Source organism: Natrix helvetica (assembly GCF_964273705.1).
Source record: "Natrix helvetica genome assembly, chromosome: 1".
NCBI lineage: Eukaryota > Metazoa > Chordata > Lepidosauria > Squamata > Natricidae > Natrix > Natrix helvetica.
In genome coordinates, this window is record NC_138548.1 from 343204551 (window position 1) to 343322862 (window position 118312).

General features: G+C 40.8%; 7 protein-coding genes across 11 annotated transcripts in view; 4 read left to right on the forward strand and 3 right to left on the reverse strand.

Moving 5' to 3' along the window:
• Positions 1–7715, forward strand: part of LOC309389307 (uncharacterized protein) — an 18841-nt gene extending 11126 nt beyond the window's left edge. For both annotated transcript variants that reach the window (XM_081947519.1, XM_081947520.1), the window contains 2 exons: positions 2862–3500; positions 5810–7715. In XM_081947519.1, coding sequence (XP_081803645.1) covers positions 2862–3500; positions 5810–6705 — 1535 coding nt within the window. In that variant the 3' untranslated portion in view covers positions 6706–7715. The remainder of the gene's footprint in view (positions 1–2861; positions 3501–5809) is intronic.
• A 6491-nt stretch (positions 7716–14206) lies between these two features.
• Positions 14207–21079, reverse strand: LOC309388619 (uncharacterized protein). The gene is made up of 2 exons (XM_081946059.1): positions 20785–21079; positions 14207–17023 (listed from the first exon to the last, which is right to left on the reverse strand). Exon 2 carries the CDS (start codon positions 17010–17012, stop codon positions 15858–15860), a length of 1155 nt encoding a protein of 384 aa, XP_081802185.1. The 5' UTR covers positions 17013–17023; positions 20785–21079; the 3' UTR covers positions 14207–15857.
• Positions 21080–23056: 1977 nt separating this feature from the next.
• LOC309383645 (uncharacterized protein) lies at positions 23057–38904 on the forward strand. The gene is made up of 2 exons (XM_081936438.1): positions 23057–23070; positions 36737–38904. The coding sequence occupies exon 2, from the start codon at positions 36751–36753 to the stop codon at positions 37654–37656; it is 906 nt and encodes a 301-aa protein (XP_081792564.1). The 5' UTR covers positions 23057–23070; positions 36737–36750; the 3' UTR covers positions 37657–38904.
• On the reverse strand, positions 33603–59980 carry LOC309383644 (uncharacterized protein). Its single transcript, XM_081936437.1, has 3 exons — positions 59159–59980; positions 57401–57908; positions 33603–33719 (listed from the first exon to the last, which is right to left on the reverse strand). Exons 1-3 carry the CDS (start codon positions 59805–59807, stop codon positions 33683–33685), a joined length of 1194 nt encoding a protein of 397 aa, XP_081792563.1. The 5' UTR covers positions 59808–59980; the 3' UTR covers positions 33603–33682.
• Positions 40700–54164, forward strand: LOC309383377 (uncharacterized protein). 2 transcript variants are annotated; one of them, XR_014173831.1, is made up of 3 exons: positions 40700–41197; positions 42554–43504; positions 43647–46864. XR_014173831.1 is itself a non-coding variant. In XM_081935857.1 (2 exons), exon 2 carries the CDS (start codon positions 46903–46905, stop codon positions 47932–47934), a length of 1032 nt encoding a protein of 343 aa, XP_081791983.1. In that variant the 5' UTR covers positions 40700–41197; positions 46895–46902; the 3' UTR covers positions 47935–54164. The 2 variants fall into 2 exon arrangements, 1 of the variants encoding a protein (XP_081791983.1); XM_081935857.1 differs by lacking the exons at positions 42554–43504; positions 43647–46864 and adding an exon at positions 46895–54164.
• A 3796-nt stretch (positions 59981–63776) lies between the features above and the next one.
• On the forward strand, positions 63777–86404 carry HDAC11 (histone deacetylase 11). 3 transcript variants are annotated; one of them, XR_014174937.1, is made up of 11 exons: positions 63777–64261; positions 66429–66577; positions 69980–70080; positions 72179–72295; positions 74206–74248; positions 76421–76497; positions 77657–77719; positions 78919–79015; positions 79882–80060; positions 80671–80821; positions 81369–81500. XR_014174937.1 is itself a non-coding variant. In XM_081947654.1 (11 exons), coding segments are annotated over exons 1-11 (1020 nt in total). In that variant the 5' UTR covers positions 63777–64259; the 3' UTR covers positions 86307–86404. The 3 variants fall into 3 exon arrangements, 2 of the variants coding, with proteins under 2 accessions (XP_081803780.1, XP_081803779.1); XM_081947654.1 differs by lacking the exon at positions 80671–80821 and adding an exon at positions 86301–86404 and having other exon boundaries at positions 81369–81554; XM_081947653.1 differs by lacking the exon at positions 80671–80821 and having other exon boundaries at positions 81369–84600.
• Positions 86405–90462: 4058 nt separating this feature from the next.
• LOC309382779 (pantothenate kinase 3) lies at positions 90463–110220 on the reverse strand. Its single transcript, XM_081934642.1, has 7 exons — positions 109556–110220; positions 106921–107273; positions 105239–105492; positions 104445–104621; positions 101648–101771; positions 98945–99070; positions 90463–97439 (listed from the first exon to the last, which is right to left on the reverse strand). Exons 1-7 carry the CDS (start codon positions 109581–109583, stop codon positions 97389–97391), a joined length of 1113 nt encoding a protein of 370 aa, XP_081790768.1. The 5' UTR covers positions 109584–110220; the 3' UTR covers positions 90463–97388.
• Positions 110221–118312: the final 8092 nt, after the last annotated feature.

Below are 118312 nucleotides of genomic sequence, written 5' to 3' on the forward strand. Positions count from 1 at the left end.
ACGGAGCAAAGGGACGGGCTCTGGAGGTCGAACTTTCGGGAATATTGGAAGAACCAGTCCTTGACAAAACATATTCCTGGTGTTGTTGTTAATTGCAGTTGTGTCTGACTCATCATGACCCCATGGACAACATTCCTCCAGGTCTTCCTGTCCTTTATCATCCTCTGGAGTCCATTTAAGCTCATGCCAACTGCTTCAGTGACTCCATCCAGCCACCTCATTCTCTGCCGTCCCCTTCTTCTTTTGCCCTCAATCTTTTCCAGCATTAGGCTCTTCTCCAGGGAGTCCTTCCTTCTCTTTAGGTGGGCAAAATACTTGAGTTTCATCTTCAGGATCTGGCCTTCCAAAGAGCAGTCAGGGTTGATCTCCTCTAGGACTGTCCGGTTTGATCGCCTTGCAGTCCAAGGGACTCACAGGAGTCTTCTTCAGCACCATAGTTCAAAGGCCTCCGTTCTTTGGCGCTCTGCTTTACTTATGGCTTTTCTTATTTCTGGTGAGGCATGGCTAAAATAGTCCGAAATAGTAATTACATTTTTACTTTCTACGTTCTGTCTTTATGCATGATTTGTTGAGGAGGGTGGGATGGGGAGAGAAACATGCATATAGGAAAGGTATAGTTAAAAGTGCATTTTCATTCTTTGTAGGAGCTATCTGTGTATGTGTGAAAGGGGATAGTAGCATCATTTCTATGCTATACATTACACACAGGTAGTCCTCAAGTTGTAACCACAGTAGGGCCGGCCCAACAGGGTCATAACTCATGATGGTTGTAAATCAGGTGGCCCACATGATCGATCCAATTTTATGACCTTTTTTGTGACAGTCATTAAGTGAATACCACCGTCGTGAAGCAAATACATGGTTGTTAAGTGAAGCCAGGGTTTGTTATGGGTCAGTTTTACTGAAAGTTAAAATGGGGTCATGTGATTGTGAGACCCTGCAAATGTCCATATATGCAGCCTGGTTACCGAGTGCCCAAAGTGCACTCACCCATCCACCCCAGTTAGGTCCGTTGTAACTTCTAATAGTCACTAAGTGGCCAGTTGTAACTTGAGGACTACCTGTATATGACAGCTGAATATGTATCTAGTGGCACCTCAGTTCTAGATACCTCTGGTAGTTGTTTCATTAAACAACATGGAGAAAAAATACTACTTTATAGGATACCACAGGGTATTTTCCTTGAGTAAATACCCTTATTAAAATTAAACTAACATGGCACAGAAGAATGTGCAAGTTTTTGACTGCCTTGTGAACTTTATAAATAGCAGGGAGTGGGAAAAAGCAAGAAAGCGTAAACATTAGGCCAGTTCTTTAGTCATTAAGTTCAAAATTTCAGTTTAAGTTTCCAAATGGAGATTGTAGTCAGAACATTTCATGGAGAAAGAAAGTAGTTGCATCTCCCAACTCTGAAAACCCCAAAGCAGTAAGACTCCACTCCCATCATCTTCCACGCAAGCAATGCTCACGGGAGTCTGGCAGGAAGCAAATGTAAAGAAATATTTATATTAGCAACTAACAACAAAGTCGGGAATATTGGCAATTTGATTAGATTAAAAAAGTCAGTTAAACCAAACTGGATGAGGATGGACCTTCTGACTGTACAATCCTCTTAAAACTGTAGAAAGCCTTTAATGCTAGACTCCATTCTGGTGGCCTGCTTCCGCATTCCCTAAGACATATAAAAATTAGTAGTTATTCAAGAAAAAAGCTCCCCGTCCATAATTGGGAAGTACCCTAATTAAGAACAATTAACATATCAGAAGAATTTGCAAGTTTTCATGACCAGGTGGTCCTCGATTTGCAACCATTCATTTAGTGACTGTTCAGAGTTACAACGGCACTGAAAAACATGACTATAACCAGCCCTCACACCTGTAACCGACACAGCATTCCAACAGTCACGTGATCAACATGTGGTTCCTTGCTATCTGGCATGTATCTAAAGTGGTCGCAACCATGTGATCGTCAATTTACGATCTTCCCAGCCGGCTTCCAGTAAGCAAAGTCAATAGGACAAGCCAGATTTGCTTAAAGACCACATGATTCACACAACAGCTGCAGTAATTCACTGAACATCCCGGCAAAAAAGGTACAGCTCATTTTATCTTGTTGACTCATTTAACAACCATCTTGTTTAACAACATAAATTCCGATCTCCATCATGGTCGTAAGTCAAGGACTATCTGCGTGTACAATATCAAACCTCTTCTTTGGACCCACGATGAGCTATCGAAGTCTTCCTGCCTTGTTTTATGCGAGAGCTTCTTTTGTAGAAATGGGAAAAATCTGGCTTATGGTTGCTGTTTGGTTTGCAAGTGAGCTAAATGGGGAATGGGGCAGAGGTGGGCTTCAAAAATTTCAGCAACGGGTTCTCCGCCTGGTTGCTGGGTGGGCATGGCCATGGTGGGTGTGGCCTTGTCAGTCTCCTGCACCATGAGGTGGCAGGGGGAGGGCATTTTTCCCTTCCCCAGCCTCCAGAGGCTTTTCTCGAGCCTCTGGGAGGGCGAAAACTGCTTCCCCCGGGGTTCTGGAGGCCCTCCGGAGTTTGGAAACGGGCCTCTTGCTGGCCTTGTGGAACTTCTGGGAGGCCTGTTTTCCCCCCTCCTCGAGCTTCCGCACGGGCCCTGCGCTTACCTCACATCCAAAATGGCCCATGTGTAGACTCCTGGGAGGGTGTGTGAGGGGGAGGCAGGGTGGGCGGGGCCAGCCAAGGGTGGGATTTGGAGGTTCTCCAAACCGGCCATAACGTTAGCTGTGGGTTCTCGCAAACCCACAGGGGGTAGGAATGCTTTTGATCCACAAAACCTGGCCTGTTGGGCTTCGCACACGGTCTAAAAGTCCAAAAACTTTCTTTGCAGGAGATATTTCTCAACCAGGAAGCCCCACCACCATGACATCATTTGGAAGATTGGTGGATCATTTACAAGCCACGGACTCCCCAAACTCCGACCTTCATTACCTCAGAGAGGAATGCCAAGAGGAGAAGCAGATCGTGCAGGGAAGCTTTGATGAACCTGTTCCCTTAAGAAGAAGCACCCAGGCTTCGGAAGGCCCTCCGGCTGAGGTGGGAGAAAGGAAGGATTCTTGCCCCAAATGTGGGAAAACTTTCTGTCACAAATCGGCACTCACCGCTCATCTGAGAATCCACACGGGGGAAAAGCCGTACCACTGCCAGGAGTGTGGGAAAAGCTTTAACCAGAGCTCGGCCCTCACTCAACACCAGAGGATCCACACCGGAGAGAAGCCCTATGCCTGCGTCAGTTGCGGCAAAAGATTCAGCCAAAGCTCTGCTCTGACCCAACATCAGAGGATTCACACCGGGGAGAGGGCGTACACCTGCCTGGACTGCGGGAAGAGCTTCATCTACCAATCAGCTCTGATTCGGCATCGGCGAATCCACACGGGAGAGAAATGCTACATGTGTCCTGATTGTGGGAAAGGTTTCAACCAAAGCTCCAACCTTCTTACGCACCGGAAAATTCATAAAGGCATGGAAGGTTGGTGAACAGCCTCCCTGAGAGCGTCGTTCTTCTTCTGAATGCAACCTCTGAAGGCCGGCCATTCCCCTGGTTGATTGTTCCAGTTTAGGGGCGGTATTCACTTATTTTCCCTACCGGTTCGCAAATGTGAGCGTGCACAGTCACATCCATGCATGCTCTCGACCTTCCGTGCATGCGCTTTGATCATGCACGTGGCTTGCACACATGTGCGTGGCTTGAGAACGTGCCTAAATAGGATGGCATAGAGCCGAGGTGGGTGGGCAGACCCACCCATGATTTCCACTACCAATTCAGGCGAACCGGTCCGAACCGGCTGAATACGACCTCTGTTCTAGTTGTAGAACATCTTGCTTTCAGCAGTTGTGGGCTCAGTGGAGATGTTGAAGAAGACATTGGACAGCCATTTATCTAAAACGGTATAGGGCAGTGATAGCGAACCTTTTTCTTACGGCGTGCCAAAATTGCGTGCTATCATGCATGCGTGAGTGCCAACACCAATTAAATCCTCCCCACCCACCTGCATATGTGCGCACCCCCACACACATGCGCGCATGACCCCTCCCCAGGCTCCGGAGCATTTCTGAAGCCTGGGGAGGGCGAAAACGGCCTGCCCCGGAAGCCGGAAACGTATTGTTTCCGAACTTCCGGTTGACCCGTTGGGACCGTTTTTTGCCCTCCCAAGGTTTCAGGAAAGCCTCCGGAGGCTGGGGAGGGCAAAAAACGGCTCCAATGGGCCAACCGGAAGTTCGGAAATGATCCGTTTCTGGCTTCCAGAGGGCCTCAGGGGGACATGGGGAGGCCGTTTTTGCCCTCCCCAGGCTTCAGGAAAGCCTCCGGAGGCTGGAGAGGCTGAAAAACAGGCCCAACAGGCCAATCGAAAGTTCGTTCCCAGTCTAAACATCTGGTTGGCTCTGTGACCAATCATAATTTTTTTAATCTATATGCTGCCCGATCTGCAATGACACTGAATGACTATTGTTATTATTTCTCTTTTTAATCATGTTTGATTAAATTATTCTCAACCTTTCCTTTAAATATTGAAGATTCTGGTTGATCTAATTAAGTCAATGCCATTTATATGCCATTTATCCTCTAATTTGCTCCTTACTACAGAACCCATCAAATGGTATGGTAATAGCAATATGCATTTTATATATTGGACTTCAATTATCCAGAGCATTCTCCCCCCCCCCCCCCAAAAAAAAAAATTCAGCTAATTTTTTATTTATTTAGAAGATTTACATAGTGACCAAGTTGTGTAGTTATGATTCCAAGCAATATGCTGTACATCAAATCCAAACAGAAAACAAAGATTACAAGTAAGAAATCTTACAGAGTCAAAATAAATTAAATCCTGTAACCAATACAATAGAAATAAAATGGACTTCTTGGTTGTAGGAAAGATTTTCAGAAGACTTACATCAATAGTGGCTAATGTAATAGCAATAGCACTTAGACCTATATACTGCTTCTCAGTGCTTTACAGCTCTCTCTAAGCAGTTTATAGAGTCAGCATATTGCTCCTCGGAAGGATGGAAGGCTGAGTCAACCTTGAGCCTGGTGAGATTCGATCTGCCAAATTGCAGTCAGCCAGCAGTCAACAGAAGTAGCCTGCAGTACTGCACTCTAACCATTGTACCACCGCAGTCAGAATCTTCTAAAAAAGACGTTGAGACTCTAGAAAAAATGCAGAGAAGAGCAAAAAAGATGATTAGTGGACTGAAGGCTGAAACATACGAAGAACGGTTGCAGGAACTGGGCATGGCTAGTCTAGTGAAGAGAAGGACCAGGGGAGACATGATAGCAATGCTCCAATATCTCAGGGGTTGCCACAAAGAAGAGGGAATCAAGCTATTCTCCAAGGCACCTGAGGGTAGAACAAGAAGCAATGGGTGGAAGCTAATCAAGGAGAGAAGCAACTTAGAACTGAGGAGAAACTTTCTGACAGTGAGAACAATCAACCAATGGAACAGCTTTGCCTTCGGAGGTTGTGGGAGCTTCATCACTGGATGCTTTCAAGAGGAGATTAGACTGCCATTTGTAGGCAATGGTGTAGGGTCTCCTGCTTGAGCGGGGTGGGGGGTGTTGGACTAGGAGACCTTTAAGCTCCCTTCAAACTCTGTTAATCTGTTCTCTTCAGGGTCTCATACAGCTGCGTTTTTCACCAGTTTCTTGAGATTGAACCCAAAATGTGTCCTCAGTCGCTGAGAAGTGATTCTCACAATGAGCTGCTTATTGCTTATATTTGCAGTTTCTGTCTGACGTTATACTTAACTGGCTTTTTGTTTTGTCCCTTTATCCTGAAGGTAATGAAACAGTCTATGGGAATGACAAAAAGAGTCCCGCGCTGGAAAATCGTGTGCAGTTAGAACCACATAGCAACACTTATACGACATTCCAGCAAGATTGTCCTCAGAGCCCTCCATTGGAAAAATGCCTTTTGGACTGGAAAACTTCCAAGCGAAACCCTTCCGATCAGGCCCAGGCAGCACCTGTGCCTAGCTCGGGAAGTTTGATATCCCAGAAGGACACTGTGAGAAAAGTAGGCATTCCTAGGGTGAAACGGCCACTTATCTGTCACGTCTGCGGAAAGAACTTCCGATACAGCTCCCATCTGGTCAACCACCAGCGGATCCATACGGGAGAGAAACCTTATCACTGCACAGACTGTGGGAAAAACTTCATTCAGAACTCCGCGCTCAAGAGGCACCAAAGGAGCCACCGAGGTGACAGGCCCTATCGGTGTCCAGATTGTGGGAAAAGCTTTAGTCGGAATGCCCACTTGGCAAAGCACCAAGGGATTCACACCGGGTTAAAACCTTACGAGTGCCTGGACTGTGGGAAGAAATTCAGTGTGAAGATGAACCTGGTGATTCACCAGCGAATTCACACGGGAGAAAAACCGTACATGTGCTTGGAATGCGGGAAAAGCTTTAGCCAAAGAGCTCATTTCATCATCCACCGGAGAATTCACACGGGAGAGAAACCTTACGAATGTCCCGACTGTGGGAGAGCCTTCCGCGTGAGCTCACACTTGGTTACCCACCAAAAGATCCACATGGCAAAGACTTCTTTCATATGTCCTGACTGTGGGAAAAGTTTTAAAGGGGGCAAACAGTTCGTTCAGCATAAGAGGTGTCACACCACTGGAGAAAACAGTCCCCTGCCAAATTCGGGGGTAACTATTAAGAGTGAACCCTGAATTTCCTTATTAGAAGTGAATTCCTGGTTCAAACAGCCCTGAGGTTAAAGAGGGAATTTCTATATGAGGGAATCAAAGGAGGCAAAACTGCCAGGCCGATATCTTCGAAACGCAATGCTGTATAAGAAAATACTTGGCAAGGAATTTCTGAGAGTCACCAACAAGTCTTCACACTAATGAAGCAAACTAATTGTCTCCTGCAAACTCTCCTCCCTTCTTTATTCCCTATGGGAGGGGCCATCCACCATCCACCTGTGCCTTTACTCCCGAGTCGGTCCTTGTTCCTTAACTTTCCCTTCTCCTGGCAGCTCTGTGCATGCGCACATCGGGAACAGGCTCCAGCTGCTCTTCTGCCCAACTGATCTCCGACTCCGAAGGCAGCTGATAACTGCTAGATGACCCTGGCCCCATATCTGCCTCGGATGCAGAGCCCCCATCAGAGCCTTCCCCAGACTCCAGGACTGGCCCAGGTTCCTCCCCAACTTCCTCCTCACTGTCTGAGTCTGCCAACAGCTCCACTGGCTGCTGGTGGGCCACAACATGATGTTACCTAGTTGGGTAATGAAACATCTGCAAGAAAACAGCCAAGCTCATAGACCACTCAAGGATCCAGTCTGTAGAATGTGTCTTCTGAGACAGTCTGCCAAGCCTCGACTTTCCAGGTGCACAGCCAGAGGCACCAGAGCTGTATGTGGCTCCCCAAAACCTAGCATATGCTTTCCACCTCCAAAATTTGCCAGCAGACTGCAACTGTTAGCGTAACAGAAAGGGGAAACGATATGCAACTAATTTAATGTAATTGTAATTACATACAAACTGCATTCGATCATATTTAACTATTGTCCTTGCCTAATTGTTGTCTTTTGGGTGTGGACTCTGAACTAAAACCAAGAAGCCAAGCACAAGCATTGGCCTGTGAAAAGGTGTGTCTCTCTGCTGTACCTAATAGTAGTGCAAATCCTACTTTAATGAAATTGTGACATTAAATGAAGTTATTTCTGTCTCATGAATTGGATTCAGAAGTCTGTTCCGGGGCGGGGGGAGGAGGGAAAAACCAAATTCTGCCTCTTTCATTAGCATGACTTTCTATTTTGTCTTTATTGTCACCAAGAAAAGTAACAGTAGCTTCTATACTTGTGATTAAAGCTAATTTGGAGCTAATTTGGCTAACATTTAATCTTATTGGAGTCTCTATTCCCAAATCCAAAATGTTATTTTTGAATTTTTACTGTATTTTAATGTGTTGTAGGTGTTTTGTTTTGTTTTGCCATTCAGGAAACTGTTGAGAGAATAGAATTTTGTGAATACAGTTCTGTGAAAAAGATCCTTTTCAGATTCCCCCACCCCACCCCAATTTTTGCGTACCTTTCAAAATGTAATTGTCAGAACTTCATGTGGGTCTTGTTGATATATAAAAGGAATTGGAGTGGACAAATAACACCAACGTTTGGTGTTTATTTCAATGATTGTATAGCCGTCTCTCATGCAGTGTACAACTTTGTGCAGTTCAGCCGATGAAATTAAAGGGCCAGCGGTGTGAGTATTTTATTAAACAATCAAGACTGACTTGGGCCATATCTGCGCTATAGGACACTCTCAAGCTTTGGATCTCCTCATTGTAAAGATGTCACTTCAAAGGTTCCACAAGTATTACTATGATAGAAGAGAATATTTGTAGCTCAGATTTGAACTGTGGGGTCCTTGGTGCCCTTTAAACTTTGTTTTTTTTCTTCTTCTTGCCAACCTGTCATTACCAAATTCGGTAACATCATCATGCACTGATAATATTACCTAATTTGGCAATGAAAATAAACAAGCTCAGAGAACACCAAGGGCCCCACGTCCCATGCCTTGCTAAAAAGAAATCATTAAGACTTCTGTTGATGGCTATCAGTCTGGAAAAATTAATAAAACTATTTCCAAAGCCTTAGCCCTTCCCCAGTCCACAATCAGAGCTGATGAAATGACTGAGACAATAGTCACTCGTATCGAGAACGGCTGTCCTGCCAACACATAGTCCTCAACAACCACAACTGGGATGGAATTTTGTTGCTAAATTATTCATTGATTATTTCATATGTCCTGACTGTGGGAAAAGTTTTAAAGGGGGCAAACAGTTCGTTCAGCATAAGAGGTATCACACCACTGGAGAAAACAGTCCCCTGCCAAATTCGGGGGTAACTATTAAGAGTGAACCCTGAATTTCCTTATTAGAAGTGAATTCCTGGTTCAAACAGCCCTGAGGTTAAAGAGGGAATTTCTATATGAGGGAATCAAAGGAGGCAAAACGTCTCCCAGCTGTCTCTTCTGACGGCCAATTATGAGCCTTTTTCTGCGCATAGAACTGGAGGAACCCTTATAATAAATTTCAAGTCTTAAGGAACCCCTACATAAAGATCACAAAAATATAAAAACATTGCAATACAGTTAACTTGTAACCTAGATAATACATGTTTTACAAGAGCGTAGAAACAGGCTAGAAGATATTGCCTCCAGAAGTTGTGAATGCCCCAACACTGGAAGTCTTTAAGAAGATGTTGGATAGCCATTTGTCTGAAACAGTATAGGCCAGTGATGGCGAACCTTTTTTGGCTCGCGTGCCACAAGTGGGGGGAGCGCAGGGGGGTCGTGTGCGGGCGTGCCGCACCCATAATGCAACGCGTGACACCCCCCAGTGCGCATGCACGCACAACGTGCGACCCCCCCATTTTTACATGCTTTTTTCGCCCTCCCCAGGCTCCAGAGGCTTTATAGGAGCCTGGGGAGGGCGAAAAGAGCCTCTCCCACCCCTCCGGACGATCCCTGAAGCCTTCGGAACACTTAAAACGACCCTCCGAGCAACCCGGAAGTCACTTCCGGTTTGTTCGGAGGGTGGTTTTAAGCGCTTCGAAGGCTTCAGGGATCGTCCGGACGGTCCCTGAAGCCTCCGGGGGGGGGGGAGGCTCTTTTTGCCCTCCCCAGGCTCCTATAAAGCCTCTGGAGCCTGGGAAGGCGAAAAATAGCTTTTAAAAAGGTGAACTCAGCTGGCCAGTGCGCGCATGCGTACTGCGCCTTGCGTGCCCTGCGCCTTGCGTGCCCTGACAAATGGCTCCGTGTGCCACTTGTGGCACGCGTGCCATAGGTTCGCCATCACTGGTATAGGCTCTCCTGCCTAGGCAGGGGGTTGGACTAGAAGACCTCCAAGGTCCCTTCCAACTCTGCTATTGTATTGTATTGTATTATAAGTCATTTTTCGACGCCATTATAATTCTGGTCACTAAAACGAATGTCATAAGAGTGTTAAGTCAAGGACTATCTGTATAGAATGGCATAGCAGTTTTGTAAATATTTAAGGTAACACAGTCCGGTGAAAATATTAATCATTGATTCAAGAACATAAAGCTGGAGTTCTCGAGTTATACTAACCATAAAAAGCAGTGGGGAAGTGCATTTGCCAAAAAGAGAAAAAAGCAAGCTTAAAAAACTTTTTTAAAGCATCCTTGATTATCTGGCAAGGAAATGGTTAAGGAAAGGCTTATTTAATGGTAATAGTTTTTAGCATTAGTGAACCAGTTCCAGCAGGGTATCCAGCGGGCATCACTAATGCAAAAATCTAAGGAAGCCTAACCAGTTCTGACTAATATATCCTAAATGTTCGTCAAAATAGGTGACTTGTTTGTGGTTGCAGAAAACAAGATATGCAAGAAGAAGGGGAAGTCCATGTTTCTGCAAAGGATGCATACGCCTCTGACTGAATTTGGTTTCATCTAGCATTCCCAGCCTAGACTATCTCACTTTCTTACTTTCGGCTTTTACACCTGAGTGTGGTTTAGAACTGCACCATTGCTATAGATCTGTGATGGCAAACCTATGGCATGCGTGCCAGAGGTGGCACGCAGAGCCCTCTCTGTGGGCACGTGCCCTGTTGCCAGCTGCTCTTCTGATTTCTGGTATGCACATGTACACCAGCCAGCTGGTCTTCGTGGGCGTCAGAAAACGGCCTGAAAACAGCCCAGAAAATGCCCCAAAAACAGCCATGCACGCAGCGGCCAGCTGGTCCTTGGGTTTCCAGTGCTCCGGCATGCACACACATTTCGGTTTGGGCCCTCGGTGTCAAAAAGATTTGCTATCACTGCTATAGGTCTTGACTGTGATTTTGGAGATCAGCCACAAGAAGCCTCTCCTCCTGTACAGGACAACCAGTTCCTTTGAAATCTAATACTGACTACATCGTTAAAAGTTTCAACAACAATAAAGTTAGTGCTTTTGACTGCGAAGGTGTTTTGATGTGTTATAGCAGAGACTAAAACTGGCCTCGGCACGTGTTCCTTTGAACAGCCGTGTGTCCCTTTATATTTGGATCGTTCCAAGCGCAAAGCATGCCAGGTTCACGTGTTTGCAGCTTTTGTTAAAATCATTTTTTATTCATGTATAGATTTGTGCAGCCAGCACAATTATACTGTTCCCCCTTCTATATTTTTCAATAAAGAGCCCAGGAAGGAGACTTTTTCTGTCAGAAAAAAAAATGGGCAAAAACGATTTCAATGGTTTCGAAAACTCCCAAACTCCTTGTTTCCATAGTATATAGCCTTTATTGTCATTGTACAAAAGAAAGACAACGAGATTGTAATAAGTAATTCCTAGGCGTAATAAGGCTGCCGGTCATGATATTGAGATGTTTCAATTTCTCTCTCAGGAAATCTCAACACGTGGGACTGACTCAGGGGTTGGTTCTGGACGGTGCAGCCCGGTACGGGCGTACCGGTAATAGCCGGGAGCAGCGGCCACCGTACTGGTGGCTCGTTTGGCCCACCCGCCCGCGTTACATAGCTGTTTATAATGTGACTGGCCAATTGCGCATGCGCGCACAGCGTGTGGCACCTCGCGACCACTGCTGAGCCGCTGGGCGTCGCAGGGCGGTGGCGTGTGCAGTGTTTGTGCCCGACTAGGATGGCCAGCCCCATGCACAGCGTAGCGGTTGCAACGGGATCCAGAACCCACCACTGGACTGACTGCCCCATTGCTAGAATTCAGCATTTTTTCCAATGTTTTGCCATCAGTGCCTGTGGATCCCTTGATATGTAGCAACCTTTCCTTCCTGGATATGTTCCAGATGGGTTGAAATATACCCCAGAAGGGAGGACAGTGGCAACTCTACCGGACTTTCTGAAAACAGCAACTGGAGCTGATTCAATGTCTGAGCAAAATCTGATCGGCAGTCATTCCTTAATGAGGCTTCTGATCACCCATGATGTCTCCTTAAACTCAATTCCACTGATTCCCCAGCAGTCTCCCTTCTAAAAACAAATCCCTTCTGACCTTGCTAAGATCATTCAAGGCTGATCATGTGTTGCTACTTGTATGCTTGTATACAGGGATGGGATTCTACTGGGCGAACTGGTAGCTCCAAAGATCAGCTGGGAGCAAACCGGTTCGCTCCCACTAGCAAGTGGGCCGCCCGTCCCCCCCCCTCCACGGTTTACTTACCTTTATCTCTTCAGCTGAGTCACGTGGCAGAGTGGATTGCCATGCTTCAGCTGTTTTCCAACACAAGTAATAATCCGGAAGGTAAGTCTTCTCTAAACTGTTCAGTTGCGCGCAAAGCGCGCACTCAGCAAACCAGTTGTTAAAACTGGTAGGATCCCACCCCTGCTCGTATAGCACCACTTTTCCAGGAAAATATGTACACAGACGCATTCACACAGATTCAAACAATTCATTTAACCACAGTATATTAAGAGCTGTGATGGCACTGTGCTTACAATGCAGTTTTGCAGACTAACTCTGCCCACAATCCTGACCGGTTCAAGGTCAGTTTTGGTCGCCCTGGTGTAGAAAAGATGTGGAGACTCTAGAAAGAGTGCAGAGAAGAGCAACAAAGATAATTAGGGGACTGGAGACTAAAACATATGAAGAACGGTTGCAGGAACTGGGTATGTCTAGTTTAATAGAAAGAAGGACTAGGGGAGACATGATAGCAGTCTTCCAATGTCTGGAGGGGGTTGCCACAAAGAAGAGGGAGTCAAATTATTCTCAAAAGCACCTGAGGGTAGAACAAGAAGCAATGGGTGGAAACTAATCAAGGAGAGAAGCAACTTAGAACTGAGGAGAAATTTCCTGACAGTTAGAACAATTAATCAGTGGAACAGCTTGCCTCCAGAAGTTGTGAATGCCCCAACACTGGAAGTCTTTAAGAAGATGTTGGATAGCCATCCGTCTGAAACGGTATAGGGTTTCCTGCCTAGGAAGGGGGTTGGACTAGAAGACCTCCAAGGTCGCTTCCAACTCTGCAATTGTATTGTATTGCATTGTATTGTATTGTATTGTATTGCATTGCATTGTATTGTATAAGGTTGACTCAGCCTTCCATCCTAAAACGAGGACCCAGGTTGTTGGGGGCAATAGGCTGACATTGTAAATCGCTCAGAGAGCGCCATAAAGCTGGGATCACCAACCCCGCAGGCCTCCACTCTCTACCAGGCCATCGCCTATTAGCAACCGGGCCATGCGAACAGCAGGCCAGAGCGTGTGCAGCTCGACTCATGAGTGGCGGGCCATTGCGTACATGCACGTCTGCGTAGCTCAACTAATCGAGCAGTTTGTACATGCACGTGTGCGCCAGCCCGCCACTCGCACAGCCCGGTTCGCCTCTCGCCCGCCATCAAGGTGGGCTGCCAAGCCGCAAAGATTGGGGACCACTGGTATAAAGCACTACGGAGTGATATGTAAGTCTAGCACTGTTGCTATTAAACAAGCTACCATTGTCTGGGTTCACACACCACCCTAGGCCAAAAGCAAACAAAAATGAAGGCTTGGCACGATGTGTGAACTACAAGTAGTCGTTGTCTTACAACAATTTATTTAATGACCTAAGTTACAATGGCACTGAAAAAAGTGGCTTACAACCAGTTTTCACACTTACAACCATTGCAACATCCCCATGGTCACACCATCAAAATTTAGGTTCTTGGCAATTGGCATGTATTTGTGACAGCTGTGCTATTTCAGGGTCATGTGATCCCCACTTGCAACCTTCCCAGCCAGCGTCTGGCAAGTAAAGTAAATGGGGGAAGCCAAGTTTGTTTAATGACCTTAGGATTCACTTAACAGCTGCAGTCACTTGCTTAGCAACTGTGGCCAAAAAAAAGGTCGTAAATTGGGGCATAGTTTACTCAACTGCATTAGCCACAGAAATGTTGGGCTCCACTGTCAATCATAAGTCGAGGACTACCTGTACACTAGTTTCTTTGCCATGATACTGTCAAGCAAAGTTTTCCAGCGATTTGATACACTTAACAACAACAGAGTTAGCTTTGTGCGTCAGCAAAAAATTAAGAGCATATCAATAGCAATTTATTACATTTGTGACTTTCACATCCAGACAGCAAAAGCAGGTATCTTGACACGGAAATTAGGAATGCTGGAATGAAACTAGCTTTGTAATCCTCAAGGCTGCATAGATAATTCAGTGGCCTATGAGCTCAGAAAAATTAAAGAAAGCTAGGTCTTATTAGGGATTTAGTTTGGGGGGGGGGATTCATTTTATTTTGCACATCTTCATCTTCCTTGGTGGATTAAATAAAAACTGTTAAGGTTCACACAGTAGCCTACACTGTTGGCAGCTAAGTAAAAAGACCATCTTTATTTATCATATCTTGCCTTTCTGCTGATGCAACGCTCAAGCCGCTTAACAGCATAGCAGCTACAGCAGAACCGAATCAGACATTTTAAGTTCCAACAGTATTTTGAACTATTTGCCTCACAGTTGATTGACACTTCTTGATGACTGTCCTAAACAACTGGAATCCCCCAAATGTGTAGCTTTGCCACACAAAAAAGCCCCTCTCCCTATTGCTACTGTATCTTTCCATAATTTCCATATATTAGGCTTCCACAATATCTTAAAAATTAGGATTTTGCAATAGCAAGTAAGCAAGTGAAAGTATGCAAATATACTTTTTTTGTGTTACATTATTTTGGAGAGAAAGAAAAACATGCTTGTTTCCCTGTTGCAGAATCTGAACTTAATACATCTTCCTCATCACATCCCGTTCTTAAAGAGATTTTTTTAAAAAAAAATCAGGGATCTTTTAATAATGAAATCCTTTCATACAAGATAAGGCATACAGGTAGTCCTTGACTTACAACCATTCATTTACTGCCCAAAGTTACAATAGCACTGAGAAGAGTGACTTATGACTGTTTTTCACACTATTGTTAACAGTATTCTCATGGTGACATGATCAAAATTAGAAGTTTGGCAACTGGCATGTACTTATGACGGTTGCAGGGTCTTGGGGTATTGTAATCAACTTTGGTGACCTTCTGACAAGCAAAGACAACGGGGAAGCCAGATTCACTTAATAACCATGTTACTAACTTAACAACTGCAGCGATTCACTAAGAATTGTGGCAAGAAAAGTCATAAAATGGGACAAAATTCACTTCACTGTCTTGCTTAGCAACGAAAATTTTGGGCTCAATTGTGGTCATAAGTCTAGGACTACTTGTACATTCTTTGCTATCTTATGTCTACTTTCATTTTGGCCTTCCCTACTGCAAACGTAGGGATGCGGTAGCTCAGTGGCTAAGACACTCAGCCAATGGTGGGATTCAAATAATTTAACAACCAGTTCTCTGCCCTAATGATTTCTTTCAACAACCAGTTCACCAAACTGCTCAGAAAGTTAACAACCGGTTCTCCCAAAATGGTGCGAACTGGATGAATCCCATCACTGCACTGAGCTTGTCCATCAGAAGGTCGGCAGTTCAGCGGTTCAAATCCCTAGCGCCGTGTAATGGAGTGAGCTCCCGTTACTTGTCCCAACGTCTGCCAACCTAGCAATTCGAAAGCATGTAAAAATGCAAGTAGAAAAATAGGAACCACCTTTGGTGGGAAGGTAACAGCGTTCCGTGCACCTTCGGCTTTTAGTCATGCCGGCCACATGACCATGGAGATTTCTTCAGACAGTGCTGGCTCTTCGGCTTTGTAACCGAGATGAGCACCGCCCCCTAAAGTCGGGAACGACTAGCACGCGTATGCGGGGGAACCTTTACCTTACTGCAAACATTTGGACTTTCTAGCAGAATTTCCCGAATAAGCCATATATATATTTTTATCTTCTTTTTAAGCATCTTGAGTAGTTAATCGGAATTCCATCCACTGGCGTTTCCTACTCAGAATATTTCAAGGATGTCTCTCTCTCGTGGATTTTCCGATGCTTTGTAAGATTTGAACTTACACTAAAATTTTTACCACACTCCGGGCACGTGTAAGGTTTCTCTCCTGAGTGCACTCTGTGATGAGTGATGAGATGCGAATTGTTACGGAAAGTCTTCCCACACTCAAGACACGCGTAAGGTTTCTCTCCCGTGTGCAGTCTCTGATGACCCACCAGGACTGAACTATAAGAAAAGCTCTTCCCACATTCGGGGCATTTGTAGGGTTTTTCTCCCGTGTGGATCCTCTGATGGGTCACCAGGTGGGAATTCGTATTAAATTTCTTGCCACAGGCGTTGCACTGATAGGGTTTCTCCCCGGTGTGAATTCTCTGGTGTATAATGAGGTCCGCACTGCGGCAGAAGTTTTTGCCGCACTCCAGGCACAGGTAGGGCTTCTCGGTCATATGGATTCTCTGGTGACTCAGAAGGCCAGACTTCACGCTGAAGGTTTCAGGGCAGTCGGAGCACTTGTAGGGCTTTTCCCCGGTGTGAGTCCGCAGGTGCATGACCAAGGTGGAGCGCCTGCCGAAGCTCTTCCAGCAGTCCTGGCACTTAAAAGGTTTCTCGCCGGTGTGGGTCCTCTGGTGAGTCACCAGGGTGGAACTCCGACTGAAGCTGTTCCCGCAGTCAAAGCATTTGTAGGGTCGCTCTCCCGTATGCGTCCTCTGGTGCATGATCAGGTTGGAGCTGCGGCTGAAGGTTTTCCCGCAGTCGGAACATTTGAAAGGGGGCTCCTGGGAGTGAGTCCTCTGGTGCCTGGTGAAGTTCAAGATCTGATTGAAGCTCCTCCCGCAGTGAGGACAATAGTAGGGCTTTTCTCGGGTGTGGCTCTTCTGATGGGCAATGAGGTGGGTGCTCTGGACAAATCCTTTCCCACACTTGGTGCAGGTGAAGGGCCTGTCTCCCGAGTGGAGTTTCTGGTGTCGGACAAGATCTGAGCGGCGGCAAAAATTCTTTCCGCAGATGGAACAGTTGTGCTTCTTCTGGACCGCACGTTCCTCAGGTGTGTTCTGCACTTCTCTAAAGTCCTTCAAGGGGTCCCCCTGCTGCTGTACCTTCTCCTCTTCTTCCTGTTTAAAGGTCGTCTTGATTTCCTGGGTCAACATTTTGTCAACAGCTGAAGAGAAAATGAAGATGAAAGATGTTATGCTGTGCTAGGAACCACAGTGTGATGTATCCAGCCCCACATTTTCTGATTTTAAAGTATTCTGAGCATATTTATGCTCTTACTGCTTGTTCTGACGTAGGCTTCCTAAGAACATGAAGCAAACTCCTGGTCCCCCCCCCCAAAACCCTTTTTTATTAATTTACTATGAATTCTGCTCATTCACATCCAGTAAAGCCTTTCAAGGGAGGATTTATAGTCACAGACCTTATCTGGCTTGGAGAGCTAACAGGCTATCTGCAAAACTTGGCAAGGAGTCTCGGAGAGTTATGAACCAATTAAGCAAACTAATTGTCTCCTGCAAACTCCACTCCCCTTTTGCTCCTCTTTTATTTCCTTTGGGAGCGGCCATTCAGCATCCACCTGTGGTCTTACTCCCAAGTCTACCCCTATTCTTTAGCGGTTCCCTTCATCTGGCAACTCTGCGCATGCGCACACTGGGAACAGGCTCCAGCTGTTCTTCTGCCTCATTGATGTCTGCCTCTGAAGGCGGCCTATAACTGGCATACGGCCCTGGCCCCCACTCTGCCTCCGACACAGAGCCCTCATCAGAGCCTTCCCCAGACTCCAGGACTGGCCCAGGTTTCTCCCCAACCTCCTCACTGTCCGAATCTGCTGCCAGCTCCACTGGCCACTGGCCACTGGCAGACCACGACATTGCTCTGAAGATTTGTTCTTATCGAATTTGATGCATACATTGTTTGGGTGCTATCAAACGGAGGCAGAGTAACAAATGACAAATTATTCTCTAACTCAAAGTATACCAAAGTCAAGATGGATTTCAGCTATTGAAAATGCAAGAGACTAGAATTCTGTAAGAGTTAGAGGAAGGGACTCACTGGAACTGGTTTATAGACTGGGAATACAGGTATTCTTCACAATACAGCCATAACAGAGTCTAACCATTATGGTCGTAAGTTGCAACAGTTGTAAAAATGGAACGGGTATGTAACCAAACCCAATTTTACACTGTTTTTGTGGCAGTTGTTAAGTGAACTCATTATTCACTATGGCGCGCTTTGGCCAAAAACAAAATGTCAATTTTTGGCAAAGCCATCATAAAACTTGGTCACATGACCATAGGATTGTGCAAATTGTGTATATCTTGGCTACACTATTGTAACAATTTCTGTGTTGGGCCACCCAGTAAACCACTCAGAAAGTTTTATTAAATTTTTGAATAGGATAATATATTGGCTTCATGTAACTATTTAACTATTACAGTTTTAATGGCTGCCAGTTTCTTTGTGAGTGTTATCAAGGTACAGAAAGTGGTACCAAGTCCCTTGTGAATCTGCCTGTCTTTAAGATCACTCGTTGTGTCCTAATGTTGCAAGCCCTTTCTCTATGATAGCAACTCATCTGCAGAACTTGCTGCCTCCATATATCACATTATTTCCTTCCCTGCTTGCATGCCATCAGCAACCCAAGATGATTTATTTAAATAACTTTAAAAGCCTTCGGCTTTTGTTGACACTTTATTGCCTGTAAATTTAATGTACTGCCTCTTGGTTTTGTCTATTTGTAGCATTTTTGATACTCCTATTGTTGTCGTGACAGGTGACAGTATTACTCCTTTTATTCCAATTTCCAAGCTACTGCAATGATTGTTTTTTGAAAGGACAAATGTGCAACAGGTTTTCATCCACAGCTGATACCAACTCTGGGTATAAAGCTGTAGAATGTTTGTCACTATTCATGTGGCTTAACTGATGGCTGGACTGAGCCTAGCTCCAGGTTTCAAAGATATACATGAAACAGCTGACTTTATCTTGCTAATGATACCTGTTTAATTGAAACATACCATATTTTTCAGAGTAGAAGACGCACCTTTTTCCCCTCAAAAAAGAGGGTAAAAATCTGGGTGTGTCTTAAACACTGAATACAGCATTTTTTACCTCCCGAAACCCCGCCCCTTCACCAAAATGGCCGTGCGTAGCTATTAGGAGGCTTTCAGAGTGCTCCTGGGGGCTGGGGAGGGCAGCAATGAGTGAAAAACAGGCTGCGTTTTGTTCAATTTTGCCCCCCAGCCCCCAGCAGCACTCTATAAGCCTCCTAAAGGATATACATGCCCTTTTTTGACAATTAATTTTTGTGAAAAACTGGCCTTTTTTGCTCGTCCTCGTCCCCCCCTGCCTCCCGGCACTCTACAAGCCTCCTAAAGGCTATTCATGCCTTTTTTGGGGAAAAAAATGGGCCCGTTTTTCTGAAAAACGGGCCGTCTTTGGGAGGTCTGCAGAGTGCAAAATCTTTTTTTTTTTAATTTGCCACTTCAAAATCTTGGTGCGCCTTATACTCCGCTGCATCTTATACTCCAAAAAAATATGGTATCTAGGCTGTGGGAAGTGGCCTGGACCCCCAATGAGGTGATTTAGAAATTTTATATCCTTTTCTTCTAAATAAGAAACTGGTGGGTCATTACAATAAATGGGTAGCTTTTTTAAATTTAGCAGTGGTTTTTTTTTTAATGAAACTCTGGCTTCAACACTGGGCAGTATATTACTTACACAGGTTAGTCAATTGGACCTATTTTCATCTAATCACACTAAGCCGAAATGGGGTTGGAAGATATCTTGTACCCAAGCCTCTCATAAACTCTGACACTCTTTTCTACACTCTTTCCAATTCCTGAATTTCTTTGTGATTGTAATGACCAGAACTACTGGTAGATAACAGTATTCCAGTCTAACCAATGTAGCATAGAGCAGAGATAACCTTTCCCTTGATTTCAACACTGTATCTCTGTTGCTGCAGTCTAAGACTGCATCAGTTCTTTTGGCAGCTGTATCACCCTGCTGGCTGTGTTTAATCTGTGGTCAATGTCCAATCCTTCTCTTAAGTACTACTGCCAAGGAAGGGACCACTTTTCTTGCAGTTTTACCTAACTGCAAAACTCCACATTTCTTCCCACTTAAACTGTTTGTGTTTCTCAGATGCTACTGAACTCCCAGCCTGTGTTTTGCAGTATTAACCATCTTTTACAGCTTGTGTCATCTGCAAATGGGACGAGCCTCCCCTATATCTTCTCCTTGTCTAAAGGGGATTTATTATTTATTATTAAAGGGGATTTAAGATTTATTGATTTATGAAACGTGGATAAGCTCCAGGCGCGAGGCCTGAGGTTTTCTACCATTTGCTTCTTTGTGGCACGGGGGCAATCCAACCACTGCACTTTTTAAAATCATGATTTATATTTACATTTATATCCCAAGTTTTATTATTTTATTTAATATTCCTTCCTCCTCCTATTTTCCCCACAGCAACAAATCCCGTGAGGTAAGTTGGGCTGAAAGAGTGTGACTGATCCAAGGTCAGCCTGCTTTCATGCCTAAAACGGGACTAGAATTCAAGCTCCCAATTTCTAGCCTGATGCCTTAACCACTAAACCAAGCTGGTTCTGGTCGCAAACTCAAACATTGTCCAACAAATCGTGGCTTGGGGAGATCAACTCCTGTCAGACAAGACTTAGAGTGGGGTGTAAAGCACTATGAAGCGGTATATAAGTCTAAATGCTAATATTGCTATCTGCAAAAACCCTCCCAATCTTTACATTCGGTGATTCTCGGAGAAGTGCAACCCCAGAATGTCGATCGCCTCTCTGCATCCAGCTCAGATCAGATTGGGAAAGCGGAATATGTTTATTTATAAATCCTCCACCGTCTCTATCCCCATTTCCTGATCAAACTCCATTTTCTGCCCAGTTGATTCCTTACCTCTCGTTCGCCTTGGGTGTTCGACAGCCGCAGTCCCGTCTCTACACACAACAGCGCAGGAAGGATTTAATGGCTGCCGCGGCCCTTGGCCAGTTTCTCACTCCGGTCGGGGGAGGCGACGCCGCGGGACTCTGAGCCGACTCTGCTCGGCTGGTTGCGTGGGACTGCAGGAGTAGCCGCCTGCCTCCCTCCGAGGTTTCCGTGCAGCGTTCCCAAATTCCTGCCTGAAAAGCTCAGGTCAGCCGCACTGGGAACACAGCGAAGGAAGCGCCGCCTGGACTCCCTTCGGCTCCTTCGCGATATTATAACCCGAGCCCTCTGCTGGCCGCTGCCTTCTCTACACAATTATCCCGAGTTTCTACATCCAGGGGGCGAGTCCGTTTCGGTAATGGGAAAACAAGGCCGGATTAAGCGTCGGACGGATTGCAGAAAGACGCCTGCCCTAATGCGGCACGGCGCCTTCTGTGGTCTGGAGCGACTAAAAAGTCCAAACCCATTTCCTCCATCTAAAATTGCAAGATATTTGGATGCCCGAAGTTCGATTTGTTTTTGTTTTTTTAATTTTTATTTTGGGGAGAGTTGTTTTAGACTTTTCAATCGTATCTACATCCAAGTACGGATAGAATAGAATTCTTCATTGGCCAAGTGTGAATAGTCACCCAAGGAATTTGTCTTTGGTGCATAAGCTCTCAGTGTACTTAAAAAGGCGAGATACATTCGTCAAAAATCATAAGGTACAACACTTAATGAGAGTCATAGGGTACAAATAAGCAATCGGGAACAATCAATATAAATCGTGAGGATACAAGCAACAGTTACAGTCCTGCAGTCATAAGTGGGAGGAGATGGGTGATAGGAATGATGAGAAGAGGCATTTTATAATTTGGATTAAAACTATAGAATATTATTAAATCTGCATTAATTAAAGAACCAATACAGGACAATGCAAGAGCTCCGTCAGATCAGATTAATATCCAAAGGGTGTTGTTTCCTATCCTAGCCAGCAAAATGTTTCTGGGAAGCTCAATGTGCTTTTTTCACACTCCTCTCCTCTAAAACTGGTATTCAAATAGTCTTTTCTTCCATAAACTTGTCTAATTCCCAGCTAAAGCTGTATGAAGGAGGGACTATGTCACTGCATGGCTTCACTATGTTTTATGAGAAATGTTTATCTTTGCCAGCATTGTTTTGTGATGTTGAATGTCTTCAAGTCATACATTTGTACAGGGGAAAAGAAAAAATGCTGTGTTTGCTTTCTCCAATCCGTGCATCATTGGGATAGAGAAATTCACATTTCTCTGTACTTTTTTCTTCTTTTTTTCAGACTGAAAAGTTGAAAACCTCCTTATACCTTTGGCTGCCTTTCGTTGCACTAAGGATCCCCTTCAAGCTTCAACAGTACAACTGCTGTGTTATGAATCTATATAATAGTGTTAAGGATGTGTACAATGGCATAAAGCAGTTTCATTTTTCAGATTCTTTCTTACGGAAGTTTAACGCAGAATTCATCTTTTGCACCCTGCATCCATATTGCAGTCACATTTATCACAACCTGTAAATCTTTTTCCTGCCCAGTCAGAGCTATTGCTGTGTAAGTGAAGTTTAGGCTTTGGGAACAAAGGTATGTTGCTCTATATAATACCCTTCATCACCATAAACTGCAATTGCCAGTTAGGCTGCATCGACAGGTTAGTAAGACTCATATAGGAATATAAAGAATGTAAAGAATCTTCGTACCTTTTACAGGCACTGCTTTCTCCCCTGTGTTGCTTCAGATACAGATTAACAGAGTTGGAAGGGACCTTGTAGGTCATCTAGTCCAACCCCACCCCAAGCAGACCCTACCACACCATTTCTGACAGATGCCAGTCCAATCGTTTGAACCTTTTCGCGATTCCTATTAGTTACATAGTTAAAGAAATGGGCGCTGTCCTCAGTACAAGTTTTCAGCTGCCCCTAAGAATTTTTGATTTTATCCGTCAACGTTTCCGCTCGTCAACCCTAACATTTGGGGAATCGTGCTGGTGCCAAGGTGCCCACTGGCACGGGATCTCCCAAGCTTTTAGCCCTTCCCAGAGATTCGCATTAAAGCCTTTCTCGCCCCTTGCTTTCCAATTAGGGGGTGAGGATTCGTTGAAGCCAGCAGAGAGCAGTGTGAGGTTGCCCAGGCGAGCAACAACTATTCCGCTTCCGGAGAATTTGCACGGGCCTTCCAAGGGGAAGGGAATTCTCGCGCGAGGCTCGCCGCCCTGCTTCTGACGTCACGCTTCTTGCACTCGGCAGCTGGTAAGATCCAGGCGAAAGGCGATTGCTCGCCTTTCCCGCGTTCCCAAACGCAAGGCTTTCTAGGAGCAAGGAATGTGTGGGTCAGCGCAAGCGAGGCCGTTGGCGTGCAAATGGGGAGGTTGGAAGAAATAACTTCCCACCATCCCGCACCCGAGGAGCAATTTCCTCCAAGCCGATGCCGTCCAAATGTACTGCATTTATATTGTTTAAATCTGCCTTAGACGTTGCAAAAATAAAACTTTAGCTATCTGGAGATATGGCCCTTCAGTCAGTGCTCTCTGCTTAACAATTAAATGTACTGTCATTTTCTTAAGGACGATGTGACACAGCATGTGCAAACGCGGTGAAGAAAAAAAAATCTAGCAAATGCATTTTAGAATAGAATAGAATAGAATAGAATTCTTTATTGGCCAAGTGTGACTGGACACACAAGGAATTTGTCTTAGGTGCATATGCTCTCGGTGTACATGAAAAGACAAGATACATTCGTCAAGAATCATAAGGTACAGCACTTAATGATAGTCATAGGGTACAAATAAGCAATCAAGTCATATTAGGAAACAATCAATGTAAATCGTGAGGATGCAAGCAACAAAGTTACCGTCCTGCAGTCATAAGTGAGAGTGATAGGAACGATGAGACTAATAATAATTAGTAATGCAGAGTAAATAGCTTGACAGTGTTGAGGGAATTATTTATTTAGCAGAGTGATGGCGTTCAGGAAAAAACTGTCCTTGTGTCTAGTTGTTCTGATGTGCATTGCTCTATAGTGTTGTTTTGAGGGTAGAAGCTGAAATAGTTTATATCCAGGATGTGAGGGGTCTGTAAATATTTTCACAGCCCTCTTTGACTTGTGCAGTATAAAAGGTCCTCAATGGTCCTCAGGTTGGCAGTAATTGTTTTTTTCTGCCGTTCTAATTATCCGTTGAAGTCTGTGTCTGTCTTGTTGGGTTGCAGAATCGAACCAGATAGTTATGGAGGTGCAGATGACAGACTCAATGATTCCTCTGTAGAACAGAATCAGCAGCTCCTTGGGCAGTTTAAGCTTTCTAAGTTGGCGCAGAAAGAACATTCTTCGTTGTGCTTTGCAAATTTGCACCATTTGTTCAAACTTTATTGTGTTAACCAAGGTTAGTTCACCGTGGCACCCAGCTTGACTGTGTGGCTGATATCTGAATGGGTGGGGGAACCTCTAGGGAATTCCCAGAAGTGTTGGCTAGATATGAAAGTTAAAAAATGAAGAAAGTGAAGTTCACTTTCACATCATTGTCCAGATAGTTGTGTGGAAGAGATCACCAGGCGTCAAGTTTGATTGGAGGAGATTTATTGGACCAAACCAATTCACATGTTTAATTCATTTTGTAAATCCAGAAAATGGGTTAATTCAATAGCAAAGTTAGTAGATTGTGTCAACACGGCCACTAAGTCCCATGCATGCTATTGATGCCACATTATTGTGGTGTTACAGAATGGGGTTAAGGCCAACTGGGAAGCATTATCCTAGGAATAAGGAGTGAATATGCACAACCTTGCTCATAAGACAGCTATTTTTTTGAAGTTGGTAGAGCTTCTCTAGAGTCCTCAGAGAGGACTCTCAGAGAGGACTCTCAGAGAGTCCTCGACTTACAACCATTCACTTAGCAACAGCAATAACACTTAGACTTATATACCACTTCACAGTGCTTTTACAGCGCTCTTTAAGCGGTTTACAGAGTCAGCGTATTGCCCCCTTCCATCCTTCCGAGGTGGGTCCTCATTTTACCCACCTCGGAAGGATGGAAGGCTGAGTCAACCTTGAGCCATTGAGATTCAAACTGCTGAACTGCAGCTAGCAGTCAGCTGAAGTAGCCTGAGGTAGTTCAGCGCTCTAACCACTGCGCCACCTCTGCTGTCTCATTTAGTGATCATTTGAAGTTTCAATGGCACAATCGGTCTTCACACTTACAATGGTCATATAATCAAAATCTGGGTGCTTGGCAGCTGGCATGTATTTATGATAGTTGTAGCATCCTTGGGTCATGTGATCACCATTTGCCACCCTCCCAGCCAGCAGCTGCCGTGCTTGCAAGAGAAATGCTGATCTCAGTTATAGTCAACAGAGGACAACTTACTTTGTATAAGTACAAATCGGGTAAATGTCTATGGAAATTCTCAGTCATCCAGGTGATGGTGGTCCCAAGGGTGCTTTTTCAGAAGGCAACCAGACTTTCTTGTCTTTTTCCTTGAAGATGTTTTGCTTCTCATCCAAGAAGCTTCTTCAGTTCTTGGATGAGAAATGAAACATCTTCATGGTAAAAACAAGGAAGTCCAGCTACCTTTTGAAAAAAGCACCTTTGGTACAAATGTTGGATAGCCATTTGTCTGGAACGGTATAGGGTTTCCTGCCTAGACAGGGGGTTGGACTAGAAGACCTCCAAGGTCCCTTCCAACTCTACTACTGTATTGTATTATATTAAATAGGGTGCCCTTAGTGGGACTCCCCCTCACCTTCCAGCATTAGGGTTAGAGACGATTGACCCACGTTAATGGAATAATGCATACAGACAAAAAGTTAATGCATGCATATTTACACATACAGCCTATATTTATACAAGCATAAAAGAGATGACAAATCCCACAAAAGATATGGGCGTGTTACGTATGTGGTTGATTAATTTGTTATAATGTGGATGTTAGAATGGTTCTAATTTCCTTTAAATTCTTTATTGGAATGCTTGCCCATGATTTAAAAAAGAAACAACCTAAAATTATCCCCACATTTCTCTGCTGTACTTGCTTTATACTAACGGAGAAATCTTGCTCTAAAGAGTCTTCAGAAATTGTGATTTTCCTGTTATTTATTGTTTTCAGAATTCCAGGGCAGAATTCCATTCTAGGCAGTTGCCAGTCCCATGTACTTTTCACAACCGGCATGTAAGGTAGGTCACTAATTAGGACTACTTGTACAATTATGCATTAGTTAATACAGTATTCTTTATTACATCCATGATACAGTATGCCTCCATACACATTAAAAGTATTTCTTCCAATTTCCTTAGAAAATTGTCATTTTAGATGGTTCTACAGAAAAAAACTAGGGATGTGGTGGCTCAGTGGTTAAGACGCTGAGTTTGTCGATAAGAAAGGTCAGCGGTTCAGCGGTTCAAATCCCTAGTACCGTGTAACAGAGTGAGCTGCCATTACTTGTCCCAGTTTCTGCCAACCGAGCAGTTCGAAAGCATGTAAAAATGCAAGTAGAAAAATAGGAACCACCTTTGGTGGGAAGGTAACAGCGTTCCGTGCACCTTCGGCGTTTAGTCATGCCAGCCACATGACCATGGAGACGTCTTGGGACAGCGCTGGCTCTTCGGCTTTTAATGGAGATGTAGAATGACTAGCACATATATGCAAGGGGAACCTTTACCTTTACAGAAAGAAATAGGATGATGAGCATATTTTATATTCAGGAGTTTTTTGGGGTTTTTTGCAAGATCCCAAGAATGAGGGAAACTAGAACTAACAGTGATTCCCCCCTCCCTTTTTCCCCCCCTCTCCACTTCACTTAATATCTTTTCCAGATGGCCAAAAGTCTTTGTGATCCAATTAAAAATCAATTCTATTTTTGTATGGTCAGCAAGTGGTGGTATTGAGGAGACTCATATGTGTTATAGCTAGGGTTGAAGCAGATAATTTTACACAGCAACTCTAGCATCGACTGGTAGTCTCTGCTCTTGAGGATCCACAGACCTAGAAACAAATGTTAGGAAGTACTGTGTATTGTGGCACAACTGAGAGATTTCGTTTCTGTAGGATTGTCACCAATCGAATTTAGCTCTATGGAGGGTGAACAGTGTTGAGATGTAGGTCAGGGGTTCTCTCCTCTGGATGTCTGCGTTTCATTTAATACAAGATTTTGTTTTTGATCACTTTAAATCTGCTCTTAATTCTAGGTAGCTGAGTAAGATGAAGGTGGCAGATAGGTAGTTGAGTAAAATGAAGGTATGCTAGGACAGGTAGTCCTTGACTTACGACCACAATTGAGCCCAAAATTCCTCTTTGCTGAGACATGTGTTAAGTAAGTTTTGCCCCATTGTACATTTTTTCTTGCTACAGTTGTTAAGTGAATCGCTTAACAGTAGTCAGTAACATGGTTGTTAAGTGAATCTGGCTTCCCCGTTGACTTTGCTTGTCAAAGGTCACAAAAGGGGATCACGTGATTCTGGAACACTGCAGCCGTCATAAATATGAGTCAGTTGCCAAGTGTCTGGCTTTTGATAACATGACCATTGGGATGCTGCAATTGTTATAAGTGTGAAAAATGGTCATAAAAGTCACTTTTTCAGTGCTGTTGTAACTTGGAATGGTCACTAAATGAACCGTTGTAAGTCAAGGACTACTTGTAATAGGTTTATAGGAAAAAATTGAGAGGTTAAAGAGAGAGTAATGTTAAGATATGACCTGAATATTGAACAAATAAAATCCATGATTGGTATCTGGAGATTAAATTTCCTGGAATATGTCCTTATAGTCATTGGAAGTTAAATTTGTTTCAAAGAAAATATTAATCTATACCTATACACTGGTTTATTCACAATTGGGTAGAGCAGGGATAAACATGCCCTAATACCGTGATGGCGAACCAATGGCACACGTGGCATGCGGAGGCCTCTCTGCAGGCACGCAAGCCGTCTCCCCAACTCATCTCCACATGCATGCCCACACGCATCCCGCTGGCCAGCTGATTTGGGGGCTCTGCTACGCATGCGCGGGGGGGGCACAGGGGGGGAGGGCAACCTCCCCAGCAGCTCATTTTTGGTCCCAGGAGGCCTGCTAGGCCCAAAACAGGGCGTGTGCATACACAGGGGGGAGGGGGGTCCCACACGCATTGCATTATGGGTATGGGTATTGCGCATGCACTGCTTTCGTCACAAGGTGACAAAAAGAATAGCCATCACTGCCCTAATACAAACTATATATTTTGGATGTAATTCCCTCAATTCCTTGGTGTGGGCCTTGATGGATGAAGCCGACAGGACTAAACCTGATTGCCTAAATAAATACAGGAACTAAGGGAATGTGGCAATGTATTTTAAACTAAATTGACTTTCTGAATTTTTGCCAATAAAGTCCTTTATCTGAATTCTCTAGCTTGGCAGGAAATCACAGAGGAAGGCATGTTTTCATCTTGCCCCTTTCTGGCAACGTCTAAAGAGGCAAGAGAAGATGTAATGACCTTTAATGAAAGAAATACTTTGATCATTCCAGCCAAAACATCACCTTATTATTCTTTGGAAAACAAAGCCATTTTTTACTGATTCTGAAAAAATCCAATGTAGAGGAAAGTGGCTTGTTACTCATTTTTGGTACTTAGAATTACATAAGGATTGGTGAAGAAATTCACAAGGGATCCCCCAATGGGAGAAAAACGCTTGAGATGCCCCAATCTTGGAGAAAACCTTTTGGCCAAGACAGATCATTCCGAAACTCAGCAAGTCTGCCCCACAGATAAACTGTATACGTGCCCGGAATGTGGCAAATGTTTCACTCACAGTAAGAACTTCAGTACCCATCAAAGGATCCACACTGGCGAAAAACCTTACAAATGCTCCGAATGTGGTAAAAGATATGGGGCCAGCTCAACTCTCAGTAGACATCGAAAAATCCACATGGAAGAAAAGCCTTACAAATGTCCAGACTGCGACAAAAGTTTCAGTTACAAAGCAGATCTCATCAAGCACTACAGTGTTCACACGGGGGAGAAACCTTACGTGTGTGGCAAGTGCGGGAAAAGTTTTAGTCAAAGCTCCAATTTTGTCACTCACCAGAGAAGCCACACAGGGGAGAAACCTTATGAATGTCCTGACTGTGGAAAAAGTTTTACGGTGAGCTCGAGCCTTATTGAGCACCAGCGTGTCCACACAGCTGAAAAGCCCTTTTTGTGCCTGGAATGTGGGAAAAGTTTTAATCGCAGCTCCCACCTCAGTGTCCACCAGAGGATTCACACAGGGGAAAGGCCTTTTCAGTGCCCTGAGTGTGGGAAGGGCTTCACCATTCTCTCCACTCTTAGTAAACACCAGAGAATCCACACAGGAGAGAAACCTTACAAGTGCCCCAAATGTGAACGGAGTTTTCGGGTGAGCTCCATCCTGACCCAACATATTAGGACCCATACGGGAGAGAAACCGTACGTTTGCTCCAAGTGTGGAAGGAGCTTCAGTCAAAAATCGCCTCTTATTGCTCACCAGAAACTTCACAGTCGTCAGAAAACTCGGTAGGTGAGGGTGGATCAAGCACTGGCCCAAGCTACAAAAAAGGAAAGCTGGGAGAGTTGACCAGTTTTATGGGATGAAATTGGCAACTTAAGCCAACGTAGGCCTTAAGGTTTTCATTTTGCCTCTTCATCTCCTGAGCCCTCAAAGCATTCAGAACAGGGGAAAGGAGAAGGATTGGCCCCAATTCATCACAAAAATAATCCTCATGGTCTGGATGTAGCTCATGGCTATACTTTTGGCCTACAATCCAGTAATCTGCAGGCCAAAGTAATCCATAAAGACAAGAAGGATTGAAGGCAACAGAATTGCTCATCCAACACCAACTGGCCTCTAACTTTCAGGGGCGGGGCGGAGGAGGAGAGAAAGGGAATTGTGGTTCATAAATTTCCTTGACTTTCTCTTTCATGATAGCCCCTTCCTGGACCAATGGGAGACAAGGGATGGATGTTAACTCTGCTGCCAGTGTGCATCTCTTTTGTGGTCTTCTCCAGACACGTAAGAGCTATAGGGACCCCAAAGGTTTTTGCAGAGGGTGGAAAGTGTTACCTGACATTAGATTTCCTTCTCTGAAGGTCAACACACTTTTTCCGCTCTTGGAGGTAGTCAGAATCACAACTGGGCCCTGAAATATTCTCCCATTAAACTCCAGACCTTCAAGCTAAGAAATGGTTGATTGTGGTAATAAGAGTTTGGGAAATGGAAAATTATAATTTGCTTTTCTATGTGTCCTGTAGAAAAGTGTTGCTTGGCTAAAAAATGGCATCCTTTCTTATTGCTTTAAAGCCCCTCTACAATCCAGCTGCTGTGTTCTTGACTGAATCCTCGGAATGTTAGAAATCCAAATCTATTATGCCATGACAACCCAGGATGAGTAGGATAGGGAGTAGGAAAAATATACTGTAGGTAGATTCTGACACTAATAAACAATTTTTGTAAAAAAAAAAAAGTCTTCAACTCCAACTCAGAAATAAATTAGTGCCTTTACTGGATAGTTGTCCAGCAAGATCTGTCCCTTTCTCCTTCTCCATGCCCCGCTTCCCTTTGTCTCCTCCTTTCCTAATTCTCTTCCATTGCCCATCAAGATGTCCTTGCCATACTATGTTGGATCCTACTCTTGAGATTTTCCAGCTTGTTGCTTTCAGATGTTTTAGGATACAGCTCCAATCATCCAAGCTCAGGAAGGCAGAATGGGAATCATTACTGTATTTTTCGGAGTATAAGACGCACCTGAGTATAATAAGCACCAAGATTTTGAAGAGGCAAATTTAAAAAAAAAAGTTTTTGCAATTTCAGACATCCCAAAAATGGCCCGTTTTTCGCGAAAGGGGACATTTTTTGGTCAAAAAATGGGCATGCATAGCCTTTAGGAGGCTTGTAGAGTGCTCTTAGGGGCTGGGGAGGCAAAAACGAGCGAAAAACAGCCCCCAGGAGCATTCTGGAAGCCTCCTAAAGGCTATGAACGGCCATTTAGGTGAAGGGGGTGAAGTTTTGGGAGGCCAAAAATGCTGTATTCAGTGTATAAGATGCACCCAGATTTTCACCCTTTTTTTTTGTGGGAAAAAGGTGCGTCTTACACTATGAAAACTGTATACAGTTTATTTAAAAGAGATTAGGCCAGGAAAAAATTAATTTTAAAATTTTTAAATGGGTTCACAGACAATTTCTGAATCAAAGAGTAACAGGATTTGCCAATTTAGCATCTGGGAATATATATATGAACATATATAAGTACAGATCCTCTACAGAGTCTTTGGAAAAGCATTGACAGAGATGGAATGTATTTTAAACAGGTTTATTTATAACTGATGAAAGTATCACAGTTTTCAAGAATGGTGATTGAAAATATTCCAAGTACATAAATTAGTATAAAATTTGTCAGATTCTAAAGTGGCAATTGTGTTTGGTCATGGAGAGATGATCACACAGCATACAGTTACTCTAAAAGAGCAACAGATTGAAACTAGCATAGGCTTCTGTGGAATACAATTCCCTTTGTAGGAAAATTGCAGAAAGGTATACCGTAGAATCCAAATACTTCAGATTGCATTCACTTTCAGCCTTTAATTTCTTTCTGTGTGGATTTGTTTTCGAACTTGTCACTATAGTAACAATATTTAATATTTAACCATAATAAAGATAAAAGCCAACATTATAAAGCTGTCCCACAAAGAAGATATGAAACATTCCAAAAAGATATCAAACGCTATTAATCTGTCCCCAAAACCTGATAAAATGGCTGCATGAAATGGTCCAAATGGCTTCAGTTGAGGAGAAAAGTGACTACAGTCGCAGGGCGAGTGAAAAAAGGCACACCAGCAGCAAAACCTGAGGGCCATTTCCATGCTCTGGGAGTACCTCACATCTAGAGCGAATACTATCTGGTTTATTTCTCAAGACCAGTCCTCCGATGTTGTGAGGACTTAGCTCAGGAGGCCGCCTAACCGCAGATGCAGCAAATCAATAATTCCTCATGAAAAATCAGGGCGGCTGCCAATTCTTTTCCCTCCAAGGGGGAGAAAAATCCAAGCTGGCAGCTGAGAATAATACAGTACACCAATCTTCAAGGCTTGGGCTCAATCCATTCGCGCCTGGGCTGAACCCGCTAGATCAGTGGTTCTCAACCTGTGGGTCGGGACCCCTTTGGGGGTCGAATGACCCTTTCACAGGGGTCGCCTAAGACCATCGGAAAACACATATTTTCGATGGTCTTAGGAACCGAGACACCAATTTTATGGTTGGGGGTCACCACAACATGAAGAACTGTATTAAAGGGTTGCGGCATTGGGAAGGTTGAGAACCACTGCGCTAGATGGCGGTAGGCAACTCTTTCCCTCATCAAATACACCTCACCCCACCCCCTGCTGCTTCTGTTGCTAAGGTAGAGGGAAGGTGAAAGCACCTGACCTGAGTGAAAACTACATTCTGGCTAAAATCCATTTTCGGAGTTAAATGGCAGAATAGCTGTACAATATTGTCTGTTCCTGTGAAAACTTGATGAGGGTAGAGAAGGCCGAGCAAGGGAAAATATAGGGGAGAGGGGAAATTGATGACCCTTTTGTTTCTGCTCTTGAAGCACGGCCAGGGACAGGTTGGCTACTTGTTGTGAAGCAAAGCGGCTGCCGCTCTGAGTGGTCCTAACTTGGATATCGTTGGACTTAAGCGACCCTCTTTTTCCCATATCCCGTGTGTTTCCTGGACATTACAGTTCCTTATCAGAAAAATATAGGGTGACCATAGAGATTCCATATTAACTATCCCACCCTCCAAATTTGGAGTCTTATATTTGTAATCCTGTTTCCTCACCAATACTTTTAATTCCCCCCCCCCATGTCATTTAAAACTCATTCTTTTTCCGGAGATGGGGGAAATGATATAATTTATTAACATTAACATAATCAGTGTAATTATTATCAAATTCATTTTAGTATTTGTATGATGATAATTGATATTTATATTGCGCTTAAAACTAAGTGCAATATAAAAGTCCAAAATTAAAAGTCCGGGGCAGATGGATGGCATGCAAATTTAATAAATATTTTTTTTAAAAAATTAAATAAATAAAAAGAATTATTAATTGAATCTGAGGGACTATACAAAACTCACAATAAAATTAAGGCAGCTCTAACTATGATGCAATAGTGGAACATCAAACAGATAATCGTTTGGCAGTCAAAAGAATACAAATAAAATAGACCTTTATAAAACCTGAAAGGATGGCCAGAGGAAAAGAAGATTAATGCTTAGAAGAGTCTTTTTGTAAAATTAAAAATAAACACGAATAAAAAAAGTCCCTTAGTATGTTTGGGGTTGTTTTTTTTATTTATTTTATTTTAATAATAAAATATTCTATTCTGCCAAAGTACTGCAAACCAGCATGAATGCATTACACACGCTTCCACTTCTTGCTCGTCCTTTCTGGCTCTTCATCCGGACCCTTGCCAAGCTCTTTCTGTGCCGAGCTACCACGAGAGGGTGTTCGATCCGCGGGATCTCAGCTTCTGCGGGGCTTTCGACCGTCTCTCTCTGCCTTTAACGTGGCAAAAAAGGTTGTTGATGCTTGTTTTCCTCGCCGACAATCTTGCTCTCCTCCCCATGGCCAAAGAGAACAGAAATAAATAAAATATTCCGACGTTGAAAAATTGTGTTGGCAGCCAGGGGCCTCTCGATTTCAGATAGGCAAGCCAAGAGGAAGTCGCTCCCTCTTCCCCCTCTGCTGAGGAATATCCTGACTCGGTGAAGAGAGCGAGCCGCTGGGCCAGCGTCGCCTTGGAGGTCTGTTTTCGGCGGATGCTGGGAGCACTGGAGCTTTTTCTTTGACCGACCGAAGTGGGGACTTCAGGTCCTTCGCAAGCCGGGCTTGATTAAATGCTGGAACTTTCTCCCTGACTTAGAGACAGCCTTTGGAGGGAGGAAAGAAAAAGAGTTGAAGGGAACGGTGCCACAGATCCTTGGTGAAGAAGAAAATGCTTTTGGAAGATAATTAAACTGGAGAATTAACTGGAGGATCAGTGTGTGTAAAGGGAAAAGGAAAGAGGATAGGGATCTGTTTTGACCGGGTTATAAATGGAGGAATAGATTCCTATTCTATTCTGTTCTATTCTCAGTCAAGTAGACAATCAGATCTGATACTTTTTATTTGCTACATTTTTAGATATGGGGGGGAAGCGGGGAGGAGGAACATTTGTTCAAAATCTCTAAGGTACTGGAAGCTTAGTCAGGGAGTGGGAGGGCAACAGTTATAATTCAGCAAATCTACATTGTGAGGAGTTAAAAATCAAGTTTTATTTTCTTGATAGAAGCAGACTTGTAATCTATTGCAATTTTTTTGCCTTAAAGGCTGAACCATGTAAGGATTGTTACTCTCCTGTCAAAATACGGTAATGGCAAGCCTTGTAATATCTTAATTTATTACGAATGTTTTTGCAAACTGTAGTCCATGAGATGTCATTCCATCCAAATGTTTTGTTTTATTTTCATAGGTAAATCAGTCATGAACATTTTTGCATGTACAATGGAAGGTTCTGAGTGTTACTTCTCTGATTTTCATTTAAAAAGGGGTTTCTGGTACCAACTAACCCAGAGGGCTTCCTGCTGAAGACTGGGGAACTGTATCAATCTTCATGGAAATCCCAGTTGGCTGCACATCATGATAGATGGAGTATAGTATTCCAGTTTTCCCAAATCTAGTAGCTTCCATGTATTATACAATTAGAATTCCCAGCCCTCCCAGCTAATATGGCCATGTTGTAGAGGATAGTAGAATCTATCTAGAGATAGTAGAATCTATTTAGAGAGTCAGTAGAGAACAAGGTTAAGAAAGGATGGCCTTGTCTGGTCGGGGGATATGACACAAGCCAAAAGAACACCTCTGGTCCAAAGACAATCCCACTACTGTACACAGGGACCTAACCGCACAACAGTCAACTGCAAAGAAAGTACTTCAGCTCATTTCAGTAGGGGAAAAATGATGGCACTGAATCCACCCTTAAATATTGCCTAGACCAGGGGTAGTCAACCTTTTTATACCTACTGCCCACTTTTGTACCTCTGTTAGTAGTAAAAATTTCTAACCGCCCACCGCTTCCACAGTAATGGTGATTTATAAAGTAGGGAAGTAACTTTACTTTATAAAATTTATAAAGCAGAGTTACAAGCAAACCCCTACCGCCCACCATGAAAGCTGGAACGCCCACTAGTGGGCGGTAGGGACCAGGTTGACTACCACTGGCCTAGACTATATTTTGCCAATACTTGGAAGCCAATTTTACTTTACAGTTGTTAGCTGATGTTTACAGTACAAGCCTTTTGAAACATACAGTATCTGGTACAAAACCTTAGTTATTCTTTAGCATAGAACAATGCTTCTCAACCTTGGCAACTTGAAGATGTCCGTACTTCAACTCCCAGAATTCCCCAGCCAGCATTCGCTGGCTGGGGAATTCTGGGAGTTGAAGTCCGGACATCTTCAAGTTGTCAAGGTTGAGAAACACTGGCATAGAAGGAGGGAGTCAGTTTAAAAAATCTGATGTTTTGTTGCATAACAATAACAATAATAATGGCTGTTTAGCTGCAATACATTCAGGATGAATGTTCAAGTGATGCGACATGCTAATTTAATCCAGAGTGGAGAGTCATGCTGAATCAACATATAGAGTCTCCCATTGTTGGCTGAGCTGGTTGGGGTTGGACAAGGTTATAATTCAGCAAAACACCTTTTTATTCTTTATCTTTAAATTGACACATATTCAGAACTAAAGATGTTATTTTAATTCCATCCCCCTGCATGATACCTGCTTTTTTTTTAAATCAAAGATGTCTTGCCTGTAGCATTTTATTTAATGAGCTAGGTAGGGGAAACCTATCAGTTATAATTATGCTCTTTTTATTGTCATTGATGACTTTGCTTTTACCCACAATAATGGCTTGATTATGGTTGATCTAATGAAATGTAGTACTGTATTTAAAAGACTGGAAACCACTCAGAAATTCATCTTTTAGTTAAACTATACACATGTCAGTTATCATACCTAACTCTGGGTAATACTTAAATTGAATCTGACCTGTTAGTATTTGGCTGGAATAGAATTCCAGGGAATCTTAAAGCTATAAGCAAGACTGGAGGAGGGTTGTTTATTTGTTTGATTTTTACAGAAGGTGGTAAAGACAAATAATTGAATTTAGTTCATGAGTTCATTTTGTACTTTGGATTCAGCAGGAAGATGTGGTGGAGGCAATAAAGTTGACCTATTTTACAGGTTTGCTTGAAAGAATCACCTCTGGAATGTTGCATATAATCTCCCAAATTCAAGAAGATGCTGTCAGGCCTGGAAGCCATATTTTGCATTGGGCCTTCACACCTGCCACATATAATACTGTGGGAAACTGGGAGAGGGGAATATACACGGAGTAGGATAGATATAGTCAAAATAACATTCCTTTCTCCGAGAGTCAAGGACGTTTTGCCCTGAACCTGGAGGGCTGTGACTGGGAGGCATCTCCAGTTGGGATGGTGCCTGATTGGACTATGTGATGGACATGTGGGTTCTGGGCAGGGACTTGAACTTTTGTTTGGGTGGGGAAAACCTGTAGGCTTTCAGATTCGGGTCTTCCCAGATATGTCAATATGGCATTTCTAATAAAATGGAACTTTGAGGAAACTCAAGCCTCGGAGTCTTCTTTCATTAGGGGTGTTACTTGGAACCCTGACATTAACCCGAATCCCTTTTAAAAACTGAACCAGCTTCCCTGAACTCTGGGGTGCTCTTCGGGATCCTGAGCCCCGACGTCGACCCGAAACCGGGCAGCGCGAAGACTCAGGGAAGACGCCAGATGCATCCTAGATACCGTTTATGATTTGCTTTTTCCCCAGATTTGTGATATGATGTGAAAACTATTTATTTTTGCTTCCATTCCAGCTACTGGACAGAAAATGGGAAACACTTCCAAGGAGAAAAATCCAGGACAAATACAACTATACAGAAATGTGGAAGGAATACCCCAAAAGAATAATTCCCAGGAAGAAGAAGCTTCTAAAAACCAGAAGAGAACAGGGAAACAAAATGCCCAAAACTCTGGATCCAGAAGAATAAAGTCCATCAAGTTGCAAGGAAACTCCAAGGAACAGCCAATTCAGCAAAGAAAGCGAGTGTCCAAGAAACAGCATCGGTGTCCTGATTGTGGGAAAATCTTCAACAGAACCTCTGCTCTCAGTGCCCATCAGAGAGTCCACACAGGCGAAAAGCCTTACAAGTGCACTGAATGCGAGAAGAACTTCAGCAAGAGTTCACACCTCATTGCTCACCAGAGAATCCACACAGGAGAAAGACCCTACACCTGTTTGACCTGTGGGAAAAGTTTCAATCACTCTTCCCATGTGATTATCCACCAGAGAACTCATACAGGGGAGAAACTTTACAAGTGTTTAGAATGTGGGAAAAACTTCCGATACAGTTCTGATCTCATCAGGCACCAGATTGAACATGCAGGTGAAAAACCCTTCCGGTGTTCTGACTGTGGGAAATGTTTCAATCGGACCTCCAACCTCCTTATCCATCAGAGGATACACACAAAAGAGAAACCCTACAAGTGCCTTGAATGTGGGAGAAACTTCAGTTACAGCTCAGTTCTTATCAGGCACCAAAGAGTACATTCCTCTGAGAAGCCTTTTAAATGCTTGGACTGTGGGGAAGGTTTCCATGTGAACACAAGCCTTCTCGCACACCAGAGGATACATACAGGAGAGAAACACTATTCATGCTCGGAGTGTGGGAAAAGCTTCAGGTGGATATCACATTTAAATAGGCATCAGAAAATCCACACTGTAGAAAAGTCTTAAGGGGGGGGGGGAACATACTTAGAATAACAGAGTTGGAAGGGACTTTGAAGGTCTTCTAGTCCAACCCTCTGCTTAGGTAGGAAACCCTACACCAGGGATAACCAGACAAATGGTTATGTAATACCTTCTTACAAACTTCCAGTATTGGAGCATTCACAACTTCTGGAGGCAAGCTGTTCCACTGATTAATTGTTCTGTCTGGAAATTTCTCCTTAGTTCTAAGTTGCTTCTCTCCTTGATTAGTGTCCACCTATTGCTTCTTGTTCTATTCTCAGGTGCTTTGGAGAATAGCTTGACTCCCTCTTCTTTGTGGCAACGCCTGAGATATTGGAACACTGCTATCATGTCTCCCCTAGTCCTTCTTTTCATTAAACTAGACATACCCAGTTCCTGCAACCGTTCTTCATATGTTTCTATATAAATTTGAACACTAGGAAATCATCTAGGAGTTCCAATTTAAGATGCACTCTCTTTTTGGATGCTACATTCTTCTTTTTTCCCCTCTAACCAAGATAAAATACATTGTCTTGATCTAATGTTTAGATTGTAAGCAACCCATGCACAACAACATTCTTTACAAAGTAAAGCATAACGTAAGCATAACATTTCCCTGCTCCACCTGACTTTTTAAAAATATTACTTTTAATTAAAAAAAACAAATGGGAAATTGATATTTCTCAATGCCCCAACTGTTAGTAACGTGTGTAATTTGATGGAATGCCGTGGGTGTTATAAAACTCTGTGAGCATTCTTAGAAAATAAATATAGTGAGACGTTGTAACCTAGTTGTTGCCTGGACATGGGTTCAATCACTCCTCTTCCTATGTTCTCTGAACAGAATATCCAATTTTAAGTTATTTTATTTATCCAGACTCTGACTGCTCCTGAACTAGCTTCTGCCTCCAAGCACAAGGAAATACTGGGATGTGGAACCAACCAACAGAATCTACAAGATTAAACTGCATTGCCTCCAAGATAGAGAAGTCATTGTAAACACAGTCCTTTGTACCTGCCTTGCCCTGGAAAAAACAAATTGCTGAGGGAATATAGAATCCCCAATTTTAGGAGAAAAAATCCTAAGAATCCCAGTTGTACATCTCTCGGCAAATTGTGTAACGTGCAAAATCCAAGCCATTCAGAAGCCTGTGGCTAGCAAACATTACTCAGATACCTGTGCATTTTAATACAGGTAGGAATCTGTCTCCTACCCACTATTGGGAGATGAAAGATAGGATGAGAGAGTGCCTAAACAAATGATCAATATAAAAATTAAACTGAAGGTTTCTCTCTCTGTCTCTCCTCTCTTTTTTGAAAAGTTGAAGATGTCCAACAAATCCTCAGACAGGTGTTTTCATACAGGAATAAATGAGTGAAAAAAACATGATTTATTATGGAAACTTCCAATGATTTCCATATTTTTTTCCTTGGAATACTGTAAAGTCAAAAGGTATTTGGAAATCAAGAAAAGCAGCAAAAATGCTGATAGGTAGCATATTACTCAGCCATGATATTAAATGAAACGTCCATCTACAGATTGGCTCACCCACAAATTAGCATCTCTATTCACAAAAATGTGTCCCCTAGGCATCCAGGAGTGGCCTGCATAAAGTTTGCAAATTCCATGTACTTATCTGACTGGATGGTAATTTGTCAATCGTCTTTCCTCCTTTTTTTATATTTTTAGGTGGTTAAAGTGTTAGCCTAGAAATCAGAAGACTGGAGTCCCTTTGGGGAGAGGGGGCGGTATAAAAGTCCAAATAAAGTAAGTAAAGTAAAGGCTTGGTGACTTTGGGAAGGCCACTCTCTCAGTTCAACCCACATCACAGGGTTGTTGTTGCAGGGAAATGGGAGGTAGGAGTATATTTTGAGATATATTAAAATGGCAGGATAAAAATATAACAATATAGGGATAATAAGTGCAAGGCATCAGACACCAAGAATCTTTGATATGCTGAGAATTTTATTTTGTTTTATCACAGAGATGCATCCAAAAATAGTTCCTTCTATTTAATGTATAGGGATGCGGTGGCTCAGTGGCTAAAATGCTGAGCTTGTCGACCAGAAAGGTCGACGGTTCGAATCCCTAGCCCTGCATAATGGAGTGAGCTCCCGTTTCTTGTCCCAGCTTCTGCCAACCTAGCAGGATGTAAGCATGCAAGTAGAAAAATAGGAACCACCTTGGTGGGAAGGTAACAGCGTTCCGTGCGCCTTTGGCGTTTAGTCATGTCGGCCACATAACCACGGAGACATCGTCGGATAGCTCTGGCTCTTTGGCTTTGAAACGGGGATGAGCACTGCCCCCTAGAGTCGGGAACGACTAGCACATACAGTATGTGTGAAGGGAACCTTTACCTTTATTTAGCGTATATGGAAATTTCCTCATAATTCTACTGTCACATTTTAACATCCAAGATAATACATATATAAAATGTATTTTATACTATATATACTCTGTTAATAATATTAATATATCTATATAATAATACATTATTATTTTATGATATTATTTTAAAAATCCCTTTTCACCCTTATGAGTGGTCTGTGTCTTCCTCAATCTTACATCCTCTACCAGAGGCATGGAATTTGGAAGGTTCTGCTTAGAATCCTAATTGTTCCTACCACTGCACTGTTCTGAACTCTAACCATCACTGGGACCACTTTGGTCTTCTCTCTCATTACGTCTACTGTTGTGGTAGCATCCATCAGTTCCAGGTTCTCTTGTCTTCTCCCTGTAGCAGCCCAATTGTCAGATTGTCCTGGCTCCTCACAACATCTGACATGGACCTTGTTAATCCATGTAATATACGAGTCAGCATGACGCTCCTAGTTTGTATAGGCATGAAGCATTAGGAGGCCCTTTCACCAAACACTCTATTGATCAGAATCTGCCCAGATGTGTGTGTGCGCGCGCACACGTACACACACACACACACACACATTCAGCAGACTGGATAGTACTTAGTACATAGTACGTACTAATAGTACATGCAAATGAAACATAATATGGATTTCTGAATATGCAGCATAAGGAGCCATGGCGGAAATTATGTTTTTGAATGTAGTAGTAACCTGCCAGTAAATAGCAATAAAGCTCCCTGCAAGTTAAAAAAAACAATCCGTGTAAAGTGTAGGTGGCAAAACAATTTCTCCCGATGTGCTCGCTTTTCAGAGTACTTGTCCAGGATGATTTTTTTTACTCCTAGCTTTGAAGGAAAAGGCGTTGGTAACTTAAAAACCTTCTCCTGGGCGGCACCTAAAGTAAGTGTTTTTCAGCGTAGAAGAAGCCCCTCTTCCATCTTGCCAGGAGAGGGCTCCGCTTACTGCTTTCCTAGGAAGGATCAGGGTTTTTCCATTTCGCTCCGCTGAGCCGGGAGGATGAACTTCCTGTAGTAAATAGATTTGCCGCCATCGTGAAAGCTATGAGATAGATAGGACCGAGATAAGTCGCCCGGCGGACAACGAATCAGCGCTTCGTCACTCGACCGGAGTGAAGACTACCATCAATTCCGAGATAACTCCGAATAAACTGGCAGCGGGTCAGGTAAAAGAAAGACTGCAAGGTGGAATGTAGGGAATTTATCGCAGGAAACCTTTTATACTCGGGGCCCCACCGGGGTCGACTTGCATCTGGTATTTTTCAACCTGCCTCTCTGCTTGGAACCTGCACTCTGTACAATTTTTTTTAAAATTGATATTAGTGAATTAAACTGAAGCACTGGAGTTGCTGTTTAATGGCACGAACTGAAGGGTGATCCATTCTTTTGGGTTGTCAGGTTGGGGTTTGCTTGGGAATATAGTATTTTGTTTTGAAAGGGCCCTGAGGGCAAAATCTGCTTCGTCTGGCATTCCAGCCCAGACAATGGCCTGCCAGTTGATTGTAGGCTTTGAGAGAAGCCTACAACAAGAAGAATGAAATAGCAGATGCTGACTGTTCCTGCTTCCCTATGAATGATGTTATTAATGGATAGACAGTCGGGTGGTTTCATTTGACACATCATCATGCAGACCTTGGCCAACCTTGTCTGGATTTGGAAGCTTAAGCAGGGTTGGGTGTGAGAAATACCCCAGAAAATATTCTGGAAAATTGAAAAGCATCCCAGGAAAGGCACAGGCAAATTACTTCCATGTTGCTGCTAAGAAAACTCAAATCAGGAGTTGAGCTCTATTTGACAGATTTTACCTTCTCTAGGTCAGTGTAAACAAGCAATTTTCAAGACTGAAGCAATTAAATTCATGGGCTTTTGTTTTTTTGTTTTGCTGGTGTGCTTATCTCCTCCTTGAATTTGCATAGTATGTTTTCAGCAACTGCATGAGGGGTCCTTGGTGCTCTCTGAGCTTGCTTGTTTTCTTGCAGGTGTTTCAAACTAGGTAACACCATCAGTGCACCAAGGACCCCTCATGTCAACCCTGAGCTACAAATATTCTCCTTTGTTAGTATCAGCAACTGCAGTTGATGGACACGAGGGTACCATTCTAGAGAGTAATACTTTAAGTGTGTAAAATATTTCTTCCACCAATTAGCTTCATGGAATAATAATAAACTCTGATATTGTATGAAAATAGTCTAAAACCTTTCTACCAGTGCATGGTTTTAGATATATCACATTTCCCCTTACTTCCTTTTCCAAAGAGAACAAGCTCTACATTGTGTAAATTTTCTCATAGAGAAAATAAACCCTGAGTAAATAATCCAAAATTATTTTGACTAAGCTTTCAGCTGTTTGAATGATAAATGAAATTGCTTGAATAGCGGCCTCTTCGTTCCACAGGGATCATTTTATTTATTTGTTTTATTAATTAATGGTGCTGAACTTTATTTATGACACTGGAAAATATACAATATTTAAACAATTTGAGACAAAACAATATGAAACAATAATTTCTTCTCTATCATCAGGTCCGCAACAGAGGTGAGATCTCAGACTGGAAAACAAACAGGATTATCTCAACATTATTGACAATAAGCTGGTGGATATTCAACAATCAGCCTTTTTAAAATTGACTTGAAATGGTGAAATATTTAAAAGTCTGCATAACACCCCCAAAGCTTTAGTGTTTATGCAGTGGGGAAAAAAGATAAATCTGTTACAGTTATTAAAATAGACTAAATGTGACAAAAGAAGAAAAAAAACTAAGAATAATCCATATAATATAAATAAACATAGAAAATTAATCCAGTTGTTAAGCATATTACTAAATATAGACCATATTACAACATATGCTCATCTTACTTTTAGAAAACAAAGGCTTTTCAAAAACAGGTAATTCATGTCCTGAATCTTTTCCTTAAAATCAGGAAAGCATGTTTCTGTCCAATTACTTACAATTATCCTCTTTGCCTTACCTCAAGCTCAAAATTCTTAATGAAATAACAAATCCTATTTTAAGGATATAATTCAGTATCCCTTTGAGTTCCTTAATATTTCTTCCTAATATTACATAAGCATACTTTAGTAACTCTAAACACACATAAGGCTGCGACAGAGCAAGACCAAATAATATGGGTTAAATGGGCCTTCAAACATCAAGGAACACAATGTCTATCCTTTTTTTAAAAAAATGAGTGATCCAGTAAACCCCAAATAATGTTTTCTGATGAATATATTTTATTTATGAATCATAAGATGTATATTTTGCATTTTTAAATTCCTGGACCAATTGATTTTCTAAAACTGGGTACTCCAATGTTTCATTCCAGGTTCAAATATTTAATTACTTCTGACTTTCATTTCACTTTTTGGGTTCAAACACAGCATCCTATAATAAAGCTAAAATTACAGGTAACCCAAAGTTTTTGAACCAAAGTGATTAACATATGTTTCAACTGAATATATCATATTGGATGGAAGTCTTTAAGAAGATGTTGGATAGCCATTTGTCCGAAATGGTATAGGGTTTCCTGCCTAGGCAGGGGGTTGGACTAGAAGACCTCCAAGGTCCCTTCCAACTCTACTATTGTATTGTATTGTATTATTGTATATTGCACATAGACTGACACATCATTGTCAAAAGGCAATTTCTCAAAATAATTAAAACCATCATTAGTAATCAACCAATTTAAAGTATTAATCTTTTGTGTAATCCAAGCCTTCCACCACAAGATCTTCCCTTTTATTTTCACATTTGAGGTATACGGTAATGTCAATTTCTTGGACAGACTGCCATTCAAGGAACAAGAGGTTCAATTTTTGGATTCTTCCACCATAAATAATTCATTAATAAATGAGTGTTAAGAGTTTGGTTTATACAATTTCTAAGGTGGAACATTAACTTCTTAGCTCTTTGGCAATAAATCTAATTATGATCTTCCTTTTGGAGTATGACTCCGCTACTATTGTAGGCGCATGTGTATCAGTTTATCTCTAAAGGTATAGCAGAGACACTCATTTGCAAACTGCTGCTGAGCTTTCACTAAATGGCTAGGGGATTTATATGATTCCTTGTGTTATATGTGTATCACAAATAAATGTGAAAAGATCCAGTTTATATATGATGTTGCAGGAAATATGAATGGTTTACATGTCTGATGGGCCTAGGGGGGCGCAAGCTTTTATTGATGCCTGATTTTGCCAAGAAGGCTATTTGTTTTGTCCAGTGACAATGTACCATTGAATACGAATTTGTAGAGTACTGTGGCAAGAAACAATTGCTGCTTTGAAGCATTTGGTTATGAGCTTTTCAGAGGCATTTTTCATACTGTCTCAGAATGAATTTTCAAAGGAAAATAGTGCAGATGGGGAGAGAACTTCATCTCTCTTTCCACGTGTTGCATACATCATCCTCATCAAGTTGTTTCCTTTGTGATGTAGAATCACAAAGGACTAGATCACCTTGTGTCCTACTTTCCATTTGTAGTCTGTTCCTATTATGTGTCAACTCTCCATGTTGTCATGGGGGCAGAATGATACTGTCTGCTGGAATTGGCTCATATTTCTGCTGCCGGTTGGGAGGGATGATTGAGTAAAGTGATTTATGATACAGACGGGAGGGAAGGAACGGGGGTAAAGTTCAGAAGCAGATAAACAAAGCAAAGTTTTGGCTGCGAACAAATCTTCCCTAATGAAGCTATCAATAAATCACTGGTTTTTGTATTAAAACATTGGCTCGATTATTATGGATCAGTTACAGCATCATTAGGAAACTTGACATTATGTACATAAAGGAGTTAAAGCTGCAATAAGCAAAGGCCAGTTCCTTCGGGACCTATGCTAATTACTCTCAGTATAGTTTCCAGTGACTGTGTTCTTTTGATATATAGCTAGAGACATATACCGTAGATACAGGCAGTCTGCTTAATGACCATTCTTTTAGTGACTGAAGTGAACAAATGTACTGAAAAAGTAGATTACAACAGATCCTTGCACTGAAGACTAACAGCACCCCCATGGCAGTGGTGGATTTCAAAAATTTTTAGAACCTCTTCTGTAGGTATGGTCTGCTTTGTGGGAGTGGCTTGGCAGTCATGTGACTGGGTGGGCGTGGTCAACTTGTAAAATGTGGTGAAACTCACTTAACAACACTCTTGCTTAGCAACCAAAATGTTGGCTCAGAAACTCTGGCATTTGAAGCACACAAGTCTTAAAGCTGTCAAGTTACAAGACCTTTGCATCCCTAACCGTTTAGAAAAAAAACAACCCAGAGATGTTCACACCTGACAGCTTTAAGACTTTAAGGTTTAGATAGGACTCTTAGAGGCGGGTGAGGCGATTGGTGAGCCAGCCAATCAGTGAGTGGCGGGCGGCGCAAGCGTTGTGTGGACGGACGGGGGGAGGGAGCTGGAACCAGTTCTAAGCGGCACGGTAGATTTGTGGAACCTCTTCTATAGAAGAGGTTAGAACTGGCAGGAACCCATCCCTGCCCCATGGCCATGTGATTGTAATTCAGGCACTTGGCATCTGTCTGGTAACTATGACACTTGCAATGTCCAAGCGAAGTGAGTGGGGAAGCCAGTAGGTGGTCACAAAGCGTGATCATGGGATGTTTTTCTTAAAGACTGCTGATGATTCACTTAAAGACTGTGGCAAAAAGTGTCATAAAAAGCGGATACAGTCACATGAAGATTTGCTTAATGGCTGCACCGCTTAGTAACAATTTTTCTGATCCTTATTGTGGTCATAAGTTGAGGACTACCTGTAATGTAAATTCTTGTTTGTGTCTCTCCCTAATTTTGATCCTCTCCCTAGTTTTGCCAATTAATTGTATGTGATATTGGCCGATGTTTAATAAAGTCAAGATATATATTTTTTCTAGCTGAACTGAATGGTACATGTTCTTGCTTTGATGTGGATATAGGGATTGATTGAGCAAATTCTGGGCATAAAATAAACTGGAAATTACCCACTTTTTCCAACACCACAGAATTGCAGCCCCAGTAAAATTTACTTTCACTCCCCATGGATTATTTTAAATCTGATACTTGGAGTATGAAATTATGTGTAAAATAGTTGGTTTAGAAGATCGTGCTTAACCAGAAATGCCAGTTTCTGAATCTGAAATCTTTGATAAGCAAACAGAGTGCTTATTATTCTGGTTATTGTTTTAAAAAATAAATACAATTCTTTGTCTAATTGTCCTTCAGCACATGTCAATGGAGTAAAATGGAAATATGATGTTGGCTTTCCATAACTCAGCTTTTTCTTCCTCAATGCAGTGGTGGGATTTAGCCAGTATGCACCTATTGGGGCAAACCAGTTGTTAACTTTCTAAGCAGGTCGAAGAACCGGTTGTTGGAAGAAATCTCATTTTGTTTATTTTCACTTTACAGGGTTAATCCTTTAAGGAAGGCAGGAAGGAAACATTCTGGTGTTGTTTCTAGCTTAATCTATATTGCCCTGCTTACAGAAACTGCCTCTCCAGTTAACCCTTATTACATTGTAACAATTAAGGCGAAGCGCCCATCGACGTGAGTGATGTTGAGTTGGCCACACCCACCCAGTCACATGACCACCGAGCACCGCCTACCCAGCTAGTCATTAGGGCAGACAACCGGTTGTTAGATTATTTGAATCCCATCACTGCCTCAATGTATAATTGTGCATTTGAAATTTCTACTAACTGGCATTGTTTTGTCTGTAACATAATTTTGACGATTATTCTTGGGTTAGATTCAATAAGTAATGTCATTTGAAACTTTTAATGGATTCTGTTTTTTTATTCCTATGTTGTTATTGTTCAACATTACGGGTGGAAAAGACTGGAAACCCATCTTTTTTGTTTAAAATCTGATCTACTTCAACAGGTGATGCGATGGCAACCAAGACTGGGAAGCCGACATCCATAAAAGAAGAACCAGAGCATGTAGAAATGCAGGTGATGTTTAGAGGAGGATCCAAAGCAAGTAGCTCTCAAAGATGTAAGCAGGAAAGGGGCACTGAAAGTCACTACAATCTGCTGCCAGAGAGAAGAGTAAAAGCTACTTCTGATAAAATGCAAAGCAAAGCCGGCCAGTGCAAGGAGGGGAATTTAAAACGTCTTGACCAAATAGTGATCCAGCAACTGATCCACATCGGAGAAAGTAAAATTACCCCTAACAAACAGGAAAATAGCTTCTGCCAGAATGTAGGCATTAACAGACCTCAAATTCTCCATTTAGGAGAGAAGCCGTATCTCTGCATCATTTGTGAGAAAACTTTCCGCAATCACTCAGGACTTATGGTCCATCAGAGAATCCACACAGGAGAGAAGCCTTATAAATGCCCGGATTGTGACAAGAGCTTCAACCAGCGATCCCATCTCACCTCTCACCACGGGACCCACACAGGCGAGAAGCCATTTAAATGCTTTGACTGTGGGAAGAGTTTCAGTTACAACTCTGGGCTCATCATACACCAGCGAATTCACACCGGGGAGAAACCGTATAAGTGCTCCAACTGTGAGAAAAGCTTCAGCCAAAAATCTCACCTCCTTTCGCATCAGAGGACCCATATGGGAGAGAAATCTTTCAAATGCCCTGACTGCGGGAAAAGCTTCAGTTACAACTCCGGTCTTGTCATACATCAACGGATCCACACTGGGGAGAAACCTTATAAATGTTCTGACTGCGGAAAGAGCTTCAATCAGAGGTCGCACCTTATTTCTCATCAAGGCATTCACACAGGGCAGAAACCGTACACGTGCCAGGATTGTGGGAAGAGTTTTAGCTTCAATTCTGGGCTTGTTATTCATCAAAGGCTTCATACTGGAGAGAAACCATATAAGTGTCCCCATTGTGGGAAGAATTTCAATCAGAAATCGCACCTTATTTCTCACCAGAGAATCCATATTGGGCAGAAAACCTAAATTCTAAAGACAGTTCTATATAGGTTATTAATATTAGCATCATCTTTGTTCTCTAAATAGTCGCTTTTGAAGAACTATGTGTTGTCATTTGTGTGTCCAGAAGCAGTGGACTTGCTTTAGGGTTTTGAAATTCTGTTTGTACTTTACAAGTTCATTATTTCAAAATGTGTAGCAAAAAGAAAAGTGGCAGCCAAGAGCAGTGGATAGAACAAGAGGACTGAGGTCAGGGGTTAATAAGGCTACAATAAGTATTAAAAAATGCCAGAAAGCTTCATGTACTTTAATGTTCATTTTTTTCAATTTTATGAGAAAATAATACTCTAGTTTTAAATGTAAAAGGTTTATTAGTAACTATAGGAAAATGCTTTAAAATGATCATTAATGTGTTAATATAGATTCTTAGCCTGTGCAAAATATATAGCCCTCTTTCCAAAGTCTCTTCAAGGCATAGAGAGATAGAGGGTAGTTGGATCCCCCACTGCTGGACACAATGCTTTCTTCCTTTTTTGGCTTGGGAGTTTGCTATGCTTAGATTTGAAAGGGAAACCTTACATTTCTACAAACAAAAAAAGTCATATCAGGTGGAATGCTGGAATAAAGATGTGATACAGAGGTAGTAGTCACAGGCCAATCTTTGTTCCTCTACAAATCCTAGACCAGAGGTGGGTTCCTACTGGTTCGGCTGAGTAGATAGTAATTTGGCCTGCCACACCCCCGAACTGGTTCTATCGTTGCTACAAGCGCCGCCATCTTGTTTTTTGCTTCTGCACATGCACAGAAGCATTTTTTTACTATTGCACATGCACACACCGTGCACCTGAAGTGCGCGCACGCCCAAAGCGCATCCTGAGTGAACTGGAAATACCAGAAGCCGGAACCCACCTCTGTTCTAGACTATATTGTATGGAGGCAACTTTGGAATTTCAAAGTGTAGTAAATCAAGAAGAATTCACCCTTGTTAATCTCTAGATTTTTTCTAATGCTTTTTATAGGAGGTTGCCCACGTGCAGACTTTAGTATTTAGAGAATGCATTAAGGTTACAAATGGAAATTAAAGTATGGTTTGTTTAAATTAATACATAGCTTAAATTTTGTTCAATTTAAGTGGCTAGGTGTGCTTCCGAGCATCATCCAACATGCTGCTTATTGGCTGTATTATTCAAAAGATTGCCACATGAGGAGGTCCCCTCAAGTAATCCTCAGGAATCCTGTTATTTGCTCTTGTGTGATACCAATATGTGGAATTCCCTGCTCCAAGTGGTCTGTGTTGATCCTTTATTTAGTAGTGGTCAAAATTGGTATTTTAAAAGAAACATTTTGTTCTACCTCTCTTTCTATGCCTTTTGTGATTTTGTTTTAATTTTTGAATATTTGATCTAGGTTCCAGATCGTTTTTAGATTGCTGTTGTTATTCTTGTTGTTATTTGCTACATTGGATCCAGATTTAGTTGCGCTTAAAAAAAAACCCACTGAAATCAGAGAGGGTTAAGGTAACTGTAACTAACCTGTACCATTGATTTGAATGTGCTTATGTGTAACCATGACAAGTGTATGGCTTTCTTCACTGTTGTTGAGCTCCAGTTTTCAACAGCACTTGGCATTATGGTCACCAGTGAGAGGTGGTGGAAATTGCAGCCTAACAACATCTGGAAGGTCATTGGATACCCAGTCTTGGACTACTGAAGTATTGGATGCTGTCTGCTGCCCTGAGACCAAGGGGTTGACAATATTAAATGTAAATATTAAGTCAATTGTAAATATTAAGTCAGTCAGGATTACATTTTTAAGCATTGATCATTACAGCTTGATCCCAGCAACTCTTCTGTACATATAACATTGCTGATTAGAATGGTCTACACGGTAGTTTTTAAAGTACTGAAAATGTTTCCTTGCAATAAGCGGGGAGTGTACAATGCTAAAATGCATTTTAAAAAAGATATTCTGATACTGGTTGTTTGCTTAGATTTTTACTTTTTCCCATTTTCTCTCCCTCCTGTTAGGCTAAGTCCAAGGTTGACGGAACAATTCAGCTACAATTCAGTTCTTGATTTGCTTACACCCAATAGACAGAATCTTGCCAGACTAAACACTTACTACTCTCACTTTAACAGATATACTTTCAGAGATCCTAAGGAGTGGCTATTCTTACTCGTCTCCTATCCAGCTCTGAGCTGGGCTGCCTCTTGTCTCATTCTTCTTTCCGAATGTGCTTTCTCCTTGCTGGAAAACTACCACTGTAGTCCATCACACTAATTCCCCCATTGAGAGCACACTCTCACACACCTCCTCAAAGTCAAATGTAGCCATTACAACTCTAAGGGAATTTATTTGCTGGAATTAACTTTTTAACAACACAAGTAAAACAGTTAAAAACAACAACACCTGGAACCATGAAGAAGGCACTTTTCATGTATCAGATAGTTGAAACTTTGACTTTGATAGTGTATCTTCAGAACAGTTTTTCCTGCTGATCTGAGTAGTCAAGTTCATAGCAAGAGGTGATCCCATAGGCCAGAGGTGTCAAACTCAATTTCATTGAGGGCTGAATCAGGGTTGTGTTTGCCCTCGGTGGTCTAGGGTGGGCATGGCTAGTTAATATCACTCATGTTGGGGGCGCATGTGGCAGCCTGAGCTTTCTGCCAGTGAAAAGGGGCTCCCAAGTTCCATTTTCAGCTGCAACAGCCTCCTGCAACCTTCTGCCAGTGAAAGTGGAGCTCACGATGGGCGCCCCCAGCCCTCATGAGAGCTCCGTTTTCGCTGGCAGAGGCACCGCGGCCACATCCTTTGCTGTTTCCAGGGCAGATCTAAGCACCCCAAGGGGCCGAATCCAGTTCCTGGGCCTTGAGTTTGACACCCCTGCCATAGACTATCAAGCCCTAAGCTGTATAGGGTTTTATGAGTCATTACTGCCCTTGAATTATTCCTTTGTTTTAAACATAATTTTTTAATTAAAATCTTTATATACAAATACCTTAAATCATTCCCAGAAAACGCCAGCAATTGTTGATCTTTATTAAAGGAATCGTATGATTTCTATATGCTATGTCGGTCAGCAGCCTAGCTGCCCTGCTTGGCAGTATTTGCAATTTCTAGACCCTTTTCAAAAACAGCCTCACATGCGACACAGTTAAGGCAGATGGTCAACCTTGCCAGTCCAGCTGGCTCAGGAAAGGTCGCAGTTGATGCAGTTGGTGTAACTGCGCAAACATTCTTCTTGCCAAATTTGCCGTCTGCAAGTCCAGTGACAGATGGAGATTGAGGGCACTTCCAGACCCCCCCAACCTGCTCCCTCTGGGGGCTGCAACCCTGTGCAGAGCAAGCTTCTCTCCAATCCCAGACTCCTATTTTTTTCCCCAAACCTACAGTAGCTTCGATTTGTCTGGATTGAATTTCAACTTGTTATCTCTCATCCAGCCTACTATCAGGGTTACTGATTCTTTCCTTGAAAATTGGGTGCCAATAGAGCAGGATTTCCTCAATATATGGGTGGCACCTACTCTGGATGAATCCCCCCCCCCAATAATTTCATGTAAAGATCTTAGTAATAAAAAGTCACTGTTTGACGTTGAAATCTATTTGCAATCTATTTGAGTGTGTGTGTGCGTGTAGCTGAGAACAAGAAGTGTATTGTTGCCCGCTGAGTGGTGATCTCTCTCAGCCTTTCCTTACTTTGTGTCATTTAAATGGCTGGTGGAATATGGAAGTTATAATTGAGCACATTTGGAGAATACCAGATAGGAGACAGCAGCCTAGTAAATATTTCCTGATGCAAGGTTTTAGGAGTCATACTAAGATAAAAGTAAAGGTTCCCGACCCTAGGGGACGGTGCTCATCTCCGTTTCAAAACCAAAGAGCCAGCGCTGTCCGAAGACGTTCTCCGTGGTCATGTGGCCAGCATGACTAAACTCCGAAGGCGCAAGGAACGCTGTTACCTTCCCACTAAAGTGGTCCCTATTTTTCTACTTGCATTTTTACCTGCTTTCAAACTGCTAGGTTGGCAGAAGCTGGGACAAGTAACGGGAGCTCAACTCCAAACTGCCGACCTTTCTGATTGACAAGCTCAGCGTCTTAGCCACTGAGCCACCTAGGAGTCATACTAATTGTCCTATAAAAAAAGTAAAGGAATCCCAATAGAAATCAACATCTGGGGAGAGAATGTGGTTGCTTTTTAGTGTTTTTTTTTAAATTCTTCAGTGCATGCTATCAACTTTAGGAGTCAACCATGTGTAGCAATGAGGCAAGAATTCAAAATGTTTTGACATTTATAGATAGTCCTTAATTTACAACCACAATTGGAACTGGAATTTTTTTGTCATAAATTGAAAGGTGGTAAATCAAGTCATGACATGATCAGACCTAATTTTATGACGGTTTTTACCTTGGTCGTTAAGCAAATCTAACTTTCCCAGTTGATTTTTTTTGGGGGGGTCAGAAATCAGCTGGGAGGTCACAAATTGGGATCCCATGACTGCAGAATGTGGTATTAGTGTAAAATCACTCCCCCCCGCCCTTCAAGGCTGTCTTAACTTGAAACCATCTTTCAATGAACAGTTGTAAGTACAACCATGTACCTTAGCAAGATACTAAAATATTAGTGACTACATTATTCCATGCCCATAAAGTGTAAACCCTTGGAAAATTAATACTAATTTTAAATGGTCTTTTCACTGTGTCTTGTCAAATGCAATGTCTTGCATATCTTGCTCAATAAAAATATAATTTCTTTTTACAGTGTTGGATTTATTTGGCTTTTGTCTCTATTAACTCATATCCAGTAGCGCTCTAAAGTAAGGAAGTTGGTTTTGAATAAAGAATGGTCTTTAACATACTGTATGTACTGTATCAAAAGCAGAAAGGCTTTTTCCTGCAGATCCTGTAATCTGAATGATACTGGCTGGGTGAGGCAGCGTAATACTGTGAGTATTTCAGAATAGCTAAATGGGGCATCAGAAATGCTAACCTATTTTTTCCTGCACACACACGTTCCCCAATAGATTAACATGCTCTGGATGACAATCCAGACTAGGCTGCAACAAGATTAAATATGTGGGAACCACGTGTGGTGTGGAAACTCGGCTGTTACCTTAGTATGTTTGTTTATTTAAGAAAATTTATATGGCTGCCCAACTCTTTCTCAGTGACTCTGGGCGGCTTATGAGAATAAAAGCTCAATACAGAAACAATAAAAAGCAACTCTAATGACAAAAATCAAATGAGCCATTTGATGGGTTTCCATCGTACTCTGGGGTACACCCGAGACCATTGGCAAATCAGGACTCTAGGGCTCCTTGTAATAAAGCAGTGATGGCGAATCTTTTCGGTACCATACGCTTGTCTAGACCGCAACCGGGAAGAGAAGCTCCCTGGGGGCATGCACACGCCAGAAAATGAACGTGGTTTCCAGCGCGTGTATGTGCATTAGCCAGCTAGTCTTCTGCATGCACACACAACAATCAGCTGGTCGCCACGCATGCTCATGAAAATGAAAGACCAGCTGTTCCAGTTTCTGGCACTGCCCACATGCACGAAGGCCAGCTGATCATTGGGCATGCTTGCGTGCCAGAAACCCAGAAGAAGAACGGATGCCGCTGCTCGCGCCAGGTGACATGGCTCCGCATGCCACTTTGGGCATGCGTGCCATAGGTTCGCCATCACGGTGATAGAGTGTTAAAAGTAGGGGGCAATCATATCTTCTGTGGGATGATGTTCCACAGGGAAGGAGCCCCCATAGAGAAGGTTTTTCCTTCTGGTCTCACTAGATGGACCTCCTTAGGAGAGAGGGACCCATAACATTCCCTTGGCCTCCGCTTTGGTGGTTTGGGTAGGTGTGACCGTCTTTCAAATAACCCGATCCCAAGCCATGTAGGGCTTCAAAGGTGACAACCTGCAGCCTGAATTGGACCTTGAAGCAAATTGACAGCCAATGCAGTCCTTGCAGGAAAGTTGACACATAGGCACAAAATCATGTGGCTCATTGAATTTTGAACCAATTGAAGATTCCAGATACTTTTCAAGGCCAGCCCATGTAGAGAACATCGCAACAGTCAAGACAAGAGGTAAGTAGGGCATGGGTGACTATGAGCAGGGATTGTTGGCCCAGAAAAAGGCATAACTGCACACAGTCCACGATTTCACAAAGGGACTCCTGGCCATAACTGCCACCTGCTTCTTGACCAGGGATCATGAGTTCAGGAGAATCTCAGATTACACTCTGGATTTGTCTGCGGAAGTGGTACCTCACCTGACCAAAGGTGGCAATTCTCCATGAATTGAACAACCCCAAACCCAGAGTCATTCCATCTCGCCAGGGTTCAGCTTTAGCCAGTTGTTCCCCATCCAGCCCTTAACAGCCTCCAAGCACTGCAAGGAGATCACAGGATTGTTTAATTCACCATGGTCATCTTGACAGACCTGAACATTGGGCGCTATCTAACAAAATGAGATTCAATGGTGAAAAAAGTAAGGTTCTACATTTAGGCAAGAAAAATCAAACACACAGCTATAGTATAGGTGGTATCTTGCTCAATAGTAGTAACAGAGGGATCTTGAAGTCTTAAATAGACAACCATTTAAATATGAGCCAGCAGTGTGCAGCAGCTGCCAAAAAAGCCAACACAGTTCTAGGCTGCATAAAAAGAGGGATAGAATCAAGATCATGTGAAGTGTTAATACCACTTTATAATGCCTTGGTAAGGCCACACTTGGAATACTACATCCAGTTTTGGTTGCCACGATGTAAAAAAGATGTTGAGACTCTAGAAAGAATGGTTGCTAGAATTGGGTATGTCTAGTTTAATGAAAAGAAGAACTAGAGGTGACATAGCAGTCTTCCAATATCTCAGGGGTTGCCACAAAGAAGAGGGAATCAAGCTATTTACAAAGCACCTGAGGATAGGACAAGAAGAAATGGGTGGAAACTAATTAAGGAGAGAAGCAACCTAGAACTAAGAAGATATTTCCTAACAGTTAGAACAATTAATCAGTGGAACAACTTCCCTCCAAAAGTTGTGAATGCTCCAACACTGGAAGTTTTTAAGAAGCGTTTGGACAACCATTTGTCTGAAATGGTATAGGGCAGCGATGGCGAACCTTTTTTGGCTCGCGTGCCACAAGTGGGGGGAGCGCGGGGGGGGGGTCGTGTGCGGGCGTGCCGCACCCATAATGCAACGCGCCCCCAGTGCGCATGCGCGCACAACGCACCCATTTTTGCATGATTTTTTCGCCTTCCCCAGGCTCCAGAGGCTTTATAGGAGCCTGGGGAGGGCGAAAAGAGCCTCCCCCGCCCCCCCCGGAGGCTTCAGGGAACGTCCGGAGGCTTCCCTGAAGCCTTCGGAACACTTAAAACCTCCCCGCCCCTCCCGGAGGCTTCAGGGAACGTCCGGAGGCTTCCCTGAAGCCTTCGGAACACTTAAAACCTCCCCCCCCCCCCGGAGGCTTCAGGGAACGTCCGGAGGCTTCCCTGAAACACTTAAAACCTTCCCGCCCCCCCCCCCCCCCCGGAGGCTTCAGGGAACGTCCCGAGGCTTCCCTGAAGCCTTCGGAACACTTAAAACACTTTTTAAGTGTTCCGAAGGCTTCAGGGAAGCCTCGGGACGTTCCCTGAAGCCTCCGGGGGGGGGGCGGGGGGGCTCTTTTCTCCCTCCCCAGGCTCCTATAAAGCCTCTGGAGCCTGGGGAAGGCGAAAAATAGCTTTTAAAAAGGTGAACTCAGCTGGCCAGCGCACGCATGCGCGCTGGCCAGCTGACAGGGCAGCGCCTCGCGTGCCCTGACAAATGGCTCCGCGTGCCACTTGTGGCACGCGTACCATAGGTTCGCCATCACAGGTATAGGGTTTCCTGCCTGAGCAGAGGGTTGGACTAGAAGACCTCCAAGGTCCCTTCCAACTCTATTATTCTGTTATATACAGATGGGTGTCATCAACATATTGATATCTCAGTCCATGGTGACAGATGATCTCACCCAGCAGCTTCAATGTAGATGTTAAACAGAAGTGGAAAAAACTAGTGAGAAGTGGAGAAAACTCCACAGAAGTAGAGTCTTCGGACAGTGCTGGCTCTTCAGCTTTGAAACTGAGATGAGCACTGCCCCCTAGAGTTGGGAATGAGTAGCACATATGTGCGAGGGGAACCTTTACTTTTACCTTTACTATCTGGTAGAAAAATGAAGCCTGGTCATGAGAATTGGAGAAGGAATAATTGTGAATGATACAAACACATACAGTATACTATAGGGAGTCCTTGATCTATGATCACAACTGAGCCCAAATTTTCTGTTGCTAAGACAATTGTTAAGTGAATTCTGCCCCATTTTATGACCTTTCTTGGAACAGTTAATTGAATCACAGCAGTTATATTAATAACACAGTTATTAAGTGAATCTTGCTTCCCCATTGACTTTGCTTGTCAAAGGTCATAAAAAAGCGATCATGTTAGGGATGTAACCCTAGGCTTGGCTTGGCAATGTATATAAGCTATGATTACTTTACTGTTACTTTAAATGCTTAAGAGATGTAATTGGTTTGTTACCTCAAGCAGCCATAAGAGGGAGCCAGAATGGCTGTTAGCTCTCTGTTTTGTTAGAAGCTGATCGGTGTATACTGAGGTATTGTGGTTTGCTACTGTTAGCTATACTTTGTGTGTTAGACTGACTATTTTGATAACTGAATTACTGAACCGTGTATGACTTGGACTGTTAACCGGACTCTGAATACCTCTATATTTCTACATAGTAAACTACTATATTTTTATACTATTCAGTGTCTCTGTATGCTGGTTTTTGCGTGTTATTCCATATCACTCTCATTACGCTTCTCTGCATACTCGCTCTCCCAACAGGGAGCTTAATTACTTAACAGATCACATGACCCTGGGATACTGCAACCATCACAATTATGCATCAGTTGCCATGGGTCTAAATTTTGATCACGTGACCATGATGATGATGATGATGCAATGGCGTAAATATGAAAAACTGTCACGTGTCACTTTTTTCAGTGCCATTGTAACTTCAAATGGTTGCTAAAAGAACTGTTTGTTGTAAGTTGAAAACTATCTGTACAAACAATGCTCCATTGTGAATACATGCAAGCATTTTGTTTTCCAATACCTGCGTTCGGATAAAGTCTGTCCAGAAAAAGCCCCAAATAAAATCCAGTCAGCTGGATTTGGTTGCAAGGAAAAGGAAGGCTCCTATCAACAAGCTACTGTAATGTCTTTTCTAAAGTTTCTTTTCTTTTTCCAAACCAAACCACCTAGAAGTACATTATTATCTCTCTGTTCCACAGGATGAGCAAATTGAGAGAGTAGGTAAACCTGGCTCAACATCTTACTGGGCAAGATAAAATAACTATTAAAAATCCCTGAATTTAGCACTTTAGAAAGCACCTTTCTCTGCCCCTCCCTTCCTGACAACAAAGCTTTCTCATTCAAGACAAAAGTTTTATAGTTGAAAGAGAGACCGAAATTACTTGCTTTCCTTTGATTCCAAGAAGACTCCAGCCATCATTTTCTGTGCAGGCTGAGACGGTGGCAGTATCCTGCTCGCCACACGCAAGGCCTCTGCCACAGATGCCACGGCATCCACCATTGGATGGAGGATCTCCCTGGTGCGCTGGAGCTCGGCTTCAATCATACCGAGCTCCTTAATCCTAATCTCTCTCTCCAGATGGTTGTCGCTAATCCTGGCCTCTCTATCCAGTTGGGCCTCCCTTGCCCAGGATTCACGGTCTAATTGGGCCTCCCGTGTCCGGGCCTCTCTGTCCAGATGCATTTCCCTCAGCACTGCCTCACGGAAGTCCCCGGCGTTGATTTCACTTCTCTCATGAAGGGCCTCCATGGTCTCCCAGGTCCTCCTGTAGTCGGTCATGATCTCATGCATCATCTCCTCGTGAGACCGCCTCTTCCTCTCCCGCATAGATGCCATCCTTTCTGCTGTCGTCAGGGGGTGACCAAAGGACTTCTCTCGCCTGCCTCTACCTGTCAAGGGGGAAATGGGTTAGGCATCCGGACAATATTATCTACTGCTCAATGGATCTGTCCAGTGTTCTGATCTAGGCTTCCCAAGAGCCTGAAGCAAACTTCTCTTTTATTTCCTCTGGGAGGGGCCATTCATGGTCCACCTGTGGCCTTACTCCCAAGTCGATCCCTGTTCTTTAGCTGTTCCCTTCGTCTGGCAACTCTGCGCATGCACACACTGGGAACAGGCTCCAGCTGTTTGTCTGCCTCACTGATGTCTGACTCTGAAGGTAGCTGATAACTGGCATATGGCCCTGGCCCCCTCTCTGCCTCCAACACAGAGCCCTCATCAGAGCCTTCCCCAGACTCCCGGACTGGCCAATGTTCCTCCCCAACATCCTTACTGTCCAAATCTGCTGCCAACTCTGCTGGTGGGCCACAACATCCAGTTATCTGGCCCGGCAACAGAGCAGCAAAGGTGAGGTAGTCTGAGATTGCTGGATTCTCTTATTTTGCAGGAACAGGGATTGATTGATGAAGTTTAAGTTGGAAAACTACTTCCTCTTTCTCTTTGCTCCACAACAAGTCTATGAGATGGGTTGGGCTGAAAGAGAATGACTAGCCCAAAGTCATTCATACCAGCCAGTTTTCATGCCTGAAGTGGGACTAGAACTCACAGTCTCCTGCTTTCTAGGCCAGTGCTTTAACCACTACATCAAACTGGCTCTCGATGTACCTATCACACATACCGTCATTTTGACAAAGTGGAACAAGAGACCGCAGGGAAAACAGCTGATTGGTTGCTAGAATGAAAATCTAACTTATGGTACTTCCTTACCAACTACTTTTTCCTTTTTTTAAAAATCTTGGTCACATAGCTGTCATCTTCCTTCCACACACACCCTTTAAAAAAAAAAAAGCACACCAGAAAAACCATAGGTCCATTTGATTCTCTTGGCAAGCAGAGATGGAAATGTACCACACTTACTTCTAGCTTGGCTCCTTCTTTGAAATTAAATCTCAGACTGCACTTGTCTCCCCACCTGTATCTAATTTGGGCTTCTAATCAGGAGAAAATTCAGATCATTTCTCTCTCTCTCTCTCTCTCTCTTTTTTACAAACCAAGAGCCAATCTCTATCTTTGTGGTATCTCAGGCAAGTTCTTACAGGTTCTCACAACTAACTTAAACCCAAGGTTATGAGATGGCTGAAGAGCTAAGAGCACCAATTGAAAAACAAAATGCCATTGAAGAAAAATGGCTTTTGCTCACCAGTAGCAGTGTGGTGCCCATCTTCACTGCAGCCTGGAACCGGTTGCCCACAAAAAGGCACCACCTTCTCTTCAGGACCGTCCTCAACTATCGTGGTTTCAATCACATTGGGATCTACCACTGTCACTAACCCTCGTGTAATCCCCACGTTCGGTTCGGTTTCCGTGTCTGTGTCTGCTTCCATACTTGAGAGGGTGTTTGGGGGCGTCATTTGGTTGCTCTCTTCCTCAGAGGCCTGGGCCTCCATGTCTTTTGCGTCCTCGCTTTTTACCACCACCCGCACGGATCCATCCATGCTGGCCAAGCTCCGGTTGGTGGCCCTATCCATGTCGCCTCCAAACATTTGATCCAACTCTCGGAAGTAACGGCAAGACACGGGCTCAGCTCCAGCACAGATCTGGGCATCTTTGGCTCTCCGATAACTTCGCTTCAGATCCCGGGCTCGGTTCCTACACTGCGAAGCGTTGCGCTCGTGACCCCTGGCTATCATCTGGGTCGAGAGGTCCTCGTAGATGTCACTGTTGGGTGGCCGGTTTTCAATCCACCGCAAAATCAGCAGTTCGCCCCAGAGGGCAAGGAAATCTCGAGTTTCGGTCTCTGACCAAATTGGAGCCCGAGGCTGCAACCGTTGGCGAGGGGTATGTGGCATTTCTGCTTTGAGCCTGATTAATGCAAGCTCCACAGTGCCCCAAGTAATCTAGAAGCCACCTTTGGGTAGATAATGAACCAAGGTGGCATAGAAGTGCAGGATCCAGAAAGAAAGCCAAGATGGAACCTTTTGCCTAAGGGAGCGTTCACACAAACAGCTGTTAGTCAGGAGTAACGTCGTGGGCGGAGCTTCGATCCGGACTTGGAAGGGTCTCTTATAGACACTCGGAAGAGCCAACCCCCGCTTGCAACGTCAGAGCCACCGACCATTGAAGGGGTTGTGGTTAGGGAAGGGTGGAAACAGCCCCGCCGCGAGCCAATAGACGAAGCGGGGAGGTGGAGGGCGCTGCTTCTGCAAACAGGAACAGGAAAACGCCGCGGCCAGTGTATCGCAAGCAGCTCCCGTCCGCGCCTGGGGTAAATGGTCAGACCTGCGAGGTGAATGGGATCTTTCATGCGGCGGGGCTGCCTGGAGAGTTTATCTCCCGCCGCTCCCATTTTCCTGCATTATCCGGGCTTTCTCCAGCGTAGAAAGGGGGATGATTGTGATTTCGAATTATTATCGAACTTTTGACTTTCGAAAACTTTAGGGATGTTCGTGGGCGGAATCCGGCTTGGCTGAGATCTAAATTTTACATAGCAGCAGGGTTGCCTTAAAATCGCTATTCGGGTCTTTTCCCGTGTAAGATTCACCAATCTTACACGGGAAAAGACCCGAATACAAGAAAACCAACATACCTACACCAGTGAAAATCTACGAAAACAAATATATATATATATATGTGTTTGTATGTATGTATGTATGTATGTATACACACACACACACATACACACTTATATGAGGAGTGTAAGAAAGGATGAAGACGAGTGGAGAAAGGAGATGATGCTTTTTAGAACTGTGGAAATATATTAAAGCATGGGAACTCACTGTTCCTGCTCAACTCTTTCAGACTTTTCTGTGACTTAATTTTGGCTGTTGACATCTCGACTGTAGCCAAATTGCCTCTGTTGTCACACCTTGGGGTTCTCTTTTAAAAAAGGACCATGGGGGAGGTTAGAATAGAATACAATAGAATTCTTTATTGGCCAAGTGTGATTGGACACACAAGGAATTTGAATTTGTATATGCTCTCAATGTACATAAGGAGAATAAAATACATTCATCAAGAATAAAAAGATACAACACTTAGTGATAGTCAAGGTTACTAATAAGCTATCAAATCATACTAGGAAACAAATAAAAACAATATAGATTGAAAGATACAAGCAACATGGTTACAGTCATAAGTTGGAAGAGATACATACAAGTAAGGAATAGAAGATGCCAACTAATAAACTACAATTATTTCTGATGGAACTTCCAAAACAAAACTTTTTGAGAATAACTTTTTTTCTTCTAAGTTTTATCAAATTTGTTCACTCAGAAAAATATGCCTCTCAAAGAAGAATATATTACCATCTGCATGAGTCTTTAAATATAAGATTTTTGCAAGAATACATGATTCTGAATTGCTAGGTGGGGAGCGAAGTCCAGACCAGCTTAGTATTTGGTTGGGAGACTGTTTGGTCTCCCATAGCTTTAGGTTAGACCAGAAAGTTGAAAAAGCCAAACAGAACACCATCCTATATTATTGTTGTTGTTAGTTGCGAAGTTGTGTCTGACTCATTGCGACCCCAAGAACAACATTCCTCCAGGCTTTCCTGTCCTCTACTATCCTCTGGAGTCCTATTTAAGCTCATGCCTACTGCTTCGGTGACTCCATCCAGCCACCTCATTCTCTGCTGTTCCTTTTCTTCTTTTGCCCTCAGTCGTTCCCAGCATGAGGCTCTTCTCCAGGGAGTCCTTCCTTCTCATTAGGTGGCCAAATACTTGAGTTTCATCTTCAGGATCTGGCCTTCCAAAGAGCAGTCAGGGTTGATCTCCTCTAGGACTGACCGCTTTGATCGCCTTGCAGTCCAAGGGACTCGCAGGAGTCTTCTCCAGCACCATAGTTCAAAGGCCTCCATTCTTTGGTGCTCTGTCTTTGTTATGGTCCAACCTTCACAGCCATACATTGCAACTGGGAAAACCATAGCATGACTATACACACTTTTTTTGGCAGGGTGTTTTTGGCATCCTATGTTACTATATTTTTATTCTGCCTTTTTACTCTATAACTTAGGGTAGCATTTATTTATCTAACTTATATAAGCAGTCCAAGTGTGAATCTGGACAGTCAACATACTATACTTAATGCCCCTTCCTCCTCTTTGCCCCACAAGTAGGTTCCACTTGAGAGAGTGATTGGCCCCAAATCATCCAATTTTCATGCCTAAAGTCAATCTGGAACTCAAGTCTTCTGATTTTTAGGCCAGCACCACAGTAACTTGTGTTAAGAAGGCAATGGCCTGCCTATTCCAGCAAGTGCTCTTCAAAGTCAGTCCTACTGCTATCAATGCTAATAGCAATAGCACTTTATAGCCCCCTTTAAGCGGTTTACAGAATCAACATCTTGCCCCCAACAATGTGGGTCCTTATTTTACCAACCATGGAAGGCTAAGTTTAATGCAGGTAGTCCTCCCAATAAAGAAGAGTAGCCTTTTACGTTTGATTGCAATGGAGCATGAAATTTCTATTGTAAGTGATGAGATAGTTCTACACTGAAATACTCACATAATTCGATTGGATTTTTACAACTTTTTGTGCAGTGGTCATTAAGCAAACTCCACAGACATTAAGTGAACATGCAATCATTAAGTGAATCAATGTATTTCCATCAGTGGTTTTTTACCAGTTTCTGACAAAAAGTCATAAATTGCCACGCTAATGCTGTTTTCATAAACTTCATTGTCTTTATTCATCTTGTTAATTTTGGGCTTTTAAAGAAAATAACAACCAGGCTAGATCAACCTATCATGCCATTCTATCCAGGAATCTGCTAGTGGGACCTACTAGATGTATTTTCAAGCTTACAAGCCTAGGGTAATAGCTTCTTTCCCAGCAGCTAGTATTATTGAAGGCAGATGTGATTCACAACACAGTAAATAGCTACCAATACTGGAAGTTATCAATATATCAAAATATAACTATCAATACTGGGAGTCATTGATAGCCTGATCATGAAACTGACGAATTATTATAACTGTCAGCAGCTAATTCCACAATCTACTATATATTATGAGAAAATGTTTCTTTTGGGGGGGCGGGGAGAATGGGATTTCTTTACATTTGATGGATGACTTTGCTGGGTTCTAATATTGGGCATGACAGAGAAGAAACCTTAAATGTTCTCTATTATTTCAAATATTTTTATCGTGCTTTATCTTATGTTTCTTTGTTCCAACCTAGAGATCCAGTTGCTGTGCACAGTATGTAAACTTTTGTTTAAACGGATGCTACTCCAACCCATTAATATTTTGGTTGCCTTTTTTTTGCACCTAATATTTTTCAAAACAGCAGTGATTAGAAATGAGTAAGTATATAGGCTCACCATTGGTCAGTATGATAAGTGCAATTCCATTTTTTGTCCTCATCTGAGCACTAATTTCACTCTGATGAATTTGAACAGTAGCCAAATACCAGAGTTGTAAGAGACGTTGGAGGTCATCAAGTCCAACCCCCTGGCTCAAGCATGCAACCCTATACCATTTCAGACATGGATGCCAATTTAAAAAGAAACTAGCAAAAATTTAACCCTGTTTCAAGCCCTCGGGGATACTTGAAAACTTTTGATTATTTATTTAGAGCTGGAGAACATAACTCGGAGAAAATCTGTGCAGTCGCTGGAAGTTAATGATTCGATGGCGCATAATCAGATAGATGATGATAGATAGATAGATAGATAGATAGATGATAGATAGATAGCTAGCTAGCTAGCTAGCTAGCTAGATAGCTAGCTAGCTAGCTAGCTAGCTAGCTAGATAGATAGATAGATGATAGATAGAATTTTAGATAGAATTCTTTATTGGCCAAGTGTGATTGGACTATTGGCCAAGTGTGATTGGACACACAAGGAATTTGTCTTTGGTGCATATGCTCTCAATGTACATAAAAAGACAAGATACATTCGTCAAGAATCATAAGGTACAACACTTAATGATAGCCATAGGGTACAAATAAGCAATCAGGAAACAATATCAATATCAAAGTGTCAATAATATCAATAATCAGAATGTCAGCTACGTAAATAAGCCAACTTTCACATTTCAGTTACCCAACTTGAGTCTAATTCGGCTGATTCGGTGAACAAGAACTCCGGGTTCACACAACCTGCCGACTACGCCACAACGGAGCGTCACATCCCGCCTGTGTTTTTAAGAACGCCGAGGGCAGGGCAAGCAAGGCTCAGATAAGGGCAAAGTGGCCTCATTGGAAGAGTCTGAGCGTGCTCAAGAACAACCGGGCATGCTCAGTATTGCCCGGGCAGGACTTCGACACGTCGGGTGCTCGGACGGAGCTTCGCTTTAGGGCAGCATGTGAGTTGCAGGAGACGGAGTGGCGCAGGGCTTCCCCGGCGAGGGAGAGCCCCCTGGGGAGGAGCTGTTTCTCCCGGGGGAGGGAGGGGGGAAAGCGGCTGCTGCTGCAGAGCTACATCGACCGGGTGGGGGACCAGATGGGGGGCAACGCCAAAGCAGGGGGGGGCATATTAGGAGGCGGGAGGAAAGGAAGCAGCCCTGAGTCCTGAGTCCCCATCGCGTCTTTCCTCGGAGCGGTTGCTGGGACGGATTTGTGTGTTCTCACAATGGCTGAGCTCGGGACTGCATGTTGCTGCCCCTGGGCTCGGGGCTGCACCTTGAGTCCTGGGTTTGATCGACACTCCTTTATCACCCGGGCTGCGGCTTATACATAACATGCTAGTCTTGAGAATACAGACGCCTTGGAGGTAGTTGTTGGGATGTCTTGGCTCAAGAGGGTTTATAAAAATGGCGATACGGACTTACCGTCTCACAAGTTTCGTGGGTTGCGTAGGTGTGCACCTATGTGGGTGCCTGCGGGAACACCCCGACGCCCGTGGTAGAAAATGGGAAAGTGAACTGTTCAGATGAGCATAATATTACAGAATGAGAGAGTTGCAAGGGACCTTGGAGGTCTTCAATCTAGTCCCCTGCTCAGGCAAATGGTTGTCTAGTATCTTCTTAAAGACCTCCAGTGATGGAGCATCCCCAACATCTAAAGGAAAGCCGTTTCACTGATTAATAGATACAAACTCAAAGTTAACTGGATTGCAGAAAATACGACTTCAGCAACAGAATTGTTAGTGCCTGGAATGTACTACCTGACTCTGTGGTTTCTTCCCCAAACCCCCAAAACTTTAATCTTAGACTGTCTACTGTTGACCTCACCCCATTCCTAAGAGGTCTATAAGGGGCGTGCATAAGCGCACCAATGTGCCTACCGTCCCTGTCCTAATGTTCCCTTATTATTCGTATCCATTCCATGTATTCAAAATCATGTTTATACTTGTATATGTTATCTAATACATGCTTGATAAAATAAATAAAATAAAAATAAATAAATTATTCTCACTGTCAGGAAATTTCTCCCTAGTTCTAGGTTGGCTCTCTCCTTGATGAGATTCCATCCATTATGTCTTGTCCTGCCCCCCAAGTGTTTTGGAAAATAGATTGATCCTTTCTTCTATGTGACAGCCCCTTAGATATTGGAATACCTCTATCGTGTCATTCCTAGTTTTTCCCTTTGTTAAACTAGACATCCCTAGTTTCTGCAACTGTTCATTCGTATGTAAAATGTTTACTCCATAGCATTGAAATAAAATATATTGTTTGATAGAAACGATTTTCTTATATTTATATATAAGAAATTCCATATCCTTGACTTACAACCACAGTTGACCCCAAAATTTCCATTGCTAAGCAAGAGAGTTGTTAAATGAACCATGCCCAATTGTATGGCTTTTTTTTTGTCACAGTTGCTAAGTGAATCATACAGTTGGCAAATGAATCTGATTTCCCCAATTGACTTTGTTTTTTGGGAAATCACCTGATAAGGTTGTTAAATGGCAATCAGAAGCTGGGATGCTGCAACTGTCATAAATATATCCCAACTGACAAAAGTGGAATTTTGATCACATGACCCATGGGTATGTTGTGACAATTGCAATTACAAGGACACATCATGTCATTCATGCCATTGTAACTTCAAATGGTCAGTAAACAAATGATCATAAGTCGAGAACTACCTATTTTCATGTTTGTCATTTTAGAGCTGTCACTTAAGTGAAACTTTATATAATTGCTATCCTAAATTTTAGATACTAATGAATTAAAATTAAGTAATTTATTGTTTTGGTTTTAATACTTGGTAATGTAATGGTTTTAGAAATGCTGTAAAATAATTCTGTATATTTTAGATTTTTTTAAATCAGATTTTCTTAAAATATTATCCTTTTGGTTCCTAACCTTAATAAAATTAATTTAATGCCTTTAATTATTTTGGCTCATTACTTCTTTCCTGCAGTTTGAATAACACTGCTGGTTTCTAAAGGAAATTAATGTGATGAACATAAATGAGATTCTTAATAAATGTAGCAAAATGGTTATGTAATTCAGAAGTATATGTATGAAATGTGGTTTATTCTCGCCTATCAGTATATTGAATGTCTAATATATTTATTTCTTCAAGGCCTCATAGGACAGAACTATATCAAGATACTCCATCCACTTGCTGGCCTATTGTTTATTCACCAGATTACAACATTTCATTTCTGGGCCTGGAGAAACTGCATCCATTTGATGCTGGAAAATGGGGGAAAGTAATAAATTTCTTGAAAGGTAATAAAAACAAAGTAGTGATATAAATGTTGTTGGAAATTAAACTAGTCCTCTGTTAGAGAAGTCAGCTTGCAAAAAAGCAAACAGAAAAGTAATAATTTGTATATCCGATATTTTCAAATGAGAAAATAGGATATCTTATGTATCTAGAGTGTTTAATATACAGGCAGTCCTTGACTTACAGCATTCATTTAATGACAATTCAAAGTTACAACGGCACTGAAAAAGGTAATTTGTTACTGTTTTTCACACTGAAGACCGTTGCAGCATTCTCATGATCACAGGATCAAATTTGGGTCAACTGGTATGTATTTAGGACAGCTGCAGTGTCCAGGAATCATGTGATCATCTTTTGGACAAGCGAAGTCAACAGGGGAAGCCAGATTCACTTAACAACCGTGTTAATAACTTAACTACTGCAGTGATTCACTTAACTGTGGCAAGAAAAGTCGTCAAATGGGGCAAAACTCAATTGTCTTGCTTAGAAACAGAAATGTTGCGCTCAACTGTGCTCATAAGTCAAGGACTTACCTGTAATCACATGGGAAATTCATCCTCTCCCTAGTATAGAAATCAACTCCTACAATGTTTCCAACAGATGGCCATTCTTGTTTAAATACTCCAAAAATAGTTAGGTTTGTGTTTATTTATTATTTAGAATTTTAGGCCACTTCAATTGTACAATAGTTACATAATTATGAGCTCAGAATGTTTTGCAAAAAAAAAAGGTAGGGAATATATATTTGTAAGGCTGTGCACATATTTCTGCTTGCTTCTACGGCATTCATGAGGGAAAATAGAGCAGGGGGAACAATAGAAACTTTCTGAGGCTGGGTTTGAGTGACATTCATCTGATTTACTGTGAAGAAATGATATATTCATTATAACCGTGATGTGCAGCCAGTCGCTTTTCAACCTGTCCAGTTTATAAATGCTGCACTGATCAAAAGATCCTGGAACCTTTGATACTCACTCACCACCAACAATCTGGCCAGGCACTCGCAACACACTAGGCTAGACTAAATGGAATTGGGAGATTGTGATGTAGAGTGTTATGGGAATCCAGATGTTGCTTTTTAAGTAACCCATTCACATTAAATCATAATATGGTTTATTTATTTGGGACTAGTGTATCATGTGAACACAGCAACTATGTTTTACATGAGCACAGCCTTTAAATAAAAGAAGGAAACCTGGTCCCTATATTAGCTTGCCAGTCCACTTATTTGCCAAACATGGCTGTGAACAGAAATTATATGAAAGGCTGAGACTAAAATTGTTCTGGTAACTCCTAAAAGTGAACTTAATACTCTCTACATTTCTTTCTTTATTTCTCTAAATTTAAATCATGATTTAAATCACTAGTAAAAAGGCTTGATTTAAATCAACTCGATTTAAAGCATAATGTTTAAAGAGCAGCTGTCATCTCTGTCCTGCAGCAGTTCCTCCTCTGACCCACTGTTGACTCACCGACAGTCCCATTCACTTTAATGGGACGGCTGGTGATGTGGCAGTGACACAACAAGGTGAGGGACATGGCGGGCAGCAGGTGAGTGGATTCCCCCTAACAGGTGCTGCGATGATGGATCTGAAATGACAGGTGCTCTGCAAGGACTCATTCTTGCTGGTAGTTAGAATATTTTAATATTATTATTTGCAAACAAAATGAAGGTTTCCTATTTAGCTTGCAGAGCTTGGATTCATTGAATGAGTTTACCAAAAATGCAAATATTGCCGAATATACAGCCTCATGTTGCATAACTAAGCTCCATTTCATGCTGAATAAACTAAATCATTAATGTATCTTAAATAGAAAACTATCTTTAGATGCATTTTTTACTCCAAAAGCTTTTTAAAAAAATAAATTTGATTAAAATAAAAAAAATCCATTTTTTTTAAAAAAATCATTGATTTTTATCCACCCTGCTCCCAAGTAAGTTAGACTATTGCTTCTTTCTTCCCTAGTCAGCTATACAGTAGGCATCATTATCTGGGATAAAAATGTTTCAACGTTTGTTGCGATATTTGTCTGGGGAAATCTGTGGTACGCGTTCAAATTATGATATTTAGGAACGATAGGATTCATTATCCTATCTTCTCTTGGCAGAATCTCAGAGCTGCCCTTGGAGAAGGATCTCCAACCTCATAAACATTCTCTTGGGAAGCTGCGGAAAAAATGTGCTGCCAGGAGAATTCCAGTATTACAATAGCCCAAAAATAAGCTGGCAGGACATTGGAGTCATTGTATTTGCAGGATCTTCGGTTTCCCTGGCATGAATGCCAACCCATGCTAGTAGATGACCTCATTTCTCTCCCGTAGAACTCAGTGGGAAAGGGCTGTAGGGAAAAAACACATCCCACAAGCATTTAATTTGTAGATTGATCTATTGATTTGTATTGCCAACTTCAAAATGACTATGATTCACAACCAGGGAAGTATAAAAGCAGAGCATCATAGAATCACCATGAATTAAAAAGACAGTAGCTAATTTAAATACACCCAAATAGCCCCATCCTTCAAGGACAGCAGGCAAGCCACGTTAGACCCTAAGAATCAGCCTTCCCGAATAATTGCAGGCAGGAGCCGTAGGGATCTCTGGAAGGAGAGTGTTCAAGAGGGCAGGGGCAACCAATGAGAATGCCTACCTTTGCTTCCTCTCTTTCCCCAAAACTAATGTGGAGGATCTGAGACATCCCCTTCATGAGAAGAATGCATGTCACGCACATTCCATGCGGTACGGGGGGGAGTGGGGGGGATTGAAAAATTTTAGCAACCGGTTCTCTGCCCAGTTGATGGGTGGGCGCATGGCCTACTCGGCCTCCTGCACCACTGCAGGGGTGGGGGGACCGTTTTTGCCCTCTCCAGGCTCCGGAAGTTTTGCTTGAGCTTCCGGGAGGGCTCCAGAGGCCCTCCGGAGCTGGAAACATGCCCGTTTTCAGAACGTCCAGGAAACCTGTTTTTCACCCTCCCAGAGCCCTGCACTTAACTGGCATGATGGACAGGCCATGTGGAGAGTCCTGGGAGGAGAGCGGTGGGCAGGGCCAGCCAGTCCTTTCAACTACCGGTTTGGCGAACCAGATGCAAAATTAGCATCCGGTTCACCCGAACTAGTCCACACTGGCTGAATCCCACCCCTGATGTGGAAGAGATGGCCCGGAAAGTGCCTGGGAATCAAAGTAATAATAAGCTTTAAAGGATAAAATCAGCTTTTTGGATAGCATGTGGAAACCTGAAAATACAGTAGCATCCAAGGTTAAACAGGTTTTTTATTTGATCCAGCACAAGTTTTCTTACTTAAAAAAAATTGAGTTTGGCTTGGCTTTTAAAGTGTTGTAAAGTGAATCTTATTTGTGTATCATTTATTAACCCTCCACACACACCCTTTTTTAAAAAAAACTCAGAAGCAAAGTTAATTACAGATGACTTGATTGTACCGGCTCGAGAGGCAACCGAAGAGGACCTTTTAGTAGTTCACACAAGACAATACTTGAATCGATTGAAGGTATGATGTCATCTTCAGTGAAACGTTTTAAAAATCTTTCCTCCCTGGCGTATATTGCATCTCTCTCTCTCTCTCTCTCTCCCCATCTTCTCTCTCCTCTCCCCTCTCTCCCCTCCCTCCTTCCCTCTCCCTCCCTCCCTCTCTCTTCTTTCTCTCTTCTCCCTCTTCTCTCTCCTCTCTCTCCCCCTCCCCCTTCTCTCCCCCCTCCCTCCCTCCCTCTCTCTTCTCTCTCCCTCTTCTCTCTCCCCTCTCTCCCCCTCCCTCTTCTCTCTCTCCCTCCCTCCCTCCCTCTTCTTTCTCTCTTCTCTCTCCTCTCTCCCCCTCCCTCTTCTCTCTCCCCCTCCCTCTCTCTCCTCTCTCTCCCTCCCTCCCTCTCTCTTCTCTCTCTCTCCCTCTTCTCTCTCCTCTCCTCTCTACCCCCTCCCTCCTCTCTCTCCCCCTCCCTCCCTCTCCTCTCCCTCCCTCCCTCTCTCCTCCCTCTCTTCTCCCTCCCTCTCTCCTCTCTCTCCCCTCCTCTCTCCCCTCTCTCAGGCAGTCATGAATGTCACAGTTTGCAGATTAATTTTGGTTACAAGTTATGCAAAATATTTGAATATTGGTTACCATTTTTTTATTGCTTACACAAGCATATATATCAGAAAGTTTTGAAGAGGTATTGATTCCGTGCTTTTGCCCTACAGTGGAAAGTGTCCTATCTTTAAAATACAGCTTAGTTATTTGTTGCCTTGTCCTTTCAGTTGTGCTGTTTGCTACATTAGCTCCATCCAGCCATTGAAATCATTGTCATTCATTGCTGCTCAATACTTTTGCCTTTGCAGAACGTTCTTGCTGTTAATATTTTTCTTCACCAGTTAAACACAATTATCTAATTGTAGTTGGACATAAAGTGAGGTGTAGCAAACATTGTTCTAAACTAAGTGGTCTGTCTACATGGGGAAAAAAATACATAATATAAGTTGTGGGCTGTGTCAGATGATTGAATAAGCAGAAGGCAGATGAACCTGTGGTTTTTTCCCCACTTCCTTTTTCTTGTTCCTGTGTGGCTTCTTGGATGCCTACCTGCTTGGTGTGTCTCTAGTCTAGATTATATGGGGGCCTCTGGAACAAGTGGGGGATGCAGGAAAAAAGGAACAATTATCTCAAATCATTTTTAGACAGACATAACTACAGATAGTCCTCAAGTTGTGACTGTAATGTACCCCTCCATTATGATTGTTAGAGTGGTAAAAGGGGTTGGTCACATGAGCGTGGGATTTTAGTTTTTTTGCAGCAGTTGTTAAGTGAACGGGGCATTCATTGAGCAAAATCAGTGGTCATAAGTATAAACCCATTGTCCATTGTAGGTGTGATTTTGCAGAAAAGGAAGGGCTAAGTCCCCTTTTTCAGATAAGATATAACTTAGTGACTGGTCTTAAGTCGAGGATTATTTTACAAGGGGAAGGATGGCTGAGGAACATACGTCATTTTCTCAATCTAGAATCCAACCTTAATCTGCTCTTCTTAATCTGCTCGCCTCACAGATGTTTTTTGTGGTGATCTACATTGTTGACATAAATAAATGCTTTTCCTTTGCATACAGCTATAGTAATAACGTTACAGTTGAATTACTAGCCATTCTTATTGAGTTAGCCCAGTTTAACTTGATTGGACTTACTTCGGAGTCAGTACATTTAAATTAATTTGTAAAGGGATCATATGTATGCAGGCTCTCATCCTACAAATGCTGATTTCGGATAAATCCCTTGACTTGAATAAGTGTGACTTGGGTAGACATGCATACATGTATTGACAAAAAATAATCTTGAGTCAGATTTGGATATATATATATATATATATATATATATATATATATATATATATATATATATATATATATATATATATATATATATATATATATATATATTTATATTTATATTTATATTTATATTTATATTTATATTTATATTTATATTTATATTTATATTATTTATATTTATATTTTTATTTTTATTTTTATTTTTATTTTTATTTTTATTTTTATTTTTATTTATTTATTTATTTATTTATTTATTTATTTATTTATTTATTTATTTATTTCCTCCTTCTCTTCTTCCAGTGGTCCTTTGCAGTGGCTACAATTACAGAAATCCCGCCAGTCCTTTTTATGCCAAATTTCCTTGTTCAGAGGAAAGTGCTGAGGCCTCTGAGAACCCAAACAGGAGGAACAATAATGGTAAGCATGTCTTACTTGGTTTCTAAAGCTGAATAAATCTGCACATTGGTCTAAACAATAAGAAAGAAGTGATCAAAGAAACTCTTATAAAACTCAGATCTTGTGCCATCTCAGCTGCATTCACATGGCAGAGTGACCCATTAGTAGCTTTATAGCACTTAGCCTTATATACCACTTCATAGTGCTTTTACAGCCCTCTCTAAGCGGTTTACAGAGTCAGCATAATTGCCCCCAACAATCTGGGTCCTCATTTTACCCACCTCGGAAGGATGGAAGGCTGAGTCCATCTTGAGCCTGGTGAGATTCGAACAGCCAAACTGCTGGCAGCCGGCAGTCAGCAGAAGTAGCTTGCAGTCTAACAACTTCACCACCATGGCTCTTTATCATTGCTTTCTCAACTTAATCCAGCTTTCCTGAGCTTGTGTGGCCCATTGAACCAGAAATCAACAACAGTTGAATTTGATACAAATTATTTTTTATTCACTGCATCATTTAAATGCAGCCATTTTAAAATTCTGATTGCTAGTGGTTCTCCAGATTTGATCTACTTCCTTATCTTTTGTTTGTTTCTTTGTTTGTTTTATAGCAGATGCTAGAAGCACGCTGTTACATTTGTCACTTTATCTGGTAGTGCTTCTCCAATAGTTTCTGCTGGTTTGATATTGTGAGAGTCGAAATTGTTATGCATTTCTAAATAAGACAGAAACATTGTTTTGGTAACCCTTCCAAGATAAGAGCATGGAGCTAGCCATAATTCACAAGGAGACTAAATGAGCATAGGATTACACTTGGATCAGAGAACCAATCTATATCAGACCAGATTAATTAGTTCAGGTAGAAAAGGCACACTCTGGGTACCAGCGACTAAGGACCTCTGTTTGGTGAGTCCCAGTAGACATGCCTTCTCTGCTGTGACAGCTGCCTTATGGCACAGCCTTCCCCTCCAAAATTAGATTAGTTCCATCCCTTTTGACATTCTGCGAAAGTGCTCAAGACCTGTTTGTAAGATTGGGTGAATGGATGAGGCAGACTGAGGCTAACAGTAACAACAGCTCTTTATTAGTCAACACCATGTACAACCCAGCAAAAAAACTGTCTGGCAGCAGCCCTTTGAGTATTTTCCCGCCGGATCAGAGGACCTTGGTGGAAATTACCATTTCCTTGGTGGAAATTTATCAGTATGTAACGCCCCTCCCCTCTTAGTTGGGCTGATACGCAAGTAGGTGGGTTTTCTGGCCTGCGCAGTTCAGTTTGCGCTGAAACCTTGGACTGGTCTGATGAACCTGTTCATGGCAGACTATCATTGCATGGTAATGAGGCACAAGCAAGCATAACGTGGCAACTGACAGAGAGCATGAGTTCTAGTCCTCTTTTAAGCTTGAAGCCGGTTGGGTGAGGTTGCCAGTCCTTCTCTTTCAATCCAAGGAAGGAGGAGGCAAGAGCAAACCACTTCCAGAAATCTTGCCAAGAAAACTGCAGGGACTCTCTAGGCCAAGAATCAAAATTGAGTCAACGGTGTGAGCATACAGGATTAGATTTAATATTAAGGCATCAAAGAAGTGTGAAAAGAATACCTCTTATGGCTCTCAGAACTTCATCCAGTGCGGGTGGCCAAAAATATTGTCTCCTTTTTAATATTTGGGGGTGTTTGGGATGGTTTTATTAAATGAAATTGCACCTTAAATCGTGTAAAAGCATAGGGCACTCATTGAATCCCTTAAAAATCTCTCAACTTCTTCCAAAAAAAGCAGGTTAATAGAAATTTCACTTTGAAGTTCAAAATCCCTTGCATTCTGGTTGAGTAAATAGGAAGGGTTTAATTTCGCAATGGTGCTTAAACGTTTGCAGAATCCTTTGGGGGTCTACTTTTCATAAGCGAATTCTTTTTCCCCCCTTCTCTTTATCTTAAGGCAGGGAAACTGGCTATTGAGCGAGGATGGGCAATTAATATTGGTAAGTAGGAATAGATTTACTTCCTTTATCACAACCAATCTCTCTATATAAAAGCCAAATACCACTCACTCATCACAAAATCTCCAGAACTGTAAAGCCCACTAACTTGAAATTTGGCACGTATGTTCCTTTTGGTTTCTAGGTGCTTGCTAAGAAGGATTTTTCAATCCTTCATCAGATCATCAGTATTTCTTATACAGTATTATATTAACACATGTTGATGCTAAGGAGTTAGATGTTCTACTCCCTCTCCCCACCTAAAAGGTACTCTGTTCCAACTGCCAGTTGCCTTATATGGGTGTGGCCAGCATGTGACTCATTGCCCTATATTAACATGCTCTGATGCTAAGAATACACATTCTACATTAAAGCTTTTCATTTATAAAGCCTAATCACATACAGCCATCTGGAGTGTGTGTGTAGATATAAATACAGATATATATCATGTTTCCCTGAAAATGAGACCCTGTCTTATATTTTTTTGCCTCCAAAAAAAGGCACCAGGTCTTATTTTCGGGGGGATGTTGTCCACTGACTCACCTCACTTGTGCACATTGCCCCCAGCCTCTTTTTTCCTATCAGAGGCCTTCAGGAACGTATTCATCCGGCAAGACCTCTGAAGCTGATAACAGAGCTCCAGATTGAGCCAGAGTTCTGTTATCAGCTACAGAAGCCTTCAAGAAAGCCTTGCCGGCTGCAGCAAAAGAAATGGATTGAGGTGTGCAAGGCCTGTCTGCAACTCTCCATAGGTAAGTAATAGGGCAGCTTCAAACCCCTTCCCCCTACTCTAGCTTAATTTTTACCTGTGCACCCTGGAGTGGGCTGGGTCTTAATTAGGGCATATTTCGGGGGTGTAAAAATCAAGTTAGGGCTTACCGTATTTTTCGGAGTATAAGACGCACCAAGGTTTTGAAGAGGCAATTTTTTAAAAAAAGTAGGTAGGTAGATAGAGGGATAGAGAGGGAGAGAAAGAGAGGGAAATACAGTAGGTAGGTAGGGAGAGAGAGAGAGTGGGTAGGTAGGTAGGTAGATAAAGGGATAGAGACAGAGAAATAGAGAGAGATGATAGAGAAATACAGTAGGGAGGGAGGGAGGGAGGGAGGGAGAGAGAGTGTGTGTGTAGGTAGATAGGTAGGTAGAGGGATGGAGAGAGAGAAATAGAGAAATACAGTAGATAGGTAGGGAGAAAGAGAGGTAGGTTGGTAGGTAGAGGGAAAGAAAGAGAGAAATACAGTAGATAGGGAGAGAGAGTGAGTAGGTAGGTAGGTAGATGTTTCCAGGTGTATTTATCCATGTGCTGGAGAAGGAAATCACTGACAATCTGCAGAACCATGTTTCTACTGGCACTTGATCAATTTAATTCTCATCAATCGAAGAGCTTTCCAAAAGGAAAAAAAAAGTTTTTGCACTCTGCAAACATCCCAAAAACACTATTCATGCCCTTTTTTTAAAGGGCATGAATAGCCAGGGGGGGGGAGGGGACGAGCAAACAACGGCGTGTTTTTCACGAAAACGGGTCTGTTTTTTGTCAAAGAACTTGCATGCATAACCTTATGGAGGCTTATAGAATGCTGCCGGGGGGGACGGGGGACGGCCCATTTTTTGCTCATTTCTGCCCTCCCCAACCCCCAGCAGCTCTCTGAAAGCCTGCATAAGAGTATGCATGGCAGTGGTGGGTTGCAGGCGGTACGCCCCAGTATGAGCGCACTGGAGCCAGCCCGGAGCACCGGGTACTGTTCCGGTACAGTGCCCCGGAGGGCCCACCTGCCGCCCGAGCCCCTTACTGGGGTTTAAAGGCTTCTGCGCATGGTGCATGGCACGTACAGCGCCTGTGCGACGCTCTGCGGAGCAGCTGGAGCATCGTGGAGGCGCTAAGATGCATGCGCACGCTGCACGCGCCCATGAGGACGCCGCCGGCCCCGGTCCAACCGTACCGGTTGTAATGGGATTTGAATCCCACCACTGATGCACGGCCATTTTAGGTGAAGGGGGCAGGGCTTCAGAAGGCAAAAAATGCTGTATTCAATGTATAAGACGCACCCAGATTTTCAGCCTCTTTTTTGAGGAAAAAAGGTGTATCTTATACTCCGAAAAATATGGTATTTTCTGAGTAGGCTGTATTTTCGGGGAAATACGGGAGATACACTTCAGATTTTCTATTTCTTTCCCCAGGTGGTGGCTTCCATCACTGTTCAAGTGATAAGGGTGGAGGCTTCTGTGCATATGCTGATATCACATTGACTATAAAGGTAAGCAAAAAGTTTGATTCTTGATAGAAACTGCAAAACTGTCTCACATCCGCAAAATCAATAACTGATTTTGTTCTTAGTAATTCATATAATGAAAATAATTATGGCATTTTTCTTCCGCCCGGAGAGATCAGGAAATAAGACAATCCTTTTCTAAGGATGTACCTTTCCCCAAGGATTAAATTAACGTGTATATACTTCATTTCTTCCTGCAATATTATCTGATACAATTATCACAAGGTTATTTGACTGTGTTCACAGATCCTGGCTTGTTTTGGTTTAGCATAAGCTTGAACTCAGTAATTGTAGCCTGTAACCTCTTGGTTCAGCATTGTGCATGAACTAAGCCAGCATAACTTGATCGACAAATGGGGTGGAGACCAAATTTTGCAGCACGAGTTAAGTTTCTGAGTGTGCTTATGATTAAGACTGAATGATTTTATTGGTAAGGGAAGGAGTCAGAGATAATAACACAAAAGGACCCCTCCCAAATCCTGTACAGAATCCAACAAAATTTTGTACTATTCACAAAAAAGCCCAAACAGCTCAACAGAGATGATTGAGGCAGTAACCCATGACCAAACCTTGCTCGGTTAAGGTCATGCCTGTTTCTCTTGTGTTGTTCAGTTGTTAAGTTGTGTCTTACTCTTCGCAACCCCATGGACCACAGCACACCAGCGGGGTGTTTTTCTTTATCTTTTTACAAAGAATTGGGAATTGGTAAAGAGATGAGAAATAATACATATATTTATAGAGTTTATACAAAACATATATTAGAGTGTTTGAGACTTAACATGGCATATCAAAAGAAAGAAGCTGTAACTTACAAACTGTAATTGAAAGACTAATACAACAAACTAAGCTTATCAATGTTAGCTTGAGCAGGATGTGTGAACTAGATTCTTGAACAGATGATTAGGATGTTGCTTTTTCCCCTGTGTGTTTTATGGATGAAAAGAAGTAAATTTCAGTGCAAACTGTTTGAAATGTTGGGAGTGTTTTCAAATGGATATTCTGTATTATAGTGATAGAATAAATAGCCCATGATATATGCCTTATATGACAAATTTCTTTAAAATGTCCATAGCAATGTGGGGCAAAATTTATGCTTTAATTTTGAAATTTCCTTTCTTTCCTATTTTTGATTTATTTTGCTCAGTTTTTATTTGAAAGAGTAGAAGGAGTTTCAAGGGCAACTATTATCGACTTGGATGCACATCAGGTGAGTGATGAAATTAAAATGTCCTGAGACATACTGCCATAAAGAAACTTAATTGCTCAACTGGAAGGTTCAGGATATTTTTACAAAGCAAAACTTAACAAGTAATGTTTAATGCAATATAGATATTCCTCAGTTAACTAGGCAATTGGGACCAGAATTGCTGTTGCTAATAAGCTGTGCGATCATAAAAAAATAATGTCATATGATAGGTCTTTTAATGATGGAAGTTCTGGCACTCCTAGTTACCGTCATTAAGCAAATTACCACTCGTTGTTCAATTCAATGTATTATTACAGTCGTGGCCCAGAGACCAGAATAAAACCACTCCGTAAATATACAATTAAAAATTCTGGTATAAAATAATAACTAAAATCTATGATAAAATCCAGTCTGTCAATTATACATGGTCTAACTATATTAAAATTATAATCCATAAAATGTGTGGCCTGTTGTCAGTTTAATACTAAAAGGAAAAGGAATAAGCAGTGCAAATGGTTTGCCACATTTGTTATATAGCATAACATCACTATGGTGGATTAGACATGTGTTTCTGATGAATCCCCTGGGCTGGCACGCCCATCATTAAGCAAATGACCATTAGTTGTTAAGCAAGGACATCATGTGGTTGCTGTTGGCAACCTCCTGCAAGCTTCCCCATTGATTTTGCCCATCAGAAACCATTAAAGGTTGCAGATGGTGATCATGTGACCCAAGGATGCTGTGATGGCTGGAACTCAAAAGGTCACAAATTTGAAGGGTTGTGGAATGAGTGGGTCATTAAGTGAGGACCACCTATAATTAATTGTCATCCCCAGGGAACTTAAAAATTGCAGACGTTGAGTAAAAATGATCTTATAAAAGTGTCTTAAAGGTGAGAAGAAGAAAAATTAGGATGGAAAAACAATAGTTCCCTATGCTTTGCCAGATTCATATTTGGGAGGAATGCTATATGTAGGTCTGAACATAGAAGCTGAACTAGAACAGTCTAATAATTCAAAATTATTAGAGTTAACAATTAAGAGGAAACCTATAATAGGTGCTTACTATAATTAATCTTGATATCAATAACAGTCCCACACAATCACATTCTGTTATATCACAATAAACAGCTAGAGTTGTTTTAACCTACATATTAAAAACAGAACCAAAGACAACATGTTTTGGCCAAATTAATGGGTTTTTATTATTTTAACTTGTAGGGAAATGGACATGAAAGAGACTTCTTGGAAGACAGGAGAGTATATATTATGGATGTTTACAACAGGTATATTTATCCAGGAGATGGACTTGCTAAACGTAAGTAGATAGTGTTTTTGAAATTAATATGATCTAATTAGTACAATCTAATTTGTAATCATGAAATTATTACACTCATAATTTAATATTATTCCCTGAGGAATGAAAGGCAGCATTAGTTATTTAAGGCTGCAAGCCTATATGTAGGTAGTAAAATTTGCTGCAATCTGTGGGGGTTACCGCATAAGTAAATTCTGTAGATTTACACTGTAAATGTTTAGAAACCTATATACCACAGTATATTTGAATAAAGTCAAAAACCGAAAATCCTATTCAGAGAATAAACTATTAATGTTTACTTGTAAGGTTCAAAGAGGGGTTATTTACTATATTTTTCAGAGTATAAGATGCACCAAGGTTTTGAAGAGGCAAACTAAAAATAAAAGTTTTTGCACTCTGCAAGCCTCCCAAAAATGGCCTGTTTTTTGCAAAAAAGGGCCAGTTTTTTGTCAAAAAAGAGCATGGATAGCCTTTAGGAAGCTTATAGAGTGCTCCTGGGGGCTGGGGGGGGGGGATTGAGCAAAAAACTGCATGTTCTTTTGCTAATTTCTGCCCTCCCCAGCCCCCAGGAGCTCTTTGAAAGCCTTCTACAAGCTATGCACGGCCGTTTTGGTGAAAGGAGCTAGGTTTCAGGAGGCAAAAAATGCTGTATTCAGTGTATAAAATGCACCCAGATTTTCAGCCTCTTTTTTGAGGAAAAACGGTGCGTCTTATACTCCGAAAAATACGGTATATTATTTTAAACAGTTTCCTCCTAGTTATGTCTAAAAAGATGTGTATCCTTAGCATCAAAAGCTGGTTTTTCTATCCTTATTCCTTATCTTTCCCACCACCTTTTAATTGTGTATAATCCTTGTAATTATTAGGAGCCATAAAACGGAGAGTTGAATTGGACTGGGGCACAGAAGACACAGAATATCTTCAAAAAGTAAAAACTCACGTGGAAGGTGCACTGAATGAAATGAGACCTGACATTATTATCTATAACGCTGGAACTGATATTTTGGATGGTGATCCTCTGGGGGGCTTAGCTATTTCACCTGAGGTTTGTAGATCACAAAATATTTATTTATTAAGATACAGTAGGATATAGGAGCTTATCAGTATCTGAACTATGGTGCCCGCCTCAGTATTCTGATATCCTATTACAACCCTACTTCACCTCCTGAGTTAATCTCATTTTTTATATTTCTTTTTCTCTGTTTCTTCTCTCAACTATTGAATGTTTTTATCTTGTGCTACATACGCTATGTCCCCTCAATTATTGATTGGGACTGTGTAGTGCTCAAATTTTATTCCCAAAAATATTATGAGAGAATGGGAACATAAGAAGTACATTGTCTGCAACTCTTTAAAGCAGCTGTGTCTTTCTCCAGGAACTACACTTGTCCTTTGCGGTTAAGGTACACAGTCTTGTGGCGAAATGCAGGTGGTTTAAGGAGTTGCAGAAAGGCACTAGGCTTGTGTTGCTGCATGGTTTAATTTAGATGTTATTCTCAGAATTCTGGTGATTTTCCTACTGCTTTACCTGGAATGGTTCTGGGGGAAAGGTTTCACTGCTAGCAGTTGTTATCTGTTAAACTTTTGCAAAGAAAGTGAGATCCTGTCTGCTTGATACAGAGAGAATTTTAAAAATGCTCAACATTTCATGCCAGATCTGATGTGATCCATCCCTACTGTCTCAATAACACATCTCATGTAGCTGCTGAAAGGACTTACTTTGACGCACTGAATGCAGGAATTCAAGAATTCATTTTCAACTGTTTCCTTGGTTGGCTGTTGATCAGCTCCTAGGTTTTTTTATTGGTAAATGGCTCACAAGTTATTATTATTATTATTATTATTATTATTATTATTATTATTATTATTATTATTATTATTATTATTATTATTATTATTATTATTATTATTATTATTATTATTATTATTATTATACCATGCTTCTAGACCGCCCCCTCTCCCAAAAGGGACTCGGGGCGGTGTACAGTCCATGCAAATATATCAAAATACAATAAAAAGTTGAATATGTACAGTTGGAATGGAGGAGGTTAAAAATGGAATTAAAAGAACTGTACAAAGCTAGTATATATAAATATAGGTTTTTAAACCCCTAAAACACACACAATAAATTAAAAACAATACCCCTAAAATAACCAGTTAATAGTACATTTGCCAGGAGGGACAGTTGTAATTATGCCAGGCTGTAATCACAGCTAGTAACTGTCATATTTAATTCACAAAAGATATTGGTGTAAAGTACATGCAATATTGTAAAACTATGACCTGTACAGTTGATTGACTGTTAGGAAATTCAATATTTGCTGTTTCAACTTTTGGTATTGTAAATTTCCAGGGCATTATCCAAAGAGACGAAATTGTGTTCAGAGCTGCTCGAAAGCACCGAATCCCTATCCTGATGGTGACCTCTGGGGGCTATCAGAAGAGAACTGCCCGAATTATTGCTGATTCTCTTCTCAATTTGCACCACCTCGGGTTGATTGATCATGAGCTTGCAACTCGGGAGGCTGGAAGCACTAAGGTAGAACTAATGAGCAAGGAACATAAGGACAATCATTTGACATCTCAGTAAAGGAGGGGAATTTGGGATCCCTGCATAATACACAATTATAATTGTTTAATATTTAAACCATGAGATGAGCAATATCCCAAGTTCTCATAGAATTAATATACACTAATGGAGACAGATACTTAATAGTATCCTACTTGCTTTCCAAGGACAACCCCCATGAGGGTTGTCAACACAACTTCTTCCAGTTCTTTTAGATGCTGTTTTATGAACTTTTACACTGCCCTGACATCTGGAATGAGTTAGGCTTGCTCTGCTCTGAGTAGAGAAATGAGCAGTGCATTTTCTTACCTCACTTAATCTGGCTCTTCAAATAAGATTCGCATTGTTTAAGGAAGGCAAGGATTTCTGAAAGTGATTACAGGAACATTTTGAATGCTAGAGCAGAATTATTTTCTGGAGGACAGCCAAGATAATGGAAACAAAATGCAAAGCAAACTCTCTCTGTGTGTGTGTAGCATTATAATGTCTTCCAAATATTTTTTAAATAAAATTCTAGTGGGAAAATGGAAATATTTAAATTCTTCATCAGAAAGGGAAATCAGTATGAGTATCTTTTTGATCATCTGAAATATGATTATAATTCAAAACTACAGGCAAGGATAGTGTAACACTGCTAGATTCAAATCTTCATTTTTTCACACTCTTTCCAGAAGTATATAACAGAATAATGGTCTGCTTCTTATTTTCACTGAAGATTTAGGATTATATGCGCTAAAATACCACAAATAAATGTAAGAGCTTATCACTGATTTAAAATACAACGCTAAGTAGTGCATAGATTGTAACAAAATGTATGAAGTGACATATATAAAGTAATTTGCGCCAGATTTAACAGCAAAAAGTTAAAACTGTTGCTACCACTTTTTCTAAAATGGTGCCTATAAAAAATGCATGATTGAGGCATACTTGTTTGATCAAATCAAAGTTCTGTGTTGTAATATTCAATCATTATCTTTGATTATAGATCTCATTGATAATATGTATTTCTTTATAATGGTACAACCTTACTGAATTCTGAAGCCTGGAAAAACTATACATGTAAAGTAAAAACTTAAATGTTTTTGTTTTCAGTCACATTTCTAGAAAGTGTATAGATTTTTGAGAGGGATAGGACATGCAATGGTTTCTTTTTAAATTGTAGAAAGCTATTCTATGTAAACATTAAGTGCTTTCTTTAAAATGGCGCTAACCTTATCATTCAAAACTATTTTTTTGAAGAAGTAGTTCCTAGGAAGGGAAAACGTGTCTCTAGTCTCAGGAGCTTTTATTATTAGAGACGATTAATGGTCAGAAAATGAGAAGCAATGGAATTGATTTATATGTATGTCTACAGGTCCTATAGAACTTAAAGGCTCCTCCTGTGGTACACAAAATAATGCTGTAAAATTAATGGGAAAAAAAGATAGGAAAGGCAGTGGCGTGCCAAAGGATGTTAATTCTCAGTGGCCTTGGTGTTTGCCAGAGTCTATACATCAGCACTGAAACTGAAATGCAGTAAAAGCAGGCAGTCTGCAGATTCTAACATATTCCAAGTTCCAAATAAGCATTTTCTCTTTGAAAATGAGAATTACAGTAGTTAGGTGATTAGTTAAACATGTACCAGTGTGCCCTGCAAAAAGATAAATTATTGCAAAACAGAACAAAAAACAACCTGCCATAAATTTACTGGGATGATAAGAGCTGTGGTGGTGCAGTGGTTGGAATGGAGTATTGCAGGCTAATTCTGCTGACTGCCAGCATTTCGAATCTCACCAGGCTCAAGGTCGACTCAGCCTTCCATCCTTCCAAGGTCAGTAAAATGAGGACCCTGATCGTTGGAGGCAATATGCTGATGCTGTAAACCACTTAATGAGGGCTGTGAAACACTATGAAGTGGTATATAAGTCTAAGTGCTATTGCTATTGCTATCTTGAATTTGGAATGAGTTGTGCAGTGGTGAAATTCAGTCAGTCCGCACCTGTTTGGGAGAACCGGTTGTTAACTTTCTAAGCAGTTCGGAGAACCGATTGTTGGAAGAAATCTTATTTTGTTTTTTTTCTCATTTTACAGGGCTAATCCTGTAAGGAAGGCAGGAAGGAAACATTCTGATGTTATTTCTAGCCTAATCTTTACTGCCCTGCTTACAGAAACTGCCTCTTTGGTTAACCCTTATTACATTGTAACAGCTAATGTGAAGTGCCCATCGTCTTGAGTGACATTGAGTTGGCCACGGTCACATGACCACCAAGCCACACCTACCGAGCTGGTCATTAGGACAGAGAACCGGTTGTTAAATTATTTGAATTCCATCACTGGTGTAGTAGGAAACAGATACGTGTCTTGTGACTGAATTCTCCACCATAGCAGCCATTCCTACAGTCATTCTATGAAATCACCTGCAATGCTTTTGAAATTGCCAATAAATCCCCTAGCCTGAAAAGATTGTCTGTTCCTGAAATACAAAATCAGATACATCCCAGTGCATTCATTTACTCTAAGTGCCATTAGGCTAAATTAGCTATTTTGCAGAATAAGCAACATGGCAACTGAAGTGCATCCTTTGGTAATAAACTACCCAGGTTTAGGTTCATAGATACAGTGCTTATATAGCATGGTCATGGAATGTCAATCTTTTTCAAGGGATAGAATAAATGGCTTGCAGGGCTTAAGAAATAATGTAATAGAGCAACTCAAACTGAGTTAATATGAAATCTCAACCCGAGGTACGTTGTTATAGAAAGAACTCAAATGTGCTAGCAATTATTTTCATTTAAGTAAACTTGATGCTCTGGATTAATATTAAATGGCAATATTATCTTTAAAAAAGCACTTTCCTCTAGTGTTTAAAACACTTAAGTACTGAGATGTATTTTTTACGTGGTCTAATGTATTTTAGAGTTGTTATATGAAATAAATTTTTTACTGTGTTTACATTTGTATTAATTTCAACCACTGTAATATGTACTAAATGTTTAATTTTATGGATAAAATTAAAATATTAATTTTTCTCATCTTCCTCAGTTTTTCAAACATGCACAGTAATTGCAGTCACATTTTTAAAAATGAGGTTTATTTTTAAAATTGTTTTTAAGAAAGAGTTTAATACTAACTTGGGGAGCTTTAAGTCTGTGTATGCTTATTAGGATATAGGTTGCCATAAAGTTGAAGGGGTTACTTCTATTGTAAGTATATTGTCATTCATGGATAGAGAACTTAATCCTCAAATAATTTTGTGCTGTGTGTGTGTGTGTGTGTACATTGATCCAGCAAATGGACCCCAAAAGACCAGGAAAATTAAAAAAATATCCTAGACCAGTGATGGCTAACCTTTTTGTCTTTGCGTGCTGAAAGTGTACACGCAAGTGCCTACACGCATAAATCAATGTGCAAGCAACACCCCTGGGACCAGAATTTCTGTTGCTAAATAAGGCAACATTAGAGTCACATTAGTTTATACAATCTTTTTTTTACTATGGTTAAGCGAATTACTGCAGTTCTTCAGTGAAGTATATGGCAATGAAGTGGCTTCCTCCATTGACCTTGCTTGCTTGTCAGAAACTGACTGGGAAGGTTGTAAATCACAGGTGCCAAACTCACAGTGTCACATGGTCATCACATGGTGACACGTCCGACCTATGGGTCACAAGTTTGACACCCCTGTTGTAAATGGAGATCACAGATCACATGATGTGGTGATGCAAACCGTCATGCCATTTGCCAATGCCTGGATTTTGAACACTTGACCCAAGTGCGAGTCATAAATACAAGTGCCAATGCACTAATCATAAATCTCATTTTTCATTGCTGCTGTAACTTTGAACAGTCGCTAAATGAATGGTTGCAAGTTGAGGACTACTGGTATAGAACTATTCCTGCTGGAAGTTAATTTATTCTGCACCTCTTTCATGGAGCTTAGACAATTAAATCATTTCTTATTTCTATGGAATATGTCCATTATAAGAACAACCCCACTTCCCAGTAGGACCCACCAGATAAGGCTGCGGGCAGTTAATGAACACAACATCATCTTCCCAAAGGGCAGGTTAGCCATCACTATTTCAGGAGGGAGTGAGCCTCCTAGTTTCAAGTGCTTTACGCTGAGAAATGCTTCTTTTCTTCTGAACCTACCTTCTCTACATTTCCTTAACTGCCACAATTTCTGTTGTGTTGAGAAAGGTAGAATAATCTGACAGTTGATCCCATCTCCAACAATTTATCTCCTGCAGTGGCGCAGTGGATAGAATGCAGTATTGCAGGGTACTTTTGCTGACTGCCGGTTGCCTGCAATTTGGCAGTTCTAAACTCACCAGGCTCAAGGCTGACTCAGCCTACCATCCTTCCGAAGTGGGTAAAATGAGGACCCAGATTGTTGGAGGGACAATAGGCTGACGCTGTAAACCACTTAGAGAGGGTTGTAAAACACTGTGAAGTGGTATAGAAGTCTAAATGCTATTACTACATAGCACATGTTTACCCACGCACAGAAGCATGCAACAGTCAAGCGTCAAGTGTAAAATGTTTTGACGTGCAAACAAGTGGACACAAGAATACTTTTAAAACATGAAATGTCTGAGACATAAAGAAGGTCAAAACACTCAACAGGGCCAGCATTCTGTCCTGGCAATCCAAAAGAAAGAAAATACTTGCTTCTCTGTGTTCTGTACCTATTTGTACACAAATCTGCATAATTGTTTTATGACACGTTTGTTGTTTTAGACATAAAAGACCCTTCAACTGAATCTTGCAGTATCTCCACTAAGAAACCTTGCACCAAGATGGGCTTTGATATCTAAAGGAACAGCTGAGAGGAACATTCCCCCTCCCCCCCCGCGCAAAAAATACTGCCTTTATCTGACATGATCCATCAATAAAGTTACTTCTTTTGCTCATTTGGCTATGCCCTGGTCTTGTTCTTAGTATTGACACATTATTTCCCATGGAAGGAAATAATAATAATAAATAATAATGTTGAATTTATTAGCCGCTCCCTTTCCAAGCAGGACTCGGGGCGGCGTACACTAGAAACATATAAAACATAACACATGTGTACAAACACATAAACATACATATATACAAAGACATACACGTACGGAGGAGGTAATAAATTACAACATTTAGACAATTAAAACCATTTGCATACCCCCATAATAAAACCCAATATACAATAAAAAATTTAAAATTTAAAAGACAGTCGGGAAAAAACGGAAAGAAAAAAAAATTACGGTTGAGCCAGGCCAGATAGTTGGAAAAGGTGGGTCTTCAACTGTACACGGAAGGAGCGGAGATCGGAAATAATCCTGATGTCACGGGGGAGGTCATTCCACAGGGCTGGGCCCATCACAGAGAAGGCTCTGCTCCTGGGTGTCGCCCCCCGACACTGTTTGGAGGACGGCACCCGGAGAAGTCCCTCTCTGTGTGAGCGAATTGGTCGTAGGGATGTGTGGGGCAGGATACGATCCTGCATGTAACTAGGTCCTGAGCCATGAAGCGCTTTAAAGATCATAATCAAAACCTTGAAACGCACTCGGTAGACCACAGGAAGCCAGTGCAGCTCGCGCAGGAGAGGTGTTACAGGGGAGTATCTAGTCCTCCCCATAATCACCCGCGCGGCCGCATTCTGGACCAACTGTAGTCTCCGAGTGCATCTCAAGGGAAGCCCCATGTAGAGAGCATTGCAGTAGTCCAGGCGAGACGTCACTAGCGCATGGGTGACTGTGCGTAAGGCATCCCGGTCCAATAAGGGGCGCAATTGGCGCATCAGGCGGACCTGATGGAACGCCCCCCTTGCCACGGCTGTTACATGGTCATCCATGGACAGCCGGGCATCAAGGAGGACGCCCAAATTGCGCACCTGTTCCATGGGGGCTAGTTGGACGCCCCCAATGGCCAGAGATGGAAGCACCTGGTTGAACCGGGGGGCCGGAAGCCACAGCCACTCCGTCTTGGAAGGGTTGAGTTTTAGTCGGTTGCCATCCATCCAGATTGAAATAAGTCAATCTGTCTTGCATTTGTCCCAAGACCTAAGGAGTTAATTTTTTATATATGTGAAGTATCTGGGGGTGCCTTTGAAAAATATCCGGAAGCTTCCATTTGGTTCAAAATATGCAGCCCACATGGTTTTGTGCAAGTCAGGATTTACATGTGTCACATCTCTTGCAGGAAATCAGCATTGGTTGCTGATTTGCTTCCGGGTCCACTTCAAGGCGTTGGTTGTCACCTTTAAAATCCTAGGTGGCCTGGGGGAAGGTGATTTCAAAGACCATCTTTGCTCGCTTACATCCACCAAATACACCCACCAGAGTGGAAAGGCAGGGGATGTTATGGATACTCTCTCTTAAGAAGGGCCACCTACTGGGACAAAGAAGGGTCTTCTTTGTAGTAGTTGTCACATCCTTGGAAAGGTAAGACTAGCTCCTACTTTGACAGTATGAAGGCCATGGATATGGTTTTGCCAGTAGGCCTGGGAACCCCAGGTATGGTATGAAGCCCATCAAATGGTTTGGCTTATCACATGGAGGTGGGGGTTCATTGGGTTTTGTATTTGGGATTTTACTTCCACAAGCTATCCAATCACTACGAGTTAGGTGGCCATATAAATTTTCTTCATAAGAAACCAATCAATCAATCTATTATCTATCCATCCATCCTCTATATTATTTATCTAGTGCAACATCAAAATTGAACCACTGTCCCATTTTTAAAAATAATGTAAAACATTTCCCTTACTACATATGAAACGAAGCAGTGAAATGAAGACAGCCAGGCTCTTTAAAACTGGTTGCTAAAAATATCACATTTCTCATTAGCATTATGACCTAATTCTCCAATTTTAGTTATGCTCTTTCCAAGGGATTTTCTATGTCCTCCTTAAAATGCAATACCCAGAACCAGCATATTATTGTAGATGCAATTTGATCAATACGATTATGTTAATGCTGATTATGGTAATAACATTGTTCCATTGCATTTCCCTTTCCTTGCTGCTCATGTCTAATTTGTGATTCACCAATACAAATTCTTTTTGAGTACTGTTGTTCAGTATGTCATCCTGTCCACTTGCCTCTGTATGCACGGCTTCGATTTTTCCTATCCAAATGATGGACTTTGCATTTGTCCCTGTTGAACTTCATCTCGCTGGTTCCTACCTAACCACAAGATGCTGTTTGAATGCAGCCTGTTTGCAAAGGAATGTTTAGGCTCTTGGTATCTGTTTACATTTTAGCACAACACAATTTCAGGTAAAGCCTACAGATGTTAAGAGATGCTGGTGACCAAGTTCTCTTAAGGGAATGTACATACTACACCTCAGCTCCATGTGTTCCCAGAGAAAAATTTCCATCCAGTACAGCAGCAGAAGGGATTTTCCCAAAAGACAAGTCAGCTTTCTACCCGGTGAAGCAAACTACTTTAGCCTTAAAAATGATTTTGACTCTATAAGAAAATCAGTTCTTCTAGAGAGAGGTCAGTGTAAGAAACTTTGGTAAGTAAAAATGCAGATAAAAGTTAATGTTCAACTCTGGATTATAACTTGAAACAGAATTTTTATGTTGTACTTTTTATAAGTTGTACTTTTGGCATGTAATACCTGCTAAAATTGTCAAACATGTATATGGGTGTGTCAAATGTTGGAAATGTACACTTTTTATCACCTCTGATGGACATGTAAGAAAGCTGACTTTATTGGAGTCAGATATGTATTTTAACTCAGATAATTCTTAACCTGAATGTATAAATAAAGTCAGAGGCTTTTCTTTTAAGGTTTGATGGATAAACAGGTAAGAAAAAAACATGGTACTTTGTTCTTATAGAAGACAACAGCAGCAAGGCTTCTCTTAGGCAGAGAAATGGAAGGACTTATATACCACAATAGAAGAAAAATGAAATTAATGTAGTTGGTGGAGATGACAAAAAAAATGCTTTGATTAAAGAAAAGACTTTCATCTAGCTTCATTTCTATACTTGGAAATAACTCCTGGATTTTTGGGTTGAAACTGAAAAAATGCCCCCCTAATCTTAGGTACTGATGATTAGACTACTTTAGGATGAAAGAAGTTACAACTCAGGAGTTACTTTTCCTGTGTCTGATTTTGCTTTTTCCCTAGCCTCCCCACTTTTTAATTCTTTTCTCTTTGCTTTTTGTATATTTTTTTCCTGAAATGTAATAAAGTTTTATTTAAAAAGCTGATCGTCAATTCAATGATTACCTATACTTACTAGTTATTGGATTTCAGTCTGTTATTATTGGAATGTATATTTGAATGGATCAAGTATATTTTTTAGAATTCCATGGTATTGGAATGCTAAATTTCAGGATGAACCCCTGAGCACATTCCTAGTGTTACTTTAAGGGTGAAAGCAGGTGACTATGACTATTACTGAACTGATTTCCTGCTTGCAGGAACAAAAAGATCACTTGTTGGCCATGATGTGTTTTTTTACACACTTAAAAAAAAATCACTGAAATGAAAACCTTGTTATCAAACCTAACTCTTTGTTATGGAATAGATAAGGTGAAGAGAGGGCTGGGTATGCAGGGACTTGAAACTTCAAGTAAAGTCATACTCCAAAATCTGAAGGAGCAAAAACCAAAACAATGTTGTAATACTTATATCAGATTATATCAGATTTCATTACCCGCTTGCTTGTACACACTCTTTGTAAGAATCACTGATAAAATATGACCAAAATAAGAAAAAAAGGATTAGACCAATCAATCCTTTGTTAGCGATAGCTTACCATAATTATTCTTTCTCTCAGGAGGATTACAGTACTTCTTTGTTGCTCTGATTTTATCCACCAAAGTCAAGTTTATTTTCTTAAACATAAGCTAGATTTCTCACTCTTTTATTAATACCTTCAAAAAATAAAATCAAATATGGTCAAGGCAACCATCCATTCGACTTTATTTAGAAAAAAATAAAATTCTGTCTACAGAACACTGAAGCTAGGAAAAACACAAAAGCCCATTATTGAACAACAAAATTAGATTTCATATTTACTCATGCAAGCTGTCAGGAATTTTTATACAATTCTGATGGGAATGAGTGCAGCATAGATTTCCATTATTTGGTTGCATGAAAACAATACAGAAAAGCTTTGACATTAAAAATAAATTAAACACTTTACAAAAGATATGTTAAATAATTTAGTAACTATGATTTAAATTTGCAAAACATACATTTTTACACCGTTGTCAGAATCCTAAGCCTAGACAGTAAATTTACTGCAACAGAATAAGGCAATATATGAGAAATGGTTCTCACAGTATATTATATATACATTTTGGAAATAAGAACATGTCACAGAGTTTCTAGGTACAATTTGAGTCATTAGATTTCTTTTGTTTTTTTAAAAAAAGTTAAAATGCCAACTTTGCTGGGAAATATGAAGACTATCTTCTCTATTTCCAAATAACATGGATATTAAATCGTCCTGAATACTGAAACCAGGCCATCTATAAAACTTTCATTTTAAAAAAACCACTTAGTAATTATTAACTGCAGCATGTTAACTATTGCTTAAAATGTGTTTCTTTTCACTGCTTAAAATGAAAACTTAAATTCATTCTGATTCCAGAAAAACTCTGCCTACAATTTTAGTAAGTTTTATGGAATGATGGGTTTAACAACAACAAATTAAAAAATTGTTTTCACAAAAATCGGTAGGGAACATAGCAATGGATTCAGTTAACATGGGATATGTTGGTTGAATCATGATCTTTATACAAACACACCTGAACTACAATGATGGATGAACTCAGGAACAACTCTTTTTGTAACTCTGGAAATAAATTTCTGTATTTTATCATACATATGCTAATTACAGTGTTTTATGACAAACTCTTGACTACAAGATACAGGGCTTGAAGCAAGACCATGAGAAATAGTTTTACCTTAGACTAACTTGTGATTGTTTTAAAGTTTCTCTCCGTGCCCCTCATCTAGGGCTACTAAGGGTCTTACCTACATTTGACTTTAAACAAGCATTTGATTAAAAAAAAACATGCTTATGTTACACTTCTACCTCCCTTCAGGACACCTTTAATAAAGAGATGGTGCAAAATATACTACGCAAGATATTTCACCATCAGAGAAGCAGCCCCATCATCCCCTCATTCTCTGAGAGGTCTGTTGGTAATGATGACTAGGCCCAAGTAGTTCATTCTCACAACTTGATATTGTTCTCCCTTCCTTCCTTCCCTCTTTCTAAAAGGCCAAAGACTAGGATGAATCAGCAGGTGAATTATTAAGAAAGAGTAGCCGTAGCAGCATTATCTGCTAGAGTGTAGTTGCCTCCTTGAATTTACCCACTTCCCTTTGGGTCACTTGTGGAGAAAGAAATGCAAGGCAGAATTCAGGGTAATCAAGTAGAGAACTGCCCTTCTGCAAGGAACCTTCTTCTGTGCAAAGGGAGATGCCAAAGCCATAAGGAGGTATGGATATGTTTTTGCACTCCCTTCAGGAAGCCCCAGGGCCTAATCCTTTCTGCTGTGTTGCCTATATCTTGCTACACATTTCCCTCAGAAAGTAGAAAAGGCGAGAAGAGAGAGAGAATAGAAGAGATTGTTGTTTACAGTGTTTTTCCTCCCCTCGTTGTTAGCTAATACTTCAAGTAATAGTTATTTCATTATTAAGGACTCTTAACTGTTTAGTACATAACTCTAAGGAACAATTCCAGTGCTGTTGCAAATTTTCTGTTTGAAAATACAATTTAGTACAAAGCAAACAAGGAATAGCACTCATGTGCTTACACACACAAACCCACTCCCCTTTTCTCTGGCCAAATTGTCTGAATTGGGGCTTGCTAGGGTATTTTTAATACTCTTTGTTTATAACCCAGAATTATAAAGGGGAGCTGCAGTCTAACCCACCTGGAAGGCAAAAGGCTGCTTTAAGCTAACCAGAATTCATTTCCACAGCTTTGTCTCTCCCTCCCAAATTCCTATTAAAAGAAGTTCCGGGTGTTACTGTATAAGCAGCTGCTTGGGCACACGTTGCACAACCCAAAACTGAATTCTGCTTTTTCATAAAGGAGACCAGTACAAGTCAAAGGGTATGACTGAGAATAGAGTTCTGATGCTTTCCTATTCAGCTAAGGCAGCACTAGTTCTGTCCTATATCAAGTTGGCTTCCATCATACTGAGGATAAAAATACTGTAGAGCCAAATGGATCTAACCTTCCCATGGCACAAAGCTATGGTGTTCTCAGACTTATGTTTCATGAGAAGTTCTAGTTATGGTTAAGTAATTGAGGCACTCCTTTTATAGTTCATTTTCAAGTAACCCAGAAGTTGCGGTTGAAGAGTAGAGGAGCTGCTTTATACAATACCCTAATGTCCCAGGTTGACTCCCTGGAATCTCCAGTAAAACTGATAAGGACACAATGAGGAATGCTGCCAGCCCATGTTGATAATACTGAATAAGATGGAAAATATTCTGAATTAATAAAGGCAGCTTTCTAGATTCCTCTCCATTTGTCCCCTATGCATAAAATACACAGTAAAAGGTAGTAAGAGATGTGAATCATCATCATTTGTAGAAGCAATGCTTGTGTTCAAATATTTGGCAAAACCTTTAGAAATAGATCAATTAATGCATATCAGTCGTGTGACCAACAACTGGCCAAGAGGGATACTTCCTGTATCTCAAACATGTCCCAAAATCAAATGTCCTAAAATGTTAATTTTTAAGGAAAATTAACATAAGGTATTAATATAACGTAATTACTAAGGTATTTTACCTAGAAGAATGCTTGCTTGCAGGCTGGTTTCCCATTAAACATTTAGAATATAAAGTATATTATTTTGTGTAAGAACACTTATATTTGCTGCAGTGCATTCTATAACATACTTAAAAGGAGGTTACTTTTGAATTAAGGAAGCGGCTGTTTCCCCAAAACAGAAAGTTTGCAATGCAAAAGCTTAGTTACTTTAATTTACAACAGGCATAAATAAATTGATGCTACTGTTTAACATGCATATGACAAAGAAGGGGTGGGGGAGGCAGAAGAGGAAGTATCAATCAAATAAATATGAACATTCATTGTGTTTTATCAAAACCCTACACTTAAAAGTAAAGCTAGATTTAGTATATCATTAGAATGGTAGTGAAAGGTGTTACTTTTAATGGCAGGTTACTTTATAGTCATAATCCCTATCTACTTTTTAAAATTCTACCATCCATGCAGCATTGATTTCCATTTAAGAACAAAAATACTGGATCCTAAAAGGAGGCTGACTTTTTAGAAAGCTAAAAATTCTAAATTATGTAATTTACCTAGTAAAACATATATTGAATTAAGCATTTAAATTATAAATATACTATCTACAAAACAATTAATTAGTGGAGAGTGGTCATTCAACTGGCTCTAAGTAAAATCATGCTTTCTTAAAAAAATTCAAAGATATAAGTTTAAAGATCAACAGGAGTACACTCACATTAAAATTTAGCATGTTGCTGTTCAGGCTTTCAACGGGCATGATTCTTTCCCTTCTAATACATCCCTCTATTCCATGAAAGCATATTGCAAAACAAAAAACAACAAAACAACCCCTACAGCTGATAGTAACAATGTTTTGGTGCATGTTTTGAAGATGATCACCTTAAATTACATCATGCTAAACCTGAAACATTTAATTGCACCCTATAAACCAAATCCAAAAGACATAAGGAACATTGATCAAATGCAGTTCGATTTTATATGCATTGTCAAATTATAATGCTTGGGGTAGGCAAAGCACTAAATTTGCCGATCCCAAGCATCATAAAGAATTTGCAAACGGTCACAATACAATCTTATTATTCAAGATATAAGGAGCAGTACAGTGAAAAGGGCCAACACACTACTCTGAATTCATTTGATCGGTGAGATTCAAAAAGATTGTGCACTCAACCCACACTGCAAACGGGACCACACTCTTACAACAAATCAACAGGGCCACTCTTGTTATATTCTGAAATGGATAAAGAGTGATCTGCTTTTTATACAATCTTGTTTTTCATGGAATGCTTAAAAAGGCAATATAAAAATGAGAACTAATTCAAGGAATGTAGGGGAAAACTGGTCCATTAATGCTCTAATTCAGTAATTTAATAAGGGATAATCATATGAGAAACATTACCCAACCATACTTTAATAGAATAACTCTTTGAAAATTGTATTAGCTCCAACAGCACACTACAAATATGATCTGGTTTAAGAAATAAAAACTGTCTCCTTAGCAGCCAGCATTCTCTTATTTTAAGAGACTGTGTTTATCTATCTATCATCTATCTATCTATCTATCTATCTATCTATCTATCTATCTATCTATCTATCTATCTATCATCTATCTATCATCTATCTATCTATCTATCTATCTATCTATCTATCTATCTATCTATCTATCTATCTATCTATCTATCTATCTATCTATCTATCTATCATCTATCTATCCTATCTATCCCCTAAGGATAGAGGTAGAACATTGTTAACTACCAGTAAGGGCTCTGGGACTATGTTAGAACTGAAAATAAAATGGGGGGAAAAGAAAAAAAATCCAGTATCATGGGTGAATTTTGTTTGAAAGCTGCCAATATTAGAAGCCAAGAAAAGCTGAATATGTCATTGAAACTCCAAAAGGAACCTTAAGGCACTCGTGTGACTGTTGGGATTGAAGAGCCACTACACTCAGAATTTCTCAAGGAGAGAAAAAAAGAAATGTCCCTTCTCTTGGCTTATCTTTATCTTTTCAGGAGAGATCTCTGCCGCTCCCAACCAAGAAAGCTCTTGCAGTAGTTCTAAATGAGGTTGCTAACAGCATGAATTCACATGAACAATGGCAGAATTTTGTTAACATTGCAATGGCATTTTTGTAAAAGCTCTGTTCTTACAAATGCAATTACATAATGCAAAAATAAAAATAGAATTGCCTAACATAAAAATTGCCAATGAAATCGTTCATGGGGCTTATTCCACACCTATGATGTTACCATGATGTAAACCCGTTGAATTAAAAAACATTGTATGATAAATAATTTTTAGTAGTGCCAAAAATGTCTCTTCACAACAAGAAAGGCAGGCAGACTGTTCGCTTCTGTTGTTTCAAAACTCAAAATGAAAAACAATATTTTTTTTACTTTCCTGGTATGAATTGGGAATTAATCATACTTTGTAAAATAGACCAGGATTAAAATAATCAATTATAATGTTTCTATGATGAGTTGTTTTACTGAAGTTGTATTTTCTGACTTCCTCAAACCAGTGAGGTACATACAAATTTCTGGATGTTGCCCTGTGCTATAAAGAGATAATTTCCAAGTTCTAAAAACAGAAAATATTTTAGGTGATTGCTACATACTACAAACCAATTACTAATACTAAGCACTGAAATATAATTATAGACAAATGATTTTTTTTTTAAAAAACACCTAAACCAACCAAACTTCCAAGAATGTTGGAGTTGTTTTTCATATAGATATTGCTATAATCAAATATTCACGTGCCAAAATAGTATCACCTTGATCAAGTAAAATAAGCAGTACCTAAAACTCAAGATCAATTCTAGTCAATGGTAGATTCCCTTCTACAAAATTTTAATTCATGGACTGGGTAACTGCATATTCCTTCAGAATACAATAATTACATCCTTGTGCATAGAAAGTTTCTTTTCTGAGATTATTCTTTTTTTTTTTTGCTGAGGTCTTATGGTAAGCTTTGTTGCAGCAGTCTATTAAATATGCCACTATTGTAAACTTTACCATTGTATCCTAAGTGGCATACAGTAAGTATAGGAGTTTATATCAAGGCCACACTGTTGCACCACTGGAACCATTTACTAAGGTGCAATGAACACCGGATCTATTGACTGTGCAGTTCAACCTCTACAGCTGCCATAATGGTTTAAGGACACCGCCTAGTCCCAACTTAATATTCTTAATAGAGGTTCCATGAGATCAACTCACTTTCTTAGAGTTGGGAAGTCACACCAAAGGCATCTTATTAAAGATCTGTCTTTCCAGCCTTTGCCACACCACTGCTGCTTTGATTTCAGTCATATCTGCTGGCACTGTTTATAGCAGTAATTCTGAGATATATGGGATGGTGTTTTTTTTTTACTGTCATCTTGTACTGTTACTGGTAGTTATACACACATTCTTGATTAATTCATTAAATCAATTGTACAAAATCGTTGCTGATGTTTTTACGTTTAATGTTTGGAAACTTAACACTGATGCCTGAATAAGTATTTCAACATGCTGTAACTTACTTGCATTGAAACACAATACTTTGCATCAAAGATCCTTTCTTCGTTCATGGCTACAATCAGTTTTAGAGTTGACTGGATATCTAAATGAACTCTTGAGCCACAAGGCCATGTCAAACTTTGTGGAATTACATGCAACCCAATTGCTTAAGGATAGTTTTGAAGCAAAACAGGGTTAGTATTGAAGGGTCTAGAGAGTTAAGATTATGTCTTTAAAACACATGCTGAGTATTAAATGTCTATTACGGCATTCCCCAGCTTGATGCCCCTTATTTGTGTATTGCAACCAGCATTATTAACCGCTATACCAGCTGAGAAATTTGAAGGGGCACCAAGTTGGAGAATGTTGATGAAATGGATTAGAGAATGCCGTATCAAATCTTCTACTGAGTGCTTCTTTATAGGAGCACCCAGATGTCAACAATGAGATAGTTTTATCCTCCAGTTAAAGACATTTATAGAAAGATGGCAGCCCTTCTGCTCTTCCAGTTGATATAAAAACAATATGTAATAATGCCAGAAAGGTAGAGAACCATTCAGTATTGTGGTGGCTTTGAGCTTCAGCTGAAATTTGGCAATCCAAGAAGGGCACCAACTGCTCCAAAGTACCCCTGCATTTAAAAGAAGATTTTGCACAATTCAAGTTTTTGATGACACATTATATTTGATAATTTTGAAAAAAATATACAGAATTATGAAACAAAGTCTTTTTCCTTTCCCTTGTATAAATATTTTGGGACAGTTGTGACTTTTCTATCCTCTGCACACTATCTTTCTGTCAAGCTTACAAATACTAAGTCTTAAAAGAATTAACCTGCCTGAACTGTATGAGAGCACCAATGGACATTATCTTCCCTTTAAAATTATATGTATCTATGGCTACTTTCTTTCTTTTTTTCCTACTGGAGATAATTTCTTAAGGAAAGAAATATTAAAAAATTGCCCAGGACTTCCTTGATGGGCTCTGCAAGGAATTCTGTTTGGAAACCTCCTTACTGTCAATTCTGAATTCTTTCCAACCTGTTTGAAGGCATGAGAGGCTATCATGATGGTGACTGAGCTCAGTTTACTGCTAGCTTCTCTATCAATTTAAGACATTGCATATAAGACTACATGAAAATCAAATCTGTATGCACTATTTCTCTGTGTCATGTTGTGTTTTACTGAGCTTATAAGATTGCATCCACTCTTTTTCCGTTTTGAGAGAAGTTACTAGAAGACAATCCCTGAGTCTTTTCTTTTCAACCTGTATTTTTTCAAGCAACTGAAACACATTTTAATATAAGCCAATCACTTTGAATACTATTAAGTTTATCATTCTGTAAGTCCCTCAAAACCTGGTAGTGTCACCAGGGCCTCCAGCTTCTAAGGAACTGGAGACATTCTCAGATGGCTCTGTAGTTAATATTTTTACTCTGGGATCTGTGTATTTTAGAATGTTAATAATATTTTCATTTTTAATAATGTCATTTTATATTTTTTGGCATTTTTTATGTATTTGTTGTGTTATTCGATTGTTGCGCACTGCTCAGAATTGCTTTTTGAGAGAAGGGTGAGCTTAAAAGTGTGATGAATGAGTGAGTGAGTTCAACTATGACTAGGGTTACACCCAACAGGATTTTGAAGGGCATGGTCCCAAAAAATTAATATAGTACATTAGTGAAGATTACGGACTGGCACTTGAGAGATCCAGATTCTAGGTTTGCCGGGTAACTTTAGGTCAGTCATTTGGCTCAGCCTCTCTTAAATGGCTGTGGTGGTGGTGGTGGTGGTGGTGGTGGTGGGGAATGGGAGGGTGTGAGCTGTGAGCTCCTAAAGAAAAGATGGGAAATAAATCTATCAAATAAATAAATACATGTTCCCAAACATATTGCCAATAGAGAAGTTTACTAAAGCTTTAGACTGAACCCTACTGTTCTCTTCAGAAGTGTCCTTCCCCCCAATAATAGTAATGCATAAAATCCAGCATTTAAATTTGTCTCCGATAATTCAACTACAAACACATCATCTATGCATATATTTATATCAAATCAAGAATCTAAATAACTACAGGATACTGGACATTGTTATGGTATATAAGTAAAGATATGTAAAGAAAGATATGATTGATACATACCTCATGTTCAAGGAACAAAGCTTTCAACTGGCCTTTGGACCAGTAATCCAGTGCGTATGCCAAAAGCTTCATTGATAAAGTATTCACACGTAGAAAGTTACCAACAAAGACAACTCGGTTTATTTTCTGAAGAAAAAAAAATAGATATTTCTATTCTTGAATATAAACTTGAATACAATTCAAGTTGTCTTTCTGAAGTGGAAGAAAAAATAAAACTACAATTTTCAGCAACTATTCTCTGGATTTATTCGTAGATAAATGTGCATAGGAACATAGTCCCAGTGTTTATGTAAGTTACATTCAATAGAATTACTTTACATACTAGAATTATATACTGCCTTTGGCCAGGTGTTGTTCTAGGACAGTCTATATTTTATTTAACTGTAGAAATTTATCAATTGATCCGCTCTCACAGGGAGGGGCTCCTCCGGGTACCGTCCACGAGGCAGTGCCAGCGGGCGACGCCCAGGAGTAGGGCCTTCTCTGTGATGGGCCCGACCCTCTGGAATGACCTCCCCCGTGACATCAGAACAACCACTGATCTCCGCTCCTTCCGTAAGATGCTCAAGACCCACCTGTTTAGTTTAGCGGGCCTGGCCTAATCCCAATCTAGTCCCTCAATTCTGTACTTTTAAATTTTTAGGGTTGTTTTAAACTGATTTTTAACTTTTATCACCCTGTACAGCCTTATTGTTTAATTGGTTTTTAAGTGTATCTATTTTATATTAGGTTTTAATGTGGTGTCTGTACACCGCCCCGAGTCCCTTCGGGGAGAGGGGGCGGTCTATAAATTTAATTAAATAAATAAATAAATAAATAAATAAATAAATTACCACCCACTTAAAGCACTATGTAGACCTGTCAGTGAGTTGGACGGACATTTTCTTATTTGAATAAAAGCAATATTTTTCTTCTCAGGTCTTCTGAACCAGTCGAGAGAAACTGAGATTTCTGCCAATTCTCCATCCCCCTCTATTCCCAGACCATATCATACTCTATTCTATAAATTCTCCCAAATCTCCAGAGTACATCTGCAGTTAGTATAATGGTTGCAAGGAAGCTGAACCATGTAAATCTTTTGTCACTTTAATACACTCTCTGAATAGAACTCAGCTCAGGGAATGCTTCTCCTGGTAAAAATACAATTTGGATCCATTTGGAATCAGTATGAATATGACAAAAATTCTGCTTCCTACTTAAAATTGTTCTTGAATTTGTCCAGAAAAAAAAAGAGAAAAAACAGTATTTCCAGGTAAGTTTATTTGATATCAAGATTCATGCCTTCTTCACACAGACAAGACATTTTAATTTGTCAGGCCTCTGAGTAATTCATTGAGTCATTGTTAATTTGAAATTGCTTTATAAATTCTGGTTGCATTTTATTAAGTGTTAACTATACCAACAATGGGAGATCAAAGTAAACTTTGGACAATAACATCAGATGGTTTTCACATATCCCTATAATCTTTATCCTGCATACACAAAATACTAAGGGGCATTCCTCAAATTTTTATGTGTTAGGTAAAAAAAAACACTGTTTACAGTGAAGCAATACTTAGTGTCTTCATAGCCCTGTACAATGCTGCTTGATCCATATGCAACAAGGCAGCACTGTAAAGAAGCCAAAGACAGCAAGAAATATTCCCAATGAGCAACTAATTCTTTCTCCTGTTGGGCAAAATTGGTTTATGTTAAAGTTTTCCATGCATAAAAAACAGAAATTCAGAGAGCAACGCTTTAGAGAGCAGAAATGTCGAAGTGTGTTTGTTCACTATACAAACTTCCTGAGGAATGTATACGGGATAAAAACGATTGATTTACAGGATTTATACGGCTGCCTATCTCATACAATGACCCTACCTAGAATAGACCACAACAATCCATAAAACATAGTTTAAAACAAAGATACCTTTCTCCCCAAGCACTAGGCCAAACATCATAATTAATTAGCTAATATAGTTGAGTGGACTACTGCAATAAGCTGTACTTGGGGCTGCCCTTGAGAATCATTTGGAAGCTACAACAATTTAGAATGATGGAACAGGCAATGACGGCATGCTCTACAATCTGCACTGGCTATCAATCGGCTTTTAAAGGTAATACAAGATCAGTATTATCACCTATAAAATCCTTAACGGCCATAGGAACTGGCTGATGGAATGCCTATCTCAACTGTTTCTTTCCACTGGTGAGAATGGAGCATTCCTGGTTCTTTGATTAAAAATATCATGTATCAGGACCCACGAAGCCTCCATTCTCTTGGTGCAGGAGCTGCTCAAAAGAAGAGCATCCACCCACAGGTCTGTGCGGCTCCCGTTTGGGTAACATTCAGGAAGTAAGTCACTGAAAATCTGGCTTTCTTCAAGGCTATGAAAAGAGTTGCGGTTGATCTTTGTAGGACATTTTTTTTTGGTTATAGAGTGTTTGCCTTCTGGACACTAGTTATTTTTTTTAATTGATTAAGCCACCTAGAGTCATTTGGAATTGGACAATCTCTAAATTGTATGACAGACAGACAGAGATTTAAGTGCCAATCAACTTTAGGATTGCTCTGGAGTATTTCAATTCAATGAAAGAAAAAAGGACAAATCTTGAATAGACATTATAATGAGAAAGAACTTGCTTGTCCTTAATACAAAAATTGTTCCAATCTGCATTTAAGACAACCCAAAGTTTCCACATCCTTCCCCTAACACTGTTTACCTCATTTACAGCACACATTCGTGCTATAGATCCAATGTTATTGGTGATAGTAACCAAGGTTGCTCTAGCCAGGTCTTCTTTGCTGACAGACTCCCGTTTCTCTTTGCAGATCATATTCCCAAAGCTAGAAAAAAACGTTTACAATCTTAATGTTCATTTTAAAAAGTATATAATATTATCTCTCTCCACCTGTGATAAGATGTACTTCTTTATAAAAGCTGCTTACAAAGCTCTGTCATGCTCTGTAAACAAGAATAACTGCTAAACAACCTTGGCACTCAAAGCTCAATACAGTTAAGCCAGACGGTGCACTGCCAGAGATCATTATCTCTTTTGATGGATAGAAGCTTTTGTGAAACTCTGAAAAAACAGGTTAGGGACATATTCTCAAGGAGAAAATCTATTTATGTGGTCGCTAAGAGTTGCCACATAATTAGACAACAGAAAGCACCTTTGCACTTATAAAAATAAACTTGCAAAATCCCCCAATTAGAACTGGTATTCTTCCAGTTACACCTATCTATCTATAGAAACGATTTCCTCTTTGGGAGATCAAAAATGTTCAGTGTCAGAGCGACAAGATCTAAGTCTAGTCTATCGGGAGGACTGTAGGATGGGAAAAGGCTGGAAACATCCACGGTCATTAAATGCTTCATAGTATTTTGATATAACTGGCAGACTTTATTTTGTGCTTCCAAATCACCCTTATTGATGAATCCATTTAATTTTTTTACTTAGTTTTGCTTTTCCCCTCTGGAAGTAGCAGGAAATTAGGAGACAGTGAATGCATGCAGGCATTCTTGACTTAAGAGAAAGAAGAACTAAGTGCAGTCAAATATATATTTTAAAGTAGACTGTTAATTACTCTGTGAAGAAGAGATATGTTACCATGTATCAAATAAAGGAAGAGCTATTGTGTCTTCTGAAATAAAAAAAAGTCCTGGGATTTGGAAATTGTGAAGGGCACATTCATCAGGAAGTACTGAAAATTAAGTAATAGAAACATGAACAGGAAATAGTTTTTTGAATTTAATTTTTCAGGACCAGATTAATTGCACCCTTGGGCACTGAAGCAATTAATTGATAGTCTGGCAAAATGCTTTTCAACTGTATGATTCTTCTATTTACTGCCAAGCAGTCACCTACTTATCACTATTATCTAAGAAAAAAAACTAATGCAGTATAAATGAGCTAATTCAGTCATTTTTTGTGTGTGAAGGAAAAAAATATTGTATTTTTCAGAGTATAAGGCACACTTTTTCCCCCAAGAGGGTGAAAATCTGGGTGCATCTTATATAGTGAATATAGCATTTTGGTCTCCCGAAACCCCACCCCCTTCGCAAAAATGGACGTGCAGAGAGTTTGGGAGGCCTGCAAAGTGCTCCTGGGGCTGGGGAAGGCAAGAACAAGCAAAAAACAGGCCATTTTTTGCTCATTTTTGCACCACCGCCACCACCCCAGTCTCCAGGAGCACTCTACAAGCCTCCCAAAGCTTATGCATGCCCTGGGTTTTTTTGCAAAAAAACGGGCCCGTTTTCACAAAAAACAGACCATTTTTTGCTCATTTTTGCCCCCCCAGCCCCCAGGAGCACTTTGCAGGCCTCTCAAACTCTCTGCATACCCCTTTTCTGCGTCTTATAGTCAAAAAATATGGTAGATTGACAAAGTAGATATTGAACGGAAACCAAACATAATTGGCAATGGGAAAGAATGTTACTCTGTGCAACAAAGCCTTAGTCAGTTAAGCTATAAATCAATCTTCTGCTGTTTTCTAAGCAAACCTAGCTGAAAACATCTTCAGTCATATGACTATGATTGCAAAGATATTTCAAGATACCAAGATATACATATTTTATTGTTTAACTGACATTCTGGGGACTCAACTGAAATGCATATTTAAATCAATTTCAGTGGGCAAGCACTACTTGTGGGTTTGATGACAGAAGTCAGTTTGCAAGGCTTTAATGACAACTATTGGTGCTAGGCAATTAATTAGAATTTTAACCAGATAACTCTGAGTTATGATTTGATATGCGCCATCAAGTTGTTTTCGACTTGTAGTGACCACTCAAGCAGATTTTCTCCATGACAGTTGACTCCTAATCTGCTACAAGTCTCCCAATGGCGTAATCTTTATCGCTGTAATTGAATCTGTCCACTGTAACAGAATAAGAGAGTTGGAATGGATCTTGGAGGTCCTACTCCAACCTCCTGCTCAAGCAGGATAATCCTATACAATTCTGGACAAATGACTGTCCAACCTCTTCTTTAAAATATCCAGTGATGGAGCACCCACAACTTCTGGAGGCAAGTGGTTCCACTGGTTAATTGTTCTGTCAGGAAATTTCTCCTTAGTTCTAGGCTGGATCTCTCCTTGATAAGTTTCCATGTCTTATTTCTTGTCTTGCCTTTAGGTGCTTTGAAGAAGGTGCCATTCTTCTTGCTACCAAAGAACCTTCTATCAATTGTCCTTTTCTTCTCTTTCCTTCCTCCTTCCACAGCATTAGTGCTTTTCTCAGAAACTATGTGGCATGAGAATGTAAATTTAACCTAAAAGTCTTACTCAATTTTGTTCTACAAATCTTTATTAAAGCAAAATATTAAATATATATAATCTAATGGGTGGAGGGTACTATTAAAACTACTCTTTCCATGCCACCAACATGCTTTCCATTTCAAAAATGTATTACTGTTCTATATTTCTCAGATATTTGTAAATTAATAATATAATACAATGGATATATTACTAACACATCACGTCATGAATTCAGGATCTGTGTTACTTTGCAATACCTACCTAGATGCCACCGCCCATCCTGGTAAGCCAAACCGTTCATAGTCTCCCCCATAAATATCCCGGACTAGCTTGTCAGCTTGTGTGCTGTCGCCTTTGGATGCCATTTCTAGAGCTTCTTCAAAACTTTCACATCCAGTCAGCAAACTGCACAAACCAAGAAAGGTCCCACCACCTAGACTGAACATGAAATATTTGTAAAATTAAACATTTTAACTAATGCAATGATGATCATGTCTCACCTATTTAAAATTAGGAAAGAGATATAATATGATCAACTGAGACGTGAGAAAAACATTTGTAAAGATATAAAAGAGGAAGTGTATTTAATGAACCAACATATAGTAAATACTTTAATTTCTATTACAGTCTGCCACTCCATAGGGTACTTTATGAACATTATTCTGAATGTAACAAGTCCACCTTAAGATGTCTATCTGGAAACCAAGATAGTCAAATAATCTGTCAACTCATACCACAAATAAATTACTGCAACTATTACCAAAGGACTGATCATCAGCAATTGGGACTTTCTTAATCTTGATGGCTTGCTTTTCTTTGATTTTTTTTAACCTATGATGATTTAAAAATAATTTATCTAATAATGATCAGTCCATAATATTCTCCAAAATAAACCTGAGATGGCCATTTAATATATTTCATAAACACATAAGCATAATAACTCATACTGTAAAATCAAAAGATACTTTGAAAAAGACATAGTTCTGAACGGACATATCTGAAAGATGGTTGAGAAAGCACAATATTATAAACTTGGCATGCATTTATATGTGTACCTTGTTCCAGTCACTCTCTTGTAGTTGTCTTTGGAATGAACTGCTAAAATACTGACTCCTGAGCCAATGTTTACAACCAGCAAAGGGTATGGATCATCTAGGTTAAAAGGCATCTTTTGGCATCTTTCAGGTTCTGATGCGTTTTCAAAATAGTAGCATTCTGCCTGGCCATTAAAACTGACAGAATCTATATATAACAAGCCTTTGACGAGACAATCAAGTTCATCCAATTTGTGCAGCTGGAGGTCTCCAATCTCCAAAAAGAAGAGGAAATATTGATTAGCATAACATGTTCCTGAACAAAACTTAAAGAGGCTACAGGCACCTGATCTTTCATTCTAGATCTAAACCATCTTTCTAGCATTTTTGTAAAAAAAAATTTTTTTTTCTCCATCTACACCAAATGAGAGCTTATGATCTTCCAGCAGTTGAACTACAGTTATAGCTCTGGTAAAGGTAATACTGGAAGCTATAGTCTTAAGAGCCAGTTTGGGCTAGTGGTTAAGGTGCTGGCCTAGAAACCATGTATAAATTCTAGTCCCTGTGTAGGCATAAAAGACAGCTGGGGAATGTTAGGCCAGTCATTCCCTCAGCCCAACTCACCTCAAAATTGTGGGGAAAATAGGAGGAGGAAGAAGTATTATTTAGGTTATTTGGTATGCTTTGGATTATTTATAAAAATTATAAAGGCAGGCTGAAAATATTTTTAAAAAATTTGGAGCGCGTTATGGATAATTTGATTATTGATAGATTAGAGCAATGCAATATATTCACTATCAAAATATAAAGTCAAGTTTCCACTGCATCATTAATACTATCCTGATCCTTTTATAAAAATGTCATAATCATTTTTCTTTTTAAAAAGGACTTTAGATTGCTGCAGCTGATGAAAGTGTTATATTGCAACATACTGGAGTTGAGGGTTATTGTATACGTAATATGCAGCGCATGACAATTTATAAGATACATCAGATAAGCATGTGCCTCTCAGTTCACATGTCCAGCAAGTATCTAAATTTGTCCAATTGCCTTCCTACTTTACATGTAATAATTGCAACTGCTGGCTGCTAAACAAAGAAAAAGACAAAAGGAAACTGCCTGAACAGGGCAAGGCCCAATATATCCACATACTACAAATCCCATCTATGTCACCATATCTTAATTTTTTTTTGCTGTAATACTTAAAAGAACGATGCAGGGGAATCTTGCCAGCTCTTTTGTACAGAATTGCAAAGAAAACAATGAGTTATTTAGGAAGTTATTCCTCCCTACATGCAGACTGTGATTCTTCAGCAGTCAAATTCCAAGGTACAAATCTAGAGATCTCTTTGTCCTTATCAGACCCTTGCCTTATGAAAAAGAAGTGACTGCCCTGGTGGTGCAGTGGTTAAAGGGCAGTACTGCAGGGAAACTCTGCCCATAGTCTGGACTTTGAATCCTGACAGGGTCAAGGTTGACTCGACCTTCCATCCTTCCGAGATCAGTAAAATAAGGACCCGGATTGTTGGGAGCAATGCACAAATAATGACATTATAAACTGCCCAGGGTGCTGTAAGGCACTATGGGGAGGTATATAAGCCTAAATGCTAATTGCTACACAGATTAATGACTTTATCACCGCAGATGATCAGTATAAATACTCTGTCAATCAGAGTGAGAGAGCATACAACTAAACTACTTACTGTGCGAAAATCTTCTTCAAATTTATAAGCACCACCGCCAGTGGCACAAAGCACCGTATGTAGCGTGGAAAAGTTTTTATTTCTTCCCATTTGAATAAAAGTAGGCAAGTCATGTGTTGGGAATCTGATAAAGTGCAAATTTCCCTTTCGTCCAAAGAGTATCAAGTCTTTAAGTTCAAGGTGGACATCTCGAATACCAGTGGACCCATAGGCCACATTTGATGTTAAATATTTGCGAATACTCTTCAGACTTTCAACCTCTTCCTGCTCTTCTTCTGCAGTAATATCTATAGGTTCAAAATATGCAAGTTTCACTAGCGTTCCACCAATATCCATTCCAAACCATGGAAAAGCTGTGGAGAAAGAGAGAAAGAGAGAGGGAGAGAGAGCGCTTTATTGTTAGAAATAACAAATATTATTTTATTTACCAGGCCACTTTATTCTGTTAAAAAATTAATGAAAATTGTTTGGTGTTCATAAAAGCTCTCATAAGAGGATAAGTTCACTTCTATGTATTTCCATTGATTCCCATATTATAAGGATTTTGTTACACAATATATAGTATATGACAACTTTGCTTAAATTCTGTTATCTCCAATGGGCTGGTCAAGTGTGCATATGTAAATATGTATGCATATGCACAATTCTAAGAACAAAAGCACTTCAGTGGTTTTTTCCCCCCAAAAGCAGCTATTTAAATTACTCAGGAATCAGTGAATTAAAGCTAAGACCAACCAGAATACTTTCAGAACAGCTTAAGCATTTGAAAACATTAGATGGAAATGTTTGGGTGCAGATTTGATATTATTTTAAAACAGTACTTTGCAAAAGGCTGATTAATTTGAAGAGGCTATAAAACAGACTTTCCCAAATTGTGAGATATATACCGTACCTCACTTGGGGAAGTGGAAACAGAGTCCAGGGGAGGTGTAAAGCATCTTTTAATTGCACATAGTTACAACAAATTCACTCTTCTCTAGTTAATGTATATTTCGTTTGGAGTATTACTTTTTAGAGGAGATATGGAATTCCTGCTTTAAAGCTTTTTACATAGGTTGCTTCATAAATTGCAATCAAAATGTTACAATCCATACTTCAAACAATATTGGAACATAAGTCACCTGTTTATAACTTTTTATTATTGTGTAATAAAGTTAAATGAACTAAGAAAACCTTGAACATTATTTCTGCCAACAGAACAGCAAAAGGAACAATCATCTAATCTGAAGTTAGATTTTATGGATTTGTTGGGAAACATGAGTTTGAATTATTCTACATGTAGTTATCAGAAGCAAGTTAACTCTTAGTTTTCAGAAAACTTTATTTAGGTACATTTTCATTTGAAGGTCTTAAATCTTCCACAGTATCTTTCTGTTTTTACAGAAGCAGAATTTTCGTTAACACAATTTCAGAGAGACTTTATTTCTTTCACAGTCCTGCATTTGAAGGGGTTTGTGTTAATTTTAATCATTAGGAAGGGAAAGCAGTGACCTTGAAGGTGGCCATCAACATTTTGTTCCCAGATCTCAGATAGAGAAGGCACACTGTAACTAAAAGTACTATCCCATACGGTGAGGTATATTTTAATACAAAAGCTGTCTTGTTAAAACAACTTTTTACTAGCTGATTATGCATGTACAGCAGGTTTTTCATGAGACATGAGACAATGTGTCATCATGTACACATTGTTCCAATAAATCAGAAAGTATTTTATCCCTGCAAATATGATAAGAATATACCGTATTATACTCAAAACTGATGAATACAATTACATATATATAATCTTCTACAAATGTCAAAGTGTTAAATTAACCACTTCCCTTTTTTGTACTTTAGCTATTAATACTGGCATTCCAGCTATAGAAATAAAAAGTACAAATAGTATATTTTCAAATTTTAAAAAATTGTTTAGGTATAGGGCACGTTCTTATTAAGTTACCAAATGCAATACTTCGTTTTAGTTAAACTTAAGCAGTCTTGCATAAATAATTTCATGCCAAGACAAACAGCAAGAGACGTCACTTTTACAGGTGTTCTGAAAAAATGAAGTTTTACTTAGGAAATTGTATTTCCCCTTGATCATTTCTGCTATTCTGGCATGGAGTGCTGTACACTATAGGGAAGTATATAAGCTTAAATGCTATTGCTACCGTAAACATTTGTAATATACCTAATCAATTCCATTCCACCAGGAATTTAGTTCCCTACATCCATGCAACTAGTCAAAAGAAAACAATACTGATTTTTATTTATGCTTTCACTATTTAAAAAACCACGGTTTTTTCCTCAATACTAAGTTAAATAGGATTAATGGGACTTATTTTCAAGAATGCATGTATGCACTGGATGCTCAACTACTAGTAAATGCCTCTGCCACCCCACCCCACCCCCCACCCACACACTTTCACAATCATTTCTTGGTCGTTTTAAAACAAGTACTTTGCAATGCATTGTTTTAAAATAGTACTTTGCCACAGTCATTTCTAATACAAAAAGAAGCAGAAAAAAGCCTATACAGAAGCTACGTGGTGGAAACACCCAGGATTGACTATAATACAGATACCCGTTTCTTTTTCAAAAGCAAAGCAAAAGGCAAGTCTCCGAAAGAGAGGGGGGGGGGAAGGATCTTTCTTACATGGTTTTTTGGCATCTTTGATCTTCATATCTCCGCCGTTGTCTTTGCGTGGGCAACTCCGCTGCGGCGCAAGGCTGTTTCGCGTCTCGATGTTACTCAAGGAGGAGGAGGAGGAGGAGGGGGCAAAGATGAGGCTCCGGGGCTAAAGGAGGCGCGAGCGAGCTTCGGCTTCGCGTCTTGTGGTTTCGTCGCGTGCCGGCAGGGAGGGGGGGGGGAATGAGATGTGGAGCGAGCGAGCGAGAGCGCGCGCCGGCCTGACAGCAGCACCAACCGCTCATGGAGAGGCGCTGGGACCGGAGGGAGGGAGGGAGGGAGGAGGAGGCGGAGGAGGAGGCAGACCAGGTCGGGCCAGGCTGGGTAGAGGCCGGGAGGGGTACCGTTGGCCTTTAACTCCCGAGAGGCAGCGCTTCTTAAGTCGCGCCGTCCCTCTGGAGCCGAGTGTGAAGAAGGCAGGATCACCCCCCACACACACCGAGCCGGCCCCACCCACACACGGCCCCGCCCGCCCTCCCAATCTTCCCCACCCGGGCCGTCTGCTCACATCGATGGCGGCGGGAAGGGACTCCGGGCTGAGTCAAAAAAAAACCCGGCTCCCAGTCGGCCTACGGTCTGCCGCTGGATGCCGCAACGCCACCTCCCCTCCGCCTCCGCCCCAAGGCAGCAAAGGCGCGCAAGGGCCGACGGGAAGTTGAACGCGGCTCCGTCCGCCGGTCCTACAACTCCCACAGTGCACCGAGCGATTCCATCCCCTCCACCCCCAGCGTTCTGAGGGCCAGGAGCATGCAGGGAAGCGTAGTTAGCGCGGCGGTCCGAAGAAGACCGTCTAAGCTTTGCCATTTCCCGTCTTGCAAAGCAGCGATGCTTTCTCCCCCACCTCCCCGCGCAGCCTGGCGGCGAGATCCACCCCCCTCACCCCATAGGAAACAAGCCAATGACGGGCAACGGCTCTCCTTGCTCCACCCTCCCAGGTGTGATCCGGGGCGGAGGAAGAGGAAGCCTGTAGCATTCGCCCTAGAATGGATTCGAATTATTCTCTCTGGGTGTAAAGGAGAAGGGGTTTAAATGCGTATAATGTCCTTCTGGGGAGAAACGGAGAGGCTGCCGTGCCCAGTTTCTCCTAGCTTGGACTGGGAAAGCTCTTAAATGCACGAAGAAGAGCTGAAAGAATCTAGAAGTTACACACTTGCGCAAACTTGCACGGCTGGAAAAATGCGACCGCGACTTGGAACTGTTTTTTTTTTTTTTTGTCAAGCGGAATTTCCATTCAGCCCCAGTGGAAATTTGTACAAAACCAAAAACCAGCACGAGGACAAAATGACACATAATTTCAGAGAGGTAGCTCAGTGTTGTGTAAGACCACGGAGGGAAAACTGCTATAAAAGTCAATTATTGCATCATACCTAAGACAGGAAAAGCACCCCGAAAGGTTTGGATGCTTCATAAATGGGCTTTGGATTGTAGAAGGAAAAGTAGTGAGTGGTGTAAGAAGCAGAACATAGTAATAACCGTAAATTGCAGAAGTTGAATATTTGAACCACTGTCAGTTTGCTTGCAATTGGCCAATTGAATCCACATCCGGACTAGACTGTGTTGTTTCTCAGTGTCATATAATACATGTGGGTATATGCATAATTTTGTATTTATTATGTCATTTTTCTGTAGTGTGAACTGGAGGTGATGACCCTTTGAGAGCTGTATGCAACGAAATTTCATTTTAATGTATGCCGATTAGTGTACATTCAAAGTGACAAAGTTAGTCTAAGTCTAAGAAGCATTTTTTTCCTGTTCAAGCTACCAAGATAACAGAATAGCAGTTGAAGGGAACTTGAATGTCTTCTTATCCAATCCTTAACCGGAAGACCTTATACTGTTTCAGATAAATGGCTGCCGAAACTCTTAAAAATCTCCATTGATGGAGCACCCATAACTTCTGAAGGCAAGATGAACAAACAGCAAAAATGTATGCCATTTACATTGTGTTACAATGATGTACTTTTTAGATTTCTTCAACATTTATATATCTTAAACACTTCAAAAAAGTTTTGACTTTCCCCTGTTCTGCTATTTTAATAGTGACCTTCCATCTGCTTCCATATTCTGCATCATCTTACACCATTGGGAGATTGAAAGTTCTCTGATCTGTTTGTTCCTCTAAGATTTTTATTGCTGCACTTGAACATTCCGGTCTTTAACCTTTGCAGATTGCGAAACATTTCTGAACATCCAGAATATATAATTCATCTGCTTTAAACATCACATACCACGATCCGTTAAGCAACAAATCTCTCTTGTAACAGCCTTTGCTTTCCTATTAGCTCACCAACTGTAGTACTGGGATGTGATTTGGGGAGTGTCTAATTGTTATTTTATGGACTCCATATTCTATTACTTACTTTGAAAGACAACAGTTTTTTTCATTTTCCGTTTGCCTGAAAAATATCCTGAAAATCTATTTCAGAATATTGGAATTACAATGAAGACACTTAAGCATTTTCAAACTTTTCAGTAACTTTTGATACAGTGGACGATGGTATCTTATCAAGTGGCACTATGGTGTTGCATTGGTTCCATTCCTATCTGTGGAGCCATTTCCCCAAAATAGTTCTGGGCAATACTGTCTCCACAGTATCAAACTGCAGATCCATAGGATATAATCCCATTTTATTTGATATCTATATATGTAGAAAAGCAGGTCAGCAAATTAAATAGCTAATAGACTCAAACCAAATCTTTAAGATGGGTAGATTGTCACTACAACAATGGTCCTAATGTATAATACTGATTACCTCAGGGGTGGGATTCAGTCGGTTTGCACTGGTTCAGGTGAACTGGATCTTAAATTTACATCTGGTTCGCCCGAACCGGTAGTTGCAAGAACTGGCTGGCCCCGACCACCCCATTCTGCTCCTCCCAGGAGTCTCCACTAAGTGCAAGGCCCACTTGGAGGCTCTGGGAGGGCAAAAAATGAGTCTCCTGGAAGTCTAGAAACAGACCCATTTCTGGCCTCCGACGGCCAGGGAGGCTGTTTTAGTCCTCCTGGAGGCTCGAGGAAAGCCTCCGGAGCCTGGGGAGGGTGAAAACGCCACTCCCCACCGCTGTGGTGCAGGAGGCTGAGTAGGCCATGCCCACTCAGCAACAGGGCAGAGAACCAGTTACTAACATTTTTCAATCCCACCCCTGGATTACTTGCCTGTAAGCTCTAACTGGTTCTAGATATCAATATCTGAGAGGCTACAAAATGATCAATACTGGGCAAAGTAACTTGAACTGTTATGGTTCTACCCTGCAAGAATGTACATACATTAATGGGCCTTCTCCACAGTAGCACTAGATCTTGGACTGCTGGCCCCTCGCTGTATATTTTAAGAAAAAAAAGCTAAAGACTTGCTTGTTTACTTTAGTATTCCCTGAAACCTGAATTCAATTTGACAAAGATTTATGACTAATATTTAGTATTCTACCGCTGTTATGTGATTTTATAGGTAGAATCCACCCTGAACATCATCAGGTAAGTAGGTCAGGGCATAAATCTAATAAAAGCAAGCAGGGCTGCTGTTGAGTGCAACTTGCTACTATCTGCACTCCCCCTACTTGTTCTCTTTGGCAATAATATTCTTACTCTGTGATTTTCATAGCCTATGCTAGGAAGGCAATTATAGTATCTGTGATAAGGTTTATATTGTGTTATATATTAACATAATGGTTATTTAGATTATTATTTTACAGAGTTATATTATGCTTTAACTTCTCATACAAGATACAATGGTATTCAACCAGGGCATTCTGATTCAAGCAGCCTCTCGATCTAGTGTTGTTGACAGTTATTTCTAGAAGCAGAAAGCCAAGTGGAATGAGAATCTAGGTTATAAATATCACGGAAAGTTCAGGAAATTATTGAGATGACTAAATTCAGGCTGAAAGATAGGTGGAATATCTGATGCCTCAAGGAATATATGCAGCTGTGTACAGAATGTACTAATGTTTACCCTTGTGTACAAATATTGAGATCTGAAAGCCTGTTATTTTCAGTCAGTGGGGAGATGTCCTAGGAAACTACAAGTACCTGAGCACTGGGTTCTTAGTGGATTTACATGCTATGAATTGCTGTGCTAAGGGCTCACTAAATAGCTTGAGTTACTATTTTACTGCACTACTGGCCAGCTAACAGCTAATTTGGAGATAAAACTGAATTCAGCATTCACTGATGGCAAAGCAACAGGGAAAGATCGAGAAAATACTCAGAAGAAAAAATAGAGCATTGAAGCAGAAGAGTAAGAGAAGTTGCTATAACAGGATCAGTGAGCTACTGAGAAGTAGCATAGTTTGGGAGGCATAATTTCCTACGATGCCATGCTGGACTGGAATCTTGAATAACTTTTATGTGGAGAAAGGGAGTGGGAGGGAGTTGGTGAAGGAATCTGCTTGGCTAAGAGATCCCTGGGAATCCAACCTTCAGTTTGAATGTGAAGAAGTAATATTAAGTAGAAAATGAACTTTTGGTGTGTTATGTTACCTAATTGTTGTTTTATCCAAACTCTATTTTGGCTCAAAGCAGCATGCCTACCCAATGTTCCTACCTTCTACTTTTCACACAATTAGCCTGTAAAGGTGGATTGGTTATATGAAAGATATAAGTGGTCCAAAGTCCTCCAGCTGCCTTCCATGCCAAAGAGTGGACTAGAATTCATAGTTTTCTGCTTTCTAGTCCAGCACCTTAAGCATTATATCAACTGTAATTTTTCATTTACTTTTAAGTGTTTGGGAGGTAGCAACTTTGTAAGTTGTGCAAACCCCCCCTCTATCTGGGTTGGTTCTGTATGATGTGAGAATCAATAAAATACGTTAATTCGGCATGGACAAATAGTTTTCCAGATTCCTTTGAATTATCCTTGTTACTATGCCATCTATATTATCCTTTTCACTACTATACTACAACCGGAGGGAAAAAACTATCCATTTTTGGTTTCTTCCTGTTGCCAGACAATATTAGGAAAATGTTAGAAAGGAGAAAAAAAAACCTAAGTGGATAAACTAAGTATGGACTGAGAATGACTGGCCAAGTCACCCGGCTGACTTTTATGCCTAAATTGGGATTAGAACTCACTCTCTCCTGGTTTCTAGGCTGATGCTTTAAAACATTACACTAAACCGGAGAAAAGTGAATAGAATGTTCTTCCCTAGTTTGCAACAAAATTGTATGTAGAATTGGGATACAGCAGTACCTTACCTTGCTCATTATCTACCAGTCGACAGAAACACCTAGTAGTGCTATGGCTTGTAAGAAAGGTCAGGAGCAGCTACTGTGGATATAGAAAACTCACAGCCAAAATCCAAAAGTTCATTGCTCTGGGATTCTGCTGCTCACCCGAACTCCTCTGTCACCTCTAAATTAGCCTCCAAATATGGGAATTGGGATCTATTTGCCAGTGATTTCAATGGGGAATGGGAATGGTGTCCCTTTTGGAAGCTTTCTACTCAAACATCTACTACAAATGTCTTCTCCCAAAATGCTATTTTAATATCTCTGGATGGTCTGTTGCAGCCTGTGAAAGCTCAGGAGAGCATGTTCATATCCCTCAAACATCTATACATCCCTGTGTTACATGTCAGTGTTTTCATCTGAGCAGTATTGGAGCCAAATGTTTTCCAAGAGATACAGTGCAAAACGTGATAAACTGAGAGAGAATACATTAATTACAGTAATTAGGTTTCAGTTAAGGAATTATTCATACGAAATGCAAAGCTACTTAGGTTGGTTAATGGGAATGAATGTGCTACCTCTTTATATGGCTCCTTAATCATGGTCCATGGTTTTCCCATACTGTACTTGTAGCACAATTTAAGGCAGCTGCCAATTTTGGCCCACAGGATCTGATTCAGGTGAGTATTAACTGGAAATGTCTATAGGTTCAGATGTGTGGAAATCGTTGATCATAATTAAAGACTTGCATGAAACAAGACAAAGGATGTAGCTGTATGAACTTTCCTGGTTACCAGCCTGAGTGATTTAGTATGTTTTGTGACATACTAAATTACTCCATTAAATAAACTTTACATTTAAATTACTCCATCAAAAAGCTTACAGTAACCATTTCTCAATCCAATCTAATTTACAGGATAGTTGTGAAGATAAAGTAGGAGGTGAGCTATGCATCCTGCCTTAAGGTACTTTTAAAGATAATAATGAAAGATTAAAAGAGAAGTGACCAAGTTTATTCTAAGGCAGGTTTGTTAGAACTTTAAATGTTTTCCATACCAAGACTTCTGAGCAAGACTATTCTGAAGTTTGTATTTTCACTCGTGGCTAGTTCATCTCTGCCTCTGGACATATTGTCTGAATTTGCTTCAAAGGAAATAAAGTGATACTGTAGGTCAATGCGACCTCCCCTGGCACAGCTCTCTTACAGTCTGAACAGAAATAGTGCTTGAAAAGATAAAAAACAGCATTATAGAAAATTTATTGAAAGAAGGACCTTTCAGGGACAGTTGATTTGGCATTCTGCTAGTTTGTATCATTTTTTATTTTTTTTAACATTTCATAACACTTTGATTAAGCATTTTTGGGTAGATGAATTATCTTGACCAGTGAACTGTCAGAATGATAACTGGTATATACAATGGCTCAATGCAGTAAACTGGATTAAAAATACATTTGCTGTGTTCACATAACAAGCAATGCCCAACAAGTTTTGTTTAAAAAGAAATCACATATCCTTTAAAGTGGTGGTGTAGTTCATAGGAAGTTAAGACTGTGTCTGGATTTCTATAAGATGCTGAATCGTAAATTCCCCTCAACTATTACTGGTATATCCTAGTCTCGTAAGTTCTGTGGAACCAGACATTCAATATATTATACTGTATGTCCACTTTTAATGCTAAGCGAGTATTCAGCCCTCCACATATTTTCAAGAGAGGAAAAAATACAATATCCTGTCCTTTGATATGAAGTCAAAACTGGTATCAGAATTAAATAACAGCAGTTGCAAGAAGGTTTCACACCTATTTGCACTGTCCAGCTGACCCTGAGGGCATAGATAAAGTTCCAAGTGGCCTCAACAATTCTCAGAAAGAGTGCTAATGACCACATGACTGCAAGGAATATAAATCCTTCCATTCTCCACCATTCAGTCAGAACTGAAGAAGCTCCTGGGATGAGAAGTGAAATGTCTTCAAGGAAAAACAAAAAAAGCACCTTTGGAACAACCATGACCTGGATCTCCATAGATATTTATCAGAATTAAAGTAGTGTGCATATGTACATTTCAAACCATGCTTGATTTCTGTGCTCAGCTTTCAACAGCAGTCTGATAACCTTCCTTATGTAGTACAGAAATGATAATATTTGCTATCTATATTTACATGGGCCTCCATTTAAATTTACATTCCCTTTGAACTTCTTAGTTATTCTGCAGAGGTGGCAAACAATGCAAAAATAGGTTATAATACAGTATCTTAAGTGAATCTAACACTGTGCTTGACTAGTTATTTCAAGTACTTGCAATGAGTATTAAGTACAATATCCACCTTATGATGCTTTTACAGAATTCTAACTAGTGCTTGAATTAGTCATTAAAAGCATACTTCATTTTGGAAAAAGTTGGGGTATCCAAAAAATGGGACTCAAGATTGTGTTGCAGTAAATACAAGACAAATGGAAGATGGTTTGAACCTTGACCCACACACCATATATTTGATACAGTTCACTATGTCCCTTGGCCACCAGTCCTGGTCCAATTTATTCAAGGGGTTAAATGCATATTATTTTATATTATTATATGATGCATCCTCCAACTTTCCTCATCAACATCAATTTAATTAATGCATTGCAAACAAGACTAAAATGATTTGCCACTTTCAATTTAAAACAAAACTAACTATACTATGCTGCAGTACACCAGAAGTAGAAATATAGGATTGGGGAGCCTCAACTATTTTTTTAAAAAAAATCTAAAACCATTCCATTTTCCTGTGTTTGAAATACTGTAGCCTTCCTTCCTTTATATATACATTATCTTGGGACAAAATCTCTGCAAATACACTGAACTTCTGAAAAAGCATGGATGGGCATGCACTACACCAGGGGTGTCCAAACTTGGGAACTTTAAGACTTGTGGACTTCAACTCCCAGAATTCCCCAGCCAGCATGGCTGGCTGGGGAATTCTGGGAGTTGTAGTCCACAAGTCTTAAAGTTCCCAAGTTTGGACACCCCTGCACTACACAGTACAAATCACTGGTAAGCATATGACATGTATATATTTTAGGAGTGTAACACATCATCTTATTTTGATGTTCAAGAACCAAGGACAAAAACCACAACACACCTCTCAATACCAGAAGTAGAAAACTTATCAGGTGCTCTCTTGCAAGGTACAAGCAGAATAATATATCTGAACCAGGGGTGGGTTGTGGCAGGCACTACTGCCGGTTCGCTCGTGTGCGCACTATGTATATGCGCATGCGCAGTGAAATTAAAATTGTTCTGCGCATGCGCAGAACTGAAAAACAAAATGGTGGCACCTATGGCGCCGCCCGGAGAACTGGTTTGGGGACATGGCAGGCCTGGGTCGCTGCCAGTTCCAGCGACCCAGGCCACCAAGCCACTACTGGTTTGGCTGAACCGGTCCAAACCAGTAGAAACTCACCACTGATCTGAATCATAATGGGATGGAGATCATCCTGATATAAAATGGAGCAGGGCTTTAAAGGGCAAAGAGGAGAAACGTTGAAATACTTTAGGCATTCTGCAGACATCCAAA

Excerpts from the sequence above, each read along its gene's own strand:
- LOC309388619 (XM_081946059.1), bottom strand. The coding sequence starts at position 17,012 with ATGTTGACCCAGGAAATCAAGACGACCTTTAAACAGGAAGAAGAGGAG.
- LOC309383645 (XM_081936438.1), top strand. The coding sequence starts at position 36,751 with ATGGGAAACACTTCCAAGGAGAAAAATCCAGGACAAATACAACTATAC.
- LOC309383377 (XM_081935857.1), top strand. The coding sequence starts at position 46,903 with ATGGCAACCAAGACTGGGAAGCCGACATCCATAAAAGAAGAACCAGAG.
- LOC309383644 (XM_081936437.1), bottom strand. The coding sequence starts at position 59,807 with ATGCCACATACCCCTCGCCAACGGTTGCAGCCTCGGGCTCCAATTTGG. Across the intron at positions 57,909-59,158 it reads TGGGCACCACACTGCTACTG|GTAGAGGCAGGCGAGAGAAG; the intron begins GTGAGCAAAAGC and ends CCCCCTTGACAG. Across the intron at positions 33,720-57,400 it reads TTGGAATCAAAGGAAAGCAA|GCTGTCTCTAAGTCAGGGAG; the intron begins GTAATTTCGGTC and ends CTCCCTCCAAAG.
- HDAC11 (XM_081947653.1), top strand. Across the intron at positions 66,578-69,979 it reads AGTAATAAATTTCTTGAAAG|AAGCAAAGTTAATTACAGAT; the intron begins GTAATAAAAACA and ends AAAAAAACTCAG. Across the intron at positions 77,720-78,918 it reads TCGACTTGGATGCACATCAG|GGAAATGGACATGAAAGAGA; the intron begins GTGAGTGATGAA and ends TTTAACTTGTAG.
- LOC309382779 (XM_081934642.1), bottom strand. The coding sequence starts at position 109,583 with ATGAAGATCAAAGATGCCAAAAAACCAT. Across the intron at positions 99,071-101,647 it reads GAATGTGTGCTGTAAATGAG|AAAATAAACCGAGTTGTCTT; the intron begins GTAAACAGTGTT and ends TTTTTTCTTCAG. Across the intron at positions 97,440-98,944 it reads CTTTGTTCCTTGAACATGAG|GGGTACTTTGGAGCAGTTGG; the intron begins GTATGTATCAAT and ends TTTTAAATGCAG.